The sequence below is a fragment of the Mobula birostris genome, chromosome 15 (assembly GCF_030028105.1).
Source record: "Mobula birostris isolate sMobBir1 chromosome 15, sMobBir1.hap1, whole genome shotgun sequence".
NCBI classification, from domain to species: Eukaryota; Metazoa; Chordata; class Chondrichthyes; order Myliobatiformes; family Myliobatidae; genus Mobula; species Mobula birostris.
The window spans coordinates 668,349-812,527 of NC_092384.1; the positions used below are offsets into that span (position 1 = coordinate 668,349).

At 45.7% G+C, this 144,179-nt stretch overlaps 1 pseudogene; it reads left to right on the forward strand.

Annotated features, from left to right (window-relative positions):
- The first annotated feature begins 2,450 nt into the window (after positions 1–2,450).
- On the forward strand, positions 2,451–64,311 carry LOC140210349 (uncharacterized; annotated as a pseudogene).
- Positions 64,312–144,179: the final 79,868 nt, after the last annotated feature.

Sequence of the window (144,179 nt, forward strand, 5' to 3'; positions counted from 1 at the left end):
ATAACATTTACTTGCAGTCTATGCAGAAGTAAACATCATGGTACTTGCAGCTGCCTAAATTGACATACAGTGGCAGGAAAACGTTTGGGCACCCCGGGTCAAAATTTCTGTTACTGTGAATAGTTAAGTGAGTAGAAGATGAACTGATCTCCAAAAATCATAAAGTTGAAGATGAAACATTGTTTTCAACATTTTGAGCAAGATTAGAGTATTATTTTGGTTTTGTACAATTTTAGAGTGAAAAAAAGGAAAGGAGCACCATTGAAAAGTTTAGGCACCCCAAAAGATTTGAGCTCTCAGATAACTTTTACCAAGGTTTCAGACCTTAATTAGCTTGTTAGGGTTATGGCTTGTTCACAGTCATCATTAGGAAAGGCCAGGTAAAGGAAATTACAAAGCTTTATAAATACCCTAACTCCTCAAACCTTGTCCCAACAATCAGCGGCCATGGGCTACTCTAAGCAGCTGCCTAGCACTCTGAAAATTAAAATAAATGATGCCCACAAAGCAGGAGAAGGGTATAAGATGAGAGCAAATCGTTTTCAGATAGCTGTTTCCTCAGTTCATAACGTAATTAAGAAATGGCAGTCAGCAGGAACGGTGGAGGTCAGGTTGAGGTCTGTAAGGCCAAGAAAACTTTCCAAGAGAGCTACTTGCAGGATTGTTAGAAAGGTAAATCAAAACCCCTGTTTGACTGCAAAAGACCTTCAGGAAGATTTAGCAGACTCTGGAGTGATGGTGCACTGTTCTACTGTGCAGCGACACTGAACAAGTATGACCTTCATGGAAGAGTCATCGGAAAAAAACACTTCCTGCATTCTCACCACAAATTTCAGCATCAGAAGTTTTAAAAGGAACATCTAACAAGCCTGATGCATTTTGGAAACAAGTCAACGGTAGAATTGAGTTTTCTTCAGTTGGCAATTCTCCTAGCAGTGCCAGGATTTGTTTTTCTCAAAGACCATTTCTATATTTTAAAGATTCTTTGCTTCCTGCAAGGGAGGAGGTGTGAGGTTATTTGACTAACTATTTGTGGTAAGGTAATTTAGATTAGGAATCAATTAAAGCCAATTAAGCAGAACAAGTGCTACACATGCCCTTACACTTCCTCCCTTACCACCATTCAGGGCCCCAGACAGTCCTTCCAGGTGAGGCGACACTTCACCTGTGAGTCAGCTGGGGTGATATACTGCATCTGGTGCTCCCGATGTGGCCTTCTATATATTGGCGAGACCCGACACAGACTGGGAGACCGCTTTGCTGAACACCTACTGTCTGTCTGCCAGAGAAAGCAGGATCTCCCAGTGGCCACACATTTTAATTCCACATCCCATTCCCATTCTGATATGTCTATCCACGGCCACCTCTACTGTAAAGATGAAGCCACACTCAGGTTGGAGGAACAACACCTTATATTCCGCCTGGGTAGCCTCCAACCTGATGGCATGAACATCGACTTCTCTAACCTCCGCTAATGCCCCACCTCTCCCTCGTACCCCATCCGTGATTCATTTTTATACACACATTCTTTCTCTCACTCTCCTTTTTCTCCCTCTGTCCCTCTGACTATACCCCTTGCCCATCCTCTGGGTTTCCGCCCCCCCCCCCCCACCCCATGTCTTTCTCCCTGGACCTCCTGTCCCATGATCCTCTCATATCCTCTTTGCCAATCACCTGTCCAGCTCTTGGCTTCATCCCTCCCCCTCCTGTCTTCTGCTATCATTTTGGATCTCCCCCTCCCCCTCCCACTTTCAAATCTCTTACTCATTCTTCCTTCAGTTAGTCCTGACGAAGGGTCTCGGCCCGAAACGTCGACTGTACCTCTTCCTAGAGATGCTGCCTGGCCTGCTGCGTCCACCAGCAACTTTGATGTGTGTTGCTTGAATTTCCAGCATCTGCAGAATTCCTGTTGTATGGACAACTGTCAACTTTCCCCTTTTTTTGCCTCAGAGAACAATTTAGAGTGATTTCTTTTTTTAAATCCTAACTTGCCCAAAGAGGTGAATATTAATGTACTGGGATCATGAATGTCATTCTGTGTCGTTTTCTTTACTGTGTACATTGGAACAAAAAGTCTGTCATACATAACTGTTTCATTAAATAAATTACAAGACCCATTTGGGATATTCATTTTATCAGATTGAATGTTTAATTAGTTTTAATCAGTGGCTGATGTCATCACAGTGGCTGATGACATTACAGTGGATGGTGACATTGGATGGTGACATTACAATGGCTGATGACATCACAGTGGCTCAAGACATCACAATGGCTGATGACATCACAGTTGCTTTAAATCAGAAACCATGAGAAATATTTTGGTATTGATATCAGATAAGAAGCACAAATTGTTGTGTCTCAGTCTTCAGCTAGGAAATACTGTAGAGCTGAAGAGGTGATAACTCCCGAACAAGTGGTATTGGGATGGAGCAGATGCTTGCTCAGGCAGGATGAAGAGGAAAGATCTCAGGTAATTCCGAACTTGTCAGCAAGTGTTCAGTGTACAGGTGGCCCCCGTTTTTCGAACGTTCACTTTACGACACCTCGCTGTTACGAAAGACCTACATTAGTTACCTGTTTTCGCTGACAAGAAGGTGTTTTCACTGTTACAAAAAAATGCAGCGTGCATCCCGAGCAGCGAGAGTGGCGAAAAGCCAAACTTCTTCCCCGGGAACTACACTCAGTATCTCAGCATTAAGCTGTCATAGCTTTGAACTGCGTGAGACTTTCGCTACAATTGACAATGCTGCAATGATTGCAGAAGAGTATGACTTTAACTTTGAAAGGGCACGTAGGTTCAGGGCAGGTTTGCAGGATGTTTTGAGTGCTTACAAAGAACTGTATGATAGAAAGATGTGTGAACCTTCCAGCGTGCTGGCTGTCTTCTTGACTCTGCTAAGTGAAACTACGCTGTACATCAGTGGTCCCCAACCTCTGGGCCGCGGACCGGTACCGATCCGCGAAGCATGCAGGGGTGCAGCGGTAGCCGGAACGCACCCAGAAAAAAGCTGAAATAAACAAGCTAATTAGGTGCCGCCCAGCACGTAAATGGCAGCCCAGATCAGAGACGATGCAATCAGCACCTAATTAATTAACACACATCAAAGTTGCTGGTGGACGCAGCAGGCCAGGCAGCATCTATAGGAAGAGGTACAGTCGACGTTTCGGGCCGAGACCCTTCGTCAGGACAAACTGTAGGAAGAGCTAGTAAGAGATTTGAAAGTGGGAGGGGGAAGGGAAGATCCGAAATGTTAAGAGAAGACAGGAGGGGGAGGGATGGAGCCAAGAGCTGGACAGCTGATTGGCAAAAGAGATATGAGAGGATCATGGGACAGGAGGCCAAGGGAGAAAGAAAGGGGGAGGGGGGAAGCCGAGAGGATGGGCAATAATGGATGGGGTATGGGGGGGAGGTGGGGCATTAACAGAAGTTAGAGAAGTCAATGTTCATGCCATCAGGTTGGAGGCTACCCAGACGGAACATAAGGTGTTGTTCCTCCAACCTGAGTGTGGCTTCATCTTTACAGTAGAGGAGGCCATGGATAGACATATCGGAATGGGAATGGGATGTGGAATTAAAATGTGTGGCCACTGGGAGATCCTGCTTTCTCTGATGGACAGAGCGTAGGTGTTCAGCGAAACGATCTCCCAATCTGCGTCGGGTCTCGCCAATATATAGAAGGCCACATCAGGAGCATGGGATGCAGTATATCACCCCAGCCGACTCACAGGTGAAGTGTCACCTCACCGGGAAGGACTGTCTGGGACCCTGAATGGTGGTAAGGGAGGAAGTGTCAGGGCATGTGTAGCACTTGTTCCGCTTACAAGGATAAGTGCCGGGAGGGAGATCGGTGGGGTGGGATGGGGGGACGAATGGACAAGGAAGTCACATAGGGAGCGATCCCTGCGGAAAGCAGAGTGGGGAGAGGGAAAGATGTGCTTATTAGTGGGATCCCGTTGGAGGTGGCGGAAGTTACGGAGAATTATATGTTGGACCCGGAGGCTGGCGGGGTGGTAGGTGAGGACAAGGGGAACCCTATTCCTAGTGGGGTGGTGGGAGGATGGGGTGAGAGCAGATGTGCGTGAAATGGCAGAGATGCGTTTGAGAACAGAGTTGATGGCAGAGGAAGGGAAGCCCCTTTCTTTAAAAAAGGAGGACATCTCCTTTGTCCTGGAATGAAAAGCCTCATCCTGAGAGCAGATGCGGCTGAGCTGGAGGAATTGCGAGAAGGGGATGGCATTTTTTCAAAAGACAGGGTGAGAAGAGGAATAGTCCAGATAGCTGTGAGAGTCTGAAGGCTTATAGTAGGCATCAGTAGATAAGCTGTCTTCAGAGATAGAGACAGAAAGATCGAGAAAGGGGAGGGAGGTGTCGGAAATGGACCAGGTATTCAAGGTTAGTATTCAAGGACTCGGAGCTAACCTCGATGAGTATGCCTCAGCTGTCATTGACTTTATTTGGAAGTGCACGGAGGACTGTGTGTCTTGCAAGGCAATCCGGGTATTCCCTTACCGGAAATCTTGGATGAATTATGAGGTCAAGTCCCTTTTAAAGGCTAGAGCTGCGGCTTTTAGGTCCAGGGTTACCAGTCACTACACAGAATCCAGGCATGAACTCCGGAAAACCATTAAGGGCGCCAAGAGGCAATATCGAGCTAAGTTGGAAGCCCAGGCTAACCAAAGGGATGCCAGTAGAATATGACAGGGTCTGAATGAGATCACTGGGTGCAAAGAAAAGGCTGGGAATATTAATAACTGTGGCGCTTCTCTTCCTGACGAACTTAACGTATTCTACGCAATATTCGAACAGAAGAGGAGCGTCCCGCTCCCTCTGGATGAACCAGACCTGGTGACATCGAAATTCATCATCACCAAGGAGGACGTTAGAAGGGCCTTCCTGAAGATAAATCCAAGGAAGGCAACGGGCTTAGATGGCGTCCCAGGATGGGTTCTCTGGGCCTGTGCAAAGGAGCTAGCTGGAGTGTTTGCTGACATTTTCAACTGCTTCTTGCTTCAGTCGAAGATCCCCTCATGTTTTAAGAAGGCAACGATAATCCCAGTGCCGAAGAAGAGGAAGGTGGCATGCCTGAATGACTATCGACCTGTGGCTCTGACATCAATTGCTATGAAGTGCTTCGAGAGATTGGTTTTGGCACACATCAACCACAGCCTACCGGTCAACCTCGACGCTTTGCAATTCGCCGACCCGAGCAACAGGTCAACGGCAGATGCCATCTCTCTGGCCCTACATTCCTACTTAGAACACCTGGAGAATAAAGACGCATATGTAAGGCTCCTTTTCATTGACAACAGCTCTGCCTTTAATACCATTGTTCCAAATAAACTGATTCCTGGATCCTGGGCCTTAGCACTCAGATCTGCAGCTGGATCTTCAACTTCCTCACAAACAGGACCCAGGCTGTAAAAGTAGGGGGCAAGCTCTCCTCTACAATCACTCTGAGCACCGGTGCCCCACAGGGCTGTGTACTCAGCCCCCTGCTGTACTCACTGTACACCCATGATTGTGCAGCCAAGTTTCCATCAAACTCAATATGTAAGTTTGCTGATGACACAACAATTGTAGGCTGTATCTCGGGTAATGATGAGTTTGAGTATAGAGAGGAAATTAAGAACCTGGTGGCATGGTGCGAAGACAATAACCTATCCCTCAACGTCAGCAAGACGAAGGAATTGGTTGCTGACTTCAGAAGGAGTAGCGGACCGCATAACCCAATTTACATTGGTGGTGCGCAAGTGGAACAGGTCAAAAGCTTTAAGTTCCTCGGGCTCAATATCACAAATGACCTGACTTGGTCCAACCAAGCAGAGTTCACTGCCAAGAAGGCCCACCAGCACCTTTACTTCCTGAGAAAACTAAAAGAAATTTGGCCTGTCCCCTAAAACCCTCACTGATTTTTCTAGATGCACCGTAGAAAGCATTCTTCTAGGGTGCATCACAACCTGGTATGGAAGTTGTCCTGTCCAAGACCGAAAGAAGCAGCAGAAGATCGTGAACACGGCGCAGCACATCACATAAACCAATCTTCCGTCTGTGGACTCACTTTACACCGCACGCTGTCGGAGCAGTGCTGCCAGGATAATCAAGGACACGACCCACCCAGCCAACAGACTTTTCATCCCTCTTCCCTCCAGAAGAAGGTTCATGAGCTTGAAGATTCGTACAGCCAGATTTGGGAACAGCTTCTTTCCAACTGTGATAAGACTGCTGAACGGATCCTGACCCAGATCTGGGCCGTACCCTACAAATATCCGGACCTGCCTCTCGGTTTTTTTGCACTACCTTACTTCCTATTTTCCTATTTAGGATTTATGATATAAAATTTAAATTTTTAATGTTTACTATTTTTAACTGTTTTTAATATCTTTAATATTTAATATTTGTAATCAGGGAGTGTGAAGCACAAAATCAAATATCGCTGTGATGATTGTATGTTCTAGTACCAATTGTCTGGCGACAATGAAGTATAAAGTATGAAGTATAAAGGTAAACTTGAGGGCAGGGTGAAAGTTGGAGGCAAAGTTAATGAAGTCAACGAGCTTAGCATGCATGCAGGAAGCAGTGCCAATGCAGCGAGCTCAGCATTAGCTTGTTTATTTTAGCTTTTTTAAAAAAATGTGCTGGGTGTGTCCTGGCTACCGCTGCACCACTGCGTGCTTCGCGGATCAGTATCGGTCCGCAGCCCAGAGGTTGGGGACCACTGCTGTACATATATTATTTCTACTTTATATAGGCTGTTGTGGTCGTGCTGATATGCAACGAGTGAAAGCAACACACTGAGTCGAGTATAGTCTGGTTGAACTGTTCACTGTTTCAAACTGCACACGCTTAAGTGCCTGCTCCCAGCATCCCCCGCTCTTTGCAGGGCGGAAGTGAGGTCGGCTTTCAGGCCGAGGTCTGCCCCGCACTCAGAGCCCTCTCGGTTGCCGCTGGCTGCAGACTCGCCCGCGACTGCTGGAGCCGGTTCGCTTGCTGCGTGGGCGAGCTGCCACACTGTGTATTTATCATTTCATTCCTGCTTTTACTATATGTTAGTGTTACTTTAGGTGTATGTGTTATTTCGTATGATTTGGTAGGTTATTTTTAGATCAATTTGGTCAAGGGGGTGTTTCTTGTGTGGGTTCTTTCAAGGGTAACGTGTTTGAGATGGACATTAAACTTTGAGGGTTTGGGCGAATAGGTTGGAGCAATTTAGTGAAATATATGGAAGGATATAATGGGACGCATTGAAAGGGCAGGGAGGGGGCAATCCAGTGGACAGATGTACAGAATTTAAGTTGCTGGATGTTAAACTTTTGCAGGCTTCCTGCCCATCTAATCTTTATTTTATCAAATCAGAAAATACTAACAGCTTGGGAACTAATCTATTGCCATTCCCTTGCCCTTGTGCAGTCTGCTTCCTCAGAAGTGAGTGTCCCTGCATCAAACAAAGCTGATAGGAAGAATAACTCCAGCCCTAGTTTACAGTCACGCCAAGGATCCTGCAGCTCGTCTGACGAATCTGTATCTGTGACTCAATCAAGTATGAAGTTTCTAACAGCTATGTGTGAGCTTTTCAGTATTTATTGAAAATACTTGGTAGGGACTCACAGAATTCCATGTAACCACAGCTAACATTACAGCTCAGTACTGATGGGATAGTCTCAGTAAATCTGGCTGCTCATGAAGGGTTCCAATTGCCCATATCAGCAGAATTGTATTCAACTGCAAACTGTAATCTCGAGGCCTGGTCTATCACTCCTTTTGACCATTACTATCAAGCTAGGGACCAATGCCAGTTCAGTGGCGAGTATAGAAAGAAGTTTTACAAGTTGCATTGGATGGATCTGAACTGAATAGAGCTGCTACACAGAACCATCAGCTTGTTAAATGGCAAAAGCAGCATGCAGTAAACAGATGCATCACACACAATGCTGGAGGAACTCAGCAGGCCAGACAGCATTAACGGAAAAGAGTAAGCAATCAATGTTTCAGGCTGAAAACCTTCACGACTGGAACGGAAGGAAGAAGGAGTCAGAAAAAGAAGGTAGGGGGAAGGAAAGGAAGAGATACAAGTTGGCAGGTGATAGGTGATACTGGGAGAGGTGGAGGGGTTAAAGTAAAGAGCTGGGAAGTTGATTGGTGAAAGGGGTAAAGGGTTGGAGTCGGGGGTATTTGACAGGAGAGGACAGAGGACCGTTGAAGAAGGGAAGGAGGAGCAGCACCAGTGGAAGGTGATGGCCAGGTAACGAGATGAGGTGAGAGAGGGAAACGAATGGAGAGGAGGAGGGGGCAGTTACTGGAAGTTTGAGAAATTGATGTTTGTGCCATCAGGTTGGAGATGACCCAGACTAAAAATAAGCTGGTGCCCCTCCAACCTGAGGGTGGCCTCACAGTGACAGGAGACCATGGGCTGACATATTGGAATGGGAAGTAGAGTTGGAATGGCTGGCCACCGGAAAATCCCGCTTCTTGTGGCAGATGGAGTGAAGCTGCTTGACAAAAGTCTCCCAGTCTGGTCTGATCAGTATATAGGAGGCAGCACCAGATACAATAGGTGATCCCAACAGACTCACGGGTGAAGTGTCGCCTGGCATGGAAGGGCTGTTTGAGGCCCTGAATGGTAGTGAGGAAGGAGGTGTAGGGGCAGGTGTGGCCCTTGTTCCGCTTGCAAGGATAAGTGCCAGGAGGGAGATCAGTGGGGAGGGACGAGTGGACAAGGGAGTCATGTAGGGAGTGATTCCTACGGAAAGATGTGCTTGGTGGTGGGCTCCCTTTGGAGATAGCAGAAGTTGCAGAGAGTTACGTGCGGGATACAGAGGCTTGTGTGGTGATAGGTGAGGACAAGAGGAACCCTATCCCTCGTGTGGCGGCAGGTGGAAGGGTTGAGGGTGACTTGTGCAATATGGTTGAGGGCTGCGTTGAAGTGGAGGAAAGGAAGCCCTTTTCTTTGAAGAAGGAGGACATCTCAGTTGTTCTGGAATGAAAAGCTTCATTCTGGGAGCAGATGCAGTGGAGATGGAGGAACTGAAGCTAGGGAATGGCATTTTTGCAAGTGATAGGGTGGGAAGACGTCTTGTCCAGAGAGCTGTGAGAGTCAGTGGGTTTGTGAAGAGTATCAGTAGATAAACTGTCTCCAAAGATGGAGACAGAGATCGAGAAAGGGGAGGGAGGTGTCAGAAATGGGCCAGTTGAGGGCAGTGTGGAAATTGGAGAAAGTTGAGGAAATTGATGAGCTCAGCATGGGTGCTGGAAGCAGGACCAATGCAGTTATCTTTGTAGCGTAGGAAGAGTTGTGGAGTGATGCCCGTTTAGGTTCGAAACATGGACTGTTCCACGACTGTTAACTCTTTTCCGTAGCTGTTGCCTGGCCTGCTGAGTTCCTTCAGTATTTTCTGGGTATTACTTTGGATTTCCGACATCTGCAGATTTTCTCAACTTCAATTAAGAGTCCAGCAGTTCCCCAACCAATGGATCTGATCAAAGTTCTGCCACCCTGGTTCACACAGTCATGATGGTGATAGGTTAGCTAACGTGAGGACACTTCTCCATTACAGATCCCCACCTTCAATTAAACCAGAGCCTGGAATGAACTTTGTGAAACTATATTCAACTCGAAGAACTGAGTGAATGATGCATCTGTGCTTCCTCCCAAAGTCCTCACTGTTATAATGGTAGTTTTCAGCCAAATCAAAGAATGAGCAAGTAGCAGGAAAAGCAATAATAATGAAAATGGGCAACCTCCGATGTGTCGTGCTTAAAGTTGCACTTCAGAACTAAATGCCTGGCATGCCAAGCATACCCAGTACAGGTCTGTCAGTGGCAACTACATGTCCCTAGTTACATTCTATCCACCAAAAACAGAGTCTATCCGATCTGGCTAATTACTGTCCTGTCATAAAAGTAATGGGAGGTGTCACCAACAGTGCTCTTAAGGGACATTTGCTCTTCAGTAATCTGTTCCCCCATGCCCATTTTGACTTTCCATGGTCAGAGTTAGTGCAGTATTTACAGGTGATTTGAGTGACTGCCTTTAATGAGGCTGTATTTGACAGGGTGTGGGATTAAATAGCCCGAATCAAATTGAACTCTGGAAATCAATGTGAAAACTACACTGGCAAGATTTGTACCACAGAAAGGAAAAGGTTTAAAAGCAGTGGTCAGTGAGTTCTAACTTTGGTTAGTGAAATGCTGCACGTACTCTATTTTGCAGCAAGTGTTTCTCTGCCTATTGATGCAATGCTCACCATTAGCTTCCATTTTTTTTTAAAATCCGATTTTATATTTAAATTATTTCCTGATGTTCCCCTGTTTATGATCTCAATGAGTCCACAACTGTATTTACTGTTGAGAGTGTGAGCCACGTCTCCAACAAGGCCGTGACTCTGGCCGGTCGGTGTCCGATGAGGTTGGGACTCGATGTGCGTAATTGGTATTTTGGGGGATATCAGTATTTCTTTCCTTCCCTGTTTGCCCTTCATCTATTGGCTTACTGGGCCAATTAAGAAGGCACTTGAGAGTCTATTGCTTTGCTCAGCTGTGTGTTAGTCGTATTCTGAGCTTTAAGAGTGCATTTAGTGAGTTATGGATCTGATTGCACTGTACAGTGACAGCTTTTGATTATATTTACAGGAGAATGGTACCAGGAGGACAGTGTCAAAATCAAAATGCATTTCCTGCCACTGGGGATCTCAGGACATGTGTGATAAACAAAACAAAATGGTATGTGAGAGTTTCCATTTAATTCTTGCAGCTATTACTGCATTGAATCAGGTGGATTTTAATTGGAAATTTAAGCTTCAAGTAGCAATAAGTGAATAGAAACTAAGTAAAATTGTTAGTTGATTTCACCCTGCTGTGATATGTATTTTGAATGATAAATAATTGGTTGAATTGGAAGCTACTACCTATTATAACATTGATTTGATTGCATCCCTAACAGAGAAAGTATCTGAGCAGTGTGATATCGAGGGCAGGATTCATGCACTGAAAGATGATCTGAGGAAACATAAATCTGTTGTAAACAAATTGAAGAAAGAGCAGAAGCTTCAGAAGGAGAGATTGCAGGCACAGGAGGCCAGTCTCATTAAAGAGCTAAGGGTAAGATTATCGTCGTACCTTGTTATCTTGACTGTCCTGCCAATCTTTGATTAGGGCAATAAGAAACTTGTAAGTATATACTACTCCAAAATCAATTTGCTATCCACAATATTCATTGTTTAATTTGGAAAATTGTTGAGGAAATTAAGTAACACATAAAAGTTGCGGGTGAATGTTTATGTGTGTTGCTTGAAATTCCAGCATCTGCAGATTTCCTCGTGTTTGAGGAAATTAAGTATATGATTATTCAAAGGGCTTGATCTGCCTTTATTCTTTTTGTTTCTGTTCCATTGCTGGAAAATCCTTTATATCACCCTCAACTCATTCTCAAGGCTCTTTGCATTGCTATATTGCTTCTGACTTTCAAAAGTCTTTGAAAATTATGCAGCATTCAATAGTGCATTCGGTTGTCTCTCCCCAATTGCTGCTATTCTCCTGCTTTGTATCTGCTATGTTAAAGCAGCAGGAGGCAACGCTTTCTGAAAGTTTGAAGAAATCTGGATTGTTGCAGTCTTTACAATTTATTTTTTACAGCATTTAGCCAAATTGATTTGCCATCCTCTGAATATTTTCAGTTGTCAGCCTTGACTAATTTACCAACTAAAATTGGATTTATTAAGTTGAAAATGCTTTTGCTGATTTGTTGAGTTTACAGCCACTGCCTTCGTATGCTGATGGAAAGCTGTTTCCAATATTCTGAGACATATGTGAATTTTGGACTGTACTTTATATTGGTTTCCTTTAGGTTTTTGGTGTTTTCTTAATTGTGGCTGGTTGGTGGGTGGGTGATCTGTAAATATTTTGTGTGTAAGGTGGGGGTTGGGGGTTTTGATGCTACTGTCACTGTTCTTTATTGCAGGCGAGGGGGCCGGGGATTGTTATTGTAATTTTTTTTCCTGTGGGGGAGCAGTGTGGATTTAATGCTATTGTCCCTGATTTTTCTGCAAGTGAGCTGGTCAGGGATTGTTATTGTCGCTGTTTTTCTCTGTGAGTCAGGGGATTGCAGATTGTTATTGTCGCTGTTTTTTTCTGCGAGTCAGGGAGTCGGGGGTTGTTATTGTTTCTTTTCTTTTTCGTACTGATGGTGGGGGAGAGTTAGTGTCTTTTCTTTCATCAACTCTCATGGTCTTTCTGTATTTCAGGGCTATCTGGAGAAGACAAATATCAGAGTTGTACGTGCATACTTTGACAGTAAAATGAACCTTTGAACGTTTAACCTTTTTCTTTCTCTTGTATTACCAGTCCTGTGATGAAATGATTAAAAGGACTCGAGCAAAGTGTCCAGTTCCAGCAAACCACAAATCAAAACCCTTTCCTCCATTGCTGCTGAGAAGCCCAAGGCTAAACCACTTTCTCTACAAAGGTAATGTCACTGAGCAATACAGCCTTAGTTGGAAAAAGACTTCTCAGAATATTGGTAGTATCACTGTTTTATAAGTTAAACATAATGGGATGCCTTCTCCCCTATTGAAAGTACTTTTTTTAAAAATTAGGTTGCACGTGACTGTTGTTCATTTATTTAGCAGACTTCTTTAAAGAGTGGTACAGTATTTTCTGCTGAAGAGGTGGAGCATGAAACAATGACAGTGACTTTTGAAATATTATTTCAGTAATTCTGTTTCTCTCTCTTTAGACACTGCTTCACCTGCTGAATATTTCTGTCATTCTCTTTACGTTTCCAGCATCTGTGATATTTTGATTTCTGTTTTCAAAAAGTTTACCTAAATTTCTAGCAGGTTTTCTTTCAATAGCAGATTGTTCCATCCAGTGACATAATTCATTCTATTTTGCAGTTTAATGATAATCTGTAAAATTTGCTGTGCTTTTGAGACTCTGGGATTTGGCTCAGAAATGTTGTGAGTAGCTTGCTGTAACGTGCACGGAATCAGGCAGAATTTGTGAAAAGAAAAGCAGTCTACACTGTCGATCTGCAATCCTTTGTCACTGCAAAATTCCAAAGACAGTGTGATATTTATCTGCCAAGCTCTTAAACTCAAAATTAGTTTTCTGCTTTTTGTTTTCAGGACTGAATCTGCAAAGAGCTGGAAAGGGTGAAGGATCTAATGTGTCATTGAGTTGCATTGTTAAAAAAGGTACGTCTGCATCTCAAAATGTTCTCTCTGTAAACACCTGAGATGACGCATTCCAAAAAAACTTGATAAAAGAAAGTCTTTTAAGTTGAAAGTTTGCAAGTATAAACACTTTCAAAAATTAGTTGAACAACTAAATTGTGTTCCTGAAAATAAAACCTACCTGCCTATTTCCTAAGCCAAGCTCATAGAACCATAAGAATAAATATGATGGGAACTGTATCTGTGATGGTCGAGAAAAGAGCTACCCATTCTAATTCCACATCCGACCTCAGGCTCTGTAGCCCAGTTGATCACAGCTCTTCAGATATTCATTTACTTTTTAAATATGAGGGGAATTTATGCCTTGGAAGTATTTCAGATCCCTTTACCATCCTCTGAGTGAAAATACTTTTAATACTACTAGCAGTTACTATGCACCTCAGTTTGTTTTTTAATCCCCCTGTTCAGGAAATAAGTCCTTCTCATTTCTGCCATTTAATCCTCCCAATTTTATACATCTCAAGACTAGAGAACAACCCAAACTTATCCAATCTTTCCTCCATAACTACAATTTTCTAGGCTTAACAATATCTCTTGCAAGACCGATCTGGAGTCCCAGAATCCAGGCTATTGATATGGTATGGTATTGATGGATTACTCTACCAATAGAGATGCAATGGTATTCGGAAGCCTGTCTGGTTTTATCAATGTAACAAGTAATGTAGTCCTAATTTTAAAAAGAAGTAGGAAGTGTTCTTCCTCGAGTTCTTGCCAACGTTTTTCTGGCAACCGACACTTGGAACATTATCTGATCTGTAATCTCTCCATCACTTCAATCACTTACAGTTTCCTGGCCCAGATCACTTTATTTTCACTATGGATTTGGTGTTTATACGTTTTCATCCCCTTCCAGGAAGTCCTTAAAGTTCTGCTTCTTTTTAGACAACAGACCTTATCAGTTCCCCTTCATCACCATCTTTCCTCACCTGGTAGAACTAGTTCTTACTCTCAAGTTTGACTTAGGTTTCTCCCACTTTCTCCAAACTAAAGGTGTAGCCTCGGACAGTTGCATGGGCCCCAATTAAACATGCCTTTTCAGCAGTTATAACTTACAAGTTCAGTATCTCCATTCCAGTACTTGTATCCTGGGAAGATTCCAGCACACATTGCAAAGTAATGAAACCTGTTGCTACTTTCTAGGTGATCTGAACGGATATCATCTGGGAAACAATTGTTATGTTGTCAGTATTTATTTTTATGATTTTTTTGATGAGATTAGTGCTTCCTAATGTTAACTTCAGTAAATTAATTTTGTGTTTTAATTAAGAACCAGCTCAAACCCGGTTTGAACATCTTTTTCACAGGATTCGGTGAGGCTGTTGGCAGTTGAGGCTTGTGTGAGCATAGCCCAGCTGCTGCCCCAGGAAGACCTGGAAGCGTTGGTGATGCCTACCCTCCGGCAGGCAGTGGGCGATAAATCCTGGCGTGTTCGCTATATGGTGGCAGACAAATTTTCTGAAGTACGTGTTATTGCTAAAGCACAAAGTGCATCTCTTTGGTATGATGATATGATGCATTTATATTTTAAAACTAGTCTTTAAGTTTTCTGTTCCAGCTCAAATTCCTTCTGATTCTGTCAAAAGTCATGAAAACACAATTAGTTCCTCTAAAATAGTTTTAAAAAATCATTAAATCAAGCACCTGCGTATTTTTAATATAAAAAGCTATTTGACTGACATGCCAAAAGGTGCTGAGATTTTTTTCCAGATTCATTTAATTAGCCTGTTTTTAAATATGGATCTGAAATAGAACAAAGTTGGTCTGAATTGAGCTTAGATCTTTTTCAGTGTATCTGAAGGATAATCCTGTGACAAGGGTTTAGAACAAACTTGTTGGCATAGTGCCAGGGATCTGGGGATTCAGCACGTGCACAGGTTGATGACACTGATTTTTTTTACTTATGACTGGAGGAAGTTAAGGGGAACTTCAGTTCTGTTTAAAAATGAGCCGAAAGGTCGGAAAGCCAGTAGTAAGCTTAAAGAAATTTTGAAAAAAGCCTGAGGAGTAATGGGACTAAAAGGATACAGTCACATGGGCTTTCGCTGCAGCTATCTTTTGGTTGTCCAAGCGTATCCCTGTACACACCTCTGCCTTTCTCCCCCTCTCCCCGGCATCAATAATATCAGAGCTGCTTCATACTCTCGTGCGGAGCCCAACATTTTCATCACCTGTGCCACCAACTTTCATCTTGCCGCAGAGTTACCTGGATTTACTCTGAATTTACAAATTTATAATTTATTCTGACACTTCACTTCCGTTTCTGAATCTCCAACAGCCTCTCATTGACATCTTCTGCAAACTCTCCAACTCTTTCATCTATCTCCTCCAAGAAGGGTGCTATTTCCTTACTTTCACCTCATCCCAGAATCAAGTTTAATATCACTGGCATACATTGTGAAATTTGGTTGTTTTATGCCAGCAGTACATTGCAGTACATAATTTTAAAAATTACTATATATATTAAAAGTGTAGATATTTAAAAATTACTGAGGTAGTGTCCATGGGTTCATTGTGCATTCGGAAATCTGATGGCAGAGGGGAAGAAGCTGTTCCTGAAATATTGAGTGTGACACCTGTACCTCCACCTTGATGGTAGCAATGAGAAGAGGGCATATCTTGGGTGATGGGTCCTTAATAGATGCCCTCTTTTTGATGCATTGCCTTTTGAAGGCGTCTGGATGCCAGAGAGGCTAATGCCTGTGATGGAACTGGCTGATTTTATAACGACTTGCAGCCTTTTCTGATCCTGTGTAGTGTTCCCTCCATACCAGACAGCGATGCAACCAGTTAGAACGTTCTCCATGTACACCTCTAGAAATTTGAGAGTGTCTTTGATGACCTGCCAATTCTCCTCAAACTCCGAATGAAATGCAGCCACCTTTGTGCGTTTTTTTTGTAATTGCATCAATATGTTGGGCCCAGGATGATCCTCAGAGACTTTGACACTCAGGAACTTGAAACTACTCACCCTTTCCACAGTCCCCTTGATTAGGACTGATGTGTGTTCCCTTGACTTCCCCTTCCTGACGTCCACAATCAGTTCCTTGGTCTTACTGTCATTGTGGTAAATTTTGAGATGTAGTGCATTAATTAAATGCTGCTTAAAACTTTTGATGGACTGGACCTTGCTGGTTCCTTCCCACTGCTGACTTCACACAGACCAGGTATGGGGTAGGGAGGTGGTGATTCAACCTCACCTTCCTGTGGTCCACAATCAGTTCCTTGGTCTTACTGACAAAGTGCCAGATTGTTGTCACACCACTCAACCAGCTGATCTATCTCACTCCTCTTCGGCTCCTTGTTACCATCTGAAATTCTGCCAACAATGGTTGTGTCATCGGCAGATTTATAGCCCTGAAGAGCAGTCTCGGCCCGAAACATCGACTGTTTATTTCATTCCCACAGATGCTGCCTGGCCTGCTGAGTTCCTCCAGTATTTTGTGCTAGATTTCCAGCATCTGCAGAATCTCCTGTGTGTTTATAGTTTTTGAACCAGATGGTCTTTGTTCTCAGTAAAAAACCTTGTTGCCTCAGGCTTCCTCCTGGTGCTCCGGTTTCCTCGCACAGTCCAAAAGCATTCCGGTTAGTAGGTTAAAGGGTGCTTGTAGATTGTTGCACAAGTTGGTGGGTTGCTGGCGGTGCAGTTTGAAGGGCCGGACCAGCTTGTTTTGTCCTGAGTCTCCAATTAAATCTATGCCCTTTAGTCTTAGACTTTCCTAGCCTGGGAAGACACTCGGATCTACTGAAATCTCCGTGCTTTTCTCACCGCAATGTAATCCAAATCTTCAAAATAAGGCACATTGCCTACATAAGTTAATTGCAAACAATAACAATCAGGTTGACATTATTTAACAATCAAGAAACATTGTTTAATGATTAAATAACATTATTTAGCTGTTTTTTTGACCTGAGAAACTAGCTGATTACAATTGCCCATGTTGTTGTCTATGTACCATACTTTCGGATTCAGAGCCATCAACGCCAATATTCTCTCAACTTTGCCTTTCTATAAAAACTTAAAATTCCGTCTCTTAAGGCCAGAAAATTCCAGTCCCACCCCAAAGCATTGAGATTAAATCTTTCTGTTCTGTATGAGTGTAAAATCTGTACTGAAGCAGCTGGTTTATCTGTGGATATATTATCAAGGATAGATCATTACAGCTGTAGACACCAACAGAATCAACAAACTCATTCGTAAGGCCAGTGATGTTGTGGGGATGGAACTGGACTCTCTCATGGTGGTGTCTGAAAAGAGGATGCTGTCTAAGTTGCATGCCATCTTGGTCAATGTCTCCTATCCACTACATAATGTACTGGGTGGGCACAGGAGTACATTCAGCCAGAGACTCATTCCACCGAGATACAGCACAGAGTGTCATAGGAAGTCATTCCTACCTGTGGCCATCAAACTTTACAACTCCTCCCTTGGAGGGTCAGACACCCTGAGCCAGTAGGCTGGTCCTGGACTTATTTCATAATTTACTGGCATAATTTACATATTACTATTTAACTATTTATGGTTCTATTACTATTGATTATTTATGGTGCAACTGTAATGAAAACCAATTTACCCCAGGATCCATAAAGTATGGACTATGACTATGACTATGTTTTACCTGGGTAACACTAAAGAACGCTGCTTCTAAATGGACATCATTTATCTAACCATCCCCTTTTTCTCCCCTCTCATTTATTTCTTTACCAGAGCATGAGGTCTGAACACAATGGTAACATTTCTCTGGGTTTCTTTCCTCTTACCCCATGGCTTCACATGACCCTGATTGGGGGGGGGGGGTTGGCTAAGCAGGTGCTACACCTTGCCCAAAGGTGACCTGCAGGCTAGTGGAGGGAAGGAACGCCTTACACCTCTCTTGGTAGAGATGTGTTTCCACCCTGCCACCCATGAAAAAATTACATAATTCAAAACTGTAAACCTGATTGAAAATTAAAGCAAATTGCAGATGGACCGGTGTTCAAAAGCACACAGAAAACACAGCCATTTTGTCAGCTTAGGATTGTTACCCTTGGAACAGGCAAAGACTTTATATTGTTTGTCTTTATAAGATAACTAACCCGTGTTCAAAAATAAGCTCTATATTAGGTAACACACACAAAAATGCTGCAGGAACTCAGAAGGTCAGGCTGCATCTAAGGAATGAATAAACAGTCGACGTTTTGGGCCAAGACCCTTCATCAGGACTGGAAAGGAAGGGGGAAGATGCCAGAACAAGAACGTGGGGGGGGGGGGCGGGAGAGGAGAAGGGGAATATTCTAGAAAGTGATAGTTGAAGGAAAGTTTGTGGGAAAGGGTTCACACAAAATGCAGGAGGAACTCAGGTCAGACTGCATCCGTGGAAGTGAATAAACAGTCGACATTTTGGGCCAAGACCTTTCATCAGGACTGGAAAGGAAGGGGGAATATGCCAGAACAAGATAGAGGTTGCCAGAGCACTTGTGAAATTGGCACCAACCCATCACTGGAAAACAATTGCATTATAACGGTACGGAGTTTATTGTATTTATAATGTTCTGCTATCATTGCTAATGACAGACCATAACAAAAGGCACTTTCTATGCTGAAGACCACGTATAAACTAATCTTGGAATGAAGTCCGTAGCTAAAGTACAGTTCAGATTTTCAATTTTGAAGTTGATATTTTCAAAGTACATACAGGTTTCCCCCACCATCCGAAGGTAGAGCGTTCCTATGAAACGGTTCGTAAGCTGAAATGTAGTAAAGTGAAGAAGCAATTACCATTTATTTATATGGGAAAATTTTGTGAGCGTTCGCAGACCCAAAAATAACCTACCAAATCATGCCAAATAACACATAAAACCTAAAATAACAGTAACATATAGTAAAAGCAGGAATGATATGATAAATACACAGCCTATATAAAGTAGAAATACTTTTCCACAATCATTGCCGGCGCTGTTCTCCGTAGCGAAAATCTCACGCAAGCGCCGTCAGCAGAAAATGTCACGCAAACACTGTTGGCAAAAACACTCTCCAGTAACCTTTAAGTTATGAAGCTGCCAAATCATACCAAATAATACGTAAAAATACACAGCCTATGCAAAGTAGAAATAATGTATGTACAGTGTAGTATCACTTACCGGAATCGGGAAGGCAGTGCCGAGCACACTGATGATGGTGTGTTAGGCTGAGTCGGAGTTTGGGTGGTACAGTGGCCCCCACCCTCCAGGTTGCAGAGCGATACATTGCCACGAAGCATGCAGGAATGCAGCGGTAGCCGAGAGGCACACAACACATCTTTAAGAAAAAGCCGAAATAAACAAGCTAATTAATTAGGTGCCGCCGGAAACGTAATTGTCGGCCCAGATCAGTGCTGATTTCCGATTGCGTCATCTCTGATCTGGGCCGACAATTACATGTAGGCATCACCTAATTAATTAGCTTGTTTATTTCGGCTTCTTTCTTAAAGATGTGCTGTGTGCCTCCCGGCTACTATTGCATTCTCCACGAATCAGTATCTCTCCGTGGCCTGGGGGTTGGGGTGGTGGGACACTGGGGTGTCATCTCATCATCGTCTGTTTCCATTAGAGCAGGCAGCTCATCTTCTATCTCTGCCCGCCTCGATGTCGAATGTTGAGGTTCGTCGTCTGCTGTGGCTGATGTGAAAGGCTTGCTTGACCACTGAGCCTCACGCATTTTTCTATCACACAGTTCTTTGTAAGGACTCAAACCATCCTGCAAATATCTCCTAAACTGACATACCCTTTCAAAATTAAAGTCGTACTTTATCATTAGACATTCGATTTTGATTGTTATCCTTTTTTTTCCCAATTGCATCAGCTCTTCATCTGTCAGTTCTTGGTCATGGGATGCCAAAACCTCTTCAACATCATGTTCATCAGCTTCCGCAAGCCAAGCTCCCGTTGTCCTTACTTCGTTCACCATGATCGAAACGCTTAATTATGTCTAGTTTTACGCTAAGTGTAACACCCTTACGAGATCTTTCAGGCTTTTCCGATACCTTAGAACTCATCTTGCAAACGGCTGCTCACAGGCTCGTTTTTAAGCAATGCCATTCTGAATCTGGGGGAGTGCGGCTGCCTTTTATCACGCGCTGATTTTTTTTTTGTAACAGTGAAAACACTTTCTGAAAGCGAAAATAGGATACTAATGTAGGTCTTTCGTAACAGTGAAGTTTCGTAAAATGAACATTGGAAAAGTGGGGGACACCTGTACATGTCACCACATACAACCCTGAGATTCATTTTCCTGTGGGCATACTCAGCAATTTCTATAGAATAGTAACTGTGAACAGGATCAATAAAAGATCAAGTGCAAATGCAAATGTAAATAAATAGCAATAAATAACAAGAGTATGAAATAACAAGATAACGAGTAATTAAAGTAAGATCATTGGTTGTGGGAACATCTCAATCGAATAAGTGTACCTATCCCCTGTTGTTCAAGAGCCTGATGGTTGAGAGGTAATAACTGTTCTTGAACCTGGTGATGTGGGTCCTGAGGCTTCTGTACCTTCTACCTGATGGTTGAGGGGTAATAACTGTTCTTGAACCTGGTGGTGAAAGTCCTGAGGCTCCTGCACCTTCTACCTGATGGCAGCAGCGAGACAAGTGTGGAAAAGAAAGATGGTGTTGTCTTTGTGATTTCTCTGTTCACGTGTTAATGCACAGATCGCTGCTATTGAAACCCGCTCCATCTTTGTTACTCATTTAGTTTCTCTTGCCTTTAAAGCTTCAGAAAACCGTGGGTCCTGAAATTGCAGAAAATGATCTAGCTCCTGCTTTCCAAAACCTGTTGAAAGATTGTGAGGATGAAGTGTGAGCAGCTGGGGCCAACAAAGTTAAAGGTTGGTTGGGAATTCTCATTCTTGTCTTTTCCATCCAGTTTAAGATGTTGTTGGTGAAGCACAGTGACAACTTTCTGGCAGCAGAAACAACTATCAATTACTTTATTAATAGACTCTTGTTCTGGGCAATGACACTGCAATCTGTGCCTGTAATTTTCCTAGTGGAGACGAGCCCTTGATCCAGCTGTACAACCTGGCATTTTGCGGTGCAGTCCTGAACGTTATTTGCTTACTTTTCTTGTTTGCACAATTTGTCTTTTTTTCGTGCGCATTGTGTGATTGATGGTTTTCTGTTTTTAATGGGTTCTGTTGGGTTCCTTTGCTTTGTGGCTGCCTGTAAGGAGACAAATGTCAAGGTTGTGTATAGTATGCATGGTGGTTGCACATTTTGTCCGACGATGACGGGAAACCTGTGCTGGAGAGTTTTTAAAATGGAAAAGCCTTTGCACTGTGGCAGTTCCACTCTCTCGGCCTCAGAAGTCCGGGTCCAGTGGTATGAACAAGCGCCAGAAGAAACTGGGGTCTTCTTGTTTGCAGTGGATGACCAGGACGTTTTCTGTGTCTTTTCATGCCCCTCGCTCTCCATGGAGCGATGCAGAGCCACCTTCCTGGCCGTTGGGTTTTACTGTAGATCGCAGCTGTCCAGTCCGCTGAGGCTGACTTTGTGTGCTAGGACTGGCTTGTCCCAATCTCACCGGAGTATGAGACTGCTGTCACGTGCAAATGGCTGCTTGCAGCCACAGGTGAGACATGAGTGTCCGGTGGATGCTGCCTGGTCTGGAGAACCTGACTTATAAGGAAAGATTGAATAGGTTAGGACTGTGTTCTTCAGAATGCAGAAGATTGAGAGGAGATTTGATGGAGGTACAACATTATGGGGGGGTATGGATGGGGTAAATGCAAGCAGGTTTTTTCCGCTGAGGTGGGGTTTGATGACAACCAGAGGTCATGGGTTAAGGGTGAAAGGTGACAAGTTTAAGGGGAACATGAGGAGAAACTTCGTCACACAGAGGGTCATGAGAGTGGAACGAGCTGCCAGCACAAGTGGTCGTGCAGTTTTGATTTCAATATTTAAGAGAAGTTTGAATAGGTACATGGATAGTAGGGATATGGGGGGTGGGAGTGTTATGTACCTGGTGCAGGCCGATGGTAGTAGACAGTTTGAATTGTTCAGAATGGACGAGAGGGGCCAAAGGGCCTTTTCTGCGCTGTGCTTTTCGATGACTCTATTTAATGTCGTACCACATACCCAGGTGACACTTCTCCAAGTGAGAACAGCATGCCAGCATGCCTCCCCTTTGGCATCCTGATCTGATCCCAGAACTGGATAACAGCAAATGGAAGGGAATTGTGTGCCACTTGACTTCATGTTTTGATGGTGGCTGCTCCTTACAAAGTGCACGTCATTGCTTGTGAAGAGTCTTGAAAGGTTGTGAGATTGTGAAAAAGAGTGAATGGTGTTCTTCACGTTTGTACCACTGACTGCCTAACCCGAGGCCCTCCGTTGGTCAGGGTCCACCATAGAAGTTACGTGCAGCTGACTACGTGATACGTAAGCCAGGGCAGTATGATATGGAGAGCAAGCTGGTGCCCGTGTAGCAGGCTCCCCCTCTCCACGCATCTGATGAATCCAAAGGATCGGCAGAGACCGATACAGTTTGGTACCAGTGGCGTCGCAGGAGTTGCCAGTCAGCGTTGAACTCAACGTAGGACTGCCTGGGAGAATCCGGCTCCAGATTTTTCCCTCGGGGTTTACTCCCGTGAGTGGGTATAGCCGCAAGGCATTGGAGGTTTGAGATCAGAGTCTTCCTTCTCCTAGATGAGCTGCTAACCATGAGCCCCATCTGACCGAAGCAACCAGTTTTAAAGTGTCAGTGACCTGCCTTCTGCTGTCAGTAAGCCACATGCAAAGGCCAGGAGCTGGACTTGGTGTGAGAGGCTGTTTGGGGTGCATGCCATTAGGAGCATTTAGTCTGTAGTGGGAGCTTGTCCCCATTACCGCCCCTGGCCATGACAACCTTAAGGTATCATTAACTGCCTAATAAGCTGCATCTTTTCTCGTGTACGTGTCTCTTGATCGGATCTTTCATCAGAGAAACTGGGGTGGATGTCGGGCCACCCAGCCACACCACTGTCCATCAATTGTGTCTGCAGAAGCGCATCATCACATAGAGAGATAAACTGGAACTAGAAACTAGAGCACATCATAAACCTGAATGAGTCGAAATCTACTTCGATTAAAGCATGCTCAGGTACCATCGGCCGACAGCATCGGGGGAGAGAGGGAGATTCACTTGAGCGCGAGGCCCTTCCCTCGGGAACAGCCAGTGAGAGGCTGCCACAAGCTGGCGTCTTCTCCAGCAGCAGCCAGCGAGAGGCTGATAGACGGCGCTGCATACTCGCTTGCCCTGCGCGCCTGACTTGATTTCAATCTTCTTCAGCGCTTTAATCAGCGAGAGGTGGAGTCGACCGTGGGCTTATGAAGCGCTTGGAGACAGCAAAGCGCCCGATCAGCCTGAAATCGAGTCACCAGATGGGAGAGGACAGCCTCTGAAGTAAAACGAAGATGTGAAAGGGATTGCTTCATGAACCGTCTTTGGTAGTGTAATGTGGATTCCCTGCTTTCGAGTAAGCCAGCTAGTAGACAAGGGTAGAAACATTGTGATGTTGCTTCCCAGATGGACCCACTTCATCCACAAAATCTGGCTCCAATCGTGCGTTTTGAAAAGGAATGCATGAATTATATTTGGCCTTTCAGATTGTGGTAGTTTAGTCATGGATTATGCCTTCATGCAAAGTGGAGCTGGCCAGGATGAGTATCGCAGCATCAGTCGTCTTGGCCTGGCCAGTTTCCATAAATCAAATGTTTCAAGTCAATTGTGATGTGCCTGCCAAAGTTCTTTGCCAGTCATCTTCAGTAGCTGGTACATTAATGCCAACTCACCAGAACAACTTGGCCAACACTATAGAGGAGGAGTGGGCCAATTTGATACCTCTGAACATCTATTTATTAAGATTACAGTGCAGAATAGGTCCACCGAGCCACGCTGCCCAGCTATCCCCCGATTCGATCCTAGCCTAATCACGGGACGATTTACAATGACCAGTTAACCTACCAACTGGAATGGGGGATGAAATGAGCACTCGAAGAAAACCCACGCCGTCACGGGGAGAATGTACAGATGTGCCAGAATTGAAACTGTGCCGTCTGACTCTTGATGTTTACGCTGTAGGTGCTGGCCTTGCTTTTCCTTGTGCGACTTAAATTGTGCTTCAGAATGTATGTTTTCTCTTGCCACTGTCTTGTGAAAAGATACAAATATGTAGGCAGATGCTTTTCAGCAGTTGTTTAATCTGTTAAACTTTATTGATTTATCAGCGTGGTGAGAGTGTGGAACGAGCTGCCAGCACAAGTGGTGCGTGCAAGCTCGATTTCAACCTTTAAGAGAAACATAGAAACATAGAAAATAAGTGCAGGAGTAGGCCATTCGGCCCTTCGAGCCTGCACCGCCATTCAGTACGATCATGGCTGATCATCCAACTCAGAACCCTGCACCTGCCTTCTCTCCATACCCCCTGATCCCTTTAGCCACGAGGGTGTTTCCTGTGGCAGAGAATTCCACAGATTCACCACTCTGTGTGAAGAAATTTTTCCTCATCTCGGTCCTAAAAGGCTTCCCCTTTATCCTCAAACTGTGACCCCTCGTTCTGGACTTCCCCAACATCAGGAACAATCTTCCTGCATCTAGCCTGTCCAATCCCTTTAGGATTTTATACGTTTCAATCAGATCCCCCCTCAATCTTCTAAATTCCAACGAGTATAAGCCTAGATCATCCAGTCTTTCATCATATGAAAGTCCTGCCATCCCAGGAATCAATCTGGTGAACCTTCTTTGTACTCCCTGTATGGCAAGGATGTCTTTCCTCAGATTAGGGGACCAAAACTGCACACAATACTCCTGGTGTGGTCTCACCAAGGCCTTGTACAACTGCAGTAGTACCACCCTGCTCCTGTACTTGAATCCTCTTGCTACAAATGCCAGCATACCGTTCGCCTTTTTCACCGCCTGCTGTACCTGCATGCCCACTTTCAATGACTGGTGTATGATGACATCCAGGTCTCGTTGCACCTCCCCTTTTCCTAATCGGCCACCATTCATATAATAATCTGTTTTCCTGTTTTTGCCACCAAAGTGGATAACTTCACATTTATCCACATTAAATTGCATCTGCCATGAATTTGCCCACTCACCTAACCCATCCAAGTCACCCTGCATCCTCTTAGCATCCTCCTCACAGCTAACACTGCCGCCCAGCTTCGTGTCATCTGCAAACTTGGAGATGCTGCATTTAATTCCCTCATCCAAGTCATTAATATATATTGTAAACAACTGGGGTCCCAGCACTGAGCCTTGCGGTACCCCACTAGTCACTGTCTGCCATTCTGAAAAGGTCCCGTTTATTCCCACTCTTTGCTTCCTGTCTGCCAACCAATTCTCTATCCACATCAATACCTTACCCCCAATACTGTGTGCTTTAAGTTTGCACACTAATCTCCTGTGTGGGACCTTGTCAAAAACCTTTTGAAAATCCAAATATACCACATCCGCTGGTTCTCCCCTATCCACTCTACTAGTTATATCCTCAAAAAATTCTACGAGATTCGGCAGACATGATTTTCCTTTCACAAATCCATGCTGACTTTGTCCGATGATTTCACCGCTTTCCAAATGTGCTGTTATCACATCTTTCATAACTGACTCTAGCAGTTTCCCCACCACTGATGTTAGGCTAACCGGTCTATAATTCCCCGGTATCTCTCTCCCTCTTTTTTTAAAAAGTGGGGTTACATTAGCCACCCTCCAATCCTCAGGAACTAGTCCAGAATCTAAAGAGTTTTGAAAAATTATCACTAATGCATCCACTATTTCTTGGGCTACTTCCTTAAGCACTCTGGGATGCAGACCATCTGGCCCTGGGGATTTATCTGCCTTTAATCCCTTCAATTTATCTAACACCACTTCCCTACTAACATGTATTTCCCTCAGTTCCTCCATCTCACTGGACCCTCTGTCCCCTACTATTTCCGGAAGATTATTTATGTCCTCCTTAGTGAAGACAGAACCAAAGTAATTATTCAATTGGTCTGCCATGTCCTTGCTCCCCATAATCAATTCACCTGTTTCTGTCTGTAGGGGACCTACATTTGTCTTAACCAATCTTTTTCTTTTCACATATCTATAAAAGCTTTTACAGTCAGTTTGGATAGGTACGTAGATGGTAGTGGTATTGAGGGCTATGGTCCAGATGCAGGTCGATGGGAGTAGGCAATTGAAATGGATCAGCACAGAATAGATGGGCTGAAGGGCCTGTTTCTGTGCTGTACTTTCCTCTGACTCCATTGTTTTGTTTGAGAATAACTCTTTAACATGCAGTACTCTATCTTGCAGATCTTTGTGAAAACTTGCCAGTAGATTGCAGGGAGACTGTCATAATAAGTCACATCTTGCTGTATGTTAAGGTAATATGCCTTCTCAAATTCTTGGCTGGTTATACAGTCTATCTAAAATTAATGTAGCAACTCATCTCATTCACCTCAGGAAAAAGTCCCTCAGTATTTCGGGTGGGCCTGAAACGAGGATTCAGGCACCTTTTAATTCAGGCTTTATCACTGTGAACTGCTTGTAACTGGAAAAGCTCAATATCCAAGCACGAGTCACATCTTGCCCCCTCTCCCGTCCCCTCTCCCGCCCCATCTCCCTCTCCCACTCCCTCCCCCTCTCCCAAAGGGTTGAGTCCTGCCGAAGGGTTTTGGACAGAAACATCGACTGTCCTGTTCTCCATAGGTGCTGCCTGGCCTGCTGAGTTCCTCCAGCATCTTGTATGTGTTGCTGGTTTTTTAACATGGTGTTGGCTGCCTGGAGTGATGGTAGAGGCAGATATATTGGGGACTTTTAATGACGTTTAAAGAAGCACACGAATGTGAGGAAAACGGAAGAATATGGACATCGTGTAGATTGGATTGCCCACTTGATTAGGAATTCAAGTATAACATTGTGAGTTATAGGGCCGGTTCTGTCCCATGATTTATATAAACTAGAATATCAAACTGTAAAAGAAATTATTTAAGAATGATCCCTGACTGACCAGGTGGATCATAAGAACGTGGAGCAGGATGGCAACATGACTGAGATATCTAATGACAAACAAGAGAAAATCTGCAGATACTGGAAATCCGAGCAACACACACAAAATGCTGGAGGGACTCAGCAGGCCAGGCAGCACCTATGGGGAACAGTACAGTCGACATTTCTGTAGGTGCTGCCTGGCCTGTTGAGTTCCTCCGGCATTTTGTGCGTGTTGACTGAGATATCTGTCTAGGTTTTCATTTGATCATTTTATGTGTTTCTTTTCCAGGAACTTGTGTCTGACACCAATCAACACGTGAAGTCAGCTCTGGCCTCTGTTATTATGGGCTTGTCCACCATCCTGGGCAAGGACAGCACTGTTGAGCACCTGCTTCCCCTGTTCTTGGCTCAGCTCAAAGATAAGGTAATTTTATCATGAAGTACAAACTTTAACATGCCCCTTGCGTGACTGGTGGGCATGGTGGATATTTTTTGAATAGCCTACCGAAATCAGGCAAACACCAATGGAGAGCTTTCTTCTGTGTGCTGTTTGAGAGCTGTTGTCAAGTCAAGAGTGCTGATGAAAGGTCGCTTACTGTTCATTAGGTGATCAAAAAGTTGGTTGCCGTCTCTGGAACTTGTACATCTGCTGAAGGTGACGAGCAGTCCATGCTCCACCACGAGATACAGGTATCTGGATAAGTGTGCCAGAATGGGACGTGTTGCAATACAGACTGATGTGTCTAGGCTTTTACTCTCACTGATACTGATTCCTGGAAGGGGACAGCAGTTGGCCCATGTTCATCTGCTTTCTTTCCTGTTGACAAACATTGTAACTGCCGTTTGCTTGGAGCTGTGCGGTGATGTCCAGCATTCTAAAGTGTTAGAATCACAGATTCTGCAGATGCTGGCAATGCAGAGCCACACACACACACACACACACACGCACACGCACGCACACACACGCACACGCACGCACACACACACACACGCACACGCACGCACACATGCACACTCACACACACACACATGCACACTCACACACACACACACACACACATGCACACATACACACTCACACACACACATGCACATACACATGCACGCACACTCACACACACACACACACACACACACACACACTCACACATGCACACTCACACACTCACACATGCACGCACACTGACACGCACGCACGCATGCACACTCACACACAAACACACACGCACAGAATGCTGGAGAAACTCAGCAGGGAGTTGGTATAAATGGGTGTTTCTCCGGTTGGCGGTCAGTGGTGAGTGGGATGCCGCGGGGGTCGGTACTGGGCCCGCAGCTGTTTACCATTTACACTGATGATTTGGAAGAGGGGACAGAGTGTAGCGTAGCAAAATTTGTTGATGACACTAAACTGAGTGGAAAAGCAATTTGTACAGTGGATGTGGAGAGTCTGCAGAGAGATATAGATAGGTTAAGTGAGTGGGCCATGGTCTGGCAGATGGAATACAACGTTGGTAAATGCGAGATCATCCACTTTGGAAGGAATAATAGAAGAGAAGATGATTATTTAAATGGTGAAAGTTTGCAGCATGCTGTTGTTCAGAAGGACTTGGGAGTGCTTGTGCATGAATCGCAAAAAGTTGGCTTGCAGGTACAACAGGGTATTAAGGCAAACAGAATGTTTGTCTTCATTGCTGGAAGGATTGAATTCAAGAGCAGGGAGGTCATGCTGCAACTTTACAGGGTACTGGTGAGACCGCACATGGAATACTGTGTGCAGTTCTGATCTCCATACTTGAGGAAGGATATACTGGCTTTGGAGGCATGCAGAGGAGGTTCACCAGGTTAATTCCAGAGATGAAGGGGTTAACCTATGAAGCGAGATTGAGTTGCCTGGGACTATTCTCTCTGGAATTCAAAAGAATGAGAGGATATCTTATGGAAACATATAAAATTTTGAAATGAATAGATAAGATAGAAGTAGGAAAGTTGTTTCCATTGGCAGGTGAGACTAGAACTAGGGGACATTGCCTCAAGATTCAGGGGAGAAGATTTAAGACGGAGATGAGGAGAAACTGTTTTTCCCAGAGAGTGGTGAATCTGTGGAATTCTCTGGCCAGGGAAGCAGTTGAGGCTTCTTCACTAAATATATTTAAGATACAGTTAGATAGATTTTTACATAGTAGGGGAATTAAAGGTTATGGGGAAAAGACAGGTAGGTGGAGCTGAGTTTACAGACAGATCAGCCATGATCTTATTGAATGGCAGGGCAGACTCGATGGGCCAGATGGCCTACTCCTGCTCCTATTTCTTATGTTCTTATGAATCATGAATGGAATAACAACTGCTTCTTTCACCAGAGTCTCTCCAACTGTTCTTTTAGTTTGAGAGCATTAGATAAGAGCAAATGTGCAGTGCGTTCTTTAGAAGCGGTGATGGGAGCTAGTTTGTAATCTCAGTGCATATTGGATTAAAGGTGAATTGCTTACTGGTGTGATGAAGCTGTTATTTTTCCATCTATCAAGTTCCTTTTTTATTTTGGCGTGAACTTAAACAAAAATGCTGCGTGTGCAATTTCTGGATTTTTTAATTAATATGGAAATTTGCATTCTTTCACTATTTTTACAGAATTAAAATTATTTTAAAAAATTAAAAAAATCTTTCCCTTCCCCTCCCCTTCCTCAATTCCCCACTCTGAGCTTTTACTTCTCATCTGTCTATTACTTCTCCCTGGGTCCCCACCTCCTTCCATCTCTCCTGTGGTCCACTCTCCTCTCCTCTCCTTTCCTCTCTCAGATTCTTTCTTCTGCAGCCCTTGACCTTTCCCACCCACCTGTCTTCACCAGCTGGCCTCCTTCCCCTCTCCTCACCTTTTTATCCTGGCATCTCCCCCTCCCTTTACAGTCCCAATAAAAGGCCTCAGCCTGAAACACCGACTGTTTACTCATTCCCACAGACACTGCCTGAGCTGCTGAGTTCCTCCAGCGTTTTGGGTGAGTTGCTCTGGATTTCCAGCGTCTGCAGACTTGCTAGTGTTTATAATTAAAATGATTCCCTTCATGTGCTACACCCCAAAAGATTCCCCAAATGTCGGAAATGCCTCGATTTTCCAGGCACAGCTGACAGATTCCAAGTGTACATCTTCAAATTGTCAGCTGTTAATTCAAGCCTTGAATTATTTGTTCATTTGAAATGAAATCAAGAAAATAGCCTGCCGAATCATGGTTTGAACTATTGGATAATTTAATAGTAATTAGTATTTTGCATGTATTTATGCCAAAGGTGCAGAAAGATTTCTCAAACGCAGAAATTGAAGTGTTTTTCTTTTGTGAAATGCAGCTTTTCACAAAATGACCGTTGTTTCCTCCCATGGCCCTCCCGAGGAGCTCGCCTGCACTCAGGCAGAGTGAACGGACAATAAAGGACAATTAAGACTCGGGAACACAATTAGGCCACTCAGCCCATCGTGTCTGCTTTGCCATTCCATGATGGCTGGCTTATTACCCTCTCAGCCCCATTTTCCTGCCTTCTCCCCCGTAACCTTTAACACTCTGACTAATCAAGGACCTGTCAGCCTCCATGTTAAATATACCCAGTGACTCGTCCTCCACAGCCATCAGCGTTGATGGATTCCACAGATCCACCGCCCTTTCGCTGAAGAAATTCCCTCTCAGGTCTGTTCTAAATGGACGTCCCTCTATTCTGAAGCTGTGCCCTCTGGTCACAGGAAACATCCTCTCTGTTCTAGGCCTTTTAATATTCCATAAGTTTCAATAAGATTCACCCCTCTTCCTTCCCTTCTGAACTCCATCGAGGACAGAGCCGGAGCCATCAAGCACTCCTCTTGTATGTTTCATTCCCAGGATCATTCTCGTGAACCCGCTCTAATAGAAACATAGAAAATAGGTGAAGGAGTAGGCCATTCGGCCCTTCGAGCCTGCACTGCCGTTCATTATGATCATGGCTGATCATCCAACTCAGAACCCCGCCCCAGCCTTCCCTCCATACCCCCTGACCCCCGTAGCCACAAGGGCCACATCTAACTCCCTCTTAAATATAGCCAATGAACTGGCCTCAACTGTTTCCTGTGGCAGAGAATTCCACAGATTCACCACTCTCTGTGTGAAGAAGTTTTTCCTAATCTCTGTCCTAAAAGGCTTCCCCTCTATCCTCAAACTGTGGCCCCTCGTTCTGGACTTCCCCAACATCGGGAATAATCTTCCTGCATCTAGCCTGTCCAATCCCTTTAGGATCTTATACGTTTCAATCAGATCCCCCCTCAATCTTCTAAATTCCAACGAGTACAAGCCTAGTTCATCCAGTCTTTCTTCATATGAAAGTCCTGCCATCCCAGGAATCAATCTGGTGAACCTTCTTTGTACTCCCTCTATGGCAAGGATGTCTTTCCTCAGATTAGGGGACCAAAACTGCACACAATACTCCAGGTGTGGTCTCACCAAGGCCTTGTACAACTGCAGTAGTACCTCCCTGCTCCTGTACTCGAATCTTCTCGCTATAAATGCCAGCGTACCATTCGCCTTTTTCACCGCCTGCTGTACCTGCATGCCCACTTTCAATGACTGGTGTATAATGACACCCAGGTCTCGTTGCACCTCCCCTTTTCCTAATCGGCCACCATTCAGATAATAATCTGTTTTCCTATTTTTGCCACCAAAGTGGATAACTTCACATTTATCCATATTAAATTGCATCTGCCATGAACTTGCCCACTCACCCAACCTATCCAAGTCACCCTGCATCCTCTTAGCATCCTCCTCACAGCTAACACTGCCACCCAGCTTCGTGTCATCCGCAAACTTGGAGATGCTGCATTTAATTCCCTCATCCAAGTCATTAATATATATTGTAAACAACTGGGGTCCCAGCACTGAGCCTTGCGGTACCCCACTAGTCACCACCTGCCATTCTGAAAAGGTCCCGTTTATTCCCACTCTTTGCTTCCTGTCTGTTAACCAATTCTCCACCCACACCAATACCTTACCCCCAATACCGTGTGCTTTGAGTTTGCACACTAATCTCCTGTGTGGGACCTTGTCAAAAGCCTTTTGAAAATCCAAATATACCACATCCACTGGTTCTCCCCTATCCACTCTACTAGTTACATCCTCAAAAAATTCTATGAGATTCGTCAGACATGATTTTCCTTTCACAAATCCATGCTGACTTTGTCCGATCATTTCACCGCTTTCCAAATGTGCTGTTATCACATCCTTGATAACTGACTCCAGCAGTTTCCCCACCACCGACGTTAGGCTAACCGGTCTATAATTCCCCGGTTTCTCTCTCCCTCCTTTTTTAAAAAGTGGAGTTACATTAGCCACCCTCCAATCCTCAGGAACTAGTCTAGAATCTAACGAGTTTTGAAAAATTATCACTAATGCATCCACTATTTCTTGGGCTACTTCCTTAAGCACTCTAGGATGCAGACCATCTGGCCCTGGAGATTTATCTGCCTTCAATCCCTTCAATTTACCTAACACCACTTCCCTACTAACATGTATTTCGCTCAGTTCCTCCATCTCACTGGATCCTCTGTCCCCTACTATTTCTGGAAGATTATTTATGTCCTCCTTAGTGAAGACAGAACCAAAGTAATTATTCAATTGGTCTGCCATGTCCTTGCTCCCCATAATCAATTCACCCCTTTCTGTCTGCAGGGGACCTACATTTGTCTTTACCAGTCTTTTCCTTTTTACATATCTGTAAATGCTTTTACAGTCCGTTTTTATGTTCCCTGCCAGTTTTCTCTCATAATCTTTTTTCCCCTTCCTAATTAAGCCCTTTGTCCTCCTCTGCTGAACTCTGAATTTCTCCCAGTCCTCAGGTGAGCCACTTTCTCTAGCTAATTTGTATGCTTCTTCCGTGGAATTGATACTATCCCTAATTTCTCTTGTCAGCCACGGGTGCACTACCTTCCTTGATTTATTCTTTTGCCAAACTGGGATGAACAATTGTTGTAGTTCATCCATGCAACCTTCAAATGCTTGCCATTGCATATCCACCGTCAATCCTTTAAGTGTCATTTGCCAGTCTATCTTAGCTAATTCACGTCTCATACCTTCAAAGTTACCCCTCTTTAAGTTCAGAACCTTTGTTTCTGAATTAACTATGTCACTCTCCATCTTAATGAAGAATTCCACCATATTATGGTCACTCTTACCCAAGGGGCCTCTCACGACAAGATTGCTAATTAACCCTTCCTCATTGCTCAAAACCCAGTCCAGAATAGCCTGCTCTCTAGTTGGTTCCTCGACATGTTGGTTCAAAAAACCATCCCGCATACATTCCAAGAAATCCTCTTCCTCAGCACCTTTACCAATTTGGTTCACCCAATCTACATGTAGATTGAAGTCACCCATTATAACTGCTGTTCCTTTATTGCACACCTTTCTAATTTCCTGTTTAATACCATCTCCGACCTCACTACTACTGTTAGGTGGCCTGTACACAACTCCCACCAGCGTCTTCTGCCCCTTAGTGTTACGCAGCTCTACCCATATCGATTCCACATCTTCCCGGCTTATGTCCTTCCTTTCTATTGCGTTAATATCTTCTTTAACCAGCAACGCCACCCCACCTCCCCTTCCTTCATGTCTATCCCTCCTGAATATTGAATATCTCTGAACGTTGAGCTCCCATCCCTGGTCACCCTGGAGCCATGTCTCTGTGATCCCAACTATATCATAATCATTAATAACAATCTGCACTTTCAATTCATCCACCTTATTACAAATGCTCCTTGCATTGACACACAAAGCCTTCAGGCGCTCTTTTACAACTTTCTTAGCCCTTATACAATTATGCTGAAAAGTGGCCCTTTTTAATGCTTGCCCTGGATTTGTCGGCCTGCCACTTTTACTTTTCTCCTTAGTACTTGTTGCTTCTAACCTCACTTTACACCCCTCTGTCTCTCTGCACTGGTTCCCATCCCCCTGTTGTGAACTAACCTCCTCACGCCTAGCCTCTTTAATTTGATTCCCACCTCCCAACCATTCTAGTTTAAAGTCACCTCAGTAGCCCCAGCTAATCTCTCTGCCAGGATATTGGTCCCCCTAGGATTCAAGTGTAACCCGTCCTTTTTGTACAGGTCACGCCTGCGCCAAAAGAGGTCCCAATGATCCAAAAACTTGAATCCCTGCCCCCTGCTCCAATTCCTCAGCCACGCATTTATCTTCCACCTCATCACATTCCTACTCTCACTGTCGCGTGGCACAGGCAGTAATCCCGAGATTACTACCTTTGCGGTCCTTTTTCTCAACTCCCTTCCTAGCTCCCTATATTCTCCTTTCAGGACCTCATCCCTTTTCCTACCTACGTCATTGGTACCTATATGTACCACGACCTCTGGCTCCTCACCCTCCCACTTCAGGATATCTTGGACACGATCAGAAATATCCCGGACCCTGGCACCAGGGAGGCAAACTACCATCCGGGTCTCTGGACTGCGTCCACAGAATCGCCTATCTGACTCCCAGCACATCTTAGGTAAAGGGCCCAAAGCTGCTCACTATACCCCCGACTGCGTTCTGACCAATAGAAACCATAGAAACTACAGCACAGAAACAAGCCTTTTGGCCCTTCTTGGCTGTGCCGAACCATTTTCTGCCTAGTCCCACTGACCTGCACACGGACCATATCGCTCCATATACCTCCCATCCATGTATCTGTCCAATTTATTCTTAAATGTTAAAAAAGAACTCGCATTTACCACCTCGTCTGGCAGCTCATTCCATACTCCCACCACTCTCTGTGTGAAGAAGCCCCCCTAATGTTCCCTTTAAACATTTCACCGCTCACCCTAAACCCATGTCCTCTGGTTTTCTTCTCCCCTTGCCTCGGTGGAAAAAGCCTGCTTGCATTCACTCTATCTATACCCATCATAATTTTATATACCTCTATCAAATCTCCCCTCTTTCTTCTACGCTCCAGGGAATAAAGTCCCAACCTATTCAACCTTTCTCTGTAACTGAGTTTCTCAAGTCCCGGCAACATCCTTGTAAACTTTCTCTGCACTCTTTCAACCTTATTTATATCCTTCCTGTAATTTGGGACCAAAACTGAACACAATACTCCAGATTCGGCCTCACCAATGCCTTATACAACCTCATCATAACATTCCAGCTCTTATATTCAATACTTTGATTAATAAAGGCCAATGTACCAAAAGCTCTCCTTACGACCCTATCTACCTGTGACGCCACTTTTAGGGAATTTTGTATCTGTATTCCCAGATCCCTCTGTTCCACTGCACTCCTCAGTGCCTTACCATTAACCCTGTATGTTCTACCTTGGTTTGTCCTTCCAACGTGCAATACCTTCCACTTGTCAGTATTAAACTCCATCTGCCATTTTTTAGCCCATTTTTCCAGCTGGTCCAAGTCCCTCTGCTGGCTCTAAAAACCTTCCTCACTGTCTACTACACCTCCAGTCTTCGTATCATCAGCAAACTTGCTGATCCAATTTACCACATTATCATCTAGATCATTGATATAGATGACAAATAACAATGGACCCAGCAGTGATCCCTGTGGCACACCACTAGTCAGAGGCCTCCACTCAGAGAAGCAATTCTCTGCCACCACTCTCTGGCTTCTTCCATCGAGCCAATGTCTAACCCAAATTACCACGTCTCCATGTATACCTAGCGACTGAATTTTCCTAACTCACCTCCCATGCGGGACCTTGTCAAAGGCCTTACTGAAGTCCATGTAGACAATATCCACTGCCTTCCTTTCATCCACTTTCCTGGTAACCTCCTCGAAAAACTCCAATAGATTGGTCAAACATGACCTACCACGCACAAAGCCATGTTGACTCTTCCTAATAAGTCCCAGTCTATCCAAATGCTTATAGATTCTGTCTCTTAGTACTCCCTCCAATAACTTACCTACTACCGACGTTAAACTTACTGGCCTATAATTTCCCGGATTACTTTTCGATCCTTTTTTAAACAACGGAACAACATGAGCCACTCTCCAATCCTCCGGCACCTCACCTGTAGACAGCGACATTTTAAATATTTCACCCAGGGCCCCTGCAATTTCAACACTAGTCTACTTCAAGATCCGAGGGAACACCCTGTCAGGTCCCGGGGATTTATCCACTTCAATTTTCTTCAAGACAGCAAGCACCTCCTCCTTTTCAATCTGTACAGTTTCCATGATCTCAGTACTTGTTTCCCTTAATTCCATAGACTTCATGCCAGTTTCCTTAGTAAACACAGACACAAAAAACCTATTTAAGATCTCCCCCATTTCCTTTGGTTCAGCACATAGCCAACCACTCTGATCTTCAAGAGGACCAATTTTATCCCTTACAATCCTTTTGCTCTTAATATACCTGTAAAAGCTCTTTGGATTATCCTTCACTTTGACTGCCAAGGCAACCTCATGTCTTCTTTTAGCCCTCCTGATTTCTTTCTTAAGTATTTTCTTGCACTTCTTTACTCCTCAAGCACCTTATTTACTCCCTGCTTCCTATACACGTCATACAACTCCCTCTTCTTCTTTATCAGAGTTGCAATATCCCTTGAGAACCAAGGTTCCTTATTCCTATTCAGTTTGCCTTTAATCCTGAGAGGAACATACAAATTCTGCACTCTCAAAATTTCTGCTTTGAAGGCTTCCCACCTACCGATCACATCCTTGCCAGAGAACAACCTGTCCCAATCCATGCTTTTTAGATCCTTTCTCATTTCTTCAAATTTGCCCTTCTTCCAGTTAAGAACCTCAACCCTAGGACCAGATCTATCCTTGTCCATGATCAAATTGAAACTAATGGTGTTATGATAACTGGAACCAAAGTGCTCCCCTACACAGACTTCTGTCACTTGTCCTAACTCGTTTCCTAACAGGAGATCCAATATTGCATCCCCTCTAGTTGGTCCCTCTATATATTGATTTAGAAAACTTTCCTGAACACATTTTACAAACTCTAAACCATCTAGACCCCTAACAGTATGGGTCTTATAAAGCCTCAGCATTACCCTTATATCTTTTCTAGTCCTCTCAAAATGAATGCCAACACTTTCTTTACGTACCACCAACTCAGCCCGCAAGATGACGTTTAGGGAACCCTGCACGAGGTCTCCCAAGTGCCTTTGCACCTCTGATTTCTGAATTTTCTCCCCATTTGGAAAATAGTACATGCCCTTATTCCTTCTACCAAACTGCATGGCCATACATGTCTGGTAGTAGGCACCCTTCGATCCCAGGGGATGATGGGTTTGTGCCTCTGGTGGACTGTGTCCTTGGAGGACTAGCTCTTGCCCATTCGCCAGGCTCCCCCTCTCCACGTCACTGATGTTGTCGAAGGGAAGGGCAAGTGCCAATACAGCTTGGCACCAGTGTCATCGCAGAGGTTGCCAGAGTGGAGCTGTAAGCAACATCAAACTGCCTTAGGGGTTTACCCCTAAAGCCTTTCCCATGGGTGGGCATGGCTGCAAGGCAGCGGAGGTTTAAAATCAGGGTTTTCCTTCTCCTTGGCGGGCTGCTGTACAAGGCTGAGGAACCCTACCAACCCGAAACACTTTCGGACACTACAGTATATTCCAACTGCCACTGCCTTGCTATTCTCCCAATCTATCAAGCCCTTCTACACCTCTCTGCCCCTCCACCTATCTTGGTATCATCCACAAATCTGACCACCAAGCCTTCAATTCCATTGTCCAGATCATTGACACATGCTTGAAAAGAAACGGTCACAGTACTGACCCCTGTGGAACACCAATAGTCACTTGCAGTCAACCAGAAAAGGCCCCTTTCATTTGCAACTCTTTGCCTCCTGTCAGTCAGCCAATCTTCTATCTATACTAGGATATATTCTGTAATACCATGGGCTCTGAACTTATTAAGGCGTCTCATGTGCGGCATCTTGTCAAACTCCAAGTAAACAACATCCACTGACCCTCCTTTGTCTATCCTGCCTGTAATTTCCCCTTAAGGAAACCATGCACCTCCAAGTACTGGCAGCTTCGTCCTTAATAATGGACTCCCCAACATTTTCCCAGCCACTGAAGTCAGGCTGAAGGGCCTATAGTTTCATGTGTTTTGCCTCCATCCCTTCAGAGTGAAGTGACATTTGGAAATTTCCAGTCCTCTGGAACCATTCCAGAATCTAATGATTCTTGAAAGATTATTACTAATGCCTCCCCAATCTCTACAGCTGCCTCTTTCAGAACCCTGCGGTGTAGCCCATCTAGTCCGGGTGACTTGACTACCTTCAAAACTTTCAGCTTCCCAAGCACCTTCTCCTTAATAAAAGCAACTGCACGTACTTCTGCTAACTGACACTCAAATTTCTGGCATACTGCTGGTGTGACCATAACTTAGACCATAATGTATAGTACTGTGCAAAAGTCTTAGGCTGGTGTATATAGCTAGGGTGTCTCAGTTTTGCACAGTCCTGTAGTAATTTTTATATATTGCACTGTGCTGCTGCTGCTGCAAAAATAATCAAATTTCTTGACATCTGTGAGTGATGATAAACGTCACAGGTGTCTGATATGGGTCTCTGATGTGGACTGAGAGTGGGAAGGGGGCAGGGAGAGGGGAGTTGTGTCCCTGTCCCCCTCTTTTGGTGAATGTCAGTGAAAGCGTAGGATGATATCGTGGTTCTGCATTTGTGTTCATGGACTGTGGACTTTTTCAGACTTAGGGTTTTTATATTCTATTTTTTTCATCACCTGTTTCTTTTCATTTTGTTGTACGAGGGGAGGGTGTTTGGGGGTAAAATGCTCTGTTAGTTTTTCATGCGGGGGATGGGTTGGGGGAGTTGATGTTGCTGTTCATTTTGTGTGTGGAGGGAGAGGTGGTTTTGGGGATCTGATGATCAGGATGCCATTATTTTTTGTATGGGGGGGTGGGGTGTAGATTTCATGTTTCTCTCTGAATGACTTTCATGTTCTTTCTTTGCTTCGTGGCTATCTGGAGAAGACAAATTTCAGAGTTGTATATGGATACATTCTTTGATAATAAACAAACCTTTGACTCTTTGGTTGGGAAAAGGGGGAAGGGAGCGGGAAGCACTGGAGAGACATTCTGTAATAACCAATAGACCAATTGTTTGGAATCAAATGGCTTTGCCTGGGTTCTCAGGACTGAGTGTGTCTGCACTCGCACCACACCCTCCTGCCCCTGGCACTCCTCCTCAGCCACCTGTCCCACGCCCCTCTTGCGGGTGCTCCACCCTCGCCATTCCCAACATCCTGTGCTCCCGCCAGATTTACAAGCTTGCTCTCCGCTGCACATTGACAAGTACAGTTCTGTGCAAAAGTCTATGGCACCCTGGCTAGATGTGCATGTGCCTAAGTACTGTAAGTGTGAAAGTGGCATTCATATTTCTTTTGTGGGATGAATATTTCATAAATGTCTAAGATAATACTTTGAAAGCAGAGAGTCTGGGGAGCGCCAGTGTGTTTGTCAGACAGCGTTCGCAGTATGAACGTTTTTCACCTTTGCTGTACTCAGAAAATTGCCTTTCCTTCCTAGTGCCTTGAGGTCCGTTTGAACATGATCTTCAATCCGGACTGCGTGAATGAAGTTATTGGAATTCGCCGTTATCACAGTCTCTCCTGCCAGCCATTGTAGAATTAGCAGAAGATGCCAAATGGAGAGTGCGCCTTGCGATAATGGAGTACATGCCTCTGCTTGCAGGGCTGCTGGTGGGTGGTTTATTCTAAAATGTTTTTATAGTCTATTAGCAATGCTTCCATATGGATGATCTGCAGAATGGAAATAATTGCCCGTATTAAATTGATAATTTGGTTTAAAGACGGAAATAACTTTGAGCATCTTCTTTCCTTTTGCACCAGAAGCAAATGTGCGATAGTAACAATTATACTTGTAGCCCACTGATAGGGGTAGTCTTACCTTAGACTTGGGGCTCCCAACCTTCTTTTTAATTGACCATTAACCAAGCGGTCTGCGGACCCCGGGGTGGAAACCCCTGGCTTAGACCATCAGGTTTAGACCCCTGTTTAAGGGCTGCGGACATTTTCAGACTTACGGATTTTATATTCTGTTTTTATATCGCTTGTTTCTTTTCATTTTGTTGTGCGAGGGGAGGGTGTTTTGGGGTAAAATGTTCTGTTGGTTTTTTGTGCAGGGGGTGGGCTGGGGTTGTTGCTGTTCCATTTTCTGTGTGGAGGGAGGGGTGGTTTTGGCGGAGTGCTGATGATCAGGATGCCATTCAATGACTTTCATGTTTTTTCTTTGTTTCGTGGCTATCTGGGGAAGACAAATTTCAGAGTTGCACATGACAATAAGTGAACCTTTGGCCTGCACATCAAACAGATACAAACAGAAAGGACAATAAACTCCATACAATCAGATGAGGGGGTGACAACTGTTGTCCCAGAGGAAATAAACAATATCTTTTTGAGGTTTTACCAAAATCTGTACAACTCAGAATATTCAGATTCAGCTCCACAAATACAAACGGAATTTCTCGACTTGTTAGAATTTATACCCTGAGATGAAACGTCCTTGACCTCACTGGAGTTTAACTTAGAGGCTAAAGAATTGTCTGCAGCTATAACTAACATGAAGGGAGGGAAAACTCCTGGGCCCAATGGAAATTCCCATTGAAATATATAAAATCTGTAAGACTAAACTAATACCACCTCTGCTTGATATGTATCAGGATCCCTTCCCGCCTCTCTTAATATGGCAGCAATTATGCTACTGTTAAAACCTGGAAAACCACCGTCCCTTTGTGGATCATATAGAAACATAGAAAATAGGTGCAGAAGTAGGCCACTCGGCCCTTCGAGCCTGCACCGCCATTCGGTATGATCATGGCTGATCATCCAACTCAGAACCCCGCCCCAGCCTTCCCTCCATACCCCCTGACCCCCGTAGCCACAAGGGCCATATCTAACTCCCTCTTAAATATAGCCAATGAACTGGCCTCAACTGTTTCCTGTGGCAGAGAATTCCACAGATTCACCACTCTCTGTGTGAAGAAGTTTTTCCTAATCTCTGTCCTAAAAGGCTTCCCCTTTATCCTCAAACTGTGACCCCTCGTTCTGGACTTCCCCAACGTCGGGAACAATCTTCCTGCATCTAGCCTGTCCAATCCCTTTAGGATTTTCTACGTTTCAATCAGATCCCCCCTCAGTCTTTTAAATTCCAACGAGTATAAGCCTAGTTCATCCAGTCTTTCTTCATATGAAAGTCCTGCCATCCCAAGAATCAATCTGGTGAACCTTCTTTGTACTCCCTCTATGGTAAGGATGTCTTTCCTCAGATTAGGGGACCAAAACTGCACACAATACTCCAGGTGTGGTCTCACCAAGGTCTTGTACAACTGCAGTAGTACCTCCCTGCTCCTGTACTTGAATCCTCTTGCTATAAATGCCAGCATACCATTCGCCTTTTTCCCCGCCGGCTGTACCTGCATGCCTACTTTCAATAACTGGTGTATAATGACACCCAGGTCTTGTTGCATCTCCCCTTTTCCTAATCGGCCACCATTCAGTTAATAATCTGTTTTCCTGTTTTTGCCATCAAAGTGGATAACTTCACATTTATCCACATTAAATTGCATCTGCCATGAATTTGCCCACTCACCGAACCTATCCAGGTCACCCTGCATCCTCTTAGCATCCTCCTCACAGCTAACACTGCCGCCCAGCTTCCTGTCATCCACAAACTTGGAGATGCTGCATTTAATTCCCTCATCCAAGTCGTTAATATATATTGTAAACAACTGGGGTCCCAGCACTGAGCCTTGCGGTACCCCACTAGTCATTGCCTGCCATTCTGAAAAGGTCCCGTTTATTCCCACTCTTTGCTTCCTGTCTGCCAACCAATTCTCTATCCACATCAATACCTTACCCCCAATACCATGTGCTTTAAGTTTGCACACTAATCTCTTGTGTGGGACCTTGTCAAAAGCCTTTTGAAAATCCAAATATACCACATCCACTGGTTCTCCCCTATCCACTCTACTAGTTACATCCTCAAAAAATTCTATGAGATTCGTCAGACATGATTTTCCTTTCACAAATCCATGCTGACTTTGTCCGATCATTTCACCACTTTCCAAATGTGCTGTTATCACATCTTTGATAACTGACTCTAGCAGTTTCCCCACCACCGATGTTAGGCTAACCGGTCTATAATTCCGTGGTTTCTCTCTCCCTCCTTTTTGAAAAACTGGGGTTACATTAGCCACCCTCCAATCCTCAGGAACTAGTCCAGAATCTAAAGATTTTTGAAAAATTATCACTAATGCATCCACTATTTCTTGGGCTACTTCCTTAAGCGCTCTGGGATGCAGACCATCTGGCCCTGGGGATTTATCTGCCTTTGATCCCTTCAATTTACCTAACACCACTTCCCTACTAACATGTATTTCCCTCAGTTCCTCCATCTCACTGGACCCTCTGTCCCCTACTATTTATAGGTCAATCTCACTTCTGAACAATGATCTCAAAATTCTCTGTAAGGTATTAGTCATAGTCATACTTTATTGATCCCGGGGGAAATTGGTTTTCGTTGCAGTTGCACCATAAATAATAAATAGTAATAACACCATAAGTAGTTAAATAGTAATACGTAAATTATGCCAGGAAATAAGTTCAGGACAGGCCTATTGGCTCAGGGTGTCTGACCCTCCAAGGGAGGAGTTGTAAAGTTTGATGGCCATAGGCAGGAATGACTTCCTATGACGCTCTGTGTTGCATCTCGGTGGAATGAGTCTCTGGCTGAATGTACTCAGTACATTACATTATGTAGTGGATGGGAGACATTGTCCAAGATGGCATGCAACTTGGACAGCGTGCTCTTTTCAGACACCACCGTGAGAGAGTCCAGTTCCATCCCCACAACATCACTGGCCTTACGAATGAGTTTGTTGATTCTGTTGGTGTCTTCTACCCTCAGCCTGCTGCCCCAGCACACAACAGCAAACATGATAGCACTGGCCACCACAGACTAGTAGAACATCTCAGCATCGTCCGGCAGATGTTAAAGGACCTCAGCCTCCTCAGGAAATAGAGACGGCTCTGACCCTTCTTGTAGATAGCCTCAGTGTTCTTTGACCAGTCCAGTTCAATTCGTATCCCCAGGTATTTGTAATCCTCCACCATGTCCAAACTGACCCCCTTGATGGAAACAGGGGTCACCGGTACCTCAGCTCTTCTCAGGTCTACCACCAGCTCCTTAGTCTTTTTCACATTAAGCTGCAGATAATTCTGCTCACACCATGTGACAAAGTTTCCTACCATAGCCCTGTACTCAGCCTCATCTCCCTTGCTGATGTATCCAACAATGGCAGAGTCATCAGAAAACTTCTGAAGATGACAAGACTCTGTGCAGTAGTTGAAGTCCGAGGTGTAAATGGTGAAGAGAAAGGGAGACAAGACAGTCCCCTGTGGAGCCCCAGTGCTGCTGATCACTCTGTCGGACACACAGTGTTGCAAGCACCAGTCAGGTAATGAAGAATCCATGACACCAGGAAAGCATCCACCTGCATCGCTGTCAGCTTCTCCCCCTGCAGAGCAGGGCGGATGGTGTTGAACGCACTGGAGAAGTCAAAAAACATGACCCTCACAGTGCTTGATGGCTTGTCCACGTGGGCATAGACACGGTTCAGCAGGTAGACGATGGCATCCTCAACTCCTAGTCGGGGCTGGTAAGCGAACTGGAGGGGATCTAAGTGTGGCCTGACCATAGGCCGGAGCAGCTCCAGAACAAGTCTCTCCAGGGTCTTCATGATGTGGGAGGTCAATGCCACCTGTCTGTAGTCATTGAGGCCGCTGGGGCGCAGCGTTTTCGGCACAGGGATGAGGCAGGACGTCTTCCACAGCACAGGAACCCTCCAGAGCCTCAGGCTCAGGTTGAAGACATGGCGACGTCCTCCACATAGCTGAGGGACACAGGCTTTGAGCACCCTGGTACTGACACCATCCGGTCCTGCAGCCTTGCTTGGGTTGAGACGTTTCAGCTGTCTTCTCACCTGTTCAGCTGTGAAGCCCACCGTGGTGGTTTCGTGTGGGGAAGGGGTATAGTCATGAGAGCAGGGTTGGGGACTGTGAGGAGGGGTAGGAGGGGAGAGTGGAATATGTGTTGGTTGGGGGCCGACAACAAATGACTTGTGGAGGGTGGGCAGGGGCCGCAATGTGCAATCTGTTAAAGAACAGGTTAAGTTCGTTGGCACTGTCCACACTGCCTTCAGCTCCTCTGTTGCTAGTTTGCCGGAACCCAGTGATGGTCCTCGTCCCACTCCAGACCTCTCTAATGTTGTTCTGCTGGAGCTTCCACTCAAACTTCCTCCTGTACTTGTCTTCAGCCTCCTTGATCCTGGCTTTCAGGTCCCTATGTATTGCCCTCAGCTCCTCCCTAGTTCCATTACTAAATGCCCTCTTTTTATCGTTCAGGATGTCCTTAATGTCCTTTGTTACCCATGGCTTGTTATTTGAATAACAAAGGACAGTTCTTGTCGGAACATTGCAGTCCACACAGAAGTTGATATAATCAGTGATGCACTCTGTGAGCCCATCAATATCCTCTCCATGTGGCTCACAGAGTGCCTGCCAGCTCAGCTAGGAGGCTGGAGCCACTCTTGTCAAAAATGGTCCACCCTGACCAAAATGGATTTGTAAGGGAAGGCAGGGCTTCCACAACATTTGAAGAGTGCTTAATATACCTTATGAAAAATCTGGAAGCTCTGATAGCGCTATTCTGTCATTGGATGCCGAGAAAGCCTTCGACAGAGTGGAGTGGAATAGGGGGCAAATTTCTAAGGTGGATACAGCTTCTATTTTGTAACCCAAAGGGTGAAGTTTTGACTAACGGGCTTTTTTCCGCACCTTTTAAACTGCAATGGGAAACAAGACAGGGCTGACCCCTATCTCCCCTCCTGTTTATCCTGGCTATTGAGCCACTTGCTATGGCAATTCGAAAACAGGCTAACATAGCAGGAATAACTATAGGAGATATAGAACATCGCACAGCCCTGCACGTGGATGACGTCATTTTGTCAAAATAGGGTTTACCTATTTGGGTGTTAAAATTACTCCTACTACTGATAAAATTATCCCAACTAATTATAACCCTCTCACAGACTCAGTTATTCAACTTATAAACAGATGGCCGAAATTGCTCATAAATTTGATTGGACGCATAAACATTCTAAAAATGTCAATTTTACTGAAGTTCCTGTACCTTTTCCAATCTATCCCACTTTCTCTTCCATCATCTTTCTTTTATTTATTAAAGAAATTTTTTTCTAATTTCATCTGGAATAATAGACGTCCAAGACTCAGGCTTTCCCTGTTATATCTGCCATATGATAGAGGTGGCTTACAGCTACCAAATCTTAGATGGTATTTCTGGCAGCCCAAATTAGAGCAGGAATGTTTTACTTTGTTCAGGATCACTCCCCTCCTTGGGTCTCAGTGGAATCCCAGTTGATCAATATCCCTCTAGAACTATATATGTATTCGGCAAATAAGAAAAAACTTGTCAAACAATCTAAAAACCCTTTCTTAAAAAATACAATAATGGTTTGGCACGATGCTCTCGCGTATTTGGGACAGACATCACAGTTATCCCAGTTCACTGCTATCTTTGGTAATGATAGCTCCAGCCCAGCAGAGCAGATCCTGGTTTTAAAACTTGGTCAACCCGGGGCATAGCTAAGGTGTCTGATCTTTATAATGGCAATACATTTATGTCATTTGAAGAACTCAAGGCCACATATGGATTTCCAACAAAACACTTTTTTAAATACCTTTAGTTGTGAAGTTTTATTATGTCCAGGCAAAGTTACAGTTTGAAGCTCCCTCCTTTATTTACACTAGAAGACATCACTCTGAAATTATCTGAAGCTAGGGGACAAGTGTCTGAATGATGCATGTAAGGGTTTCTTCTTTTATGTTACTTGCTAAGGCTAATAAAATGGCTTCTCTGTACTGTTAACTGCTGAGACAGTGGTTCTCTATAGCAGCTTGTTTGCATTATCATTACTGATGCGGAATTGTATTCATTTGCTAACCAATTGGGAAAGATGGTATTCTTTCTTGTGTGTCTGTAAGCTATTGTTTTTTGTGGGCTTTGGGCAGAAGGCGTGATGGGGACAGAGAGAGGAGGCGCGAGGAGAGACATGCTGTAAGCTGGGTGACGGCACGGACCCCGAGCGGGAGTCCGAGGCCCAGGGTCTTCGGCGAGGAGAGGAGATGAGGACAGACTCGTGTGGAGTGTTTGGTCGATCACCGAGGGTGGTCCCATTCGTGGGTCGGCGGAGTTCAGAGGACATCGATTGGAGGAAGGGGAACCCGGTTCTGTAAGAGCTCCAACGAGTGTGCACCGAACTGATAGAGTTACTGACTTGGCACCTTTATTGTATTTGTTTCTACTAACCCATCACCAAGAAATACTTATAAAGTGTAATCATTTAATCGCATATGGCGTACTGTCTGTTAATTGGCGGTGTAGGGTACATCACACAGCATCCACACAAACTTGATCTCCCCGTTTGGCGGGGCCGAAGGCTGCTCCCCCTAGACGAAAGCGAGCTGAGCGAGTCTGAGGCTTACCAGGGGGCTACATACAATTTGTTTGCAAGTAAATGCAAAGAGTCATCAAACAACATGCTACAAGCATGGAGAACTGATTTGCATGAGAATCTGTCAGAAAAAGAGTGGTCAGAAGCTTGTTCCTTAGTTCAAACCCAGTCAGTGAACACTCATTCTAAACGGATAACCAGACAGTACATTACTCCAGTCAGGTTTCATCACCATAACCCCAACATTCCAGACACATGCTTTAAATGTAATCACTAAAAGGGGTCTCTGTTCCATTGTATGTGCGAGTGCCCCCAGATAATCTGCTTCTGGAAGAAGGTGCTGGATTTGATAAATCAGATTATTGGTAAAAAGGTGCTCCTTGATCCTAAATTATGTATTCTGAACATTTATCCAAAGGAAACCATAGAAACTATAGAAAAACTACAGCACAGAAACAAGCCCTTTGGCCCTTCTTGGCTGTGCCGAACCACTTTCTGCCTAGTCCCACTGACCTGCACACAGACCATATCCCTCCATACACCTCCCATCCATGTATCTGTCCAATTTATTCTTAAATGTTAAAAAAGAACCCGCATTTACCACCTCGTCTGGCAGTTCATTCCATACTCCCACCACTCTCTGTGTGAAGAAGCCCCCCCTAATGTTCCCTTTAAACTTTTCCCCCCTCACCCTAAACCCACGTCCTCTGGTTTTTTTCTCCCCTTGCCTCAGTGGAAAAAGCCTGCTTGCATTCACTCTATCTATACCCATCATAATTTTATATACCTCTATCAAAAATTATGGACTTTGTAACCTCCAAAAATGCAAGGTCTCTGCTTAATATTTGTTTTGTGGAAGCCAAACGTTGCATAGCCTATTCATGGAAGTAACCAGTGGACTTTCACAATGGCTGAAAGGAATGATTTCTTGTCTTGCTCTAGAGAAGATAAACTACATCACAAAAAACAAACTTGGCAAATTTCGGGAAATTTGGGACATTTTCTACAAATTTCTGGAGAACAATATTTGGGATGATGAAAGTAACGAATTAAATTGAATTAACTGCTTTTTTTTAATGGCAGGTGTTTGCTTTTTTTCTGTGTGTTTTTTTTCCTTTTTATTTCTCATGTACTTTATTTTTCCCTTTTTCTTTAACTTTGTTACACTTTCAAACCTATGGATGATCTAATGTGTTTTCTTTTCATTCTGTAAACGCAATAAAGAGATGTTTGAAGAAAAATAAGTGAACCTTTGAATCTTTGATTGGGAAAAGGGGAAGGGAGAGGGAAGCACGAGAGAGATATTCTGTAATGATCAATAAACCAATTGTTTGGGATCAAATGACCTTGAGAGTAGAAATAGTCCATTGATTCTGCTCCAACGTTCCATCATGGCTGATTTGTGATCCCTCTCAACTCTATTCTCCTGGCTTCTCCCCGTATCCTTTCACGCCCTGATTAATGAAGAGCCTGTCAGCCTCCATTTTAATTATACCCAATATCTTGGCCTCCACGGTTGTCCGTGGAAGTGAATTCCACAGATTCGCCACCCTCTGGCTGAAGAAATCGCTCCTCATCTCTGTTTCTGCCAGGCGCTCCGATTTCCTCCTCCATCCCAAAGACGTGCTGGTTGTAAACTGGTTGTTGTAGATTCCTCCTCTGTGTCGGTAACTAGCAGGAGTAGTGAGGTAGTGTTCATGGGTTCGGTGTCCACTCAAAAATCGTATGGCAGAGGGGAGGAAGCTGTTCCTGAATCAGTGAGTGTGTGTCTTCAGACAAATTGTACCTCCTTTCTGGTAGTAGCAATGAGAAGAGGGTGGTGGGGGTCCTTAATGATGGACACTGCCTTTTTGAGGCACCACTCCTTGAAGATGTCCTGGATAATACGGAGGCTGGAGCACACGATGGAGCTGACTAATTTTATAGCTCTCTGTAGCTTACTTAAGCTCTCCTGTATCATACCGATTTAGTATGTATTTGGTTTTAAGGAAGCAAATCGCTCTCAGTTTCAGTGTGTAAACACAAAGTAGATTTTCTCAGCTAGAAACTCACAATGTTCTTGTTGTGCTGTGTTCCCATACTTTATGGTTAATCATAAAACTGTTTAGTGAATATTTACACCTTTGTGGTTAAAGAGTTGTCAAGGTCCGAGTCAGAGTCACAGGCAGAGCTTGTGGTTGGACTACTCAGCCACGCGGTTACCCTGGGAATTGTTAGTTGTGCTGGATATGAAGCAAAGTAACCTGAGAATTATGCAAAGGCTAACTTGTTCCCAGTAACTGAATGTAGAAAGTGGGATGTATTAACCGCATGGGAGACGTGAATGTAGAATGGTGCACTGTCATGTCGAAGAGAGATACTGTGCCGGTCAGGAGTGTGGGATCTGTAATCTGAATAATCCAGCACATGCATAATTACATTTAAATCGTGAAGCTGAAACAGAACCCTGCTGTGGATCTGGTAGCACAGGATTCACTGGGTTATTTATTCAAAGGTACACTGAGGAATAAGGCCCTTCCTGCCCTTCGAACCGTGCTGCCCAGCAATCTCTGATCCTAAACAGGGGACAGGTAACAGTGATGAATTAACCTCCCAACTGGTGCGTCTTTGGATTGTGAGAGGAAACCCGTGCCTTCCACAGGGAAAATGTACTGGCTCCTTACAGGTGACATCAGAATTCCCAAACTGTAATAGTGTCACGCCACCGATAGTAGTTAGTAACGTTCTTACTGTCTGCATTAAACCATCGGGCACTTTTAAGTTTTTTCCTATTTTTCATGGATCATAGTCCTGGTATTGGCACAAAGAAATTAATTAAGGATAGTCAAAATACTAGATGCAAGTACCTTAAATAGGGTATCTTTTGTGTCGCCTTCTGCCACGGCACAATCTAGTTTTGTGCAGTTTATTAGAGCACGTTGCCAGTCTTTCTTGTGTGACCCCTTCGCCATTGCCTCAAAGGAGGCAGCAAACTGTACTGGTAAGTAGCGAAAGGTGAAGACAGCTAGAATGCAAATGTCGCAAGTTGGCATGTTCTACTAGAAATTCGAGGGGTTATTTTATCAACATTCTTTTTTTGTCAAAACCTGTTTAGGGAGTGGAGCTTTTTGATGAGAAGTTGAACTCCTTGTGCATGACGTGTATAGCCTTGATGAAGCGTTACTTTTGTTGAACGAAAGTCCTTCAAAGTTGTCCATGTCATCTTACTGGTGCTTCCCTGATGCTGAGTGAGCCTACAAGGTGCCTAACCAAAAATCCTTCATCGTGCTTTGTCACATCCTCAAAGGATTGGGTCAGGCTCAAGAAACGACATGCCCCTCACAAAGCCATATCGACTCTCCCGAATCAGACTATGCTTCTTGTAAATCCTGTCTGTAAGAATCTTCTCCTATAATTTGCCCACCGGTGAAGTGAAACTGACTGGTCTATAATTCCCAGGGTTATCCCTACCCTCTTTCTTGAACAAGGAAATAACATTTTCCAACTTCCAATCATCTGGTACTTCCTCCGGTGAGGACTGGCCAGTGAGGATGCCCAGATTGTCACTAAAGGTGCAGCAATCTCTTCCCTTGATTCCTGTAAGTAACCCTGGGGTATACCCCATCGGGCCCCAGTGAGGATGTCCAGATCGTCACTAAAGGCACAGCAATCTCTTCCCTTGCTTCCCATACTAACCCTGGTGTATATCCCATCTGGCCCCGGGAACTTATCTATCCTAGGGCTTTCCAGAATTCCAGAATATTCTCTTTCTCAATGTCAACATGTTGTAGCATATCACTGCCTTCACAAGCATCAAGGTCCCTCTCACTGGTGATCACTAAAGCAAAGAATTCATTGCTGATCTCCCCCAAAGTCCTCCGACTCCAAACGTTTTGCCTCTTTTAGCTCTGGCCGGCCCAGACTCTCATTCTGGCCATCCTCCTGTTCTTCAAGTTTGTTTTTCCGAATTCAACTCGCCAAGTCCTTCTCATGGCCCCTCCTAGTTCTCCGAAGTCCATTCTTCACTCCCTTCCTGGCCACATTGTAACCCTCTGGAGCCCAGGCTGATCTTTGCATCCTACGCTCCTAGACCAGCTGTTGCGCGTCTCTTGTCAAACATGGCTCCTTCACCCTTCTGTTCTTTCCCCGTCTCAGTGGGACAAAACTCTGCAGAGCCCCATCCAAGTGAAGCCCAGAACGATTTCCACATTTCAATTGTGTGTTTCTGAGTGCATTCATCCCAGTTTGTACTCCCAGGTTCCTGCCCAATACCATCATAATCCAAACACCCGCCCCCCCCCACCCCAATTATTACTGCTGCAAGCAATCTTGTAGAACACTTGATTAAAGACCAATAAAATTTACAAGAAATTTGATCTGGACTGTTTTGCTTTTAGGGTAGGTCCCTTTTACCCTGGAATGTGAATATTGCGGTTAGGGCTTGAACAATGACTAATTATTCAATTACAATAATTAGTAATAAATAATGGTAATCTATTCAATGTATTTTTTAAGTAACTAACGGGGCGACACAGTGGTGTCTGTTTAGCGCAACACTTTGCAATTCGGTTCGATTCCCACTGCCACCTGTGAGGAGTTTATACGTTCTCCGCGTGACCGCGTGGGTTTCCTCCGGGTACTCCTGTTTCCTCCCAGAGACCTACTGGTTGGTAGGTTAACTGGTCATTGTAAATTGTCCTGTAATTAGGCTAGGGTTAATCAGGGGTGGCTGGCAGGGTAAGAAGGGCCTGTTCCATGCTGTATCTCAATAAATAATCAATAATAAATAAGTATATTAAAATGCTACTTTCCAAGTGAATAATTTCCTCCACTGTGTGTAACTTGGTATGGAACAGGTTTACACTTTGAAAAAGGTGGTACGAGCATTTCATTTCGGAACTTTGTATTTTATCAGCAAGCTACTTATTTGAAAATCAAGTAGTAACGGCAATCAGATCAGATCATTTCTTGACCTGTGAATGCTGTCTTGCAGTATACACCATTTGCGAGGCCACGACCAACAACTTGACCAAGTTGGTGGAGAAGTTTGGCAAAGACTGGGCAGAATCCACCATTGTGCCGAAAGTACTTGCCATGGCCAGTGACCCCAACTACCATCACATAATGACCATCCTGTTCTGCATTAACATGAGTATGGGTTTGACAATGTACTTGCCCATGGCCAGTGACCCCAACTACCTTCATAAAATGACCACCCTTTTTTGCATTAACGTGAGTATAGCTTTGAAAATACTTCAATTACACTTCACAAGCTGCTAAAATATTTCATGAATAAAACGTACAGTTAGAACACACACTTAAGAATAAAGGATTTAACAAAAATATTATGGATTTTTAATATGTTATTTGTGAATGTTTAGATTCTGCAAAAAATCAATTAACAACACTTTGCCAAAGCTGCTCCTTCCAATATTGACATCTGCTTGATACGAGCTTCTGTGCTTGCATTATTTGCTGAGGTGTAGTGGTGTTTTGTGTTTAATCTGCAAGGTATCTGGAGTAAAAATTGAGTTGAGGACGAGACTTTTTATGATTTCGTGAGCAGAGTTCCTAACCGTCCCTGTGGAAATGGACTGATGGTGTTAGCTGAAGGACAACTGATTTAATGACCTGTTGACCCACCTGATGGCTTACAGCTTTCAAGTTTTATTTCACAAGGGTCTGTTTCCGTGCTGTAGTGGACTATGGCTCTGTCTTTTGCTTAGAGATCTGAGTACCTTGAAATGGACATTATCTGGCTAAGGGAATTTTAAGTTTTTTGACGCAACTAGTTTCAAATTACAAGTGTACTTAAAGGCCCCCACAGTCATTCCAGTTGCAGAATTAACTTCTTTCCCTGGATTTATTTGATGGGCCTGGGCTTCGCTGGAGTTTGGGACAAGGTGAGGGGGAGATTCGATTGAAATGCCTAGATAGAATGGATGTTTCTAAAAGTGGGTGAGTCTAGGACCGGAGGGCACAGCCTTTGGAACAGAGGGATATCCCTTTAGAACGGAGATGAAGAATTTCTTTAGCCGGAGCGTGGTGAGTCTACGGAATTCATCGCCACAGATGGCAATGGAGGCCAAGTAATTGGGTATATTTAAAGTGGAGCTTGATAGGTTTTGGAGGGTGTCGAGAGGTCTGCACGACCTGGCGTTTTTGCGGTATCCTTAAGGACTCTCAAGAACGCAGGTGCGGCGGCCGCGGCCATTGCTGGGAGTGGACTTCAGGTTGGATGACAGTGGCCTGAGAGGGGAAAATGAAACGGTGTTCAGTCGATTTCAGCAATGAGCCAGGTTAAAAAGTTTAAAGAGTCGAGGGGGGAAAGACTAGCTTCTCCGTGAGGCTTTACAAACCTCAACAGTGAACCGACTGTCACTGTCAGCACTTGTCTCCACACTGAATTGACTTGCTGGCTGTGCCCTGCGACCATTGGGCCCCTGGCTCAGATAAAATGCTGAACTGGCTCCTTGGCTGTGGACGGCAACCATTGGGCCCCTGGACTGGTTTCACTTCTCTCAGCACGGAACTGACTCCCTTGCTGTGGCCTGCAACCATCTACAGATCTGAACTGGCTCCCTGCCTGTGGACCTAATTTCGGTGACTCTGCGGTTCATGTTCTGTGTCTTACTTGTTTACTATTTTTTTATTCTTGTTTGCCCGATTTCTTCTTTCTGGGCACATTGCATGTCTGACAGTCTTTGCTGCGCGAGATTCTTTTTCCATGGATTCTCTTGTGTTTCTTTGCTTGTAAGAAGACGAATCTCCTGCTTGTATATGGAGTTCATACTTTGGTAGTAATGTACTTTGAACTTTAGACCTCTGGATCAGCAGGAACACCTCAGAAAGATATGCCTGCGCGGGCTGGACCAAAACAGGGCTAACATCCTGCGGGAGTGCTCACTGGGATTCAAACTCATAGGGATGGGCCACAGGCCACATTTACAGTTGAGGTGGCAGTGCAGTTAAATATCGAAGGGAAACAAAGCGAGCCCAGTAAGGAGAGCAAACCTCAGTCTGATAAGAAATGCAAGATTATATCTATTTTGGTGTAAGCAACATTACTAGTAAAGCAAATGAGCTCACAGGAGGGTGATATTGTTACTGTCATAGAGAGGGTTGAATGAATGGCTGAACAATTCACTCAGTGAATGGTGTGTTGGGCGTGGCACCGTAATATTGATTTATTACTGAAATATTGAGGAGGAGGGCATTCTCGGACACACCTTACTAATCCACAAGCCTCTACTGGCGAACTTCCAGTAAGATGGTGGTGTGCTGGGGCGCAGCGGGTTCTACAGGGCCAGCCAAAGGTAAAGGTGTTATTGTCTTTTATTTATTTCTTTACGATCACAGACTCTGTTGGATGTTAAGCACTTAAAGAGTGCTGCGGGTCTACCCCATCAGCGTAGAAACTGAAGGAGCTGGACTTGGGGCAGATCGTGCTGCTCCCCGCGTCAGAGAGTCAGCAATGTGGTTGGCGTGCAGACTGGCAGCGAGCAATTGTCTTAGTCTCTTTTCTTGTGATCGCAAAACCCTGTTGGGCATTGTTAATGTGTAATGCTCGAAATCCATCTTGAACAAACAGGCTTTCCCACAGGATTATTGGTTCTTCCTCCTCGAAGCCATTCATCTGCACAAAGCACCTTGCATCATCCTCCTTCCCTCCTGTCTTCTCCCAGCTCCCGCCAAACAAAGACCTCTCTGCCTAGCATTCTCTAGCACCTTCTCCCAATTCTACCATCCTGATTGGATGACACCTCATTCCTGAGCTCAGACCCAAACAGGATGAAAGCAGAACAGATTGCTCTCAGAGAACTGCTAAAATGAAATGCCTACAGCATAGCAGTAAAAATCTGAACCAGGGCATTGACACTGACTGGGTCAGAATCCTGGATCACCCACCCGAACTGCATTGTGGGTGCACCCACACCTCAAGGACTGCAGCCCACCACAAAGGAATTAAATACCACTTCACCCTGTGATGCCCACACATTCCTTGGAGGAATATGCAAAAAGAGCTTCAAGTAACATTGTACAGGTCGTCCCTAGGAGTGGTCACATATGACAGCTCTCCCAGTATTCAGCATGAGGTGCAGAAGCAAGGAAATCAGAATCAGGTTTAGCGTCAGCAGCATAATGTTGTGAAATTTGTTGTCTTTGTGGCAGCAGTACAGTGCAACACATAATAATAGAGGAAACTGTGAATTACAGTAAATGTATAAAATAATAGTGCAGAAACAGAAATAAAAAGTAGTGAAGGTGTCCATTCAGAAATGGCAGAGGGGAAGAGACTGTTCTTGAATCGCTGAGTGTGTGCTTTCAGGCTTCTGTGCCTCCTTCCTGAGGGTCGCAGTGAGAAGAGGGCATGTCCTGGGTGGTGGGCTCCTTCACCATGGACGCTGCCTTTTTGAGGCATCGCTCCTGAAAGATGTCCTGGATACAAAGGAGAGAGGCAAAACACAGTTGTAGGAGTTATCAGGTTATAGCAGTACAGAACCTCAACTTCTCTGATATCAGCACAAAGGATTTCAAAGGGAACGGCCCAAAGGAGGGGGAATCCAGGAAAACTTCCTGAGAGAAGGACATGGCTGGAAAACTCAAACAGGGCAAGAAGCCGAGGTATTAGGAGTCTTTAGTGGGGTTGGATACGGATATGTTTCCAAGGCCTGATGAAATGTATCCTTGGCTGTTATGGGAAGAAAGGGCTGAGCTCCCAAGGTCTCTTCGGGAGTTCAGTGAAACCCTCTGTCACTGCTGCCCCTCCGTGATCTCTGCTTCCCTTCGACGGGAGTCAGTGAAACCTTCTCTCACTCTGTGATATCTGCTCAGCTCTTTACTTCATCCCTCCCCCCTCCTGGTTTCACCTATCACCTTGTATTTCTTTCTCCACTCACCTTCCCCCCCCCCAACTTTTATATCTACTCATCTTTTTTTTGCCCTCCTGCCGAAGGGTCTCGGCTGGAAATGCCGATTGTACTCTTTTCCACCGATGCTGCCTGGCCTGCAGAGTTCCTCCAGCATTTTGTGTGTGTTCCGAGGATCCTAGTAGTTTAAAATCCTAAATTGTCACAGAACAGGTGCCAGGTAACGGGATCCCAGCAGTACAGTGCCTTTCTTCGACGAAGGCAGCAACTGGTAACTACAGAGCTGTGAATCTAACATCAGTGGTAGAAGGGTAGTTGTAAAAAGTCCCGAGGGACGGGATTCAGCTGCACTTGGGCAGAGCTTCATCAGAAATGGTCAGTGTGCAAGTGGTGATTCTGTCGGCCAGTTTGAGTTTCTTGGAGTTACGGGTGTACTCGTGCAGTTGGTGTCGTCTACAGGGACTTCGGTAAAATCTTTTGACAAGATCCCCAAACGCATAAGAGACTGAGGCATCCGAAGCAACTTCACAAATTGGGTTCAGAGTTGATTTGCTGATCGGTATTGGCCATTTCTACCTTGGGGAAAAGTCTCTGGCTGTCCACTCTATCCACACCTCTCATCCTCCTTCACTCCAAAGAGAAAAAGCCCCAACTCACTCAACCTTTCCTCATGAGACACGCTCTCTAATGCAGGCAGCATCCTGGCAAGTCTCCTCTGCGTCCCCTCTAGACCTTCTCCATGCTTCCTATTTCAGGGCTACCAAAGCTGGACACCAGTGTGGTCTGACCAGAGTTTTATAGAGCTGCAACATTACCTCGCACTCTTGAACTCTACCCCCCAATTTATTCCACCCTCCCCCTGCCCCCGCATCATCGGGGAAGCCTAAAGCCCCCGAGGTTAAAAGTGAGAGAGAAAGATGTTAAAAAAGGACGTAAAGAACAAGATTTTCAGAAGTGGGCATGTGACTGGGGCTGAAAGAGAAATCTCTAGAGGTGGGTACAGTTACGTTGATAGGAAAGGCCGAGGCCCATTCTCCCACCCCTCACCCCATACGCACTCTCTCGCTCTTTCGCCTCTCTCACACTCACACTCTCTCTCCCCTGTCTGGTTTAACCTAGTGTTCACCCCTCTCCCCGAACCTGTTACCACCTCCGTTATTTATCAGAGTCCAACCCTTGTAGCTCTTTGTGTTCCTGCTGTCAGTCTGCACCTTCACACTATCCCTACCTTGTTCCATCTCCCTCGCGATGTGATTTCCTCATTCCCCCCGTCGTCCTCCGCCTGCCACTGTCTCTGCTCCTCCTTCGCTCCTCTCCTGCCATCAGTGCACCAGTCACCTCAGACTCCTTTCTCCCCACTATTCCACTGTACCCCCCCTCCCCGGTCCCGATGCAGGGTTTTGATCCAGTCTGCTTTCCTCCCACAGATCTGCTCCATTGAGCTCGTTTGTTGCTCTAGATTCCAGCTTCAGCAGTCACTTGTAATGCCCTCCCTGATTAGTGTAACACTCAAACCCTTCCCCCTGTCCCTAGGGCATCTGTAACCCAGGACGTTGTGCTCCTATCCCTCAACCATGTTCCTAGACTTACAGGAATAATATAATCCCTGTAGTGATTACTGGCCAGATCACCCGAGTTCTCTGTTAAAACCAGAATATAGTATCAATGGTAAGATGCTTGGCATTGTGGAGGATCGGAGAGATCTTGGGGTCCGTGTCCATAGGACACTCAAAGCTGTTGTGCAGGTTGACAGTGTTGTTAAGAAGGCGCATGGTGTGTTGGCATTCATCTACCGTGGGACTGAGTTCAAGAGCTGTGAGGTAATGTGTGGTAAACCATACATATATGTTGTAACTGGGTTACCTGTCTGGACAGGCCCCTCCGCTGACTGCTCCTGTGGCTCCTCCCACAGACCCCTGAATAAAGGCGATTGTGTCACTGCTCCCCCCTCAGTCCGGGGCAGATACTCAGCATGGTGGAGATCACATTTCACTGCTTTTGGAGCTATTGATAGTGCATCATAATGTTACAGCTATATAAGACCTCGGTCAGACCCCACTTGGAGTACTGTGTTCAGTTCTGGCCACCTCACGACAGGAAGGATGTGGATACTATAGAGAGAGTGCTGAGGAGATTTACAAGCATGAAGCCTGGATTGGAGGGTGTGCCTTATGAGAATAGGTTGAGTGAACTTAGCCTTTTCTCCTTGGAGCAATGAAGGATGAGAGGTGACCTGATAGAGGTGTACAAGATATTGAGAGGCATTGATCATGTGGATAGTCAGAGGCTTTTTCCCAGGGCTGAAATGGCTAGAACGAGAGGGCGTACTTTTAAGGTGCTTGGAATTAGGTACAAGGGGATGTCAGAGGTAAGTTTTTCATGCAGAGAGTGGTGGGTACGTGGAATGCACTGCTGGGGCAGTGGTGGAAGTGGATACAATAGGGCCTTTTAAGAGCCTCTTAGGTGCATGGAGCTTAGAAAAATAGAGGGCTATGCACTGGGGCAGGGGTGTCCAACATTTTTTGCACTGCGGACCGGTTTAATATTGACAATATTCTTGCAGACTGGGGGGTGGGGGGGCGGGGGTAAGGTTGCCAACGGACAAGAGTAGCAGTCAAATACGTTGTGTTTACCCTGAGAAAAACTGCCATGACCATGAACCCTTGCACGGGCACCAGTGTGCATGCGTGTGCGTGCCGATTTTTTTCTGCAAATCCTTTTTGGCGATTCTGTTCTGGGGGGGGGGTGTTAATCACGACCGGAATATAGGTGATAAGTGGCTAATACACTCAATTTCGTTTCTGAAAGGGTTTATCTAATGAATTTAGTATTAAACACACAGCGCATATTTTCCTCGCATGAATATAGTGATAAATCAATTATCAGGGGAGGACAGGGGAGCTTGAAGTAAGTGTTGAACAAATTTCAGTAGAAGTGGTAGAGGCAAGTTCAATATTATCAATTAAAGAAAAACTGGATCGGTATATGGACAGGAAAGGAATGGAGGGTTATGAGCTGAGTGCAGGTCGGTGGGACTAGGTGAGAGTAGAGTTCGGCACGGACTAGAAGGGCGAAGATGGCCTGTTTCCATGCTTTAATTGTTATATGGTTATATAAGTCACTTATAAATCAATAGCATCATAACCTTTTAAGTAACATTTGGATGTTAAACACACAGCACATATTTTCCCTGTATGAACATATAAAATCATTGCAACACACCAATATTGCTGAATCAGTGGGAGTCCTGGGCTTGTTTCCCTGCAACAAGACAGTCCTATCGCAGGCTGATGGGAGACAGCAATACTCGAAGGGGTTCCTTATGTCCAGTCTATTCCGCAATTTAGTTTTCATTGCATTATTTGCAGAGATATGTTGGAAATGGAAGCAATGTTTTCAGTGCTTTTGTGGCTACCTCAGGATATTTAGCGTTGACTTTGATCCAGAATGCCGGCAGAGATGTTATGTCAAACATACTTTTCAGCCCGCTGTCATTTGCAAGCTCGAGGAGTTGATCTTCTTCCTGCGCTGACATGGATGACATGCGGGCAATGACCTCGCGTGCGTTCAAGCTGAACAGGGCGTGACAGGAAACGAGGAAAGGTGCAGCAACTCCAATCACCAAATCATATCGTTTCCTCGTGGCCCGGTGGTTGGGGACTGCTGCACTAGGGAAATTCTAAGCAGTTTCTAGAGTAGGTTACGTGGTCGCACAACATTGTCAGCCGAAGGGCTTGTAATGTGCTGCGAATTTCTATGTTCGGAAACAGATGCAGTTAAACCTCCCAGCCCTCTCGTGCTCCCTCACTTATTTCTGCCTGCTCTGCTTACCGGACCTGCCTGTTTAGTTGGTTTGACATAGAATTCTGACTCAACACCTGCTACACTAGTATTCTCTGTCCCAGCCCTGCTGCCTCACTAGCTTAAACACTCCCAAAGTGCTCGAGCAAAGGTATGGATAAAAGGGATGCACAGAGGCGGTTTCCAATAGTGCAAGAGTCTGGGACCAGAGGGCACAGCCTCAGAATAGAAGGACGTCCCTTTAGAGCAGAGGTGAGGAGGAATTTCTTTAGCCAGAGGGTGGTGAATCTGTGGAATTCATTGCCACAGACGGCTTTGGAGGCCAAGTTATTGAGTATATTTAAAGTGGAGGTTGATAGATTCTTGATTAGTTAAGGGCGTGAAAGGATACAGGAGAAGGCAGAAGAATGGGGTTGAAAGGAAAAATAAATCAGCCATGATGGAATGGCAGAGGGGACTCATAGAAACAAAGTAAACCTACAGCACAATACAGGCCCTTTGGCCCACAAAGTTGTGCCGAACATGTCCTTACCTTAGAAATTACTCAGCTTACCTATAGCCCTCTATTTTTCTAAGCTCCATGTACCTATCCAAAAGTCTCTTAAAAGACCCTATCATATCTGCCTCCACCACCGATGCCGGTAGCCCATTCCATGCATTCACCACTCTCTGAGTAAAAAACTTACCCCTGACATTTCCTCTGTACCTACTCCCCGGCACCTTAAACCTGTGTCCTCTTGTGGCAACCATTTCAGACCTGGGAAAAAGGCTCTGACTATCCACACGATCAATGCCTCTCATCATCTTACACACCTCTATCAGGTCACCTCTCATCCTCCGTCGATCCAAGGAGAAAAGGCCGAGTTCACTTAACCCATTCTCATAAGTCCTGCTCCCCAATCCAGGCAACATCCTTGTAAATCTCCTCTGCCCTCTGCACCCTTTCTATGGCTTCCACATTCTTCTTGTAGTGAGGCGACCACAGTACTACAAGTGGGGTCTGACCAGGGTCCTATATAGCTGCAACATTACCTCTTGGCTCCTGAATTCAGTTCCACGATTGATGAAGGCCAATACACTGTATGCCTTCTTAACCACAGAGTCAACCTGCGCAGCAGCTTTGAGTGTCCTATGGACTCGGACCCCAAGATCCCACTGATCCTCCACACTGCCAAGAGTCTTACCATTAATACTATATTCTGCCATCATATTTGACCTACCAAAATGAACCACTTCACACTTATCTGGGTTGAACTTCATCAGCCACTTCTCAGCCCAGTTTTGCATCCTATCAATGTCCCGCTGTAACCTCTGATAGCCCTCCACACTATCCACAACACACACAACCTTTGTGTCTCAGCAAACTTACTAAGCCATCCCTCCACTTCCACTTCCTCATCCAGGTCATTTATAAAAATCATGAAGAGTAAGGGTCTCAGAACAGATCCCTGAGGCTGACCTCCATGCAGAATATGACCCGTCTACAACCACTCTTTGCCTTCTGTGGGCAAGCCGGTTCTGGATCCACAAAGCAATGTCCCCTTGGATCCCATGCCTCCTTACTTTCTGAATAAGCCTTGCATGGGGTACCTTATCAAATGCCTTGCTGACATCCATATACACTACATCTACTGCTCTTCCTTCATCAATGTGTTTAGTCGCATCCTCAAAAAATTCAATCAGGCTTGTATGGCACGACTTGCCCTTGACAAAGCCATGCTGACTATTCCCAAACATGCTATACCTCTCCAAATGTTCATAAATCCTGCCTCTCAGGATCTTCTCCATCAACTTACCAACCACTGAGGTAAGACTCATTGGTCTATAATTTCCAGGGCTATCTCTACTCCCTTTCTTGAATGAAGGAACAACATCCGCAACCCTGCAATCCTCTAGAACCTCTCCCGCCCCCATTGATGATGCAAAGATCATCGCCAGAGGCTCAGCAATCTCCTCCCTTGCCCCCTACAGTAGCCTGGGGTACATCTCATCCGGTCCTGGTAACTTATCCAACTAGTTGCTTTCCAAAAAGCTCCAGCACATCCTCTTTCTTAATAAATATATACTCAAACTTTTCAGTCTGCTGCAAGTCATCACGACAATCACCAAGATCCTTTTCCATAGTGAATACTGAAGTGAAGTATTCATTAAGTACCTCTGCTATTTCCTCCGGTTCCATACACACTTTCCCACTGTCACACTTGATAGATCCTATTCTTTCACGTCTTATCCTCTTGCTCTTCACGTACTTGTAGAATGCCTTGGGGTGTTCCTTAATCCTGCCTGCCAAGGCCTTCTCATAGCCTCTTCTGGCTCTCCTAATTTCCTTCTTAAGCTCCTTCCTAATAGCCTTATAATCTTCTAGATCTCTAACATTGCCTAGCTCTCTGAACCTTTTGTAAGCTTTTCTTTTCTTCTTGACTAGATTTATTACAGCCTTTGTACACCACGGTTCCTGTACCCTACCATAACTTCCCTGTCTCATTGGAACGTACCTATGCAGAATTCCACACAAATATCCCCTGAACATTTGCCATATTTCTTCCGTACTTTTCCCTAAGAACATCTGTTTCCAGTTTAAGCTTCCAGTTTCCTGCCTGATAGCCTCATATTTCCCCTTGCTCCAATTAAACCCTAACTTGTCTGCTCCTATCCCTCTCCAATGCTATGGTAAAGGAGATAGAATTATGATCACTATCTCCAAAATGCTCTCCCAGTGAGAGGTTCATTTCCCAATACCAGATCAAGTACAGCCTCTCCTCTTGTAGGCTTATCTACATATTGTGTCAAGAAACCTTCCTAAACACACCTAACAAATTCTACCCCATCTTAAACCCCTTGCTCTTGGGATATGCCAATCGATATTTGGGAAATTAAAGCCTCCCATCATGACAACTCTGTTATTATTACACCTTTCCAGGATCTGTTTCCCTATCTGCTCCTCGATATCCCTGATACTATTGGGTGGCCTATGAAAAACACCCAGTAAAGTTATTGACCCCTTCCTGTTCCTAACCTCCACCCATAGAGACCCCATAGACAATCCTTCCATGGCGTCCACCTTTCCTGCAGCTGTGACACTATCTCTGATCAACAATGCCATGCCCCCACCTCTTTTGCCTCCCTCCCTGTCCTTTTTGAAACATCTAAAACCCGGCAATTGAAGTAACCATTCCTGTCCCTGAGCCACCCAAGTCTCTGTAATGGCCACCACATCATATCTCCAAGTACTGATCCACGCTGTAAGCTCATCTGCTTTGTTCACAACACTCCTTGCGTTAAAATAGATGCATCTCAAACCTTCGGTCTGAGAGCATCCCTTTTCTATCACCTGCCTATCCTCCCTCTCGCACTGTCTACAAGCTTTCTCTATTTGTGAGCCAACCTCCTCTTCCCTAGTCTCTTCAGTTTGGTTCCCACACCCCAACCATTCTAGTTTAAACTCTCCCCAGTAGCCTTAGCAAACCTCCCTGCCGGCATGTTGGTCCCCCTTGGATTGAAGTGCAACCCGTTCTTTTTCTACAGGTCACACCTGCCCCAAGAGAGGTCCCAATGATCCAGAAATCTGAATCCCTGCCCCCTGCTCCAATCCCTCAGCCACGCATTTATCCTCCACCTCATTTACCCCTGACATCTCCTCTGTACCCACTCCCAAGCACCTTAAAACTATGCCCTCTTGTTCTAACCATTTCAGCCCTGGGAAAAAGCCTCTGACTATTCACACAATGCCTCTCATTATCTTGTTCACCTCTGTCAGGTCACCCCTTATCCTCTGTTGCTCCAAAGAGAAAAGGCTGAGTTCACTCAACCTATTCTCATAAAGCATGTTCCCCAATCCAGGCAACATCCTTGTAAATCTCCTCTGCACCCTTTCTGTGGTTTCCACATCCTTCTTGTAGTGAGGTGACCAGAACTGAGCACAGTACTCTAAATGGGGTCTGACCAGGGTCCTATATAGCTGTAACATTACCTCTTGGCTCTTAAACTCAATCCCATGATTGATGAAAGCCAATGCACCGTATGCCTCCTTAACCACAGAGTCAACCTGCATAGCAACTTTGAGTGTCCTATGGACTCAGACCCCAAGATCCCTCTGATCCTTCACAGTGCCAAGAGTCTTACCACTAATGCTATATTCTGCCATCATATTTGACTCGGTAGCCTAATTCCGGTCTTGCGTCTAATAGTCTTGGTCCCCTCTTGGCTCGGGTCACCTTGCCATGGAAGAGACCCCAGTGATGCTGTCTGATCTGCACCCACACTTTGTCTCTACGTTTCAGCCGTCCTGCCTTCCTGTTTCTAAACTCGCTCGTACATGGCAGAAGGGGTAGTCCAGCGATTACAATATACCACCACTTCTTCTTTACAACTTGTCTATTGATCTGTAAATCTCTGTTGCAGGACCTCATCTCTCTCCTTGCAGATGATCATTGGTGCCAGCCTGGACTATGCCTTCTTATCATGGGGCAAAATACATTCTGAGCGTCGCACAAATCAGATCGATGATCTTTTCTTCAGTCTTGCTTCGTGAAGGTCGGGGCTGTGAATGAACGTTTGCATTTTCTGCTGTTTTTTTTAGGTGTTGTCTGAAGCCTGTAGCCAAGAAATCACAGCAAAGCACATGCTACTGACGGTTCTCCAGATGGCAGGCGATCAGGTGGCAAATGTTCACTTCGACGTGGCTAAATCATTGCAGAAAATAGAACCGGTTTTAGATGCCAGGTAAGTATTTGAGTTGGGGCTTTTAACCCGGCCTGCGGAGAATGTTTTGTCTCCGGTTTGGAATGGAAGTTGAGACGCCACTGTGGTGGCGTTTAGTGATGGAGTCGCACCGTCTTTTGTCCCCACAGGTCCATTCCAGCCAAGACCACCGTCTCTGCCGGTCCCATCGTCCCAGCTTCTCAACCTGGGGTTCATGGACCTCTAGCGTAATGGTCCATGGCACCAAAATAGTTGTGAACCCTTGCTCTAAACCCTTCCTGTCCGCGTACCTGTCCGTTTAAAAGTTGTTAATGTACCTGCCTCAACCAGTTCCTCTGGCAGCTCATTCCATGTGCTGCTTGGGGGAGGGGCATAAACTTAACCCTCGGGCCTCCCCTTCCCCTGTGGTGTTTGCCTCACTTTCCTGCTTGACCTGGATCCTTTGGTACCCTTAAACGATCTTCTTCTCTGTCCAGAGAGTAAGACCATAAGACACAGGAGCAGAAACAGGCTGTCCGGCCCATTGATACTGCACGGCTATTCTATCATGGCTGATTTATTATTCCCCTCAAACCCACTCGCCTGCCTTCTCCCCATTTCTTTTTAAAAAAGGACATCCTCACCAAGAACATTTAGTGGCCCGTTTCTACCCTCCGAGTTACTTGTTTTAGGTCTCTCCACTGCCTTTGTATTCCAAGGGCCTCATTTTACTACAGCTTTCCCAAGCCATGTGCAATATTCCTTTTTGTAAGGTTGTAAGTCTGACCTTGCACTCTCTCTCTCATCACCCACGCTACCTGAGGAACTCCAGTTAACTGGCCTTTTTAAAGAGTCCCACATGTCAGAGGTGTTGTTTGCCCCTCGAGCAGCTGCTTTCCAGTTTACCTTCTCCTGTTCCTGCCTAACACTGTTACACTTAGCCCTTCTGCACCTCAGCACCTTCACCCAAGGATCAGTTTTAATCCGTAACTATCTTAAAACTGAGGGAATTACAATCATGGTTGAAAATTTGATCATCTGGCCCGGCTCATTTCCTCGTAAGCTCTGTTACGTCGCCATGCCAACTTGGAGTGTCTGCATACTGTCTGGTGTAACCCCCCCTAGACACAGTTATCAGTTTTGACCCATTGAAGCCTCTGGTGCTCAGGAAGTTCCATTCAGTACTGGGGAAGTTGACATCAGCCACTCAGTGACCCTATTTTTAAGTCTTTCCGTGACTAGGGTTGAGGGGGATAATAAATTGGCTGTGATGGAATGGCAGAGTAGACTCGATGGGCTGAATGGCCTGATTTTGCTCCTGTGTGGCATGGTTGTATCTGCCTGTATATCTGTTCCCCAGCTCCCAGTGGCCTTTTGGGAGCCTAGCACAGTAATTAAACCATTTTGTTCGTGTGTCATGCAATATATGTCATCTGCATGGACTTCAGTGAGACCTTTGACAGGGTCCCGCACGGGAGGCTGGTCCTTATTGTTAAAACTTCTGGCAAGCTGGCAACATGGGTTAAAAGTTGGCTGAGGGTGGTGGAGGGTGTTTCAAGCAAAGCTTGGGTTCTGGATATAGTCAGTTGTACCATATAGAAGCATGCCCTCTTGTCCATTGCATCTATACTGACAATCACTCCTTGCTATAGTGAACCCACTCAGCCACACTAACTCCACATCCCTCTGTCTTGCTCACTGAACTTGCCCACAATGTTGTGCCAAACTAATTCTTGCTTTTCAGTCCGGACGAAGGGTCTGGGCCCGAAATGTCACCTGTTTATTCATTTCCATAGGTGCTACCTGACCTGCTGAGGTCCTCCAGCATTTTGTGCGTGTTGCTCTGGATTTCCAACACCTGCAGACTTTATAACTAAAGCAGCGCCTAATTGAACCGTGTCCTTTCGCCCGCATGTGGCTGATATCCTCCATTCTCCGCACATTCATTTGCCTGTCCAACAGTGTAAATACTTCAACGCTCACACAAAATGCTGGAGGAACTCAGCAGGTCAGGCAGCATCCATGGAAATGAATAACCAGTCGACGTTTCAGACCGTGACCCTTCATTGGATCGTAAACACTTCTTTCATACCTGCATCCACTTCCACCAGAGCCGTCGGTGTGTTCCAGGCATGTTTCCCCCGCCATCCGAAGGTAGAGCATTACTTTGCGCAGGAGACCATGACTGGTAAGTTGTGGCTTTGGACCCAGCTCAGTACGAGCATAAGCATTCTCCCTTCAAGCAGCTGTGGCCTTCATTGTCCCAGAGTCTGTCACTGGGTCTCTGAAGATGAGCACAAGACAAGATGGGTGTCTGCTGGGTTCCTGCTGTATGTGTACTGATGGTAGAAAAGGCTCTTTAAACTAAAGATGTGTGCCTTGTAATCTGCGCGTGTAACTAGTGAGGGTCAGGGAAAAACATGCAGTGCTCAGCAAGTTCAATAAAGAGGATAAAACACAGATTATGGATTCAAAACTGAACCAGCAAGAGGGTTATTCGAGGAGCTGGAACAATGCTGTGATATTTGGAACTCTTTCCAGTTAGAGGGATTTGCTAATTGTTCAGAATTATAAACCTTGTTAGAGAGCCAAACATGAAGTTCTCAGTTCTGTCTCTTACTTGCCTCCCTGTTTCTGTAGGCTGAATATTTTAAGAACTAGTCCAGAGTTTTGAGTACAATCCTCAGTAAAGAGTTCTGTGTTTATATTAGGTGATTTTTAGGGTTCAGGAATGGGTGTTAAAATCAAGTGCCAGACATCCCACCTAGCAAAAACTCATTTCAGGGAGGTAACACCATCAATTTGCGGGAGACTTCCGGGAGAGCTGGGATGTCTGCAATAAAGTAGCTCCTTAGCAGCTAGCCAGCCAGTTTAAATAACGTTAGCTATGCTAATGAACGGATGACACCTGTTAAACTCACCTCAACACGTCTTTTAAAGTCTTAACCCACCATGGGCAATAGAAAAGTCACTGTTGCAAGCAGTACAGCGAGCAACACTGTCATTATTTTGACCCCTATTAGGCAGGGGTACACTTTAGTGTAGTCTGGGGTGACGTACGTTTTATATTTTTTTGGAACACTCTGCCATGGTGCTCTCTCTCTCTCTTTCTCTCTCTCTCTCTCTCTCGCAGTCACTCGCGCGCTCTCAAGCGCTCTCGCTGTCTCTCGCTCTCTCGCTTGCTTTCTCACTCTCACACTCGCTTGCTTGCTCTCACTCTCATGCTCACGCTCTCTCTCACTCGCTTGCTTGTTCTTGCTCTCTTGCGCCCACGCTCTCTCTCGTGGTCTCTCTGATGCTCTCTCTTGCTTTCTCTCCCTCGCTCTCAAAAAAATTGATTTCCATGATATTGTATATAATTTGTGGGCATCAGGGAGCCGCTATTCATATGCAGGAGACTCCCGAGACTTCCGGGAGAGGTGGGATGTCTGTAGTGCTGCCATTCAATAGGTCTTACAGTGACTGAGGCCTCCGTCGGTCAGAGTCGACCATGAATGTTGTGTCCTAGCTGTCTAGATACGCAAGCTTGGGCAGTACGATATGGAGAGCAAGCTGTTGCCCCATGTAGCAAGTTCCCCCTCTGCACGCACCCAAAGGAACGGCACATACAGTTTGGTACCAGGAGCACCGCAGGAGTTGTCAGTCAGCGTAGGACTGCCTTAGAGACTCCAGCTCCAGGTTTACTCCTGAAGCCTTCTCTGTGAGTGGGTACAGCCGCAAGGCAGCGGAGGTTTGAGATCAGAATTTTCCTTCTCCTAGATGAGCTGACGAGTCCCATCTGCCCAAATAGGTCTGGAAGCAACAGGAATTAAGAGTTGGCAATTCTATGAATTCACTTGCAATATTTTAGAAATGACATACTCCATCGCTAGAATTCCCACAAGTTGTTGTCATAGCTTACAGATAGATATATGTTCTGATTATCTTCAGAAACGTTCACATTTTGTCTCCTTTTACTATCTAATCTGCACATGTTCCTTCTTATCTAGTTCTTGCCTTATCGTAGAAAGGAGTGAAGAAACGGCTCTCCAGACTTGCAACGAGATCTGCCGCCGACATCTTTGAAAACCTTCTTCCACTCTCTCTTTGTACCGTATCGGAAAAAGGAAAGTTACGTCACATCCGGAGTTTCTCCAGTTAGTGGACGATTTCCCTCCACGCCTCTCTGACGTAGTGGGGAACCGCGTACGAAGCAAGTTACAGCAGTGGTTTGCCATTGCCTCCTGCTGGCTGAGTTTCCAAAGAGATCACCAGCTCGTAACCCAGCACGGATGGAAAGCGTGCAGGGGAGCCGGCTGGATTCGAACTCGGGGTGATGCCACCACATCACCAGCCAGGTCAGCCTACTGTATAATATGGGGACTACTTTATGTTGTAGTAACATGTCATTGCATGCGCTATTAGGCGCACATTGATACGTATGTGTGTGTTCTGCATTTGTTTTCTACGAGTAAAGAACCATGAAACTTAGCTCCCGTCTCCAGCGTTTTAATTAATAGCATTGTTGTGTAGCCAGGCCACATACACAACACTCTTAAAAGAATTACCCCTGGAAAATGTAACCGTCTCGTAGGTAGTGTCACTGGATTTTAGCTGCCTTGTAGATTCTAGTTCTGCAGTCTTTCTGCTGTCTAAATTTAGCTTGAGTGATCATAGTCGTCTACTCCGCATATTTATTTTCATTGACTGTAGTGTACCCGGTGGCATTGTGAATCCGATGGGTTTAGCGTTTACCCTAACCCTAACGCACTACCCAGCCATACACCCCAGCACAACAATACCAACCCTTCAGCACACCCCCATAAACCCTAGCCCTCCCCCCACCCGGGAGCCAGGTTCACCCCACATCACCAACACCACGCCACCCCGCAAACATCCCCAAACCTAAACACTCACCCTAAGCATAACTTCCAATGGACCGCGCACCCCAACTAAACCAGACAGCAGCCCAAATAACCCAAACCACACCACACAAAAGGGCCCATGTAACAGTCCTTTACCCTACCCCTAAACCTATCACCTCCCACCCTGCTAAACTCCCCCATATACCCAAGCCCTTACCCCATCAAGGGGCCAAATTCACCCAATATCACCAGTAGTTAGGCTCCTATTTCAGTCCCCCCCCCACTGCAAAGGCCAAACAACCCCCCCCCGCCCGCAATACCATTTGCCATCCCACCCCACCTCCCTTCGCCGTGAATCCTCAACCCCCATTACCTAACTCTACCCCCAGGCATGTCCCTCCCCACACACCCCTCAATTAGCTACCGCACCACCCCAGAACACAGCACCCAGTCCCTATAAAAAGACCCCAAATCCAAAACACTATCCATCGGCAATAACTCCATCATTTTAACTTAAACTCCAGAATGGAGGATAAAGAGGAGGAAGATCCCAGTAAAGGCAAGTCGAGAACCGAGATGATGACAACGTGGGCCAAAAACAAAGTGGCAGGGTGAAGTGATAATGCATCTCCAGTAAGAGATCCACAAACACTAGAGGGATATTTTGCCCACTGCCCGCATACTCACATCGAAGTCGAACTCGAAATCGAAATCTAACTAAGTCGAACCTGAACTTGAACTAAAACTCAAAGACGAATTTGAACTCGAACTCGAAGTCGAACGCCAACTCCAACTCGAAGTCGAACTCGAAGTCCAATTCGATGTCAAACTCGAACTCGAACTCCAAGTCGAAGTCGAACCCGAACTCGAAGTCGAAGTCAAACTTGAACTCGAACTCAAACTCAAAGTCAAATTCGAACTCAAACTCGAAGATGAACTGGAACTCGAACTCGAAGACCCTAAACCTAATGCGAGGACCGAAATGATGATGATGACGTGGGCCAAAAACAAAGTGGCAGGGTAAAGTGATACTGCATCTCCAGTACGAGATCCACAAACACTAGAGGGATATTTTGCCCACTACCCGCAAACTCGCATCAAATTTCAATTCGAAATCGAACTCGAACTCGAACTCCAAGTCGAAATAGAATTCGAAGTCGAAATTGAACTCGAAGATGAACTCGATGGCAAACTCGAAGACCCTAACCCTAATGCGAGGACCGAGATGATGATGATGTGGGCCAAAAGCAAAGTGGCAGGGTAAAGTGATACTGCATTTCCAGTACGAGATCCACAAACACTAGAGGGATATTTTGACAACTGCCCGCAAATTTGTATCAAGTCGAAATCGAAGTCAAGCTTGAACTCAGACTCGAAATTGAACTCCAAGTCGAACTCCAACTCGAAGCCGAACTTGAAGTCGAACTCGAACTCAAACTCGAGGTCGAACTCCAACTCGAAGTCGAAGTTGAAATCGAAGTCGAACCTGAAGTCGAAATCGAAGTCGAACCTGAAGTCGAAATCGAACTTGAAGTCGAATTCGAACTCAAAGTCGAATTCGAAGTCTAACTCGAAGTCGAATTTGAAGACCCTAACTCTAATGCGAGGAGCGAGATGATGATGACGTGGACCAAAAACAAAGTGGCAGGGTAAAGTGATACTGCATCTGCAGTACGAGATCCACAAACACTAGAGGGATATTTTGCCCACTATCCGCAAACTCGCATCAAAGTCCAATTCGAAGTCGAACTTGAACTCGAACTCCAAGTCGAAATTGAAGTCGAAGTCGAAATCGAACTCGAAGATGACCTCGATATCAAACTCGAAGACCCTAACTCTAATGCGAGGACCGAGATGATGATGACGTGGGCCAAAAACAAAGTGGCAGGGTAAAGTGATACTGCATCTCCAGTACGAGATCCACAAACACTAGAGGGATATTTTGCCCACTACCCGCAAGCTCGCATCAAATTTCAATTCGAAATCGAACTCGAACTCGAACTCCAAGTCGAAATAGAATTCGAAGTCGAAATTGAACTCGAAGACGAACTCGATGGCAAACTCGAACTCAAACGCGAGGTCGAACTCGAACTCGAAGTCGAAGTTGAAATCGAAGTCGAACCTGAAGTCGAAATCGAAGTCGAACCCGAAGTCGAAATCGAACTCGAAGTCGAACTCGAACTCAAAGTCGAATTCGAAGTCTAACTCGAAGTCGAATTTGAAGACCCTAACTCTAATGCGAGGAGCGAGATGATGATGACGTGGACCAAAAACAAAGTGGCAGGGTAAAGTGATACTGCATCTGCAGTACGAGATCCACAAACCCTAGAGGGATATTTTGCCCACTATCCGCAAACTCGCATCAAAGTCCAATTCGAAGTCGAACTTGAACTCGAACTCCAAGTCGAAATTGAAGTCGAAGTCGAAATCGAACTCGAAGATGACCTCGATATCAAACTCGAAGACCCTAACTCTAATGCGAGGACCGAGATGATGATGACGTGGGCCAAAAACAAAGTGGCAGGGTAAAGTGATACTGCATCTGCAGTACGAGATCCACAAACACTAGAGGGATATTTTGCCCACTATCCGCAAACTCGCATCAAAGTCCAATTCGAAGTCGAACTTCAACTCGAACTCCAAGTCGAAATCGAAGTTGAAGTCGAAATCGAACTCGAAGATGACCTCGATATCAAACTCGAAGACCCTAACTCTAATGCGAGGACCAAGATGATGATGACGTGGGCCAAAAACAAAGTGGCAGGGTAAAGTGATACTGCATCTCCAGTACGAGATCCACAAACACCAGAGGGATATTTTGCCCACTGCCCGCAAACTCGCATCAAATTTCAATTCGAAATCGAACTCGAACTCGAACTCCAAGTCGAAATAGAATTCGAAGTCGAAATTGAACTCGAAGACAATCTCGATGGCAAACTCGAACTCAAACGCGAGGTCGAACTCGAACTCGAAGTCGAAGTTGAAATCGAAGTCGAACCTGAAGTCGAAATCGAAGTCGAACCTGAAGTCGAAATCGAACTTGAAGTCGAATTCGAACTCAAAGTCGAATTCGAAGTCTAACTCGAAGATGAACTGGAACTCGAACTCGAAGACCCTAAACCTAATGCGAGGACCGAAATGATGATGATGACGTGGGCCAAAAACAAAGTGGCAGGGTAAAGTGATACTGCATCTCCAGTACGAGATCCACAAACACTAGAGGGATATTTTGCCCACTACCCGCAAACTCGCATCAAATTTCAATTCGAAATCGAACTCGAACTCGAACTCCAAGTCGAAATAGAATTCGAAGTCGAAATTGAACTCGAAGATGAACTCGATGGCAAACTCGAAGACCCTAACCCTAATGCGAGGACCGAGATGATGATGATGTGGGCCAAAAGCAAAGTGGCAGGGTAAAGTGATACTGCATTTCCAGTACGAGATCCACAAACACTAGAGGGATATTTTGACAACTGCCCGCAAATTTGTATCAAGTCGAAATCGAAGTCAAGCTTGAACTCAGACTCGAAATTGAACTCCAAGTCGAACTCCAACTCGAAGCCGAACTTGAAGTCGAACTCGAACTCAAACTCGAGGTCGAACTCCAACTCGAAGTCGAACCTGAAGTCGAAATCGAACTTGAAGTCGAATTCGAACTCAAAGTCGAATTCGAAGTCTAACTCGAAGTCGAATTTGAAGACCCTAACTCTAATGCGAGGAGCGAGATGATGATGACGTGGACCAAAAACAAAGTGGCAGGGTAAAGTGATACTGCATCTGCAGTACGAGATCCACAAACACTAGAGGGATATTTTGCCCACTATCCGCAAACTCGCATCAAAGTCCAATTCGAAGTCGAACTTGAACTCGAACTCCAAGTCGAAATTGAAGTCGAAGTCGAAATCGAACTCGAAGATGACCTCGATATCAAACTCGAAGACCCTAACTCTAATGCGAGGACCGAGATGATGATGACGTGGGCCAAAAACAAAGTGGCAGGGTAAAGTGATACTGCATCTCCAGTACGAGATCCACAAACACTAGAGGGATATTTTGCCCACTACCCGCAAGCTCGCATCAAATTTCAATTCGAAATCGAACTCGAACTCGAACTCCAAGTCGAAATAGAATTCGAAGTCGAAATTGAACTCGAAGACGAACTCGATGGCAAACTCGAACTCAAACGCGAGGTCGAACTCGAACTCGAAGTCGAAGTTGAAATCGAAGTCGAACCTGAAGTCGAAATCGAAGTCGAACCCGAAGTCGAAATCGAACTCGAAGTCGAACTCGAACTCAAAGTCGAATTCGAAGTCTAACTCGAAGTCGAATTTGAAGACCCTAACTCTAATGCGAGGAGCGAGATGATGATGACGTGGACCAAAAACAAAGTGGCAGGGTAAAGTGATACTGCATCTGCAGTACGAGATCCACAAACCCTAGAGGGATATTTTGCCCACTATCCGCAAACTCGCATCAAAGTCCAATTCGAAGTCGAACTTGAACTCGAACTCCAAGTCGAAATTGAAGTCGAAGTCGAAATCGAACTCGAAGATGACCTCGATATCAAACTCGAAGACCCTAACTCTAATGCGAGGACCGAGATGATGATGACGTGGGCCAAAAACAAAGTGGCAGGGTAAAGTGATACTGCATCTGCAGTACGAGATCCACAAACACTAGAGGGATATTTTGCCCACTATCCGCAAACTCGCATCAAAGTCCAATTCGAAGTCGAACTTCAACTCGAACTCCAAGTCGAAATCGAAGTTGAAGTCGAAATCGAACTCGAAGATGACCTCGATATCAAACTCGAAGACCCTAACTCTAATGCGAGGACCAAGATGATGATGACGTGGGCCAAAAACAAAGTGGCAGGGTAAAGTGATACTGCATCTCCAGTACGAGATCCACAAACACCAGAGGGATATTTTGCCCACTGCCCGCAAACTCGCATCAAATTTCAATTCGAAATCGAACTCGAACTCGAACTCCAAGTCGAAATAGAATTCGAAGTCGAAATTGAACTCGAAGACAATCTCGATGGCAAACTCGAACTCAAACGCGAGGTCGAACTCGAACTCGAAGTCGAAGTTGAAATCGAAGTCGAACCTGAAGTCGAAATCGAAGTCGAACCTGAAGTCGAAATCGAACTTGAAGTCGAATTCGAACTCAAAGTCGAATTCGAAGTCTAACTCGAAGATGAACTGGAACTCGAACTCGAAGACCCTAAACCTAATGCGAGGACCGAAATGATGATGATGACGTGGGCCAAAAACAAAGTGGCAGGGTAAAGTGATACTGCATCTCCAGTACGAGATCCACAAACACTAGAGGGATATTTTGCCCACTACCCGCAAACTCGCATCAAATTTCAATTCGAAATCGAACTCGAACTCGAACTCCAAGTCGAAATAGAATTCGAAGTCGAAATTGAACTCGAAGATGAACTCGATGGCAAACTCGAAGACCCTAACCCTAATGCGAGGACCGAGATGATGATGATGTGGGCCAAAAGCAAAGTGGCAGGGTAAAGTGATACTGCATTTCCAGTACGAGATCCACAAACACTAGAGGGATATTTTGACAACTGCCCGCAAATTTGTATCAAGTCGAAATCGAAGTCAAGCTTGAACTCAGACTCGAAATTGAACTCCAAGTCGAACTCCAACTCGAAGCCGAACTTGAAGTCGAACTCGAACTCAAACTCGAGGTCGAACTCCAACTCGAAGTCGAACCTGAAGTCGAAATCGAACTTGAAGTCGAATTCGAACTCAAAGTCGAATTCGAAGTCTAACTCGAAGTCGAATTTGAAGACCCTAACTCTAATGCGAGGAGCGAGATGATGATGACGTGGACCAAAAACAAAGTGGCAGGGTAAAGTGATACTGCATCTGCAGTACGAGATCCACAAACACTAGAGGGATATTTTGCCCACTATCCGCAAACTCGCATCAAAGTCCAATTCGAAGTCGAACTTGAACTCGAACTCCAAGTCGAAATTGAAGTCGAAGTCGAAATCGAACTCGAAGATGACCTCGATATCAAACTCGAAGACCCTAACTCTAATGCGAGGACCGAGATGATGATGACGTGGGCCAAAAACAAAGTGGCAGGGTAAAGTGATACTGCATCTCCAGTACGAGATCCACAAACACTAGAGGGATATTTTGCCCACTACCCGCAAGCTCGCATCAAATTTCAATTCGAAATCGAACTCGAACTCGAACTCCAAGTCGAAATAGAATTCGAAGTCGAAATTGAACTCGAAGACGAACTCGATGGCAAACTCGAACTCAAACGCGAGGTCGAACTCGAACTCGAAGTCGAAGTTGAAATCGAAGTCGAACCTGAAGTCGAAATCGAAGTCGAACCCGAAGTCGAAATCGAACTCGAAGTCGAACTCGAACTCAAAGTCGAATTCGAAGTCTAACTCGAAGTCGAATTTGAAGACCCTAACTCTAATGCGAGGAGCGAGATGATGATGACGTGGACCAAAAACAAAGTGGCAGGGTAAAGTGATACTGCATCTGCAGTACGAGATCCACAAACCCTAGAGGGATATTTTGCCCACTATCCGCAAACTCGCATCAAAGTCCAATTCGAAGTCGAACTTGAACTCGAACTCCAAGTCGAAATTGAAGTCGAAGTCGAAATCGAACTCGAAGATGACCTCGATATCAAACTCGAAGACCCTAACTCTAATGCGAGGACCGAGATGATGATGACGTGGGCCAAAAACAAAGTGGCAGGGTAAAGTGATACTGCATCTGCAGTACGAGATCCACAAACACTAGAGGGATATTTTGCCCACTATCCGCAAACTCGCATCAAAGTCCAATTCGAAGTCGAACTTGAACTCGAACTCCAAGTCGAAATCGAAGTTGAAGTCGAAATCGAACTCGAAGATGACCTCGATATCAAACTCGAAGACCCTAACTCTAATGCGAGGACCAAGATGATGATGACGTGGGCCAAAAACAAAGTGGCAGGGTAAAGTGATACTGCATCTCCAGTACGAGATCCACAAACACCAGAGGGATATTTTGCCCACTGCCCGCAAACTCGCATCAAATTTCAATTCGAAATCGAACTCGAACTCGAACTCCAAGTCGAAATAGAATTCGAAGTCGAAATTGAACTCGAAGACAATCTCGATGGCAAACTCGAACTCAAACGCGAGGTCGAACTCGAACTCGAAGTCGAAGTTGAAATCGAAGTCGAACCTGAAGTCGAAATCGAAGTCGAACCTGAAGTCGAAATCGAACTTGAAGTCGAATTCGAACTCAAAGTCGAATTCGAAGTCTAACTCGAAGTCGAATTTGAAGACCCTAACTCTAATGCGAGGAGCGAGATGATGATGACGAGGACCAAAAACAAAGTGGCAGGGTAAAGTGATACTGCATCTGCAGTACGATATCCACAAACACTAGAGGGATATTTTGCCCACTATCCGCAAACTCGCATCAAAGTCCAATTCGAAGTCGAACTTGAACTCGAACTCCAAGTCGAAATTGAAGTCGAAGTCGAAATCGAACTCGAAGATGACCTCGATATCAAACTCGAAGACCCTAACTCTAATGCGAGGACCGAGATGATGATGACGTGGGCCAAAAACAAAGTGGCCGGGTAAAGTGATACTGCATCTCCAGTACGAGATCCACAAACACTAGAGGGATATTTTGCCCACTACCCGCAAGCTCGCATCAAATTTCAATTCGAAATCGAACTCGAACTCGAACTCCAAGTCGAAATAGAATTCGAAGTCGAAATTGAACTCGAAGACGAACTCGATGGCAAACTCGAACTCAAACGCGAGGTCGAACTCGAACTCGAAGTCGAAGTTGAAATCGAAGTCGAACCTGAAGTCGAAATCGAAGTCGAACCCGAAGTCGAAATCGAACTCGAAGTCGAACTCGAACTCAAAGTCGAATTCGAAGTCTAACTCGAAGTCGAATTTGAAGACCCTAACTCTAATGCGAGGAGCGAGATGATGATGACGTGGACCAAAAACAAAGTGGCAGGGTAAAGTGATACTGCATCTGCAGTACGAGATCCACAAACCCTAGAGGGATATTTTGCCCACTATCCGCAAACTCGCATCAAAGTCCAATTCGAAGTCGAACTTGAACTCGAACTCCAAGTCGAAATTGAAGTCGAAGTCGAAATCGAACTCGAAGATGACCTCGATATCAAACTCGAAGACCCTAACTCTAATGCGAGGACCAAGATGATGATGACGTGGGCCAAAAACAAAGTGGCAGGGTAAAGTGATACTGCATCTCCAGTACGAGATCCACAAACACCAGAGGGATATTTTGCCCACTGCCCGCAAACTCGCATCAAATTTCAATTCGAAATCGAACTCGAACTCGAACTCCAAGTCGAAATAGAATTCGAAGTCGAAATTGAACTCGAAGACAATCTCGATGGCAAACTCGAACTCAAACGCGAGGTCGAACTCGAACTCGAAGTCGAAGTTGAAATCGAAGTCGAACCTGAAGTCGAAATCGAAGTCGAACCGGAAGTCGAAATCGAACTTGAAGTCGAATTCGAACTCAAAGTCGAATTCGAAGTCTAACTCGAAGTCGAATTTGAAGACCCTAACTCTAATGCGAGGAGCGAGATGATGATGACGTGGACCAAAAACAAAGTGGCAGGGTAAAGTGATACTGCATCTGCAGTACGAGATCCACAAACACTAGAGGGATATTTTGCCCACTATCCGCAAACTCGCATCAAAGTCCAATTCGAAGTCGAACTTGAACTCGAACTCCAAGTCGAAATTGAAGTCGAAGTCGAAATCGAACTCGAAGATGACCTCGATATCAAACTCGAAGACCCTAACTCTAATGCGAGGACCGAGATGATGATGACGTGGGCCAAAAACAAAGTGGCAGGGTAAAGTGATACTGCATCTCCAGTACGAGATCCAGAAACACTAGAGGGATATTTTGCCCACTACCCGCAAGCTCGCATCAAATTTCAATTCGAAATCGAACTCGAACTCGAACTCTAAGTCGAAATAGAATTCGAAGTCGAAATTGAACTCGAAGACGAACTCGATGGCAAACTCGAACTCAAACGCGAGGTCGAACTCGAACTCGAAGTCGAAGTTGAAATCGAAGTCGAACCTGAAGTCGAAATCGAAGTCGAACCCGAAGTCGAAATCGAACTCGAAGTCGAACTCGAACTCAAAGTCGAATTCGAAGTCTAACTCGAAGTCGAATTTGAAGACCCTAACTCTAATGCGAGGAGCGAGATGATGATGACGTGGACTAAAAACAAAGTGGCAGGGTAAAGTGATACTGCATCTGCAGTACGAGATCCACAAACCCTAGAGGGATATTTTGCCCACTATCCGCAAACTCGCATCAAAGTCCAATTCGAAGTCGAACTTGAACTCGAACTCCAAGTCGAAATTGAAGTCGAAGTCGAAATCGAACTCGAAGATGACCTCGATATCAAACTCGAAGACCCTAACTCTAATGCGAGGACCGAGATGATGATGACGTGGGCCAAAAACAAAGTGGCCGGGTAAAGTGATACTGCATCTCCAGTACGAGATCCACAAACACTAGAGGGATATTTTGCCCACTACCCGCAAGCTCGCATCAAATTTCAATTCGAAATCGAACTCGAACTCGAACTCCAAGTCGAAATAGAATTCGAAGTCGAAATTGAACTCGAAGACGAACTCGATGGCAAACTCGAACTCAAACGCGAGGTCGAACTCGAACTCGAAGTCGAAGTTGAAATCGAAGTCGAACCTGAAGTCGAAATCGAAGTCGAACCCGAAGTCGAAATCGAACTCGAAGTCGAACTCGAACTCAAAGTCGAATTCGAAGTCTAACTCGAAGTCGAATTTGAAGACCCTAACTCTAATGCGAGGAGCGAGATGATGATGACGTGGACCAAAAACAAAGTGGCAGGGTAAAGTGATACTGCATCTGCAGTACGAGATCCACAAACCCTAGAGGGATATTTTGCCCACTATCCGCAAACTCGCATCAAAGTCCAATTCGAAGTCGAACTTGAACTCGAACTCCAAGTCGAAATTGAAGTCGAAGTCGAAATCGAACTCGAAGATGACCTCGATATCAAACTCGAAGACCCTAACTCTAATGCGAGGACCAAGATGATGATGACGTGGGCCAAAAACAAAGTGGCAGGGTAAAGTGATACTGCATCTCCAGTACGAGATCCACAAACACCAGAGGGATATTTTGCCCACTGCCCGCAAACTCGCATCAAATTTCAATTCGAAATCGAACTCGAACTCGAACTCCAAGTCGAAATAGAATTCGAAGTCGAAATTGAACTCGAAGACAATCTCGATGGCAAACTCGAACTCAAACGCGAGGTCGAACTCGAACTCGAAGTCGAAGTTGAAATCGAAGTCGAACCTGAAGTCGAAATCGAAGTCGAACCGGAAGTCGAAATCGAACTTGAAGTCGAATTCGAACTCAAAGTCGAATTCGAAGTCTAACTCGAAGTCGAATTTGAAGACCCTAACTCTAATGCGAGGAGCGAGATGATGATGACGTGGACCAAAAACAAAGTGGCAGGGTAAAGTGATACTGCATCTGCAGTACGAGATCCACAAACACTAGAGGGATATTTTGCCCACTATCCGCAAACTCGCATCAAAGTCCAATTCGAAGTCGAACTTGAACTCGAACTCCAAGTCGAAATTGAAGTCGAAGTCGAAATCGAACTCGAAGATGACCTCGATATCAAACTCGAAGACCCTAACTCTAATGCGAGGACCGAGATGATGATGACGTGGGCCAAAAACAAAGTGGCAGGGTAAAGTGATACTGCATCTCCAGTACGAGATCCAGAAACACTAGAGGGATATTTTGCCCACTACCCGCAAGCTCGCATCAAATTTCAATTCGAAATCGAACTCGAACTCGAACTCTAAGTCGAAATAGAATTCGAAGTCGAAATTGAACTCGAAGACGAACTCGATGGCAAACTCGAACTCAAACGCGAGGTCGAACTCGAACTCGAAGTCGAAGTTGAAATCGAAGTCGAACCTGAAGTCGAAATCGAAGTCGAACCCGAAGTCGAAATCGAACTCGAAGTCGAACTCGAACTCAAAGTCGAATTCGAAGTCTAACTCGAAGTCGAATTTGAAGACCCTAACTCTAATGCGAGGAGCGAGATGATGATGACGTGGACTAAAAACAAAGTGGCAGGGTAAAGTGATACTGCATCTGCAGTACGAGATCCACAAACCCCAGAGGGATATTTTGCCCACTATCCGCAAACTCGCATCAAAGTCCAATTCGAAGTCGAACTTGAACTCGAACTCCAAGTCGAAATTGAAGTCGAAGTCGAAATCGAACTCGAAGATGACCTCGATATCAAACTCGAAGACCCTAACTCTAATGCGAGGACCGAGATGATGATGACGTGGGCCAAAAACAAAGTGGCAGGGTAAAGTGATACTGCATCTGCAGTACGAGATCCACAAACACTAGAGGGATATTTTGCCCACTATCCGCAAACTCGCATCAAAGTCCAATTCGAAGTCGAACTTGAACTCGAACTCCAAGTCGAAATCGAAGTTGAAGTCGAAATCGAACTCGAAGATGACCTCGATATCAAACTCGAAGACCCTAACTCTAATGCGAGGACCAAGATGATGATGACGTGGGCCAAAAACAAAGTGGCAGGGTAAAGTGATACTGCATCTCCAGTACGAGATCCACAAACACTAGAGGGATATTTTGCCCACTACCCGCAAACTCGCATCAAATTTCAATTCGAAATCGAACTCGAACTCGAACTCCAAGTCGAAATAGAATTCGAAGTCGAAATTGAACTCGAAGATGAACTCGATGGCAAACTCGAAGACCCTAACCCTAATGCGAGGACCGAGATGATGATGATGTGGGCCAAAAGCAAAGTGGCAGGGTAAAGTGATACTGCATTTCCAGTACGAGATCCACAAACACTAGAGGGATATTTTGACAACTGCCCGCAAATTTGTATCAAGTCGAAATCGAAGTCAAGCTTGAACTCAGACTCGAAATTGAACTCCAAGTCGAACTCCAACTCGAAGCCGAACTTGAAGTCCAACTCGAACTCAAACTCGAGGTCGAACTCCAACTCGAAGTCGAAGTTGAAATCGAAGTCGAACCTGAAGTCGAAATCGAAGTCGAACCTGAAGTCGAAATCGAACTCGAAGTCGAACTCGAACTCAAAGTCGAATTCGAAGTCTAACTCGAAGTCGAATTTGAAGACCCTAACTCTAATGCGAGGAGCGAGATGATGATGACGTGGACCAAAAACAAAGTGGCAGGGTAAAGTGATACTGCATCTGCAGTACGAGATCCAAAAACACTAGAGGGATATTTTGCCCACTATCCGCAAACTCGCATCAAAGTCCAATTCGAAGTCGAACTTGAACTCGAACTCCAAATCGAAATTGAAGTCGAAGTCGAAATCGAACTCGAAGATGACCTCGATATCAAACTCGAAGACCCTAACTCTAATGCGAGGACCGAGATGATGATGACGTGGGCCAAAAACAAAGTGGCAGGGTAAAGTGATACTGCATCTCCAGTACGAGATCCACAAACACTAGAGGGATATTTTGCCCACTACCCGCAAACTCGCATCAAATTTCAATTCGAAATCGAACTCGAACTCGAACTCCAAGTCGAAATAGAATTCGAAGTCGAAATTGAACTCGAAGACGATCTCGATGGCAAACTCGAACTCAAACGCGAGGTCGAACTCGAACTCGAAGTCGAAGTTGAAATCGAAGTCGAACCTGAAGTCGAAATCGAAGTCGAACCCAAAGTCGAAATCGAACTCGAAGTCGAACTCGAACTCAAAGTCGAATTCGAAGTCTAACTCGAAGTCGAATTTGAAGACCCTAACTCTAATGCGAGGAGCGAGATGATGATGACGTGGGCCAAAAACAAAGTGGCAGGGTAAAGTGATACTGCATCTGCAGTACGAGATCCACAAACACTAGAGGGATATTTTGCCCACTATCCGCAAACTCGCATCAAAGTCCAATTCGAAATCGAACTTGAACTCGAACTCCAAGTCGAAATCGAAGTGGAAGTCGAAATCGAACTCGAAGATGACCTCGATATCAAACTCGAAGACCCTAACTCTAATGCGAGGACCGAGATGATGATGACGTGGGCCAAAAACAAAGTGGCAGGGTAAAGTGATACTGCATCTGCAGTACGAGATCCACAAACACTAGAGGGATATTTTGCCCACTATCCGCAAACTCGCATCAAAGTCCAATTCGAAGTCGAACTTGAACTCGAACTCCAAGTCGAAATCGAAGTTGAAGTCGAAATCGAACTCGAAGATGACCTCGATATCAAACTCGAAGACCCTAACTCTAATGCGAGGACCGAGATGATGATGACGTGGGCCAAAAACAAAGTGGCAAGGTAAAGTGATACTGCATCTCCAGTACGAGATCCACAAACACTAGAGGGATATTTTGCCCACTACCCGCAAACTCGCATCAAATTTCAATTCGAAATCGAACTCAAACTCGAACTCCAAGTCGAAATAGAATTCGAAGTCGAAATTGAACTCGAAGACGATCTCGATGGCAAACTCGAACTCAAACGCGAGGTCGAACTCGAACTCGAAGTCGAAGTTGAAATCGAAGTCGAACCTGAAGTCGAAATCGAAGTCGAACCTGAAGTCGAAATCGAACTCGAAGTCGAACTCGAACTCAAAGTCGAATTCGAAGTCTAACTCGAAGTCGAATTTGAAGACCCTAACTCTAATGCGAGGAGCGAGATGATGATGACGTGGACCAAAAACAAAGTGGCAGGGTAAAGTGATACTGCATCTGCAGTACGAGATCCAAAAACACTAGAGGGATATTTTGCCCACTATCCGCAAACTCGCATCAAAGTCCAATTCGAAGTCGAACTTGAACTCGAACTCCAAATCGAAATTGAAGTCGAAGTCGAAATCGAACTCGAAGATGACCTCGATATCAAACTCGAAGACCCTAACTCTAATGCGAGGACCGAGATGATGATGACGTGGGCCAAAAACAAAGTGGCAGGGTAAAGTGATACTGCATCTCCAGTACGAGATCCACAAACACTAGAGGGATATTTTGCCCACTACCCGCAAACTCGCATCAAATTTCAATTCGAAATCGAACTCGAACTCGAACTCCAAGTCGAAATAGAATTCGAAGTCGAAATTGAACTCGAAGACGATCTCGATGGCAAACTCGAACTCAAACGCGAGGTCGAACTCGAACTCGAAGTCGAAGTTGAAATCGAAGTCGAACCTGAAGTCGAAATCGAAGTCGAACCCAAAGTCGAAATCGAACTCGAAGTCGAACTCGAACTCAAAGTCGAATTCGAAGTCTAACTCGAAGTCGAATTTGAAGACCCTAACTCTAATGCGAGGAGCGAGATGATGATGACGTGGGCCAAAAACAAAGTGGCAGGGTAAAGTGATACTGCATCTGCAGTACGAGATCCACAAACACTAGAGGGATATTTTGCCCACTATCCGCAAACTCGCATCAAAGTCCAATTCGAAATCGAACTTGAACTCGAACTCCAAGTCGAAATCGAAGTGGAAGTCGAAATCGAACTCGAAGATGACCTCGATATCAAACTCGAAGACCCTAACTCTAATGCGAGGACCGAGATGAGGATGACGTGGGCCAAAAACAAAGTGGCAGGGTAAAGTGATACTGCATCTGCAGTACGAGATCCACAAACACTAGAGGGATATTTTGCCCACTATCCGCAAACTCGCATCAAAGTCCAATTCGAAGTCGAACTTGAACTCGAACTCCAAGTCGAAATCGAAGTTGAAGTCGAAATCGAACTCGAAGATGACCTCGATATCAAACTCGAAGACCCTAACTCTAATGCGAGGACCGAGATGATGATGACGTGGGCCAAAAACAAAGTGGCAAGGTAAAGTGATACTGCATCTCCAGTACGAGATCCACAAACACTAGAGGGATATTTTGCCCACTACCCGCAAACTCGCATCAAATTTCAATTCGAAATCGAACTCAAACTCGAACTCCAAGTCGAAATAGAATTCGAAGTCGAAATTGAACTCGAAGACGATCTCGATGGCAAACTCGAACTCAAACGCGAGGTCGAACTCGAACTCGAAGTCGAAGTTGAAATCGAAGTCGAACCTGAAGTCGAAATCGAAGTCGAACCCGAAGTCGAAATTGAACTCGAAGTCGAACTCGAACTCAAAGTCGAATTCGAAGTCTAACTCGAAGTCGAATTTGAAGACCCTAACTCTAATGCGAGGAGCGAGATGATGATGACGTGGACCAAAAACAAAGTGGCAGGGTAAAGTGATACTGCATCTGCAGTACGAGATCCACAAACACTAGAGGGATATTTTGCCCACTATCCGCAAACTCGCATCAAAGTCCAATTCGAAGTCGAACTTGAACTCGAACTCCAAGTCGAAATTGAAGTCGAAGTCGAAATCGAACTCGAAGATGACCTCGATATCAAACTCGAAGACCCTAACTCTAATGCGAGGACCGAGATGATGATGACGTGGGCCAAAAACAAAGTGGCAGGGTAAAGTGATACTGCATCTGCAGTACGAGATCCACAAACACTAGAGGGATATTTTGCCCACTATCCGCAAACTCGCATCAAAGTCCAATTCGAAGTCGAACTTGAACTCGAACTCCAAGTCGAAATTGAAGTCGAAGTCGAAATCGAACTCGAAGATGACCTCGATATCAAACTCGAAGACCCTAACTCTAATGCGAGGACCAAGATGATGATGACGTGGGCCAAAAACAAAGTGGCAGGGTAAAGTGATACTGCATCTCCAGTACGAGATCCACAAACACCAGAGGGATATTTTGGCCACTGCCCGCAAACTCGCATCAAGGTCCAATTCGAAGTCGAACTCGAGCTCGAACTCCAAGTCGAAATAGAATTCGAAGTCGAAATTGAACTCGAAGACGAACTCGATGGCAAACTCGAACTCAAACTCGACGTCGAACTCGAACTCAAAGTCGAAGCTGAAATCAAAGTCGAACCTGAAGTCGAAATCGAAGTCGAACCTGAAGTCGAAATCGAACTCGAAGTCGAACTCGAACTCAAAGTGGAATTCGAAGTCTAACTCAAAGTCGAATTTGAAGACCCTAACTCTAATGCGAGGAGCGAGATGATGATGACGTGGACCAAAAACAAAGTGGCAGGGTAAAGTAATACTGCATCTCCAGTACGAGATCCACAAATACTAGAGGGATATTTTGGCCACTGCCCGCAAACTCGCATCAAGGTCCAATTCGAAGTCGAACTGCAACTCCAACTCGAAGTCGAACTCGGTCCAATTCGAATTCGAAATCGAACTCGAAGTCGAAGTTGAACTCAAACTCGAAGATGAACTGGAACTCGAACTCGAAGACCCTAAACCTAATGCGAGGACCGAAATGATGATGATGACGTGGGCCAAAAACAAAGTGGCAGGGTAAAGTGATACTGCATCTCCAGTACGAGATCCACAAACACTAGAGGGATATTTTGACAACTGCCCGCAAATTTGTATCAAGTCGAAATCGAAGTCAAGCTTGAACTCAGACTCGAAATTGAACTCCAAGTCGAACTCCAACTCGAAGTCTAACCCGAAGTCGAAATCGAACTCAAAGTCGAACTCGAACTCAAAGTCGAATTCGAAGTCTAACTCGAAGTCGAATTTGAAGACCCTAACTCTAATGCGAGGAGCGAGATGATGATGACGAGGACCAAAAACAAAGTGGCAGGGTAAAGTGATACTGCATCTGCAGTACGAGATCCACAAACACTAGAGGGATATTTTGCCCACTATCCGCAAACTCGCATCAAAGTCCAATTCGAAGTCGAACTTGAACTCGAACTCCAAGTCGAAATAGAATTCGAAGTCGAAATTGAACTCGAAGACGAACTCGATGGCAAACTCGAACTCAAACTCGAGGTCGAACTCGAACTCGAAGTCGAAGTTGAAATCGAAGTCGAACCTGAAGTCGAAATCGAAGTCGAACCCGAAGTCGAAATCGAACTCGAAGTCGAACTCGAACTCAAAGTCGAATTCGAAGTCTAACTCGAAGTCGAATTTGAAGACCATAACTCTAATGCGAGGAGCGAGATGATGATGACGTGGACAAAAAACGAAGTGGCAGGGTAAAGCGATACTGCATCTGCAGTACGAGATCCACAAAGACTAGAGGGATATTTTGCCCACTATCCGCAAACTCGCATCAAAGTCCAATTCGAAGTCGAACTTGAACTCGAACTCCAAGTCGAAATTGAAGTCGAAGTCGAAATCGAACTCGAAGATGACCTCGATATCAAACTCGAAGACCCTAACTCTAATGCGAGGACCGAGATGATGATGACGTGGGCCAAAAACAAAGTGGCAGGGTAAAGTGATACTGCATCTCCAGTACGAGATCCACAAACACTAGAGGGATATTTTGCCCACTACCCGCAAACTCGCATCAAATCTCAATTCGAAGTCGAACTCGAGCTCGAACTCCAAGTCGAAATAGAATTCGAAGTCGAAATTGAACTCGAAGACGAACTCGATGGCAAACTCGAACTCAAACTCGACGTCGAACTCGAACTCAAAGTCGAAGCTGAAATCAAAGTCGAACCTGAAGTCGAAATCGAAGTCGAACCTGAAGTCGAAATCGAACTCGAAGTCGAACTCGAACTCAAAGTGGAATTCGAAGTCTAACTCAAAGTCGAATTTGAAGACCCTAACTCTAATGCGAGGAGCGAGATGATGATGACGTGGACCAAAAACAAAGTGGCAGGGTAAAGTAATACTGCATCTCCAGTACGAGATCCACAAATACTAGAGGGATATTTTGGCCACTGCCCGCAAACTCGCATCAAGGTCCAATTCGAAGTCGAACTGCAACTCCAACTCGAAGTCGAACTCGGTCCAATTCGAATTCGAAATCGAACTCGAAGTCGAAGTTGAACTCAAACTCGAAGATGAACTGGAACTCGAACTCGAAGACCCTAAACCTAATGCGAGGACCGAAATGATGATGATGACGTGGGCCAAAAACAAAGTGGCAGGGTAAAGTGATACTGCATCTCCAGTACGAGATCCACAAACACTAGAGGGATATTTTGACAACTGCCCGCAAATTTGTATCAAGTCGAAATCGAAGTCAAGCTTGAACTCAGACTCGAAATTGAACTCCAAGTCGAACTCCAACTCGAAGTCTAACCCGAAGTCGAAATCGAACTCAAAGTCGAACTCGAACTCAAAGTCGAATTCGAAGTCTAACTCGAAGTCGAATTTGAAGACCCTAACTCTAATGCGAGGAGCGAGATGATGATGACGAGGACCAAAAACAAAGTGGCAGGGTAAAGTGATACTGCATCTGCAGTACGAGATCCACAAACACTAGAGGGATATTTTGCCCACTATCCGCAAACTCGCATCAAAGTCCAATTCGAAGTCGAACTTGAACTCGAACTCCAAGTCGAAATAGAATTCGAAGTCGAAATTGAACTCGAAGACGAACTCGATGGCAAACTCGAACTCAAACTCGAGGTCGAACTCGAACTCGAAGTCGAAGTTGAAATCGAAGTCGAACCTGAAGTCGAAATCGAAGTCGAACCCGAAGTCGAAATCGAACTCGAAGTCGAACTCGAACTCAAAGTCGAATTCGAAGTCTAACTCGAAGTCGAATTTGAAGACCATAACTCTAATGCGAGGAGCGAGATGATGATGACGTGGACAAAAAACGAAGTGGCAGGGTAAAGCGATACTGCATCTGCAGTACGAGATCCACAAACACTAGAGGGATATTTTGCCCACTATCCGCAAACTCGCATCAAAGTCCAATTCGAAGTCGAACTTGAACTCGAACTCCAAGTCGAAATTGAAGTCGAAGTCGAAATCGAACTCGAAGATGACCTCGATATCAAACTCGAAGACCCTAACTCTAATGCGAGGACCGAGATGATGATGACGTGGGCCAAAAACAAAGTGGCAGGGTAAAGTGATACTGCATCTCCAGTACGAGATCCACAAACACTAGAGGGATATTTTGCCCACTACCCGCAAACTCGCATCAAATCTCAATTCGAAATCGAACTCGAACTCGAACTCCAAGTCGAAATAGAATTCGAAGTCGAAATTGAACTCGAAGACGAACTCGATGGCAAACTCGAACTCAAACTCGAGGTCGAACTCGAACTCGAAGTCGAAGTTGAAATCGAAGTCGAACCTGAAGTCAAAATCGAAGTCGAACCCGAAGTCGAAATCGAACTCGAAGTCGAACTCGAACTCAAAGTCGAATTCGAAGTCTAACTCGAAGTCGAATTTGAAGACCCTAACTCTAATGCGAGGAGCGAGATGATGATGACGTGGACAAAAAACGAAGTGGCAGGGTAAAGCGATACTGCATCTGCAGTACGAGATCCACAAACACTAGAGGGATATTTTGCCCACTATCCGCAAACTCGCATCAAAGTCCAATTCGAAGTCGAACTTGAACTCGAACTCCAAGTCGAAATTGAAGTCGAAGTCGAAATCGAACTCGAAGATGACCTCGATATCAAACTCGAAGACCCTAACTCTAATGCGAGGACCGAGATGATGATGACGTGGGCCAAAAACAAAGTGGCAGGGTAAAGTGATACTGCATCTCCAGTACGAGATCCACAAACACTAGAGGGATATTTTGCCCACTACCCGCAAACTCGCATCAAATCTCAATTCGAAATCGAACTCGAACTCGAACTCCAAGTCGAAATAGAATTCGAAGTCGAAATTGAACTCGAAGACGAACTCGATGGCAAACTCGAACTCAAACTCGAGGTCGAACTCGAACTCGAAGTCGAAGTTGAAATCGAAGTCGAACCTGAAGTCAAAATCGAAGTCGAACCCGAAGTCGAAATCGAACTCGAAGTCGAACTCGAACTCAAAGTCGAATTCGAAGTCTAACTCGAAGTCGAATTTGAAGACCCTAACTCTAATGCGAGGAGCGAGATGATGATGACGTGGACAAAAAACGAAGTGGCAGGGTAAAGCGATACTGCATCTGCAGTACGAGATCCACAAACACTAGAGGGATATTTTGCCCACTATCCGCAAACTCGCATCAAAGTCCAATTCGAAGTCGAACTTGAACTCGAACTCCAAGTCGAAATTGAAGTCGAAGTCGAAATCGAACTCGAAGATGACCTCGATATCAAACTCGAAGACCCTAACTCTAATGCGAGGACCGAGATGATGATGACGTGGGCCAAAAACAAAGTGGCAGGGTAAAGTGATACTGCATCTCCAGTACGAGATCCACAAACACTAGAGGGATATTTTGCCCACTACCCGCAAACTCGCATCAAATCTCAATTCGAAATCGAACTCGAACTCGAACTCCAAGTCGAAATAGAATTCGAAGTCGAAATTGAACTCGAAGACGAACTCGATGGCAAACTCGAACTCAAACTCGAGGTCGAACTCGAACTCGAAGTCGAAGTTGAAATCGAAGTCGAACCTGAAGTCAAAATCGAAGTCGAACCCGAAGTCGAAATCGAACTCGAAGTCGAACTCGAACTCAAAGTCGAATTCGAAGTCTAACTCGAAGTCGAATTTGAAGACCCTTACTCTAATGCGAGGAGCGAGATGATGATGACGAGGACCAAAAACAAAGTGGCAGGGTAAAGTGATACTGCATCTGCAGTACGAGATCCACAAACACTAGAGGGATATTTTGCCCACTATCCGCAAACTCGCATCAAAGTCCAATTCGAAGTCGAACTTGAACTCGAACTCCAAGTCGAAATTGAAGTCGAAGTCGAAATCGAACTCGAAGATGACCTCGATATCAAACTCGAAGACCCTAACTCTAATGCGAGGACCGAGATGATGATGACGTGGGCCAAAAACAAAGTGGCAGGGTAAAGTGATACTGCATCTCCAGTACGAGATCCACAAACACTAGAGGGATATTTTGCCCACTACCCGCAAACTCGCATCAAATCTCAATTCGAAATCGAACTCGAACTCGAACTCCAAGTCGAAATAGAATTCGAAGTCGAAATTGAACTCGAAGACGAACTCGATGGCAAACTCGAACTCAAACTCGAGGTCGAACTCGAACTCGAAGTCGAAGTTGAAATCGAAGTCGAACCTGAAGTCAAAATCGAAGTCGAACCCGAAGTCGAAATCGAACTCGAAGTCGAACTCGAACTCAAAGTCGAATTCGAAGTCTATCTCGAAGTCGAATTTGAAGACCCTAACTCTAATGCGAGGAGCGAGATGATGATGACGAGGACCAAAAACAAAGTGGCAGGGTAAAGTGATACTGCATCTGCAGTACGAGATCCACAAACACTAGAGGGATATTTTGCCCACTATCCGCAAACTCGCATCAAAGTCCAATTCGAAGTCGAACTTGAACTCGAACTCCAAGTCGAAATTGAAGTCGAAGTCGAAATCGAACTCGAAGATGACCTCGATATCAAACTCGAAGACCCTAACTCTAATGCGAGGACCGAGATGATGATGACGTGGGCCAAAAACAAAGTGGCAGGGTAAAGTGATACTGCATCTCCAGTACGAGATCCACAAACACTAGAGGGATATTTTGCCCAATACCCGCAAACTCACATCAAATTTCAATTCGAAATCGAACTCGAATTCGAACTCCAAGTCGAAATAGAATTCGAAGTCGAAATTGAACTCGAAGACGAACTCGATGGCAAACTCGAACTCAAACTCGAGGTCGAACTCGAACTCGAAGTCGAAGTTGAAATCGAAGTCGAACCTGAAGTCAAAATCGAAGTCGAACCTGAAGTCGAAATCGAACTCGAAGTCGAACTCGAACTCAAAGTCGAATTCGAAGTCTAACTCGAAGTCGAATTTGAAGACCCTAACTCTAATGCGAGGAGCGAGATGATGATGACGTGGACCAAAAACAAAGTGGCAGGGTAAAGTGATACTGCATCTGCAGTACGAGATCCACAAACACTAGAGGGATATTTTGCCCACTATCCGCAAACTCGCATCAAAGTCCAATTCGAAGTCGAACTTGAACTCGAACTCCAAGTCGAAATAGAATTCGAAGTCGAAATTGAACTCGAAGACGAACTCGATGGCAAACTCGAACTCAAACTCGAGGTCGAACTCGAACTCGAAGTCGAAGTTGAAATCGAAGTCGAACCTGAAGTCGAAATCGAAGTCGAACCCGAAGTCGAAATCGAACTCGAAGTCGAACTCGAACTCAAAGTCGAATTCGAAGTCTAACTCGAAGTCGAATTTGAAGACCCTAACTCTAATGCGAGGAGCGAGATGATGATGACGAGGACCAAAAACAAAGTGGCAGGGTAAAGTGATACTGCATCTGCAGTACGAGATCCACAAACACTAGAGGGATATTTTGCCCACTATCCGCAAACTCGCATCAAAGTCCAATTCGAAGTCGAACTTGAACTCGAACTCCAAGTCGAAATTGAAGTCGAAGTCGAAATCGAACTCGAAGATGACCTCGATATCAAACTCGAAGTCCCTAACTCTAATGCGAGGACCGAGATGATGATGACGTGGGCCAAAAACAAAGTGGCAGGGTAAAGTGATACTGCATCTCCAGTACGAGATCCACAAACACTAGAGGGATATTTTGGCCACTGCCCGCAAACTCGCATCAAGGTCCAATTCGAAGTCGAACTGCAACTCCAACTCGAAGTCGAACTCGGTCCAATTCGAATTCGAAATCGAACTCGAAGTCGAAGTTGAACTCAAACTCGAAGATGAACTGGAACTCGAACTCGAAGACCCTAAACCTAATGCGAGGACCGAAATGATGATGATGACGTGGGCCAAAAACAAAGTGGCAGGGTAAAGTGATACTGCATCTCCAGTACGAGATCCACAAACACTAGAGGGATATTTTGCCCACTACCCGCAAACTCGCATCAAAGTCCAATTCGAAGTCGAACTTGAACTCGAACTCCAAGTCGAAATTGAAGTCGAAGTCGAAATCGAACTCGAAGATGACCTCGATATCAAACTCGAAGACCCTAACTCTAATGCGAGGACCGAGATGATGATGACGTGGGCCAAAAACAAAGTGGCAGGGTAAAGTGATACTGCATCTCCAGTACGAGATCCACAAACACTAGAGGGATATTTTGCCCACTACCCGCAAACTCGCATCAAATTTCAATTCGAAATCGAACTCGAACTCGAACTCCAAGTCGAAATAGAATTCGAAGTCGAAATTGAACTCGAAGACGAACTCGATGGCAAACTCGAACTCAAACTCGAGGTCGAACTCGAACTCGAAGTCGAAGTTGAAATCGAAGTCGAACCTGAAGTCGAAATCGAAGTCGAAGTCGAACTCGAACTCAAAGTCGAATTCGAAGTCTAACTCGAAGTCGAATTTGAAGACCCTAACTCTAATGCGAGGAGCGAGATGATGATGACGTGGACCAAAAACAAAGTGGCAGGGTAAAGTGATACTGCATCTGCAGTACGAGATCCACAAACACTAGAGGGATATTTTGCCCACTATCCGCAAACTCGCATCAAAGTCCAATTCGAAGTCGAACTTGAACTCGAACTCCAAGTCGAAATAGAATTCGAAGTCGAAATTGAACTCGAAGACGAACTCGATGGCAAACTCGAACTCAAACTCGAGGTCGAACTCGAACTCGAAGTCGAAGTTGAAATCGAAGTCGAACCTGAAGTCGAAATCGAAGTCGAACCCGAAGTCGAAATCGAACTCGAAGTCGAACTCGAACTCAAAGTCGAATTCGAAGTCTAACTCGAAGTCGAATTTGAAGACCCTAACTCTAATGCGAGGAGCGAGATGATGATGACGAGGACCAAAAACAAAGTGGCAGGGTAAAGTGATACTGCATCTGCAGTACGAGATCCACAAACACTAGAGGGATATTTTGCCCACTATCCGCAAACTCGCATCAAAGTCCAATTCGAAGTCGAACTTGAACTCGAACTCCAAGTCGAAATTGAAGTCGAAGTCGAAATCGAACTCGAAGATGACCTCGATATCAAACTCGAAGACCCTAACTCTAATGCGAGGACCGAGATGATGATGACGTGGGCCAAAAACAAAGTGGCAGGGTAAAGTGATACTGCATCTCCAGTACGAGATCCACAAACACTAGAGGGATATTTTGGCCACTGCCCGCAAACTCGCATCAAGGTCCAATTCGAAGTCGGACTGCAACTCCAACTCGAAGTCGAACTCGGTCCAATTCGAATTCGAAATCGAACTCGAAGTCGAAGTTGAACTCAAACTCGAAGATGAACTGGAACTCGAACTCGAAGACCCTAAACCTAATGCGTGGACCGAAATGATGATGATGACGTGGGCCAAAAACAAAGTGGCAGGGTAAAGTGATACTGCATCTCCAGTACGAGATCCACAAACACTAGAGGGATATTTTGCCCACTACCCGCAAACTCGCATCAAAGTCCAATTCGAAGTCGAACTTGAACTCGAACTCCAAGTCGAAATTGAAGTCGAAGTCGAAATCGAACTCGAAGATGACCTCGATATCAAACTCGAAGACCCTAACTCTAATGCGAGGACCGAGATGATGATGACGTGGGCCAAAAACAAAGTGGCAGGGTAAAGTGATACTGCATCTCCAGTACGAGATCCACAAACACTAGAGGGATATTTTGGCCACTGCCCGCAAACTTGCATCAAGGTCCAATTCGAAGTCGAACTGCAACTCCAACTCGAAGTTGAACTCGGTCCAATTCGAATTCGAAATCGAACTCGAAGTCGAAGTTGAACTCAAACTCGAAGTCGAAGTCGAAATCGAACTCGAACTCGAAATCGAAGTCGAACTCGAAGTCGAAATCTAACTCCAAGTCGACCTCGAACTCAAAGTTGAATTCGAAGTCGAACTCGAAGTCGAATTCGAAGACCCTAACTCTAATGCGAGGAGCGAGATGCTGATGACGTGGACCAAAAACAAAGTGGCAGGGTAAAGTACAGTATCCACAAATACTAGAGGGATATTTTGCCCACTGCCCACAAACTCGCATCAAAGTCCAACTCGAAGTTGAACTCGAAGTCGAACTCAAAGTCCAATTCGAAGAAGAACTCGAACTCGAACTCGAACTCGAAGTCGAAGTCGAAATCAGAGTCGAACTCGAAGTTGAAATCGAATTCGAAGTCGAAATCGAACTCGAACTCGAAATTGAAATCGAAGTCGAGCTCGAAGTCGAAATCCAACTCGAAGTCGAACTCGAACTCAAAGTCGAATTCGAAGTCTAACTCGAAGTCGAATTTGAAGACCCTAACTCTAATGCGAGGAGCGAGATGATGATGACGAGGACCAAAAACAAAGTGGCAGGGTAAAGTGATACTGCATCTGCAGTACGAGATCCACAAACACTAGAGGGATATTTTGCCCACTATCCGCAAACTCGCATCAAAGTCCAATTCGAAGTCGAACTTGAACTCGAACTCCAAGTCGAAATTGAAGTCGAAGTCGAAATCGAACTCGAAGATGACCTCGATATCAAACTCGAAGACCCTAACTCTAATGCGAGGACCGAGATGATGATGACGTGGGCCAAAAACAAAGTGGCAGGGTAAAGTGATACTGCATCTCCAGTACGAGATCCACAAACACTAGAGGGATATTTTGGCCACTGCCCGCAAACTCGCATCAAGGTCCAATTCGAAGTCGAACTGCAACTCCAACTCGAAGTCGAACTCGGTCCAATTCGAATTCGAAATCGAACTCGAAGTCGAAGTTGAACTCAAACTCGAAGATGAACTGGAACTCGAACTCGAAGACCCTAAACCTAATGCGAGGACCGAAATGATGATGATGACGTGGGCCAAAAACAAAGTGGCAGGGTAAAGTGATACTGCATCTCCAGTACGAGATCCACAAACACTAGAGGGATATTTTGCCCACTACCCGCAAACTCGCATCAAAGTCCAATTCGAAGTCGAACTTGAACTCGAACTCCAAGTCGAAATTGAAGTCGAAGTCGAAATCGAACTCGAAGATGACCTCGATATCAAACTCGAAGACCCTAACTCTAATGCGAGGACCGAGATGATGATGACGTGGGCCAAAAACAAAGTGGCAGGGTAAAGTGATACTGCATCTCCAGTACGAGATCCACAAACACTAGAGGGATATTTTGCCCACTACCCGCAAACTCGCATCAAATTTCAATTCGAAATCGAACTCGAACTCGAACTCCAAGTCGAAATAGAATTCGAAGTCGAAATTGAACTCGAAGACGATCTCGATGGCAAACTCGAACTCAAACGCGAGGTCGAACTCGAACTCGAAGTCGAAGTTGAAATCGAAGTCGAACCTGAAGTCGAAATCGAAGTCGAACCTGAAGTCGAAATTGAACTCGAACTCGACCTGGAATTCGAACTCGAAGGCGAACTCGAAATCGAACTGGAACTCGAACTGAAAGTCGAAATCGAAGTCCAACTAGAAATCGAACTTGAAGTCGAATTCGAACTCAAAGTCGAATTCGAAGTCTAACTCGAAGTCGAATTTGAAGACCCTAACTCTAATGCGAGGAGCGAGATGATGATGACGTGGACCAAAAACAAAGTGGCAGGGTAAAGTGATACTGCATCTGCAGTACGAGATCCACAAACACTAGAGGGATATTTTGCCCACTATCCGCAAACTCGCATCAAAGTCCAATTCGAAGTCGAACTTGAACTCGAACTCCAAGTCGAAATCGAAGTTGAAGTCGAAATCGAACTCGAAGATGACCTCGATATCAAACTCGAAGACCCTAACTCTAATGCGAGGACCAAGATGATGATGACGTGGGCCAAAAACAAAGTGGCAGGGTAAAGTGATACTGCATCTCCAGTACGAGATCCACAAACACTAGAGGGATATTTTGGCCACTGCCCGCAAACTCGCATCAAGGTCCAATTCGAAGTCGAACTCGAACTCGAAGACGAACTCGATGGCAAACTCGAACTCAAACTCGAGGTCGAACTCGAACTCAAAGTCGAAGCTGAAATCGAAGTCGAACCTGAAGTCGAAATCGAAGTCGAACCTGAAGTCGAAATCGAACTCGAAGTCGAACTCGAACTCAAAGTCGAATTCGAAGTCTAACTCGAAGTCGAATTTGAAGACCCTAACTCTAATGCGAGGAGCGAGATGATGATGACGTGGACCAAAAACAAAGTGGCAGGGTAAAGTGATACTGCATCTGCAGTACGAGATCCACAAACACTAGAGGGATATTTTGCCCACTATCCGCAAACTCGCATCAAAGTCCAATTCGAAGTCGAACTTGAACTCGAACTCCAAGTCGAAATCGAAGTTGAAGTCGAAATCGAACTCGAAGATGACCTCGATATCAAACTCGAAGACCCTAACTCTAATGCGAGGACCAAGATGATGATGACGTGGGCCAAAAACAAAGTGGCAGGGTAAAGTGATACTGCATCTGCAGTACGAGATCCACAAACACTAGAGGGATATTTTGGCCACTGCCCGCAAACTTGCATCAAGGTCCAATTCGAAGTCGAACTGCAACTCCAACTCGAAGTTGAACTCGGTCCAATTCGAATTCGAAATCGAACTCGAAGTCGAAGTTGAACTCAAACTCGAAGTCGAAGTCGAAATCGAACTCGAACTCGAAATCGAAGTCGAACTCGAAGTCGAAATCTAACTCCAAGTCGACCTCGAACTCAAAGTTGAATTCGAAGTCGAACTCGAAGTCGAATTCGAAGACCCTAACTCTAATGCGAGGAGCGAGATGATGATGACGTGGACCAAAAACAAAGTGGCAGGGTAAAGTACAGTATCCACAAATACTAGAGGGATATTTTGCCCACTGCCCGCAAACTCGCATCAAAGTCCAACTCGAAGTTGAACTCGAAGTCGAACTCAAAGTCCAATTCGAAGTCGAACTCGAACTCGAACTCGAAGTCGAAGTCGAAATCAGAGTCGAACTCGAAGTTGAAATCGAATTCGAAGTCGAAATCGAACTCGAACTCGAAATTGAAATCGAAGTCGAGCTCGAAGTCGAAATCCAACTCGAAGTCGAACTTGAACTCAAAGTCAAATTCGTAGTCGAAATCGAAGTCGAATTCGAACTAGAAGATGAAATCAAAGTCGAACTCGAAGACCCTAACTCTAATGCGAGTACCGAGATGATGATGACATGGGCCAAAAGCAAAGTGGCAGGGTAAAGTGATACTGCATCTCCAGTACGAGATCCACAAACACTAGAGGGATATTTTGCCCACTATCCGCAAACTCGCATCAAAGTCCAATTCGAAGTCGAACTTGAACTCGAACTCCAAGTCGAAATTGAAGTCGAAGTCGAAATCGAACTCGAAGATGACCTCGATATCAAACTCGAAGACCCTAACTCTAATGCGAGGACCGAGATGATGATGACGTGGGCCAAAAACAAAGTGGCAGGGTAAAGTGATACTGCATCTCCAGTACGAGATCCACAAACACTAGAGGGATATTTTGCCCACTACCCGCAAACTCGCATCAAATTTCAATTCGAAATCGAACTCGAACTCGAACTCCAAGTCGAAATAGAATTCGAAGTCGAAATTGAACTCGAAGACGAACTCGATGGCAAACTCGAACTCAAACTCGAGGTCGAACTCGAACTCGAAGTCGAAGTTGAAATCGAAGTCGAACCTGAAGTCGAAATCGAAGTCGAACCTGAAGTCGAAATTGAACTCGAACTCGACCTGGAATTCGAACTCGAAGGCGAACTCGAAATCGAACTGGAACTCGAACTGAAAGTCGAAATCGAAGTCGAACTAGAAATCGAACTTGAAGTCGAATTCGAACTCAAAGTCGAATTCGAAGTCTAACTCGAAGTCGAATTTGAAGACCCTAACTCTAATGCGAGGAGCGAGATGATGATGACGTGGACCAAAAACAAAGTGGCAGGGTAAAGTGATACTGCATCTGCAGTACGAGATCCACAAACACTAGAGGGATATTTTGCCCACTATCCGCAAACTCGCATCAAAGTCCAATTCGAAGTCGAACTTGAACTCGAACTCCAAGTCGAAATCGAAGTTGAAGTCGAAATCGAACTCGAAGATGACCTCGATATCAAACTCGAAGACCCTAACTCTAATGCGAGGACCAAGATGATGATGACGTGGACCAAAAACAAAGTGGCAGGGTAAAGTGATACTGCATCTCCAGTACGAGATCCACAAACACTAGAGGGATATTTTGGCCACTGCCCGCAAACTCGCATCAAGGTCCAATTCGAAGTCGAACTCGAACTCGAACTCCAAGTCGAAATAGAATTCGAAGTCGAAATTGAACTCGAAGACGAACTCGATGGCAAACTCGAACTCAAACTCGAGGTCGAATTCGAACTCAAAGTCGAAGCTGAAATCGAAGTCGAACCTGAAGTCGAAATCGAAGTCGAACCTGAAGTCGAAATCGAACTAGAAGTCGAACTCGAACTCAAAGTCGAATTCGAAGTCTAACTCGAAGTCGAATTTGAAGACCCTAACTCTAATGCGAGGAGCGAGATGATGATGACGTGGACCAAAAACAAAGTGGCAGGGTAAAGTGATACTGCATCTGCAGTACGAGATCCACAAACACTAGAGGGATATTTTGCCCACTATCCGCAAACTCGCATCAAAGTCCAATTCGAAGTCGAACTTGAACTCGAACTCCAAGTTGAAATCGAAGTTGAAGTCGAAATCGAACTCGAAGATGACCTCGATATCAAACTCGAAGACCCTAACTCTAATGCGAGGACCAAGATGATGATGACGTGGGCCAAAAACAAAGTGGCAGGGTAAAGTGATACTGCATCTGCAGTACGAGATCCACAAACACTAGAGGGATATTTTGGCCACTGCCCGCAAACTTGCATCAATGTCCAATTCGAAGTCGAACTGCAACTCCAACTCGAAGTTGAACTCGGTCCAATTCGAATTCGAAATCGAACTCGAAGTCGAAGTTGAACTCAAACTCGAAGTCGAAGTCGAAATCGAACTCGAACTCGAAATCGAAGTCGAAATCTAACTCCAAGTCGACCTCGAACTCAAAGTTGAATTCGAAGTCGAACTCGAAGTCGAATTCGAAGACCCTAACTCTAATGCGAGGAGCGAGATGATGATGACGTGGACCAAAAACAAAGTGGCAGGGTAAAGTACGAGATCCACAAACACTAGAGGGATATTTTGCCCACTGCCCGCAAACTCGCATCAAAGTCCAACTCGAAGTTGAACTCGAAGTCGAACTCAAAGTCCAATTCGAAGTCGAACTCGAACTCGAACTCGAAGTCGAAGTCGAAATCAGAGTCGAACTCGAAGTTGAAATCGAATTCGAAGTCGAAATCGAACTCGAACTCGAAATTGAAATCGAAGTCGAGCTCGAAGTCGAAATCCAACTCGAAGTCGAACTTGAACTCAAAGTCTAATTCGTAGTCGAAATCGAAGTCGAATTCGAACTAGAAGATGAAATCAAAGTCGAACTCGAAGACCCTAACTCTAATGCGAGTACCGAGATGATGATGACATGGGCCAAAAGCAAAGTGGCAGGGTAAAGTGATACTGCATCTCCAGTACGAGATCCACAAACACTAGAGGGATATTTTGCCCACTATCCGCAAACTCGCATCAAAGTCCAATTCGAAGTCGAACTTGAACTCGAACTCCAAGTCGAAATTGAAGTCGAAGTCGAAATCGAACTCGAAGATGTCCTCGATATCAAACTCGAAGACCCTAACTCTAATGCGAGGACCGAGATGATGATGACGTGGGCCAAAAACAAAGTGGCAGGGTAAAGTGATACTGCATCTCCAGTACGAGATCCACAAACACTAGAGGGATATTTTGCCCACTACCCGCAAACTCGCATCAAATTTCAATTCGAAATCGAACTCGAACTCGAACTCCAAGTCGAAATAGAATTCGAAGTCGAAATTGAACTCGAAGACGAACTCGATGGCAAACTCGAACTCAAACTCGAGGTCGAACTCGAACTCGAAGTCGAAGTTGAAATCGAAGTCGAACCTGAAGTCGAAATCGAAGTCGAACCTGAAGTCGAAATTGAACTCGAACTCGACCTGGAATTCGAACTCGAAGGCGAACTCGAAATCGAACTGGAACTCGAACTGAAATTCAATTCGAAGTCGAACTCGAACTCGAACTCGAAGTCGAAGTCGAAATCAGAGTCGAACTCGAAGTTGAAATCGAATTCGAAGTCGAAATCGAACTCGAACTCGAAATTGAAATCGAAGTCGAGCTCGAAGTCGAAATCCAACTCGAAGTCGAACTTGAACTCAAAGTCAAATTCGTAGTCGAAATCGAAGTCGAATTCGAACTAGAAGATGAAATCAAAGTCGAACTCGAAGACCCTAACTCTAATGCGAGTACCGAGATGATGATGACATGGGCCAAAAGCAAAGTGGCAGGGCAAAGTGATACTGCATCTCCAGTACGAGATCCACAAACACTAGAGGGATATTTTGCCCACTATCCGCAAACTCGCATCAAAGTCCAATTCGAAGTCGAACTTGAACTCGAACTCCAAGTCGAAATTGAAGTCGAAGTCGAAATCGAACTCGAAGATGACCTCGATATCAAACTCGAAGACCCTAACTCTAATGCGAGGACCGAGATGATGATGACGTGGGCCAAAAACAAAGTGGCAGGGTAAAGTGATACTGCATCTCCAGTACGAGATCCACAAACACTAGAGGGATATTTTGCCCACTACCCGCAAACTCGCATCAAATTTCAATTCGAAATCGAACTCGAACTCGAACTCCAAGTCGAAATAGAATTCGAAGTCGAAATTGAACTCGAAGACGAACTCGATGGCAAACTCGAACTCAAACTCGAGGTCGAACTGGAACTCGAAGTCGAAGTTGAAATCGAAGTCGAACCTGAAGTCGAAATCGAAGTCGAACCTGAAGTCGAAATTGAACTCGAACTCGACCTGGAATTCGAACTCGAAGGCGAACTCGAAATCGAACTGGAACTCGAACTGAAAGTCGAAATCGAAGTCGAACTAGAAATCGAACTTGAAGTCGAATTCGAACTCAAAGTCGAATTCGAAGTCTAACTCGAAGTCGAATTTGAAGACCCTAACTCTAATGCGAGGAGCGAGATGATGATGACGTGGACCAAAAACAAAGTGGCAGGGTAAAGTGATACTGCATCTGCAGTACGAGATCCACAAACACTAGAGGGATATTTTGCCCACTATCCGCAAACTCGCATCAAAGTCCAATTCGAAGTCGAACTTGAACTCGAACTCCAAGTCGAAATCGAAGTTGAAGTCGAAATCGAACTCGAAGATGACCTCGATATCAAACTCGAAGACCCTAACTCTAATGCGAGGACCAAGATGATGATGACGTGGACCAAAAACAAAGTGGCAGGGTAAAGTGATACTGCATCTGCAGTACGAGATCCACAAACACTAGAGGGATATTTTGGCCACTGCCCGCAAACTTGCATCAATGTCCAATTCGAAGTCGAACTGCAACTCCAACTCGAAGTTGAACTCGGTCCAATTCGAATTCGAAATCGAACTCGAAGTCGAAGTTGAACTCAAACTCGAAGTCGAAGTCGAAATCGAACTCGAACTCGAAATCGAAGTCGAAATCTAACTCCAAGTCGACCTCGAACTCAAAGTTGAATTCGAAGTCGAACTCGAAGTCGAATTCGAAGACCCTAACTCTAATGCGAGGAGCGAGATGATGATGACGTGGACCAAAAACAAAGTGGCAGGGTAAAGTACGAGATCCACAAACACTAGAGGGATATTTTGCCCACTGCCCGCAAACTCGCATCAAAGTCCAACTCGAAGTTGAACTCGAAGTCGAACTCAAAGTCCAATTCGAAGTCGAACTCGAACTCGAACTCGAAGTCGAAGTCGAAATCAGAGTCGAACTCGAAGTTGAAATCGAATTCGAAGTCGAAATCGAACTCGAACTCGAAATTGAAATCGAAGTCGAGCTCGAAGTCGAAATCCAACTCGAAGTCGAACTTGAACTCAAAGTCTAATTCGTAGTCGAAATCGAAGTCGAATTCGAACTAGAAGATGAAATCAAAGTCGAACTCGAAGACCCTAACTCTAATGCGAGTACCGAGATGATGATGACATGGGCCAAAAGCAAAGTGGCAGGGTAAAGTGATACTGCATCTCCAGTACGAGATCCACAAACACTAGAGGGATATTTTGCCCACTATCCGCAAACTCGCATCAAAGTCCAATTCGAAGTCGAACTTGAACTCGAACTCCAAGTCGAAATTGAAGTCGAAGTCGAAATCGAACTCGAAGATGTCCTCGATATCAAACTCGAAGACCCTAACTCTAATGCGAGGACCGAGATGATGATGACGTGGGCCAAAAACAAAGTGGCAGGGTAAAGTGATACTGCATCTCCAGTACGAGATCCACAAACACTAGAGGGATATTTTGGCCACTGCCCGCAAACTCGCATCAAGGTCCAATTCGAAGTCGAACTCGAACTCGAACTCCAAGTCGAAATAGAATTCGAAGTCGAAATTGAACTCGAAGACGAACTCGATGGCAAACTCGAACTCAAACTCGAGGTCGAATTCGAACTCAAAGTCGAAGCTGAAATCGAAGTCGAACCTGAAGTCGAAATCGAAGTCGAACCTGAAGTCGAAATCGAACTAGAAGTCGAACTCGAACTCAAAGTCGAATTCGAAGTCTAACTCGAAGTCGAATTTGAAGACCCTAACTCTAATGCGAGGAGCGAGATGATGATGACGTGGACCAAAAACAAAGTGGCAGGGTAAAGTGATACTGCATCTGCAGTACGAGATCCACAAACACTAGAGGGATATTTTGCCCACTATCCGCAAACTCGCATCAAAGTCCAATTCGAAGTCGAACTTGAACTCGAACTCCAAGTTGAAATCGAAGTTGAAGTCGAAATCGAACTCGAAGATGACCTCGATATCAAACTCGAAGACCCTAACTCTAATGCGAGGACCAAGATGATGATGACGTGGGCCAAAAACAAAGTGGCAGGGTAAAGTGATACTGCATCTGCAGTACGAGATCCACAAACACTAGAGGGATATTTTGGCCACTGCCCGCAAACTTGCATCAATGTCCAATTCGAAGTCGAACTGCAACTCCAACTCGAAGTTGAACTCGGTCCAATTCGAATTCGAAATCGAACTCGAAGTCGAAGTTGAACTCAAACTCGAAGTCGAAGTCGAAATCGAACTCGAACTCGAAATCGAAGTCGAAATCTAACTCCAAGTCGACCTCGAACTCAAAGTTGAATTCGAAGTCGAACTCGAAGTCGAATTCGAAGACCCTAACTCTAATGCGAGGAGCGAGATGATGATGACGTGGACCAAAAACAAAGTGGCAGGGTAAAGTACGAGATCCACAAACACTAGAGGGATATTTTGCCCACTGCCCGCAAACTCGCATCAAAGTCCAACTCGAAGTTGAACTCGAAGTCGAACTCAAAGTCCAATTCGAAGTCGAACTCGAACTCGAACTCGAAGTCGAAGTCGAAATCAGAGTCGAACTCGAAGTTGAAATCGAATTCGAAGTCGAAATCGAACTCGAACTCGAAATTGAAATCGAAGTCGAGCTCGAAGTCGAAATCCAACTCGAAGTCGAACTTGAACTCAAAGTCTAATTCGTAGTCGAAATCGAAGTCGAATTCGAACTAGAAGATGAAATCAAAGTCGAACTCGAAGACCCTAACTCTAATGCGAGTACCGAGATGATGATGACATGGGCCAAAAGCAAAGTGGCAGGGTAAAGTGATACTGCATCTCCAGTACGAGATCCACAAACACTAGAGGGATATTTTGCCCACTATCCGCAAACTCGCATCAAAGTCCAATTCGAAGTCGAACTTGAACTCGAACTCCAAGTCGAAATTGAAGTCGAAGTCGAAATCGAACTCGAAGATGTCCTCGATATCAAACTCGAAGACCCTAACTCTAATGCGAGGACCGAGATGATGATGACGTGGGCCAAAAACAAAGTGGCAGGGTAAAGTGATACTGCATCTCCAGTACGAGATCCACAAACACTAGAGGGATATTTTGCCCACTACCCGCAAACTCGCATCAAATTTCAATTCGAAATCGAACTCGAACTCGAACTCCAAGTCGAAATAGAATTCGAAGTCGAAATTGAACTCGAAGACGAACTCGATGGCAAACTCGAACTCAAACTCGAGGTCGAACTCGAACTCGAAGTCGAAGTTGAAATCGAAGTCGAACCTGAAGTCGAAATCGAAGTCGAACCTGAAGTCGAAATTGAACTCGAACTCGACCTGGAATTCGAACTCGAAGGCGAACTCGAAATCGAACTGGAACTCGAACTGAAAGTCGAAATCGAAGTCGAACTAGAAATCGAACTTGAAGTCGAATTCGAACTCAAAGTCGAATTCGAAGTCTAACTCGAAGTCGAATTTGAAGACCCTAACTCTAATGCGAGGAGCGAGATGATGATGACGTGGACCAAAAACAAAGTGGCAGGGTAAAGTGATACTGCATCTGCAGTACGAGATCCACAAACACTAGAGGGATATTTTGGCCACTGCCCGCAAACTCGCATCAAGGTCCAATTCGAAGTCGAACTCGAACTCGAACTCCAAGTCGAAATAGAATTCGAAGTCGAAATTGAACTCGAAGACGAACTCGATGGCAAACTCGAACTCAAACTCGAGGTCGAACTCGAACTCAAAGTCGAAGCTGAAATCGAAGTCGAACCTGAAGTTGAAATCGAAGTCGAACCTGAAGTCGAAATCGAACTCGAAGTCGAACTCGAACTCAAAGTCGAATTCGAAGTCTAACTCGAAGTCGAATTTGAAGACCCTAACTCTAATGCGAGGAGCGAGATGATGATGACGTGGACCAAAAACAAAGTGGCAGGGTAAAGTGATACTGCATCTGCAGTACGAGATCCACAAACACTAGAGGGATATTTTGCCCACTATCCGCAAACTCGCATCAAAGTCCAATTCGAAGTCGAACTTGAACTCGAACTCCAAGTCGAAATCGAAGTTGAAGTCGAAATCGAACTCGAAGATGACCTCGATATCAAACTCGAAGACCCCAACTCTAATGCGAGGACCAAGATGATGATGACGTGGGCCAAAAACAAAGTGGCAGGGTAAAGTGATACTGCATCTCCAGTACGAGATCCACAAACACTAGAGGGATATTTTGGCCACTGCCCGCAAACTCGCATCAAGGTCCAATTCGAAGTCGAACTCGAACTCGAACTCCAAGTCGAAATAGAATTCGAAGTCGAAATTGAACTCGAAGACGAACTCGATGGCAAACTCGAACTCAAACTCGAGGTCGAACTCGAACTCAAAGTCGAAGCTGAAATCGAAGTCGAACCTGAAGTTGAAATCGAAGTCGAACCTGAAGTCGAAATCGAACTCGAAGTCGAACTCGAACTCAAAGTCGAATTCGAAGTCTAACTCGAAGTCGAATTTGAAGACCCTAACTCTAATGCGAGGAGCGAGATGATGATGACGTGGACCAAAAACAAAGTGGCAGGGTAAAGTGATACTGCATCTGCAGTACGAGATCCACAAACACTAGAGGGATATTTTGCCCACTATCCGCAAACTCGCATCAAAGTCCAATTCGAAGTCGAACTTGAACTCGAACTCCAAGTCGAAATCGAAGTTGAAGTCGAAATCGAACTCGAAGATGACCTCGATATCAAACTCGAAGATCCTAACTCTAATGCGAGGACCGAGATGATGATGACGTGGGCCAAAAACAGAGTGGCAGGGTAAAGTGATACTGCATCTCCAGTACGAGATCCACAAACACTAGAGGGATATTTTGCCCACTACCCGCAAACTCGCATCAAATTTCAATTCGAAATCGAACTCGAACTCGAACTCCAAGTCGAAATAGAATTCGAAGTCGAAATTGAACTCGAAGACGAACTCGATGGCAAACTCGAACTCAAACTCGAGGTCGAACTCGAACTCGAAGTCGAAGTTGAAATCGAAGTCGAACCTGAAGTCGAAATCGAAGTCGAACCTGAAGTCGAAATTGAACTCGAACTCGACCTGGAATTCGAACTCGAAGGCGAACTCGAAATCGAACTGGAACTCGAACTGAAAGTCGAAATCGAAGTCGAACTAGAAATCGAACTTGAAGTCGAATTCGAACTCAAAGTCGAATTCGAAGTCTAACTCGAAGTCGAATTTGAAGACCCTAACTCTAATGCGAGGAGCGAGATGATGATGACGTGGACCAAAAACAAAGTGGCAGGGTAAAGTGATACTGCATCTGCAGTACGAGATCCACAAACACTAGAGGGATATTTTGCCCACTATCCGCAAACTCGCATCAAAGTCCAATTCGAAGTCGAACTTGAACTCGAACTCCAAGTCGAAATCGAAGTTGAAGTCGAAATCGAACTCGAAGATGACCTCGATATCAAACTCGAAGACCCCAACTCTAATGCGAGGACCAAGATGATGATGACGTGGGCCAAAAACAAAGTGGCAGGGTAAAGTGATACTGCATCTCCAGTACGAGATCCACAAACACTAGAGGGATATTTTGGCCACTGCCCGCAAACTCGCATCAAGGTCCAATTCGAAGTCGAACTCGAACTCGAACTCCAAGTCGAAATAGAATTCGAAGTCGAAATTGAACTCGAAGACGAACTCGATGGCAAACTCGAACTCAAACTCGAGGTCGAACTCGAACTCAAAGTCGAAGCTGAAATCGAAGTCGAACCTGAAGTCGAAATCGAAGTCGAACCTGAAGTCGAAATCGAACTCGAAGTCGAACTCGAACTCAAAGTCGAATTCGAAGTCTAACTCGAAGTCGAATTTGAAGACTCTAACTCTAATGCGAGGAGCGAGATGATGATGACGTGGACCAAAAACAAAGTGGCAGGGTAAAGTGATACTGCATCTGCAGTACGAGATCCACAAACACTAGAGGGATATTTTGCCCACTATCCGCAAACTCGCATCAAAGTCCAATTCGAAGTCGAACTTGAACTCGAACTCCAAGTCGAAATCGAAGTTGAAGTCGAAATCGAACTCGAAGATGACCTCGATATCAAACTCGAAGACCCTAACTCTAATGCGAGGACCGAGATGATGATGACGTGGGCCAAAAACAAAGTGGCAGGGTAAAGTGATACTGCATCTCCAGTACGAGATCCACAAACACTAGAGGGATATTTTGGCCACTGCCCGCAAACTCGCATCAAGGTCCAATTCGAAGTCGAACTCGAACTCGAACTCCAAGTCGAAATAGAATTCGAAGTCGAAATTGAACTCGAAGACGAACTCGATGGCAAACTCGAACTCAAACTCGAGGTCGAACTCGAACTCAAAGTCGAAGCTGAAATCGAAGTCGAACCTGAAGTCAAAATCGAAGTCGAACCTGAAGTCGAAATCGAACTCGAAGTCGAACTCGAACTCAAAGTCGAAATCGAAGTCGAACCTGAAGTCGAAATTGAACTCGAACTCGACCTGGAATTCGAACTCGAAGGCGAACTCGAAATTGAACTGGAACTCGAACTGAAAGTCGAAATCGAAGTCGAACTAGAAATCGAACTTGAAGTCGAATTCGAACTCAAAGGCGAATTCGAAGTCTAACTCGAAGTCGAATTTGAAGACCCTAACTCTAATGCGAGGAGCGAGATGATGATGACGTGGACCAAAAACAAAGTGGCAGGGTAAAGTGATACTGCATCTCCAGTACGAGACCCACAATCTCTAGAGGGATATTTTGTCCACTGCCCGCATACTCGCATCGAAGTCGAACTCAAAGTCCAAATGGAAGACGAACTCGAAGTTGAACTCGAGGTCCAATTCGAAGTCGAACTCGAAGTCGAACTCGAACTCGAAGTCGAAATAGAACTCGAACTCGATCACGAAGTCGAAATCGAAATCGAAGTCGAACTCGAACTCGAACTAGAACTGGATCTCCAACTCCAACTCGAAGTCGAACTCGAAGTCCAACTGGAAGACGAACTCGAAGTCGAACTCGAAGATGCTAACCCTAATGCAAGGAGCGAGATGATGATGACGTGGACCAAAAACAAAGTGGCAGGGTAAAGTGATACTGCATCTCCAGTACGAGACCCACAATCTCTAGAGGGATATTTTGTCCACTGCCCGCATACTCGCATCGAAGTCGAACTCAAAGTCCAAATGGAAGACGAACTCGAAGTTGAACTCGAGGTCCAATTCGAAGTCGAACTCGAAGTCGAACTCGAACTCGAAGTCGAAATCGAACTCGAACTCGATCACGAAGTCGAAATCGAAATCGAAGTCGAACTCGAACTCGAACTAGAACTGGATCTCCAACTCCAACTCGAAGTCGAACTCGAAGTCCAACTGGAAGACGAACTCGAAGTCGAACTCGAAGATGCTAACCCTAATGCAAGGAGCGAGATGATGATGACGTGGACCAAAAACAAAGTGGCAGGGTAAAGTGATACTGCATCTCCAGTACGAGACCCACAATCTCTAGAGGGATATTTTGTCCACTGCCCGCATACTCGCATCGAAGTCAAACTCAAAGTCCAAATGGAAGACGAACTCGAAGTTGAACTCGAGGTCCAATTCGAAGTCGAACTCGAGGTCCAATTCGAAGTCGAACTCGAAGTCGAACTCGAACTCGAAGTCGAAATCGAACTCGAACTCGATCACGAAGTCGAAATCGAAATCGAAGTCGAACTCGAACTCGAACTAGAACTGGATCTCCAACTCCAACTCGAAGTCGAACTCGAAGACCAACTGGAAGACGTTACTCCAAGTCGAACTCGAAGATGCTAACCCTAATGCAAGGAGCGAGAGGATGATGACGTGGACCAAAAACAAAGTGGCAGGGTAAAGTGATACTGCATCTCCAGTACGAGACCCACAATCTCTAGAGGGATATTTTGTCCACTGCCCGCATACTCGCATCGAAGTCGAACTCAAAGTCCAAATGGAAGACGAACTCGAAGTTGAACTCGAGGTCCAATTCGAAGTCGAACTCGAAGTCGAACTCGAACTCGAAGTCGAAATCGAACTCGAACTCGATCACGAAGTCGAAATCGAAATCGAAGTCGAACTCGCTCGAACTAGAACTGGATATCCAACTCCAACTCGAAGTCGAACTCGAAGTCCAACTGGAAGACGAACTCGAAGTCGAACTCGAAGATGCTAACCCTAATGCAAGGAGCGAGATGATGATGACGTGGACCAAAAACAAAGTGGCAGGGTAAAGTGATACTGCATCTCCAGTACGAGACCCACAATCTCTAGAGGGATATTTTGTCCACTGCCCGCATACTCGCATCGAAGTCGAACTCAAAGTCCAAATGGAAGACGAACTCGAAGTTGAACTCGAGGTCCAATTCGAAGTCGAACTCGAAGTCGAACTCGAACTCGAAGTCGAAATCGAACTCGAACTCGATTCCGAAGTCGAAATCGAAATCGAAGTCGAACTCGAACTCGAACTAGAACTGGATCTCCAACTCCAACTCGAAGTCGAACTCGAAGTCCAACTGGAAGACGAACTCGAAGTCGAACTCGAAGATGCTAACCCTAATGCAAGGAGCGAGATGATGATGACGTGGACCAAAAACAAAGTGGCAGGGTAAAGTGATACTGCATCTCCAGTAAGAGACCCACAATCTCTAGAGGGATATTTTGTCCACTGCCCGCATACTCGCATCGAAGTCGAACTCAAAGTCCAAATGGAAGACGAACTCGAAGTTGAACTCGAGGTCCAATTCGAAGTCGAACTCGAAGTCGAACTCGAACTCGAAGTCGAAATCGAACTCGAACTCGATCACGAAGTCGAAATCGAAATCGAAGTCGAACTCGCTCGAACTAGAACTGGATCTCCAACTCCAACTCGAAGTCGAACTCGAAGTCCAACTGGAAGACGAACTCGAAGTCGAACTCGAAGATGCTAACCCTAATGCAAGGAGCGAGATGATGATGACGTGGACCAAAAACAAAGTGGCAGGGTAAAGTGATACTGCATCTCCAGTACGAGACCCACAATCTCTAGAGGGATATTTTGTCCACTGCCCGCATACTCGCATCGAAGTCGAACTCAAAGTCCAAATGGAAGACGAACTCGAAGTTGAACTCGAGGTCCAATTCGAAGTCGAACTCGAGGTCCAATTCGAAGTCGAACTCGAAGTCGAACTCGAACTCGAAGTCGAAATCGAACTCGAACTCGATCACGAAGTCGAAATCGAAATCGAAGTCGAACTCGAACTCGAACTAGAACTGGATCTCCAACTCCAACTCGAAGTCGAACTCGAAGACCAACTGGAAGACGTTACTCCAAGTCGAACTCGAAGATGCTAACCCTAATGCAAGGAGCGAGAGGATGATGACGTGGACCAAAAACAAAGTGGCAGGGTAAAGTGATACTGCATCTCCAGTACGAGACCCACAATCTCTAGAGGGATATTTTGTCCACTGCCCGCATACTCGCATCGAAGTCGAACTCAAAGTCCAAATGGAAGACGAACTCGAAGTTGAACTCGAGGTCCAATTCGAAGTCGAACTCGAAGTCGAACTCGAACTCGAAGTCGAAATCGAACTCGAACTCGATCACGAAGTCGAAATCGAAATCGAAGTCGAACTCGCTCGAACTAGAACTGGATCTCCAACTCCAACTCGAAGTCGAACTCGAAGTCCAACTGGAAGACGAACTCGAAGTCGAACTCGAAGATGCTAACCCTAATGCAAGGAGCGAGATGATGATGACGTGGACCAAAAACAAAGTGGCAGGGTAAAGTGATACTGCATCTCCAGTACGAGACCCACAATCTCTAGAGGGATATTTTGTCCACTGCCCGCATACTCGCATCGAAGTCGAACTCAAAGTCCAAATGGAAGACGAACTCGAAGTTGAACTCGAGGTCCAATTCGAAGTCGAACTCGAAGTCGAACTCGAACTCGAAGTCGAAATCGAACTCGAACTCGATTCCGAAGTCGAAATCGAAATCGAAGTCGAACTCGAACTCGAACTAGAACTGGATCTCCAACTCCAACTCGAAGTCGAACTCGAAGTCCAACTGGAAGACGAACTCGAAGTCGAACTCGAAGATGCTAACCCTAATGCAAGGAGCGAGATGATGATGACGTGGACCAAAAACAAAGTGGCAGGGTAAAGTGATACTGCATCTCCAGTACGAGACCCACAATCTCTAGAGGGATATTTTGTCCACTGCCCGCATACTCGCATCGAAGTCGAACTCAAAGTCCAAATGGAAGACGAACTCGAAGTTGAACTCGAGGTCCAATTCGAAGTCGAACTCGAGGTCCAATTCGAAGTCGAACTCGAAGTCGAACTCGAACTCGAAGTCGAAATCGAACTCGAACTCGATCACGAAGTCGAAATCGAAATCGAAGTCGAACTCGAACTCGAACTAGAACTGGATCTCCAACTCCAACTCGAAGTCGAACTCGAAGACCAACTGGAAGACGTACTCGAAGTCGAACTCGAAGATGCTAACCCTAATGCAAGGAGCGAGATGATGATGACGTGGACCAAAAACAAAGTGGCAGGGTAAAGTGATACTGCATCTCCAGTACGAGACCCACAATCTCTAGAGGGATATTTTGTCCACTGCCCGCATACTCGCATCGAAGTCGAACTCAAAGTCCAAATGGAAGACGAACTCGAAGTTGAACTCGAGGTCCAATTCGAAGTCGAACTCGAAGTCGAACTCGAACTCGAAGTCGAAATCGAACTCGAACTCGATCACGAAGTCGAAATCGAAATCGAAGTCGAACTCGCTCGAACTAGAACTGGATCTCCAACTCCAACTCGAAGTCGAACTCGAAGTCCAACTGGAAGACGAACTCGAAGTCGAACTCGAAGATGCTAACCCTAATGCAAGGAGCGAGATGATGATGACGTGGACCAAAAACAAAGTGGCAGGGTAAAGTGATACTGCATCTCCAGTACGAGACCCACAATCTCTAGAGGGATATTTTGTCCACTGCCCGCATACTCGCATCGAAGTCGAACTCAAAGTCCAAATGGAAGACGAACTCGAAGTTGAACTCGAGGTCCAATTCGAAGTCGAACTCGAGGTCCAATTCGAAGTCGAACTCGAAGTCGAACTCGAACTCGAAGTCGAAATCGAACTCGAACTCGATCACGAAGTCGAAATCGAAATCGAAGTCGAACTCGAACTCGAACTAGAACTGGATCTCCAACTCCAACTCGAAGTCGAACTCGAAGACCAACTGGAAGACGTTACTCCAAGTCGAACTCGAAGATGCTAACCCTAATGCAAGGAGCGAGAGGATGATGACGTGGACCAAAAACAAAGTGGCAGGGTAAAGTGATACTGCATCTCCAGTACGAGACCCACAATCTCTAGAGGGATATTTTGTGCACTGCCCGCATACTCGCATCGAAGTCGAACTCAAAGTCCAAATGGAAGACGAACTCGAAGTTGAACTCGAGGTCCAATTCGAAGTCGAACTCGAAGTCGAACTCGAACTCGAAGTCGAAATCGAACTCGAACTCGATCACGAAGTCGAAATCGAAATCGAAGTCGAACTCGCTCGAACTAGAACTGGATCTCCAACTCCAACTCGAAGTCGAACTCGAAGTCCAACTGGAAGACGAACTCGAAGTCGAACTCGAAGATGCTAACCCTAATGCAAGGAGCGAGATGATGATGACGTGGACCAAAAACAAAGTGGCAGGGTAAAGTGATACTGCATCTCCAGTACGAGACCCACAATCTCTAGAGGGATATTTTGTCCACTGCCCGCATACTCGCATCGAAGTCGAACTCAAAGTCCAAATGGAAGACGAACTCGAAGTTGAACTCGAGGTCCAATTCGAAGTCGAACTCGAAGTCGAACTCGAACTCGAAGTCGAAATCGAACTCGAACTCGATTCCGAAGTCGAAATCGAAATCGAAGTCGAACTCGAACTCGAACTAGAACTGGATCTCCAACTCCAACTCGAAGTCGAACTCGAAGTCCAACTGGAAGACGAACTCGAAGTCGAACTCGAAGATGCTAACCCTAATGCAAGGAGCGAGATGATGATGACGTGGACCAAAAACAAAGTGGCAGGGTAAAGTGATACTGCATCTCCACTACGAGACCCACAATCTCTAGAGGGATATTTTGTCCACTGCCCGCATACTCGCATCGAAGTCGAACTCAAAGTCCAAATGGAAGACGAACTCGAAGTTGAACTCGAGGTCCAATTCGAAGTCGAACTCGAAGTCGAACTCGAACTCGAAGTCGAAATCGAACTCGAACTCGATCACGAAGTCGAAATCGAAATCGAAGTCGAACTCGCTCGAACTAGAACTGGATCTCCAACTCCAACTCGAAGTCGAACTCGAAGTCCAACTGGAAGACGAACTCGAAGTCGAACTCGAAGATGCTAACCCTAATGCAAGGAGCGAGATGATGATGACGTGGACCAAAAACAAAGTGGCAGGGTAAAGTGATACTGCATCTCCAGTACGAGACCCACAATCTCTAGAGGGATATTTTGTCCACTGCCCGCATACTCGCATCGAAGTCGAACTCAAAGTCCAAATGGAAGACGAACTCGAAGTTGAACTCGAGGTCCAATTCGAAGTCGAACTCGAAGTCGAACTCGAACTCGAAGTCGAAATCGAACTCGAACTCGATCACGAAGTCGAAATCGAAATCGAAGTCGAACTCGAACTCGAACTAGAACTGGATCTCCAACTCCAACTCGAAGTCGAACTCGAAGTCCAACTGGAAGACGAACTCGAAGTCCAACTCGAAGATGCTAACCCTAATGCAAGGAGCGAGATGATGATGACGTGGACCAAAAACAAAGTGGCAGGGTAAAGTGATACTGCATCTCCAGTACGAGACCCACAATCTCTAGAGGGATATTTTGTCCACTGCCCGCATACTCGCATCGAAGTCGAACTCAAAGTCCAAATGGAAGACGAACTCGAAGTTGAACTCGAGGTCCAATTCGAAGTCGAACTCGAGGTCCAATTCGAAGTCGAACTCGAAGTCGAACTCGAACTCGAAGTCGAAATCGAACTCGAACTCGATCACGAAGTCGAAATCGAAATCGAAGTCGAACTCGAACTCGAACTAGAACTGGATCTCCAACTCCAACTCGAAGTCGAACTCGAAGACCAACTGGAAGACGTTACTCCAAGTCGAACTCGAAGATGCTAACCCTAATGCAAGGAGCGAGAGGATGATGACGTGGACCAAAAACAAAGTGGCAGGGTAAAGTGATACTGCATCTCCAGTACGAGACCCACAATCTCTAGAGGGATATTTTGTCCACTGCCCGCATACTCGCATCGAAGTCGAACTCAAAGTCCAAATGGAAGACGAACTCGAAGTTGAACTCGAGGTCCAATTCGAAGTCGAACTCGAAGTCCAATTCGAAGGCGAACTCGAAGTCCAAATGGAAGACGAACTCGAAGTTGAATTCGAGGTCCAATTCGAAGTCGAACTCGAAGTCGAACTCGAACTCGAAGTCGAAATCGAACTCGAACTCGATCACGAAGTCGAAATCGAAATCGAAGTCGAACTCGCTCGAACTAGAACTGGATCTCCAACTCCAACTCGAAGTCGAACTCGAAGTCCAACTGGAAGACGAACTCGAAGTCCAACTGGAAGACGAACTCGAAGTCGAACTCGAAGATGCTAACCCTAATGCAAGGAGCGAGATGATGATGACGTGGACCAAAAACAAAGTGGCAGTGTAAAGTGATACTGCATCTCCAGTACGAGACCCACAATCTCTAGAGGGATATTTTGTCCACTGCCCGCATACTCGCATCGAAGTCGAACTCAAAGTCCAAATGGAAGACGAACTCGAAGTTGAACTCGAAGTCCAATTCGAAGGCGAACTCGAAGTCGAACTCGAACTCGAAGTCGAAATCGAACTCGAACTCGATCACGAAGTCGAAATCGAAATCGAAGTCGAACTCGAACTCGAACTAGAACTGGATCTCCAACTCCAACTCGAAGTCGAACTCGAAGTCCAACTGGAAGACGAACTCGAAGTCGAACTCGAAGATGCTAACCCTAATGCAAGGAGCGAGATGATGATGACGTGGACCAAAAACAAAGTGGCAGGGTAAAGTGATACTGGCATCTCCAGTACGAGACCCACAATCTCTAGAGGGATATTTTGTCCACTGCCCGCATACTCGCATCGAAGTCGAACTCAAAGTCCAAATGGAAGACGAACTCGAAGTTGAACTCGAGGTCCAATTCGAAGGCGAACTCGAAGTCGAACTCGAACTCGAAGTCGAAATCGAACTCGAACTCGATCACGAAGTCGAAATCGAAATCGAAGTCGAACTCGAACTCGAACTAGAACTGGATCTCCAACTCCAACTCGAAGTCGAACTCGAAGTCCAACTGGAAGACGAACTCGAAGTCGAACTCGAAGATGCTAACCCTAATGCAAGGAGCGAGATGATGCTGACGTGGACCAAAAACAAAGTGGCAGGGTAAAGTGATACTGCATCTCCAGTACGAGACCCACAATCTCTAGAGGGATATTTTGTCCACTGCCCGCATACTCGCATCGAAGTCGAACTCAAAGTCCAAATGGAAGACGAACTCGAAGTTGAACTCGAGGTCCAAATGGAAGCCGAGCTCGAAGTCGAACTCGAACTCGAAGTCGAAATCGAACTCGAACTCGATCACGAAGTCGAAATCGAAATCGAAGTCGAACTCGAACTCGAACTAGAACTGGATCTCCAACTCCAACTCGAAGTCGAACTCGAAGTCCAACTGGAAGACGAACTCGAAGTCGAACTCGAAGATGCTAACCCTAATGCAAGGAGCGAGATGATGATGACGTGGACCAAAAACAAAGTGGCAGGGTAAAGTGATACTGCATCTCCAGTACGAGACCCACAATCTCTAGAGGGATATTTTGTCCACTGCCCGCATACTCGCATCGAAGTCGAACTCAAAGTCCAAATGGAAGACGAACTCGAAGTTGAACTCGAGGTCCAATTCGAAGGCGAACTCGAAGTCGAACTCGAACTCGAAGTCGAAATCGAACTCGAACTCGATCACGAAGTCGAAATCGAAATCGAAGTCGAACTCGCTCGAACTAGAACTGGATCTCCAACTCCAACTCGAAGTCGAACTCGAAGTCCAAATGGAAGACGAACTCGAAGTTGAACTCGAGGTCCAATTCGAAGTCGAACTCGAGGTCCAATTCGAAGTCGAACTCGAAGTCGAACTCGAACTCGAAGTCGAAATCGAACTCGAACTCGATCACGAAGTCGAAATCGAAGTCGAAGTCGAACTCGAACTCGAACTAGAACTGGATCTCCAACTCCAACTCGAAGTCGAACTCGAAGTCCAACTGGAAGACGAACTCCAAGTCGAACTCGAAGATGCTAACCCTAATGCAAGGAGCGAGAGGATGATGACGTGGACCAAAAACAAAGTGGCAGGGTAAAGTGATACTGCATCTCCAGTACGAGACCCACAATCTCTAGAGGGATATTTTGTCCACTGCCCGCATACTCGCATCGAAGTCGAACTCAAAGTCCAAATGGAAGACGAACTCGAAGTTGAACTCGAGGTGCAATTCGAAGTCGAACTCGAAGTCCAATTCGAAGGCGAACTCGAAGTCCAAATGGAAGACGAACTCGAAGTTGAACTCGAGGTCCAATTCGAAGTCGAACTCGAAGTCGAACTCGAACTCGAAGTCGAAATCGAACTCGAACTCGATCACGAAGTCGAAATCGAAATCGAAGTCGAACTCGAACTCGAACTAGAACTGGATCTCCAACTCCAACTCGAAGTCGAACTCGAAGTCCAACTGGAAGACGAACTCGAAGTCGAACTCGAAGATGCTAACCCTAATGCAAGGAGCGAGATGATGATGACGTGGACCAAAAACAAAGTGGCAGGGTAAAGTGATACTGCATCTCCAGTACGAGACCCACAATCTCTAGAGGGATATTTTGTCCACTGCCCGCATACTCGCATCGAAGTCGAACTCAAAGTCCAAATGGAAGACGAACTCGAAGTTGAACTCGAGGTCCAATTCGAAGTCGAACTCGAAGTCCAATTCGAAGGCGAACTCGAAGTCCAAATGGAAGACGAACTCGAAGTTGAACTCGAGGTCCAATTCGAAGTCGAACTCGAAGTCGAACTCGAACTCGAAGTCGAAATCGAACTCGAACTCGATCACGAAGTCGAAATCGAAATCGAAGTCGAACTCGCTCGAACTAGAACTGGATCTCCAACTCCAACTCGAAGTCGAACTCGAAGTCCAACTGGAAGACGAACTCGAAGTCGAACTCGAAGTCCAACTGGAAGACGAACTCGAAGTCGAACTCGAAGATGCTAACCCTAATGCAAGGAGCGAGATGATGATGACGTGGACCAAAAACAAAGTGGCAGGGTAAAGTGATACTGCATCTCCAGTACGAGACCCACAATCTCTAGAGGGATATTTTGTCCACTGCCCGCATACTCGCATCGAAGTCGAACTCAAAGTCCAAATGGAAGACGAACTCGAAGTTGAACTCGAGGTCCAATTCGAAGTCGAACTCGAAGTCGAACTCGAACTCGAAGTCGAAATCGAACTCGAACTCGATCACGAAGTCGAAATCGAAATCGAAATCGAACTCGAACTCGAACTAGAACTGGATCTCCAACTCCAACTCGAAGTCGAACTCGAAGTCCAACTGGAAGACGAACTCGAAGTCGAACTCGAAGTCCAACTGGAAGACGAACTCGAAGTCGAACTCGAAGATGCTAACCCTAATGCAAGGAGCGAGATGATGATGACGTGGACCAAAAACAAAGTGGCAGTGTAAAGTGATACTGCATCTCCAGTACGAGACCCACAATCTCTAGAGGGATATTTTATCCACTGCCCGCATACTCGCATCGAAGTCGAACTCAAAGTCCAAATGGAAGACGAACTCGAAGTTGAACTCGAGGTCCAATTCGAAGTCGAACTCGAAGTCCAATTCGAAGGCGAACTCGAAGTCCAACTCGAACTCGAAGTCGAAATCGAACTCGAACTCGATCACGAAGTCGAAATCGAAATCGAAGTCGAACTCGAACTCGAACTAGAACTGGATCTCCAACTCCAACTCGAAGTCGAACTCGAAGTCCAACTGGAAGACGAACTCGAAGTCGAACTCGAAGATGCTAACCCTAATACAAGGAGCGAGATGATGATGACGTGGACCAAAAACAAAGTGGCAGGGTAAAGTGATACTGCATCTCCAGTACGAGACCCACAATCTCTAGAGGGATATTTTGTCCACTGCCCGCATACTCGCATCGAAGTCGAACTCAAAGTCCAAATGGAAGACGAACTCGAAGTTGAACTCGAAGTCCAATTCGAAGGCGAACTCGAAGTCGAACTCGAACTCGAAGTCGAAATCGAACTCGAACTCGATCACGAAGTCGAAATCGAAATCGAAGTCGAACTCGAACTCGAACTAGAACTGGATCTCCAACTCCAACTCGAAGTCGAACTCGAAGTCCAACTGGAAGACGAACTCGAAGTCGAACTCGAAGATGCTAACCCTAATGCAAGGAGCGAGATGATGATGACGTGGACCAAAAACAAAGTGGCAGGGTAAAGTGATACTGCATCTCCAGTACGAGACCCACAATCTCTAGAGGGATATTTTGTCCACTGCCCGCATACTCGCATCGAAGTCGAACTCAAAGTCCAAATGGAAGACGAACTCGAAGTTGAACTCGAGGTCCAATTGGAAGCCGAGCTCGAAGTCGAACTCGAACTCGAAGTCGAAATCGAACTCGAACTCGATCACGAAGTCGAAATCGAAATCGAAGTCGAACTCGAACTCGAACTAGAACTGGATCTCCAACTCCAACTCGAAGTCGAACTCGAAGTCCAACTGGAAGACGAACTCGAAGTCGAACTCGAAGATGCTAACCCTAATGCAAGGAGCGAGATGATGATGACGTGGACCAAAAACAAAGTGGCAGGGTAAAGTGATACTGCATCTCCAGTACGAGACCCACAATCTCTAGAGGGATATTTTGTCCACTGCCCGCATACTCGCATCGAAGTCGAACTCAAAGTCCAAATGGAAGACGAACTCGAAGTTGAACTCGAAGTCCAATTCGAAGGCGAACTCGAAGTCGAAGTCGAACTCAAAGTCGAAATCGAACTCGAACTCGATCACGAAGTCGAAATCGAAATCGAAGTCGAACTCGAACTCGAACTAGAACTGGATCTCCAACTCCAACTCGAAGTCGAACTCGAAGTCCAACTGGAAGACGAACTCGAAGTCGAACTCGAAGATGCTAACCCTAATGCAAGGAGCGAGAGGATCATGACGTGGACCAAAAACAAAGTGGCAGGGTAAAGTGATACTGCATCTCCAGTACGAGACCCACAATCTCTAGAGGGATATTTTGTCCACTGCCCGCATACTCGCATCGAAGTCGAACTCAAAGTCCAAATGGAAGACGAACTCGAAGTTGAACTCGAGGTCCAATTCGAAGACGAACTCGAAGTCCAATTCGAAGGCGAACTCGAAGTCGAACTCGAACTCGAAGTCGAAATCGAACTCGAACTCGATCACGACGTCGAAATCGAAATCGAAGTCGAAGTCGAACTCGAACTAGAACTGGATCTCCAACTCCAACTCGAAGTCGAACTCGAAGTCCAACTGGAAGACGAACTCGAAGTCGAACTCGAAGATGCTAACCCTAATGCAAGGAGCGAGATGATGATGACGTGGACCAAAAACAAAGTGGCAGGGTAAAGTGATACTGCATCTCCAGTACGAGACCCACAATCTCTAGAGGGATATTTTGTCCACTGCCCGCATACTCGCATCGAAGTCGAACTCAAAGTCCAAATGGAAGACGAACTCGAAGTTGAACTCGAAGTCCAATTCGAAGGCGAACTCGAAGTCGAACTCGAACTCGAAGTCGAAATCGAACTCGAACTCGATCACGAAGTCGAAATCGAAATCGAAGTCGAACTCGAACTCGAACTAGAACTGGATCTCCAACTCCAACTCGAAGTCGAACTCGAAGTCCAACTGGAAGACGAACTCGAAGTCGAACTCGAAGATGCTAACCCTAATGCAAGGAGCGAGATGATGCTGACGTGGACCAAAAACAAAGTGGCAGGGTAAAGTGATACTGCATCTCCAGTACGAGACCCACAATCTCTAGAGGGATATTTTGTCCACTGCCCGCATACTCGCATCGAAGTCGAACTCAAAGTCCAAATGGAAGACGAACTCGAAGTTGAACTCGAGGTCCAATTGGAAGCCGAGCTCGAAGTCGAACTCGAACTCGAAGTCGAAATCGAACTCGAACTCGATCACGAAGTCGAAATCGAAATCGAAGTCGAACTCGAACTCGAACTAGAACTGGATCTCCAACTCCAACTCGAAGTCGAACTCGAAGTCCAACTGGAAGACGAACTCGAAGTCGAACTCGAAGATGCTAACCCTAATGCAAGGAGCGAGATGATGATGACGTGGACCAAAAACAAAGTGGCAGGGTAAAGTGATACTGCATCTCCAGTACGAGACCCACAATCTCTAGAGGGATATTTTGTCCACTGCCCGCATACTCGCATCGAAGTCGAACTCAAAGTCCAAATGGAAGACGAACTCGAAGTTGAACTCGAAGTCCAATTCGAAGGCGAACTCGAAGTCGAAGTCGAACTCAAAGTCGAAATCGAACTCGAACTCGATCACGAAGTCGAAATCGAAATCGAAGTCGAACTCGAACTCGAACTAGAACTGGATCTCCAACTCCAACTCGAAGTCGAACTCGAAGTCCAACTGGAAGACGAACTCGAAGTCGAACTCGAAGATGCTAACCCTAATGCAAGGAGCGAGAGGATCATGACGTGGACCAAAAACAAAGTGGCAGGGTAAAGTGATACTGCATCTCCAGTACGAGACCCACAATCTCTAGAGGGATATTTTGTCCACTGCCCGCATACTCGCATCGAAGTCGAACTCAAAGTCCAAATGGAAGACGAACTCGAAGTTGAACTCGAGGTCCAATTCGAAGACGAACTCGAAGTCCAATTCGAAGGCGAACTCGAAGTCGAACTCGAACTCGAAGTCGAAATCGAACTCGAACTCGATCACGACGTCGAAATCGAAATCGAAGTCGAAGTCGAACTCGAACTAGAACTGGATCTCCAACTCCAACTCGAAGTCGAACTCGAAGTCCAACTGGAAGACGAACTCGAAGATGCTAACCCTAATGCAAGGAGCGAGATGATGCTGACGTGGACCAAAAACAAAGTGGCAGGGTAAAGTGATACTGCATCTCCAGTACGAGACCCACAATCTCTAGAGGGATATTTTGTCCACTGCCCGCATACTCGCATCGAAGTCGAACTCAAAGTCCAAATGGAAGACGAACTCGAAGTTGAACTCGAGGTCCAATTGGAAGCCGAGCTCGAAGTCGAACTCGAACTCGAAGTCGAAATCGAACTCGAACTCGATCACGAAGTCGAAATCGAAATCGAAGTCGAACTCGAACTCGAACTAGAACTGGATCTCCAACTCCAACTCGAAGTCGAACTCGAAGTCCAACTGGAAGACGAACTCGAAGTCGAACTCGAAGATGCTAACCCTAATGCAAGGAGCGAGATGATGATGACGTGGACCAAAAACAAAGTGGCAGGGTAAAGTGATACTGCATCTCCAGTACGAGACCCACAATCTCTAGAGGGATATTTTGTCCACTGCCCGCATACTCGCATCGAAGTCGAACTCAAAGTCCAAATGGAAGACGAACTCGAAGTTGAACTCGAGGTCCAATTCGAAGACGAACTCGAAGTCCAATTCGAAGGCGAACTCGAAGTCGAACTCGAACTCGAAGTCGAAATCGAACTCGAACTCGATCACGACGTCGAAATCGAAATCGAAGTCGAAGTCGAACTCGAACTAGAACTGGATCTCCAACTCCAACTCGAAGTCGAACTCGAAGTCCAACTGGAAGACGAACTCGAAGTCGAACTCGAAGATGCTAACCCTAATGCAAGGAGCGAGATGATGATGACGTGGACCAAAAACAAAGTGGCAGGGTAAAGTGATACTGCATCTCCAGTACGAGACCCACAATCTCTATAGGGATATTTTGTCCACTGCCCGCATACTCGCATCGAAGTCGAACTCAAAGTCCAAATGGAAGACGAACTCGAAGTTGAACTCGAGGTCCAATTCGAAGTCGAACTCGAAGTCGAACTCGAACTCGAAGTCGAAATCGAACTCGAACTCGATCACGAAGTCGAAATCGAAATCGAAATCGAACTCGAACTCGAACTAGAACTGGATCTCCAACTCCAACTCGAAGTCGAACTCGAAGTCCAACTGGAAGACGAACTCGAAGTCGAACTCGAAGTCCAACTGGAAGACGAACTCGAAGTCGAACTCGAAGATGCTAACCCTAATGCAAGGAGCGAGATGATGATGACGTGGACCAAAAACAAAGTGGCAGTGTAAAGTGATACTGCATCTCCAGTACGAGACCCACAATCTCTAGAGGGATATTTTATCCACTGCCCGCATACTCGCATCGAAGTCGAACTCAAAGTCCAAATGGAAGACGAACTCGAAGTTGAACTCGAGGTCCAATTCGAAGTCGAACTCGAAGTCCAATTCGAAGGCGAACTCGAAGTCCAACTCGAACTCGAAGTCGAAATCGAACTCGAACTCGATCACGAAGTCGAAATCGAAATCGAAGTCGAACTCGAACTCGAACTAGAACTGGATCTCCAACTCCAACTCGAAGTCGAACTCGAAGTCCAACTGGAAGACGAACTCGAAGTCGAACTCGAAGATGCTAACCCTAATACAAGGAGCGAGATGATGATGACGTGGACCAAAAACAAAGTGGCAGGGTAAAGTGATACTGCATCTCCAGTACGAGACCCACAATCTCTAGAGGGATATTTTGTCCACTGCCCGCATACTCGCATCGAAGTCGAACTCAAAGTCCAAATGGAAGACGAACTCGAAGTTGAACTCGAAGTCCAATTCGAAGGCGAACTCGAAGTCGAACTCGAACTCGAAGTCGAAATCGAACTCGAACTCGATCACGAAGTCGAAATCGAAATCGAAGTCGAACTCGAACTCGAACTAGAACTGGATCTCCAACTCCAACTCGAAGTCGAACTCGAAGTCCAACTGGAAGACGAACTCGAAGTCGAACTCGAAGATGCTAACCCTAATGCAAGGAGCGAGATGATGCTGACGTGGACCAAAAACAAAGTGGCAGGGTAAAGTGATACTGCATCTCCAGTACGAGACCCACAATCTCTAGAGGGATATTTTGTCCACTGCCCGCATACTCGCATCGAAGTCGAACTCAAAGTCCAAATGGAAGACGAACTCGAAGTTGAACTCGAGGTCCAATTGGAAGCCGAGCTCGAAGTCGAACTCGAACTCGAAGTCGAAATCGAACTCGAACTCGATCACGAAGTCGAAATCGAAATCGAAGTCGAACTCGAACTCGAACTAGAACTGGATCTCCAACTCCAACTCGAAGTCGAACTCGAAGTCCAACTGGAAGACGAACTCGAAGTCGAACTCGAAGATGCTAACCCTAATGCAAGGAGCGAGATGATGATGACGTGGACCAAAAACAAAGTGGCAGGGTAAAGTGATACTGCATCTCCAGTACGAGACCCACAATCTCTAGAGGGATATTTTGTCCACTGCCCGCATACTCGCATCGAAGTCGAACTCAAAGTCCAAATGGAAGACGAACTCGAAGTTGAACTCGAAGTCCAATTCGAAGGCGAACTCGAAGTCGAAGTCGAACTCAAAGTCGAAATCGAACTCGAACTCGATCACGAAGTCGAAATCGAAATCGAAGTCGAACTCGAACTCGAACTAGAACTGGATCTCCAACTCCAACTCGAAGTCGAACTCGAAGTCCAACTGGAAGACGAACTCGAAGTCGAACTCGAAGATGCTAACCCTAATGCAAGGAGCGAGAGGATGATGACGTGGACCAAAAACAAAGTGGCAGGGTAAAGTGATACTGCATCTCCAGTACGAGACCCACAATCTCTAGAGGGATATTTTGTCCACTGCCCGCATACTCGCATCGAAGTCGAACTCAAAGTCCAAATGGAAGACGAACTCGAAGTTGAACTCGAGGTCCAATTCGAAGACGAACTCGAAGTCCAATTCGAAGGCGAACTCGAAGTCGAACTCGAACTCGAAGTCGAAATCGAACTCGAACTCGATCACGACGTCGAAATCGAAATCGAAGTCGAAGTCGAACTCGAACTAGAACTGGATCTCCAACTCCAACTCGAAGTCGAACTCGAAGTCCAACTGGAAGACGAACTCGAAGTCGAACTCGAAGATGCTAACCCTAATGCAAGGAGCGAGATGATGATGACGTGGACCAAAAACAAAGTGGCAGGGTAAAGTGATACTGCATCTCCAGTACGAGACCCACAATCTCTAGAGGGATATTTTGTCCACTGCCCGCATACTCGCATCGAAGTCGAACTCAAAGTCCAAATGGAAGACGAACTCGAAGTTGAACTCGAAGTCCAATTCGAAGGCGAACTCGAAGTCGAACTCGAACTCGAAGTCGAAATCGAACTCGAACTCGATCACGAAGTCGAAATCGAAATCGAAGTCGAACTCGAACTCGAACTAGAACTGGATCTCCAACTCCAACTCGAAGTCGAACTCGAAGTCCAACTGGAAGACGAACTCGAAGTCGAACTCGAAGATGCTAACCCTAATGCAAGGAGCGAGATGATGCTGACGTGGACCAAAAACAAAGTGGCAGGGTAAAGTGATACTGCATCTCCAGTACGAGACCCACAATCTCTAGAGGGATATTTTGTCCACTGCCCGCATACTCGCATCGAAGTCGAACTCAAAGTCCAAATGGAAGACGAACTCGAAGTTGAACTCGAGGTCCAATTGGAAGCCGAGCTCGAAGTCGAACTCGAACTCGAAGTCGAAATCGAACTCGAACTCGATCACGAAGTCGAAATCGAAATCGAAGTCGAACTCGAACTCGAACTAGAACTGGATCTCCAACTCCAACTCGAAGTCGAACTCGAAGTCCAACTGGAAGACGAACTCGAAGTCGAACTCGAAGATGCTAACCCTAATGCAAGGAGCGAGATGATGATGACGTGGACCAAAAACAAAGTGGCAGGGTAAAGTGATACTGCATCTCCAGTACGAGACCCACAATCTCTAGAGGGATATTTTGTCCACTGCCCGCATACTCGCATCGAAGTCGAACTCAAAGTCCAAATGGAAGACGAACTCGAAGTTGAACTCGAAGTCCAATTCGAAGGCGAACTCGAAGTCGAAGTCGAACTCAAAGTCGAAATCGAACTCGAACTCGATCACGAAGTCGAAATCGAAATCGAAGTCGAACTCGAACTCGAACTAGAACTGGATCTCCAACTCCAACTCGAAGTCGAACTCGAAGTCCAACTGGAAGACGAACTCGAAGTCGAACTCGAAGATGCTAACCCTAATGCAAGGAGCGAGAGGATCATGACGTGGACCAAAAACAAAGTGGCAGGGTAAAGTGATACTGCATCTCCAGTACGAGACCCACAATCTCTAGAGGGATATTTTGTCCACTGCCCGCATACTCGCATCGAAGTCGAACTCAAAGTCCAAATGGAAGACGAACTCGAAGTTGAACTCGAGGTCCAATTCGAAGACGAACTCGAAGTCCAATTCGAAGGCGAACTCGAAGTCGAACTCGAACTCGAAGTCGAAATCGAACTCGAACTCGATCACGACGTCGAAATCGAAATCGAAGTCGAAGTCGAACTCGAACTAGAACTGGATCTCCAACTCCAACTCGAAGTCGAACTCGAAGTCCAACTGGAAGACGAACTCGAAGTCGAACTCGAAGATGCTAACCCTAATGCAAGGAGCGAGATGATGCTGACGTGGACCAAAAACAAAGTGGCAGGGTAAAGTGATACTGCATCTCCAGTACGAGACCCACAATCTCTAGAGGGATATTTTGTCCACTGCCCGCATACTCGCATCGAAGTCGAACTCAAAGTCCAAATGGAAGACGAACTCGAAGTTGAACTCGAGGTCCAATTCGAAGTCGAACTCGAAGTCGAACTCGAACTCGAAGTCGAAATCGAACTCGAACTCGATCACGAAGTCGAAATCGAAATCGAAATCGAACTCGAACTCGAACTAGAACTGGATCTCCAACTCCAACTCGAAGTCGAACTCGAAGTCCAACTGGAAGACGAACTCGAAGTCGAACTCGAAGTCCAACTGGAAGACGAACTCGAAGTCGAACTCGAAGATGCTAACCCTAATGCAAGGAGCGAGATGATGATGACGTGGACCAAAAACAAAGTGGCAGTGTAAAGTGATACTGCATCTCCAGTACGAGACCCACAATCTCTAGAGGGATATTTTATCCACTGCCCGCATACTCGCATCGAAGTCGAACTCAAAGTCCAAATGGAAGACGAACTCGAAGTTGAACTCGAGGTCCAATTCGAAGTCGAACTCGAAGTCCAATTCGAAGGCGAACTCGAAGTCCAACTCGAACTCGAAGTCGAAATCGAACTCGAACTCGATCACGAAGTCGAAATCGAAATCGAAGTCGAACTCGAACTCGAACTAGAACTGGATCTCCAACTCCAACTCGAAGTCGAACTCGAAGTCCAACTGGAAGACGAACTCGAAGTCGAACTCGAAGATGCTAACCCTAATACAAGGAGCGAGATGATGATGACGTGGACCAAAAACAAAGTGGCAGGGTAAAGTGATACTGCATCTCCAGTACGAGACCCACAATCTCTAGAGGGATATTTTGTCCACTGCCCGCATACTCGCATCGAAGTCGAACTCAAAGTCCAAATGGAAGACGAACTCGAAGTTGAACTCGAAGTCCAATTCGAAGGCGAACTCGAAGTCGAACTCGAACTCGAAGTCGAAATCGAACTCGAACTCGATCACGAAGTCGAAATCGAAATCGAAGTCGAACTCGAACTCGAACTAGAACTGGATCTCCAACTCCAACTCGAAGTCGAACTCGAAGTCCAACTGGAAGACGAACTCGAAGTCGAACTCGAAGATGCTAACCCTAATGCAAGGAGCGAGATGATGCTGACGTGGACCAAAAACAAAGTGGCAGGGTAAAGTGATACTGCATCTCCAGTACGAGACCCACAATCTCTAGAGGGATATTTTGTCCACTGCCCGCATACTCGCATCGAAGTCGAACTCAAAGTCCAAATGGAAGACGAACTCGAAGTTGAACTCGAGGTCCAATTGGAAGCCGAGCTCGAAGTCGAACTCGAACTCGAAGTCGAAATCGAACTCGAACTCGATCACGAAGTCGAAATCGAAATCGAAGTCGAACTCGAACTCGAACTAGAACTGGATCTCCAACTCCAACTCGAAGTCGAACTCGAAGTCCAACTGGAAGACGAACTCGAAGTCGAACTCGAAGATGCTAACCCTAATGCAAGGAGCGAGATGATGATGACGTGGACCAAAAACAAAGTGGCAGGGTAAAGTGATACTGCATCTCCAGTACGAGACCCACAATCTCTAGAGGGATATTTTGTCCACTGCCCGCATACTCGCATCGAAGTCGAACTCAAAGTCCAAATGGAAGACGAACTCGAAGTTGAACTCGAAGTCCAATTCGAAGGCGAACTCGAAGTCGAAGTCGAACTCAAAGTCGAAATCGAACTCGAACTCGATCACGAAGTCGAAATCGAAATCGAAGTCGAACTCGAACTCGAACTAGAACTGGATCTCCAACTCCAACTCGAAGTCGAACTCGAAGTCCAACTGGAAGACGAACTCGAAGTCGAACTCGAAGATGCTAACCCTAATGCAAGGAGCGAGAGGATGATGACGTGGACCAAAAACAAAGTGGCAGGGTAAAGTGATACTGCATCTCCAGTACGAGACCCACAATCTCTAGAGGGATATTTTGTCCACTGCCCGCATACTCGCATCGAAGTCGAACTCAAAGTCCAAATGGAAGACGAACTCGAAGTTGAACTCGAGGTCCAATTCGAAGACGAACTCGAAGTCCAATTCGAAGGCGAACTCGAAGTCGAACTCGAACTCGAAGTCGAAATCGAACTCGAACTCGATCACGACGTCGAAATCGAAATCGAAGTCGAAGTCGAACTCGAACTAGAACTGGATCTCCAACTCCAACTCGAAGTCGAACTCGAAGTCCAACTGGAAGACGAACTCGAAGTCGAACTCGAAGATGCTAACCCTAATGCAAGGAGCGAGATGATGATGACGTGGACCAAAAACAAAGTGGCAGGGTAAAGTGATACTGCATCTCCAGTACGAGACCCACAATCTCTAGAGGGATATTTTGTCCACTGCCCGCATACTCGCATCGAAGTCGAACTCAAAGTCCAAATGGAAGACGAACTCGAAGTTGAACTCGAAGTCCAATTCGAAGGCGAACTCGAAGTCGAACTCGAACTCGAAGTCGAAATCGAACTCGAACTCGATCACGAAGTCGAAATCGAAATCGAAGTCGAACTCGAACTCGAACTAGAACTGGATCTCCAACTCCAACTCGAAGTCGAACTCGAAGTCCAACTGGAAGACGAACTCGAAGTCGAACTCGAAGATGCTAACCCTAATGCAAGGAGCGAGATGATGCTGACGTGGACCAAAAACAAAGTGGCAGGGTAAAGTGATACTGCATCTCCAGTACGAGACCCACAATCTCTAGAGGGATATTTTGTCCACTGCCCGCATACTCGCATCGAAGTCGAACTCAAAGTCCAAATGGAAGACGAACTCGAAGTTGAACTCGAGGTCCAATTGGAAGCCGAGCTCGAAGTCGAACTCGAACTCGAAGTCGAAATCGAACTCGAACTCGATCACGAAGTCGAAATCGAAATCGAAGTCGAACTCGAACTCGAACTAGAACTGGATCTCCAACTCCAACTCGAAGTCGAACTCGAAGTCCAACTGGAAGACGAACTCGAAGTCGAACTCGAAGATGCTAACCCTAATGCAAGGAGCGAGATGATGATGACGTGGACCAAAAACAAAGTGGCAGGGTAAAGTGATACTGCATCTCCAGTACGAGACCCACAATCTCTAGAGGGATATTTTGTCCACTGCCCGCATACTCGCATCGAAGTCGAACTCAAAGTCCAAATGGAAGACGAACTCGAAGTTGAACTCGAAGTCCAATTCGAAGGCGAACTCGAAGTCGAAGTCGAACTCAAAGTCGAAATCGAACTCGAACTCGATCACGAAGTCGAAATCGAAATCGAAGTCGAACTCGAACTCGAACTAGAACTGGATCTCCAACTCCAACTCGAAGTCGAACTCGAAGTCCAACTGGAAGACGAACTCGAAGTCGAACTCGAAGATGCTAACCCTAATGCAAGGAGCGAGAGGATCATGACGTGGACCAAAAACAAAGTGGCAGGGTAAAGTGATACTGCATCTCCAGTACGAGACCCACAATCTCTAGAGGGATATTTTGTCCACTGCCCGCATACTCGCATCGAAGTCGAACTCAAAGTCCAAATGGAAGACGAACTCGAAGTTGAACTCGAGGTCCAATTCGAAGACGAACTCGAAGTCCAATTCGAAGGCGAACTCGAAGTCGAACTCGAACTCGAAGTCGAAATCGAACTCGAACTCGATCACGACGTCGAAATCGAAATCGAAGTCGAAGTCGAACTCGAACTAGAACTGGATCTCCAACTCCAACTCGAAGTCGAACTCGAAGTCCAACTGGAAGACGAACTCGAAGTCGAACTCGAAGATGCTAACCCTAATGCAAGGAGCGAGATGATGCTGACGTGGACCAAAAACAAAGTGGCAGGGTAAAGTGATACTGCATCTCCAGTACGAGACCCACAATCTCTAGAGGGATATTTTGTCCACTGCCCGCATACTCGCATCGAAGTCGAACTCAAAGTCCAAATGGAAGACGAACTCGAAGTTGAACTCGAGGTCCAATTGGAAGCCGAGCTCGAAGTCGAACTCGAACTCGAAGTCGAAATCGAACTCGAACTCGATCACGAAGTCGAAATCGAAATCGAAGTCGAACTCGAACTCGAACTAGAACTGGATCTCCAACTCCAACTCGAAGTCGAACTCGAAGTCCAACTGGAAGACGAACTCGAAGTCGAACTCGAAGATGCTAACCCTAATGCAAGGAGCGAGATGATGATGACGTGGACCAAAAACAAAGTGGCAGGGTAAAGTGATACTGCATCTCCAGTACGAGACCCACAATCTCTAGAGGGATATTTTGTCCACTGCCCGCATACTCGCATCGAAGTCGAACTCAAAGTCCAAATGGAAGACGAACTCGAAGTTGAACTCGAAGTCCAATTCGAAGGCGAACTCGAAGTCGAAGTCGAACTCAAAGTCGAAATCGAACTCGAACTCGATCACGAAGTCCAAATCGAAATCGAAGTCGAACTCGAACTCGAACTAGAACTGGATCTCCAACTCCAACTCGAAGTCGAACTCGAAGTCCAACTGGAAGACGAACTCGAAGTCGAACTCGAAGATGCTAACCCTAATGCAAGGAGCGAGAGGATGATGACGTGGACCAAAAACAAAGTGGCAGGGTAAAGTGATACTGCATCTCCAGTACGAGACCCACAATCTCTAGAGGGATATTTTGTCCACTGCCCGCATACTCGCATCGAAGTCGAACTCAAAGTCCAAATGGAAGACGAACTCGAAGTTGAACTCGAGGTCCAATTCGAAGACGAACTCGAAGTCCAATTCGAAGGCGAACTCGAAGTCGAACTCGAACTCGAAGTCGAAATCGAACTCGAACTCGATCACGACGTCGAAATCGAAATCGAAGTCGAAGTCGAACTCGAACTAGAACTGGATCTCCAACTCCAACTCGAAGTCGAACTCGAAGTCCAACTGGAAGACGAACTCGAAGTCGAACTCGAAGATGCTAACCCTAATGCAAGGAGCGAGATGATGATGACGTGGACCAAAAACAAAGTGGCAGGGTAAAGTGATACTGCATCTCCAGTACGAGACCCACAATCTCTAGAGGGATATTTTGTCCACTGCCCGCATACTCGCATCGAAGTCGAACTCAAAGTCCAAATGGAAGACGAACTCGAAGTTGAACTCGAAGTCCAATTCGAAGGCGAACTCGAAGTCGAACTCGAACTCGAAGTCGAAATCGAACTCGAACTCGATCACGAAGTCGAAATCGAAATCGAAGTCGAACTCGAACTCGAACTAGAACTGGATCTCCAACTCCAACTCGAAGTCGAACTCGAAGTCCAACTGGAAGACGAACTCGAAGTCGAACTCGAAGATGCTAACCCTAATGCAAGGAGCGAGATGATGCTGACGTGGACCAAAAACAAAGTGGCAGGGTAAAGTGATACTGCATCTCCAGTACGAGACCCACAATCTCTAGAGGGATATTTTGTCCACTGCCCGCATACTCGCATCGAAGTCGAACTCAAAGTCCAAATGGAAGACGAACTCGAAGTTGAACTCGAGGTCCAATTGGAAGCCGAGCTCGAAGTCGAACTCGAACTCGAAGTCGAAATCGAACTCGAACTCGATCACGAAGTCGAAATCGAAATCGAAGTCGAACTCGAACTCGAACTAGAACTGGATCTCCAACTCCAACTCGAAGTCGAACTCGAAGTCCAACTGGAAGACGAACTCGAAGTCGAACTCGAAGATGCTAACCCTAATGCAAGGAGCGAGATGATGATGACGTGGACCAAAAACAAAGTGGCAGGGTAAAGTGATACTGCATCTCCAGTACGAGACCCACAATCTCTAGAGGGATATTTTGTCCACTGCCCGCATACTCGCATCGAAGTCGAACTCAAAGTCCAAATGGAAGACGAACTCGAAGTTGAACTCGAAGTCCAATTCGAAGGCGAACTCGAAGTCGAAGTCGAACTCAAAGTCGAAATCGAACTCGAACTCGATCACGAAGTCGAAATCGAAATCGAAGTCGAACTCGAACTCGAACTAGAACTGGATCTCCAACTCCAACTCGAAGTCGAACTCGAAGTCCAACTGGAAGACGAACTCGAAGTCGAACTCGAAGATGCTAACCCTAATGCAAGGAGCGAGAGGATCATGACGTGGACCAAAAACAAAGTGGCAGGGTAAAGTGATACTGCATCTCCAGTACGAGACCCACAATCTCTAGAGGGATATTTTGTCCACTGCCCGCATACTCGCATCGAAGTCGAACTCAAAGTCCAAATGGAAGACGAACTCGAAGTTGAACTCGAGGTCGAATTCGAAGACGAACTCGAAGTCCAATTCGAAGGCGAACTCGAAGTCGAACTCGAACTCGAAGTCGAAATCGAACTCGAACTCGATCACGACGTCGAAATCGAAATCGAAGTCGAAGTCGAACTCGAACTAGAACTGGATCTCCAACTCCAACTCGAAGTCGAACTCGAAGTCCAACTGGAAGACGAACTCGAAGTCGAACTCGAAGATGCTAACCCTAATGCAAGGAGCGAGATGATGCTGACGTGGACCAAAAACAAAGTGGCAGGGTAAAGTGATACTGCATCTCCAGTACGAGACCCACAATCTCTAGAGGGATATTTTGTCCACTGCCCGCATACTCGCATCGAAGTCGAACTCAAAGTCCAAATGGAAGACGAACTCGAAGTTGAACTCGAGGTCCAATTGGAAGCCGAGCTCGAAGTCGAACTCGAACTCGAAGTCGAAATCGAACTCGAACTCGATCACGAAGTCGAAATCGAAATCGAAGTCGAACTCGAACTCGAACTAGAACTGGATCTCCAACTCCAACTCGAAGTCGAACTCGAAGTCCAACTGGAAGACGAACTCGAAGTCGAACTCGAAGATGCTAACCCTAATGCAAGGAGCGAGATGATGATGACGTGGACCAAAAACAAAGTGGCAGGGTAAAGTGATACTGCATCTCCAGTACGAGACCCACAATCTCTAGAGGGATATTTTGTCCACTGCCCGCATACTCGCATCGAAGTCGAACTCAAAGTCCAAATGGAAGACGAACTCGAAGTTGAACTCGAAGTCCAATTCGAAGGCGAACTCGAAGTCGAAGTCGAACTCAAAGTCGAAATCGAACTCGAACTCGATCACGAAGTCGAAATCGAAATCGAAGTCGAACTCGAACTCGAACTAGAACTGGATCTCCAACTCCAACTCGAAGTCGAACTCGAAGTCCAACTGGAAGACGAACTCGAAGTCGAACTCGAAGATGCTAACCCTAATGCAAGGAGCGAGAGGATCATGACGTGGACCAAAAACAAAGTGGCAGGGTAAAGTGATACTGCATCTCCAGTACGAGACCCACAATCTCTAGAGGGATATTTTGTCCACTGCCCGCATACTCGCATCGAAGTCGAACTCAAAGTCCAAATGGAAGACGAACTCGAAGTTGAACTCGAGGTCCAATTCGAAGACGAACTCGAAGTCCAATTCGAAGGCGAACTCGAAGTCGAACTCGAACTCGAAGTCGAAATCGAACTCGAACTCGATCACGACGTCGAAATCGAAATCGAAGTCGAAGTCGAACTCGAACTAGAACTGGATCTCCAACTCCAACTCGAAGTCGAACTCGAAGTCCAACTGGAAGACGAACTCGAAGTCGAACTCGAAGATGCTAACCCTAATGCAAGGAGCGAGATGATGATGACGTGGACCAAAAACAAAGTGGCAGGGTAAAGTGATACTGCATCTCCAGTACGAGACCCACAATCTCTAGAGGGATATTTTGTCCACTGCCCGCATACTCGCATCGAAGTCGAACTCAAAGTCCAAATGGAAGACGAACTCGAAGTTGAACTCGAAGTCCAATTCGAAGGCGAACTCGAAGTCGAACTCGAACTCGAAGTCGAAATCGAACTCGAACTCGATCACGAAGTCGAAATCGAAATCGAAGTCGAACTCGAACTCGAACTAGAACTGGATCTCCAACTCCAACTCGAAGTCGAACTCGAAGTCCAACTGGAAGACGAACTCGAAGTCGAACTCGAAGATGCTAACCCTAATGCAAGGAGCGAGATGATGCTGACGTGGACCAAAAACAAAGTGGCAGGGTAAAGTGATACTGCATCTCCAGTACGAGACCCACAATCTCTAGAGGGATATTTTGTCCACTGCCCGCATACTCGCATCGAAGTCGAACTCAAAGTCCAAATGGAAGACGAACTCGAAGTTGAACTCGAGGTCCAATTGGAAGCCGAGCTCGAAGTCGAACTCGAACTCGAAGTCGAAATCGAACTCGAACTCGATCACGAAGTCGAAATCGAAATCGAAGTCGAACTCGAACTCGAACTAGAACTGGATCTCCAACTCCAACTCGAAGTCGAACTCGAAGTCCAACTGGAAGACGAACTCGAAGTCGAACTCGAAGATGCTAACCCTAATGCAAGGAGCGAGATGATGATGACGTGGACCAAAAACAAAGTGGCAGGGTAAAGTGATACTGCATCTCCAGTACGAGACCCACAATCTCTAGAGTGATATTTTGTCCACTGCCCGCATACTCGCATCGAAGTCGAACTCAAAGTCCAAATGGAAGACGAACTCGAAGTTGAACTCGAGGTCGAATTCGAAGACGAACTCGAAGTCCAATTCGAAGGCGAACTCGAAGTCGAACTCGAACTCGAAGTCGAAATCGAACTCGAACTCGATCACGACGTCGAAATCGAAATCGAAGTCGAAGTCGAACTCGAACTAGAACTGGATCTCCAACTCCAACTCGAAGTCGAACTCGAAGTCCAACTGGAAGACGAACTCGAAGTCGAACTCGAAGATGCTAACCCTAATGCAAGGAGCGAGATGATGCTGACGTGGACCAAAAACAAAGTGGCAGGGTAAAGTGATACTGCATCTCCAGTACGAGACCCACAATCTCTAGAGGGATATTTTGTCCACTGCCCGCATACTCGCATCGAAGTCGAACTCAAAGTCCAAATGGAAGACGAACTCGAAGTTGAACTCGAGGTCCAATTGGAAGCCGAGCTCGAAGTCGAACTCGAACTCGAAGTCGAAATCGAACTCGAACTCGATCACGAAGTCGAAATCGAAATCGAAGTCGAACTCGAACTCGAACTAGAACTGGATCTCCAACTCCAACTCGAAGTCGAACTCGAAGTCCAACTGGAAGACGAACTCGAAGTCGAACTCGAAGATGCTAACCCTAATGCAAGGAGCGAGATGATGATGACGTGGACCAAAAACAAAGTGGCAGGGTAAAGTGATACTGCATCTCCAGTACGAGACCCACAATCTCTAGAGGGATATTTTGTCCACTGCCCGCATACTCGCATCGAAGTCGAACTCAAAGTCCAAATGGAAGACGAACTCGAAGTTGAACTCGAAGTCCAATTCGAAGGCGAACTCGAAGTCGAAGTCGAACTCAAAGTCGAAATCGAACTCGAACTCGATCACGAAGTCGAAATCGAAATCGAAGTCGAACTCGAACTCGAACTAGAACTGGATCTCCAACTCCAACTCGAAGTCGAACTCGAAGTCCAACTGGAAGACGAACTCGAAGTCGAACTCGAAGATGCTAACCCTAATGCAAGGAGCGAGAGGATCATGACGTGGACCAAAAACAAAGTGGCAGGGTAAAGTGATACTGCATCTCCAGTACGAGACCCACAATCTCTAGAGGGATATTTTGTCCACTGCCCGCATACTCGCATCGAAGTCGAACTCAAAGTCCAAATGGAAGACGAACTCGAAGTTGAACTCGAGGTCCAATTCGAAGACGAACTCGAAGTCCAATTCGAAGGCGAACTCGAAGTCGAACTCGAACTCGAAGTCGAAATCGAACTCGAACTCGATCACGACGTCGAAATCGAAATCGAAGTCGAAGTCGAACTCGAACTAGAACTGGATCTCCAACTCCAACTCGAAGTCGAACTCGAAGTCCAACTGGAAGACGAACTCGAAGTCGAACTCGAAGATGCTAACCCTAATGCAAGGAGCGAGATGATGATGACGTGGACCAAAAACAAAGTGGCAGGGTAAAGTGATACTGCATCTCCAGTACGAGACCCACAATCTCTAGAGGGATATTTTGTCCACTGCCCGCATACTCGCATCGAAGTCGAACTCAAAGTCCAAATGGAAGACGAACTCGAAGTTGAACTCGAAGTCCAATTCGAAGGCGAACTCGAAGTCGAACTCGAACTCGAAGTCGAAATCGAACTCGAACTCGATCACGAAGTCGAAATCGAAATCGAAGTCGAACTCGAACTCGAACTAGAACTGGATCTCCAACTCCAACTCGAAGTCGAACTCGAAGTCCAACTGGAAGACGAACTCGAAGTCGAACTCGAAGATGCTAACCCTAATGCAAGGAGCGAGATGATGCTGACGTGGACCAAAAACAAAGTGGCAGGGTAAAGTGATACTGCATCTCCAGTACGAGACCCACAATCTCTAGAGGGATATTTTGTCCACTGCCCGCATACTCGCATCGAAGTCGAACTCAAAGTCCAAATGGAAGACGAACTCGAAGTTGAACTCGAGGTCCAATTGGAAGCCGAGCTCGAAGTCGAACTCGAACTCGAAGTCGAAATCGAACTCGAACTCGATCACGAAGTCGAAATCGAAATCGAAGTCGAACTCGAACTCGAACTAGAACTGGATCTCCAACTCCAACTCGAAGTCGAACTCGAAGTCCAACTGGAAGACGAACTCGAAGTCGAACTCGAAGATGCTAACCCTAATGCAAGGAGCGAGATGATGATGACGTGGACCAAAAACAAAGTGGCAGGGTAAAGTGATACTGCATCTCCAGTACGAGACCCACAATCTCTAGAGGGATATTTTGTCCACTGCCCGCATACTCGCATCGAAGTCGAACTCAAAGTCCAAATGGAAGACGAACTCGAAGTTGAACTCGAAGTCCAATTCGAAGGCGAACTCGAAGTCGAAGTCGAACTCAAAGTCGAAATCGAACTCGAACTCGATCACGAAGTCGAAATCGAAATCGAAGTCGAACTCGAACTCGAACTAGAACTGGATCTCCAACTCCAACTCGAAGTCGAACTCGAAGTCCAACTGGAAGACGAACTCGAAGTCGAACTCGAAGATGCTAACCCTAATGCAAGGAGCGAGAGGATCATGACGTGGACCAAAAACAAAGTGGCAGGGTAAAGTGATGCTGCATCTCCAGTACGAGACCCACAATCTCTAGAGGGATATTTTGTCCACTGCCCGCATACTCGCATCGAAGTCGAACTCAAAGTCCAAATGGAAGACGAACTCGAAGTTGAACTCGAGGTCCAATTCGAAGACGAACTCGACGTCCAATTCGAAGGCGAACTCGAAGTCGAACTCGAACTCGAAGTCGAAATCGAACTCGAACTCGATCACGACGTCGAAATCGAAATCGAAGTCGAAGTCGAACTCGAACTAGAACTGGATCTCCAACTCCAACTCGAAGTCGAACTCGAAGTCCAACTGGAAGACGAACTCGAAGTCGAACTCGAAGATGCTAACCCTAATGCAAGGAGCGAGATGATGATGACGTGGACCAAAAACAAAGTGGCAGGGTAAAGTGATACTGCATCTCCAGTACGAGACCCACAATCTCTAGAGGGATATTTTGTCCACTGCCCGCATACTCGCATCGAAGTCGAACTCAAAGTCCAAATGGAAGACGAACTCGAAGTTGAACTCGAGGTCCAATTCGAAGTCGAACTCGAAGTCGAACTGGAACTCGAAGTCGAAATCGAACTCGAACTCGATCACGAAGTCGAAATCGAAATCGAAGTCGAACTCGAACTCGAACTAGAACTGGATCTCCAACTCCAACTCGAAGTCGAACTCGAAGTCCAACTGGAAGACGAACTCGAAGTCGAACTCGAAGATGCTAACCCTAATGCAAGGAGCGAGATGATGATGACGTGGACCAAAAACAAAGTGGCAGGGTAAAGTGATACTGCATCTCCAGTACGAGACCCACAATCTCTAGAGGGATATTTTGTCCACTGCCCGCATACTCGCATCGAAGTCGAACTCAAAGTCCAAATGGAAGACGAACTCGAAGTTGAACTCGAGGTCCAATTCGAAGTCGAACTCGAGGTCCAATTCGAAGTCGAACTCGAAGTCGAACTCGAACTCGAAATCGAAATCGAACTCGAACTCGATCACGAAGTCGAAATCGAAATCGAAGTCGAACTCGAACTCGAACTAGAACTGGATCTCCAACTCCAACTCGAAGTCGAACTCGAAGTCCAACTGGAAGACGAACTCCAAGTCGAACTCGAAGATGCTAACCCTAATGCAAGGAGCGAGAGGATGATGACGTAGACCAAAAACAAAGTGGCAGGGTAAAGTGATACTGCATCTCCAGTACGAGACCCACAATCTCTAGAGGGATATTTTGTCCACTGCCCGCATACTCGCATCGAAGTCGAACTCAAAGTCCAAATGGAAGACGAACTCGAAGTTGAACTCGAGGTCCAATTCGAAGTCGAACTCGAAGTCCAATTCGAAGGCGAACTCGAAGTCCAAATGGAAGACGAACTCGAAGTTGAACTCGAGGTCCAATTCGAAGTCGAACTCGAAGTCGAACTCGAACTCGAAGTCGAAATCGAACTCGAACTCGATCACGAAGTCGAAATCGAAATCGAAGTCGAACTCGCTCGAACTAGAACTGGATCTCCAACTCCAACTCGAAGTCGAACTCGAAGTCCAACTGGAAGACGAACTCGAAGTCGAACTCGAAGTCCAACTGGAAGACGAACTCGAAGTCGAACTCGAAGATGCTAACCCTAATGCAAGGAGCGAGATGATGATGACGTGGACCAAAAACAAAGTGGCAGTGTAAAGTGATACTGCATCTCCAGTACCAGACCCACAATCTCTAGAGGGATATTTTATCCACTGCCCGCATACTCGCATCGAAGTCGAACTCAAAGTCCAAATGGAAGACGAACTCGAAGTTGAACTCGAGGTCCAATTCGAAGTCGAACTCGAAGTCCAATTCGAAGGCGAACTCGAAGTCGAACTCGAACTCGAAGTCGAAATCGAACTCGAACTCGATCACGAAGTCGAAATCGAAATCGAAGTCGAACTCGAACTCGAACTAGAACTGGATCTCCAACTCCAACTCGAAGTCGAACTCGAAGTCCAACTGGATGGCGAACTCGAAGTCGAACTCGAAGATGCTAACCCTAATGCAAGGAGCGAGATGATGATGACGTGGACCAAAAACAAAGTGGCAGGGTAAAGTGATACTGCATCTCCAGTACGAGACCCACAATCTCTAGAGGGATATTTTGTCCACTGCCCGCATACTCGCATCGAAGTCGAACTCAAAGTCCAAATGGAAGACGACCTCGAAGTTGAACTCGAAGTCCAATTCGAAGGCGAACTCGAAGTCGAACTCGAACTCGAAGTCGAAATCGAACTCGAACTCGATCACGAAGTCGAAATCGAAATCGAAGTCGAACTCGAACTCGAACTAGAACTGGATCTCCAACTCCAACTCGAAGTCGAACTCGAAGTCCAACTGGAAGACGAACTCGAAGTCGAACTCGAAGATGCTAACCCTAATGCAAGGAGCGAGATGATGATGACGTGGACCAAAAACAAAGTGGCAGGGTAAAGTGATACTGCATCTCCAGTACGAGACCCACAATCTCTAGAGGGATATTTTGTCCACTGCCCGCATACTCGCATCGAAGTCGAACTCAAAGTCCAAATGGAAGACGAACTCGAAGTTGAACTCGAGGTCCAATTCGAAGTCGAACTCGAAGTCGAACTGGAACTCGAAGTCGAAATCGAACTCGAACTCGATCACGAAGTCGAAATCGAAATCGAAGTCGAACTCGAACTCGAACTAGAACTGGATCTCCAACTCCAACTCGAAGTCGAACTCGAAGTCCAACTGGAAGACGAACTCGAAGTCGAACTCGAAGATGCTAACCCTAATGCAAGGAGCGAGATGATGATGACGTGGACCAAAAACAAAGTGGCAGGGTAAAGTGATACTGCATCTCCAGTACGAGACCCACAATCTCTAGAGGGATATTTTGTCCACTGCCCGCATACTCGCATCGAAGTCGAACTCAAAGTCCAAATGGAAGACGAACTCGAAGTTGAACTCAAGGTCCAATTCGAAGTCGAACTCGAGGTCCAATTCGAAGTCGAACTCGAAGTCGAACTCGAACTCGAAGTCGAAATCGAACTCGAACTCGATCACGAAGTCGAAATCGAAATCGAAGTCGAACTCGAACTCGAACTAGAACTGGATCTCCAACTCCAACTCGAAGTCGAACTCGAAGTCCAACTGGAAGACGAACTCCAAGTCGAACTCGAAGATGCTAACCCTAATGCAAGGAGCGAGAGGATGATGACGTAGACCAAAAACAAAGTGGCAGGGTAAAGTGATACTGCATCTCCAGTACGAGACCCACAATCTCTAGAGGGATATTTTGTCCACTGCCCGCATACTCGCATCGAAGTCGAACTCAAAGTCCAAATGGAAGACGAACTCGAAGTTGAACTCGAGGTCCAATTCGAAGTCGAACTCGAAGTCGAACTGGAACTCGAAGTCGAAATCGAACTCGAACTCGATCACGAAGTCGAAATCGAAATCGAAGTCGAACTCGAACTCGAACTAGAACTGGATCTCCAACTCCAACTCGAAGTCGAACTCGAAGTCCAACTGGAAGACGAACTCGAAGTCGAACTCGAAGATGCTAACCCTAATGCAAGGAGCGAGATGATGATGACGTGGACCAAAAACAAAGTGGCAGGGTAAAGTGATACTGCATCTCCAGTACGAGACCCACAATCTCTAGAGGGATATTTTGTCCACTGCCCGCATACTCGCATCGAAGTCGAACTCAAAGTCCAAATGGAAGACGAACTCGAAGTTGAACTCAAGGTCCAATTCGAAGTCGAACTCGAGGTCCAATTCGAAGTCGAACTCGAAGTCGAACTCGAACTCGAAGTCGAAATCGAACTCGAACTCGATCACGAAGTCGAAATCGAAATCGAAGTTGAACTCGAACTCGAACTAGAACTGGATCTCCAACTCCAACTCGAAGTCGAACTCGAAGTCCAACTGGAAGACGAACTCGAAGTCGAACTCGAAGATGCTAACCCTAATGCAAGGAGCGAGATGATGATGACGTGGACCAAAAACAAAGTGGCAGGGTAAAGTGATACTGCATCTCCAGTACGAGACCCACAATCTCTAGAGGGATATTTTGTCCACTGCCCGCATACTCGCATCGAAGTCGAACTCAAAGTCCAAATGGAAGACGAACTCGAAGTTGAACTCAAGGTCCAATTCGAAGTCGAACTCGAGGTCCAATTCGAAGTCGAACTCGAAGTCGAACTCGAACTCGAAGTCGAAATCGAACTCGAACTCGATCACGAAGTCGAAATCGAAATCGAAGTCGAACTCGAACTCGAACTAGAACTGGATCTCCAACTCCAACTCGAAGTCGAACTCGAAGTCCAACTGGAAGACGAACTCCAAGTCGAACTCGAAGATGCTAACCCTAATGCAAGGAGCGAGAGGATGATGACGTAGACCAAAAACAAAGTGGCAGGGTAAAGTGATACTGCATCTCCAGTACGAGACCCACAATCTCTAGAGGGATATTTTGTCCACTGCCCGCATACTCGCATCGAAGTCGAACTCAAAGTCCAAATGGAAGACGAACTCGAAGTTGAACTCGAGGTCCAATTCGAAGTCGAACTCGAAGTCGAACTGGAACTCGAAGTCGAAATCGAACTCGAACTCGATCACGAAGTCGAAATCGAAATCGAAGTCGAACTCGAACTCGAACTAGAACTGGATCTCCAACTCCAACTCGAAGTCGAACTCGAAGTCCAACTGGAAGACGAACTCGAAGTCGAACTCGAAGATGCTAACCCTAATGCAAGGAGCGAGATGATGATGACGTGGACCAAAAACAAAGTGGCAGGGTAAAGTGATACTGCATCTCCAGTACGAGACCCACAATCTCTAGAGGGATATTTTGTCCACTGCCCGCATACTCGCATCGAAGTCGAACTCAAAGTCCAAATGGAAGACGAACTCGAAGTTGAACTCGAGGTCCAATTCGAAGTCGAACTCGAGGTCCAATTCGAAGTCGAACTCGAAGTCGAACTCGAACTCGAAGTCGAAATCGAACTCGAACTCGATCACGAAGTCGAAATCGAAATCGAAGTCGAACTCGAACTCGAACTAGAACTGGATCTCCAACTCCAACTCGAAGTCGAACTCGAAGTCCAACTGGAAGACGAACTCCAAGTCGAACTCGAAGATGCTAACCCTAATGCAAGGAGCGAGAGGATGATGACGTGGACCAAAAACAAAGTGGCAGGGTAAAGTGATACTGCATCTCCAGTACGAGACCCACAATCTCTAGAGGGATATTTTGTCCACTGCCCGCATACTCGCATCGAAGTCGAACTCAAAGTCCAAATGGAAGACGAACTCGAAGTTGAACTCGAGGTCCAATTCGAAGTCGAACTCGAAGTCCAATTCGAAGGCGAACTCGAAGTCCAAATGGAAGACGAACTCGAAGTTGAACTCGAGGTCCAATTCGAAGTCGAACTCGAAGTCGAACTCGAACTCGAAGTCGAAATCGAACTCGAACTCGATCACGAAGTCGAAATCGAAATCGAAGTCGAACTCGCTCGAACTAGAACTGGATCTCCAACTCCAACTCGAAGTCGAACTCGAAGTCCAACTGGAAGACGAACTCGAAGTCGAACTCGAAGTCCAACTGGAAGACGAACTCGAAGTCGAACTCGAAGATGCTAGCCCTAATGCAAGGAGCGAGATGATGATGACGTGGACCAAAAACAAAGTGGCAGTGTAAAGTGATACTGCATCTCCAGTACCAGACCCACAATCTCTAGAGGGATATTTTATCCACTGCCCGCATACTCGCATCGAAGTCGAACTCAAAGTCCAAATGGAAGACGAACTCGAAGTTGAACTCGAGGTCCAATTCGAAGTCGAACTCGAAGTCCAATTCGAAGGCGAACTCGAAGTCGAACTCGAACTCGAAGTCGAAATCGAACTCGAACTCGATCACGAAGTCGAAATCGAAATCGAAGTCGAACTCGAACTCGAACTAGAACTGGATCTCCAACTTCAACTCGAAGTCGAACTCGAAGTCCAACTGGAAGACGAACTCGAAGTCGAACTCGAAGATGCTAACCCTAATGCAAGGAGCGAGATGATGATGACGTGGACCAAAAACAAAGTGGCAGGGTAAAGTGATACTGCATCTCCAGTACGAGACCCACAATCTCTAGAGGGATATTTTGTCCACTGCCCGCATACTCGCATCGAAGTCGAACTCAAAGTCCAAATGGAAGACGAACTCGAAGTTGAACTCGAAGTCCAATTCGAAGGCGAACTCGAAGTCGAACTCGAACTCGAAGTCGAAATCGAACTCGAACTCGATCACGAAGTCGAAATCGAAATCGAAGTCGAACTCGAACTCGAACTAGAACTGGATCTCCAACTCCAACTCGAAGTCGAACTCGAAGTCCAACTGGAAGACGGACTCGAAGTCGAACTCGAAGATGCTAACCCTAATGCAAGGAGCGAGATGATGCTGACGTGGACCAAAAACAAAGTGGCAGGGTAAAGTGATACTGCATCTCCAGTACGAGACCCACAATCTCTAGAGGGATATTTTGTCCACTGCCCGCATACTCGCATCGAAGTCGAACTCAAAGTCCAAATGGAAGACGAACTCGAAGTTGAACTCGAGGTCCAATTGGAAGCCGAGCTCGAAGTCGAAATCGAACTCGAACTCGATCACGAAGTCGAAATCGAAATCGAAGTCGAACTCGAACTCGAACTAGAACTGGATCTCCAACTCCAACTCGAAGTCGAACTCGAAGTCCAACTGGAAGACGAACTCGAAGTCGAACTCGAAGATGCTAACCCTAATGCAAGGAGCGAGATGATGATGACGTGGACCAAAAACAAAGTGGCAGGGTAAAGTGATACTGCATCTCCAGTACGAGACCCACAATCTCTAGAGGGATATTTTGTCCACTGCAAAAATATACTCGCATCGAAGTCGAACTCAAAGTCCAAATGGAAGACGAACTCGAAGTTGAACTCGAGGTCCAATTCGAAGACGAACTCGAAGTCCAATTCGAAGGCGAACTCGAAGTCGAACTCGAACTCGAAGTCGAAATCGAACTCGAACTCGATCACGAAGTCGAAATCGAAATCGAAGTCGAACTCGAACTCGAACTAGAACTGGATCTCCAACTCCAACTCGAAGTCGAACTCGAAGTCCAA